This window comes from Helianthus annuus, chromosome 12, assembly GCF_002127325.2.
Source record: "Helianthus annuus cultivar XRQ/B chromosome 12, HanXRQr2.0-SUNRISE, whole genome shotgun sequence".
Classification (NCBI taxonomy): Eukaryota; Viridiplantae; Streptophyta; class Magnoliopsida; order Asterales; family Asteraceae; genus Helianthus; species Helianthus annuus.
In genome coordinates, this window is record NC_035444.2 from 144,811,955 (window position 1) to 144,952,205 (window position 140,251).

A 140,251-nucleotide genomic window follows, 5' to 3' on the forward strand; every position below is an offset into this window, starting at 1 on the left:
TTACATTTACTCTGAATTGAAATATGACTACGTTTATTGTGTTTTCGTTTTCGCTTTTGTTTAAAGTTTTAGAAAAGTAGTTTGGGGGCATACATTATGGACGGTTGAGGATATTTGCGGTAGGGGTGTGCAGAATTCGTTTCGAATTCGAAAAATTCGAAATTCGTTTGAATTCGATTCGATTATTATGAATTCGTTTCGATTATAAGAATTCGAATTCGACTCAATTTGAGTCAAGTAAATCGAATACGAATCGAATACGAATTTATAATTTCAAATTCGATTCGATTCGAAATTCGAATAAAAATTATACATTTTTATTTATTATTTTTATATATAATACATATATAACTTTTATTAGGCTATAGTATAAATTTTTTTCAAACTTTTTTCCAAGTGTAAAAATTACCCATTACCAAACCCACTACATGACCCATAACTAAAACATAAGTAACAAATCTATAAATAGATTTCTAAGCGTAAAAATATTAACTTGTAATGTGAAGTGGTTATTCCTGACTTCTTGTTTTGAATTTTAGACTTGTGGTACTTTATTTGGAACTTTTTAATGTGATATCGTGCTTTATGGCTGCTTTAAAATTTATGTTTCATTTTGAAAGTTTTTTACACGTTTTTAAAGAATCAGAATTAAATCGAATTTATTCGAATTCGATTCGAATTCGAATTTTTAATCGAATACGAATTGGGTTTTTTATTCGAATACGAATTCGAATCGAATTCGGTAGGTTTTAATCGAATTCGAATACGAATTCAAGGAAAAATAAAAATTATTCGAACAATTCGATTCGAATAATTCGAAAATTCGATATTCGATTCGATAAACACCCCTAATTTGCGGAGGATGTACATGTCCTTGTGGTCGAACAGGTGTTAAGTTGTGGACAACTGAAATGTGGTGGAACACTGAATCAACAACTCGTGTATGTTAATTTGCTTTTTCATTCATGACAACAAATAATACACTGGCGAAGCTTGAGATTTCTAATCGAGTGGTCGAAAACGTAGATACCCAAAAATTTCTATACGAAAACTACATACTCTTCACTACTAAGCAAAAAGTTTAGGGGGTTGGTCGTCCCCTCCCGTCCCACTATGCTGCGCCAATGGACACAAACAAAATAAAAAAAAAATATGGGTACATAAATCAATAGATCGTGAATAATGAATTCGATTTTAACTCAAACTTTACATCATCATTTATAGGCATATAAACAAAATAACAAATCTTTACGTTACTATATTTAATTTAAATTAATCTTCTATAGTGTGAGGTTCATTGGGGAACACTAAAAAAATGGGGAACTGACTCAAACGAACTTCGATTGGACTCATTCCAGCGGCGTTGGAACCGTCTCGTCGAACCCTAACTAGGATCTCTTAACCCTAAACCCTAAATCATAACCCCTAAACTCTAAATATATAAGGGTTTGGCTTTTAGGGTTTAGCCTTAGGGTTTAGCCTTAGGATTTAGCTTTAGGTGTAGCCTTTAGGGTTTAGCTTTTAGGGTTTATAGTTTAGATTTTACGGTTTATCTTAGGTTTTAGCCTTATTTTTTAACTTTAGGGTTTAGAGTTTAGGAGTTAGGATTTAGGGTTAAGAGATCTTAGTTAGGGTTCGACGAGCCGGTTCGAACGCCGCTGGAATGAATCTAATCGGAATTTGTTTAAGCCGGTTCTCCACTGTTCCCCACTTTTTTAGTGTTTCTAAAACTCATCTTCTATAAAGTAAAAAACTAAAAAGCAAAGCTAAAAACCTTTGTTCTAACTTGCAAACACGGAAATAGTTGTTTTATCTTCAGAATACAATAAAAAAACAGTTTTTTTTTTTCTCTTTTTTTTTTCAGCGGCTTTTTACCTGCAATTTCGCAGAAATAAATAATAATATTATCTTTACGAGATAGGTAAACTATATTTCTGGTTATATCACTTGGACTTTATATAATTATTGACGTACTAGTAATCAACTTGCGTTGGGTTTCTAGAAGAACGCATTTTACTTGATAAATCTATGAGCGACCACCTTAATTTATAGATGTATTTTATTTGGTGTGGTGTGGTTTGTATGGTGTTGCAAACACGCACAGAAAAAGAAAAAAATGATATTGAAATTGGTTTTAAATAGGTCACTAACTTACTTTCATAATATCGTATAACACATAAAGAAAATGTTGATACGACATAATAAGATAGATAAATGAACTGGAGTATACATACACTAGGAGAAGTGTAGAAGTGTAGTATAATAACTACACGTCTCCTAATTTTCTACTTGCTTTAGTTCACCCTCATGTTTAATAATATTTTATTTTGTAATTATGGGTTCGCTGCTAGAATTGTGACCGATAAAATGATGTGGTCTTAAATTAAAAATATACGATCAACTTTATACGTTTGTGTTCTCATGTTTCACGTTTAAGATGCAATTACTTCGAATCATATACATGTATGTTTGATGTTTCAACATACAAATATCTAGCAGGTTCCTTTTGAACGTGTCTTATAAGGATAATGTTGGTAATATGAAACCGACTTTTGGGTGGAATTTTAAGATTGCAAAACAAACTTCAAAACTAACACTATTGAAAAAAATATGTCAAGACAGTTTAGGTTTGGTTGGATTATTTTTGGTTTTTCTCTAACAACCCATGGTTGATTGGTACTTTTGGTTAACCAAGAATGAAAATTTCTTTTGTATGTGAAAGTTGTTTCCTATGCTATATAGGATGTGGTCATTACTCTTGCGGTCATCATGACTCTCTACATCAGCGTCATGTCACCTACTTCTAATCAATCAATCAAAACTACTATCCTAAGGGTGTGGTCATTACCAAAACCACTATTCTGTTATTTTAGTTTATTTATTTTTTTGTGAGAAGAGAAAAGAATCAATCAAACAATTATTTCTTGGCAATCATGGGTCTCATTTCTTTTCTTTAATATATATGAACATTTTACTACAAGATCTAAAAGTTCAAATCATCTCCAGTTCGTTGTTTCACTTCATTAATATGTCACAATTTGTTTTAACATATTTAGTAAAATAATATGAATTTTCTTATCAATTATAACATTTTTACAAGTGTGGTGACTTTGTTTTCATTTTCGTATATTATTGTAAACTATAATATTATTGTAACTATTTAGGTTGACCAAAATGTTTCAAGTGAGATCTAGTCCTAGTGCATTTTTAAAGGATCATGCTTACCTTTTTGAAAAGAAAGGGCAGTTAGTGAAACTATTACTTAAAAATACCGGTCATCACGGTGGTGAAGTGTGAACCGTTAGCGGTTTTTCCACCTCTGCCCTGGCCCGCTTGAGGCTTTAAGTAAACTAGTTTTTTATATCGCGCGTTGCGGCGAAACCAAGGAAATGATAATGTAAAACAAACGTGATTTGAAAATAAAACATGTTGTTTAGAAAGGCAAACCATTAGAACGATTTAGTTTATTATCGTACCGTTTTATGATACCAAATAAATATTTTATTTTGAGTATAATCTCGTTTTAACAAAACTTATAACGGAATGTCAGAGAAAGAAATCAAGCACAACTACGTACTTAAGTTTTTAGAAAAAAGTTATAAATGTAACTTATTAAAGAAGTATCAAATTAATCGATAAATTAATATATGTTAAAAAAAAAGAGAAAAAAACAATTATTGAAAAAGGTAAAGGAAATAGATGTTAAAAAAATATGTTATTAAAAGTAAATAAAATAATAAACTATTATAATATATTAAATAATAAAATAAAAAAAACTATATATTATTATAAAAATAAAATTACTATTCATCGTCCCTCGAAATCAATATATATATAATAGTTGCCAATGACCTAGTGGTGGAGACGTGGAGTGGTTGGGAAAAAACTTTGAGTTCCTTGTGACCCAGGTTTGACTCTCACTCTCCCTATTATTTTCTGCGGCATCCAAGCGAAGGGCGAAAACGGATGGCGCTGGTTCGTCTTGGATGGGAGGCGGGGTTTTACCGATTATTCCACTGTCGTGCCTTCGGGCGGGTGGAGGTCGGGTTTCCACGCATCTGGGAGAGCCAAGGGGCTGACGGCGATCGAGTAGTCGACCTTGGCCACAACACACGATGTCATGATAGTTGACACATCATTCCTTGCCGTTCAAAAAAAAAGTAAATAGTTGTCTGGGTCTCTTGGATGAATTTCACTTTTAAAAACACATGGCTTAAAATACATTTACATTTACATTTATTGTGGCATTTTTATACTTAGACAGAATATATGATGATGAATCAACTAAAAAAATATGAATCAAAGTATAAAAATGTTGGATAGACACGTGAATCTCCTAAACTTTACCTTAATCACCTTTATCAAATTTATTATTTTCTTCTAAACTTTACCTTAAAAACCTTCATCAAATTCATTACTTATATTTTAATTTATTAAAAATGTAACATGGATGATTAATTAATTAAAGAAATAAAAAAACAATAACAATGTGAGGAATATTTTTATCTTAATAGTTAGTATTACCTTTTATTAGGTAATCTCATTATAACTTTTGACTCACTGGATCTTATAGATGTTATCTATGTTAGATTGTCGGGTATGGTAGGGTGTGGGTTGGGAGCATGGTGCGACATGTGGAGTATGGGACACTCAAGACCAAAAGCCAATTTTAAAGGGGTATGGTGGGGCGTGGCTGGGGTGGCGTGGCTAGTGCCCTTGGCTAATGAGGTTCCGCCATGTCATGTGGGTAGGCCCGCCCAACGCCCGGGCTGAATCCCACGCCAAACGGGCCACGCTGAAACCCAAGCCCACCTGGGGTGGTGACTTGGGCGTTTGTACTCAACCCACGCCCCAACCCCGCCCCCATACCCCATAGTCTTAAGTTTAAAGAACATTCAACTAACATTAAAAAAAACGCCACTTAGGTTATAGCCTAGTGGTCAAAAGGAATTATCTCTTGTGTGGAGACCAAGGTTCAATCCTTGAAAGGTGTAAGTATTTAAGAAGTAAAATTAGTCGTTCAAAAAACTACATAAATAACAAGAAATATTCAAAAACTTTCGACCAAAAACTTACTAAGAAAATTACATAAATAGTCCTCTATAACCAATTTTTTTCAAAATAAACATTGAATTTCGTGTTTACTAAAGTAATCATCTAAAGCGGAGACTGGCCCGGAAAAAGTGCAGGCTTCCCAGTGCTTTTGCCAAAATCGAAGGTTAGGCCGGCAAAATTCACCAAAAGAGCAGGCTTAACCGGTTTAGCCAGCAGATTTCACCAAACGTATAGGCTTAGCCATTATTTTTTACCAAAAGATGTAGAGTAAATGTGAGATTAAATATATTATTGATGTAATATTTAATCTTGTAGCCTTTATAATCATTTATATTATATTAGATCAAAATATATTAATAACCTATTAATAATTAGTTGGTAATTGTTGATGGACCATATTACCTTTATTAACTAATTAGGTTTCCTCTTGGCTGTATAAATAAGGGGATTATTAGAGAGTTTAAGGGTTACACAGATCACACAATCACAAACCCTCATAACATCAATTTTCGTCTCTCTCCCCATAACCGAAATCTACCCTACTTTCGGTTTCATCACCATCATTAACTTACACCCTAAGGAGGAACCAGATCATCCTGACAATCATGTCGAACTCGATGGCTGCATCTCTGACTGGATTCTCTGCTGGCCTGTCTGCTGTAACAGGTATGTTATTCATGTTTTCCATTACATTTAAACAGAACTGATCCAACATGTGGTATCAGAGCATATGTTGATTAATCAGTTCTGGTTTTGTATCCATTATTCTGGGATCAAAAATCTGGAAAACGGAAGTTTTTTTAAAGCCATATAAATCACGGCTGTTTTCGGTTTTCTATGAGCCGAAATCAGTATTCTAAGAAAAGGGTGGTTAAATCATGTCACCCGAAACCATAAATGGGATAATAATATCCGAAATTTGTTAACTGAAATCATAAAATTTAGATTTCGGATCCCAGATTATGTTTTTATTTTTTAGGGTTCATCATAATGTTCTAAGAAAACTCGAAAATTCCCTAACTTTTGGAATATAATTTAGATTAGTGGGTGTTTTTTACTATTTTGATCTTAATTTTATCTAATAAAGTTTTCGAAAAACTGTTAAAGAGATAATCAGTTATTATTACGAAATCTTTTGATAATTTAGATCAGCAATAAAACAGGAAACACTATCCCACAATCCCTAAAATTTCGAGTTTTCAGTTATCATCACAAAAACAGCTGTTAACAGGGATTCGAGATCATCAGACTGCGAATCGAGACCATCAGATCTCGACTCGAGACCACAAGGTCTCGACTCAAAATCATAAGGGCTCTCAAATCTGTACTACTCGAGACCAAGGTTGCTACTCGAGACCAAGGTTGCTACTCGAGACCATAAGGTCATAACTCGAGACTAAGGTTGCGACTCGAGACCATAAGGCTACAACTCGAGACTAAGGTTGCGACTCGAGACCTCATAACTAACTCGAGATCTCAAAACTCAGTCGAAACCTAACTCGAGACCATGACTCGAGACCATGACTCGAGACCTCACTCGAGATCTCAAAACTTAGGCTGTTTAAATACTTGGTTTTGTTAACACTTAATTAATTAATCAGAATCAGATAATTTTTTGCAAAACCAAAATAGCTTTACTTGAATGAGCTTCTGATGTATTAATTCTGGCCAAAGCTGATTTAATACATCTATTTATTCTTCAAGTATCATGAAAGCTATGTTAAGTATGCATTACAAACGTGAAATGTCTTAATTCTGGCCAAAGCTGATTTAATTCATTTATGTTTAGCATGCTTGACAAAGTGCATAATTAAAGTGATTGTCTCATTTCTGGACAAAGCTGATTTGTCACGATTACTTTGCACACATACTTAAATGATTACACTTCTGGCCAAAGCTGATTTGTTTTCATTTAAGTATAATTTTTACTAAGTCTATTATTTTGATGTTAGTAATAGACAATATCACAGCTTCATAATTAAAATGGTCATTATTTATGCCTGCCTTAGTATAACATGCCCATTAGATCACATTAGGACTTCTTCTTTTGTATCATAACTTGCTCATCTTATTTCCACTATCAGCACCTAATTGCGGGATTCCACCTTTGACTGGTAATAACTTTGCTGAATGGAAGGATGCCCTCATGCTTACACTAGGATTGCTAGACTTTGATTATGCTCTAAGAGAGAATAAGCCAGCGGACCTTACCGCTACAAGTACTGCTGCTGAGCAGATAGTCCATGATAAATGGACTAGGTGTAACCGCATGTCTCTCATGTTCATGAAGCAGTCCACATAACTCAATCAGAGGGGCCATTCCTGATTCTGAAGATGCTAAAACCTATTTGGCTTCTGTGGAGAATCAATTCAAGGGAACATCAAAGGCACACGCAAGCACTCTTATCCTCAAGCTGGTGACAACTAAATATGATGGGAGGAGCGACATTCGCGAACACATCATGATGATGCATGACATGGCCAATAAGCTGAAGGGCCTTGAGATGGAAATCAGTGATGGTTTTCTTGTTCACTTCATCATCACTTCGCTTCCTTCGTCCTATGAAGCATTCAAGATCAATTACAACACTCAGAAGGACAAATGGACGATGAGTGAGCTGATTGCTATGTGCGTGCAGGAGGAAGAGCGTATGAAGATGGATCGCACTACTGATGTTGCAAACTTCACCACCTCCAGCTCAAAGACGAGGAAGAACTCTTATCAAAGAAAGGATGCTTCTAAGGTTCAAAAGCCGAATCCAAATTCTAATACAAGTGCACCTTCCAGCTCTAAGAGCTCCTTAGGCAAACCCTATTGCAAGTTCTGTAAGAAAACAGGACATAAGCAAAAGGAATGCCCTGACTTCAAGGAGTGGCTGGCTAAGAAAGGTAACGATTTTTTCATGATACTTGAGTCCTTTAATTTAAATGTTCCTGCTAATTCTTGGTGGTTTGATTCTGGTTCTATGGTTCATGTTACCAATTCACTTCAGGGATTCCTTACAATCCGGAAGCTGGGAAGAAACCAAAGAACACTTAAAGTTGGGGATGATCGGGAATTAGAAGTGAAGGCCATAGGAACATTACAATTATTTTTGAAAACTGGTTTATATATTAAACTTTTTGATACCTTATATGTTCCTGAGGTAACTCGGAACCTTGTATCAGGACCAAAGTTAGACATGGACGGTTTTGTCGTTTCTCATGGTCATCGCAAACTCTCTATTCTCTATGATTCCGTTGTTTATGGTACTGGCATTCTGGATGGTGGTCTCTATAGATTAGAACTAGATGATAATTTTTCCAAATCTTTGTTGTCATATAATATAAATGAATCACTCACAAAGATGGAAAAGAAACAAATTCGAGACTTGGAGACTTCATCTATGTTGTGGCATCAACGTTTAGGCCACATCTCAAGAGAACAATTAAATCGTCTCGTGAAGGATGAAGTCTTACCTCCTCTCGATTTCACTGATTTTGGAACACGTGTCAAATGTCTTAAAGGCAAAATGACATCAGCGAATAAGAAAGGTGCCACTAGGAGCTCTAATTTATTAGAACTCATTCACACTGACATTAGTGGTCCCTATCAAATCGCTGGCATCACAGGACATATTTCATTTATCACTTTCATTGATGATTATTCTCGTTACATGTACTTGTATCTTATTAAGGAAAAGTAGATCGTCAAATTAAAGTTGTGAGATCAGACAGAGGCGGTGAATATTATGGAAGACATACTGATGTGGGTCAAGCTCCTGGTCCATTTTATGAGTTTTGTAAGGGCCAGGGGATTGTGAACCAATACACCATGCCTGCTACACCTCAGCAGAATGGTGTCGCTGAACGAAGAAATCGTACCCTTATGAACATGGTGCGCAGTATGTTAGCCAACACTAATTTACCATTATTCCTCTGGACTGAAGCGTTAAAAGCAGCTGTTCATATACTCAATAGAGTTCTTTCTAAGTCTGTCCCTAAAACTCCTTATGAACTTTGGACATGAAGGAAACCGAGTCTTAAATATATGAAAGTATGGGGCTGCATTGCTGAAGCAAAACTCTATAATCCTTTCCTAAGGAAACTTGACCCTAAAACAGTTACCTGCTTCTTTATCGGGTATCCTGATCATTCAAAGGGTTATCGTTTCTATTGTCCTTCCATGTCACCCGTATTGTTGAAACCAAGCGTGCTGCGTTCCTGGAGGATTTCAAGGTCAGTGGGAGCAGTACCTGTCACACCCCCAAAATCCACCTGCGGATAACACCCGCTTCGGGGGCGTGACCGACCAGGATCCAGCCACCAATTATACCGAATACTTAAGTTGATAACAAAAGTAATACTTACTATTCATAAGCTTAGTAAATATTAAGTTCAGAGTTTAAAGTTTTAAGTTCCAAAATAGCAACAAGTAGCGGAAGCATAAGTACGGTAGTTTAAAACAAAGTTCATGATTCAAAATAAGGTAACACCCAACACAAGGGTGAACAGACACTACACGTTCCCAAGCTGCAAGCTCCTTCGTCACTGGTTACCTGCAAAGCATGCAGTAAGGGGTCAACAATAATGCTGAGTGAGTCCACTAGTTGTCCAGTTTTAATTACCAAAAACTTTGTTTCACCGGTTAATTTATCCGTTTATACATGCCCTGGGGAGCTACCCCAAAAGTTAGCGACTAAACTGTTTTTCCAATACCGAACACTAGGTAACCGTTGCGTATCCGCAGGATGCCCCGATGTCAATGTTCTATCATCATTGACGGATTTCTGAGTACATTAGTTCACGACCGTCCCAAACCAGGGCACGGTGTGAGGCTGGTAAACACCTAAATAGCGCTATCAACTAATAACCCGCTCGCCTAACCCGGCGACTAATCGGTATTTGTAGTAGGGACTTGAGTGATAGAGTTTCGTTTAGTGCCGTTAGTTGCAATCTGTATAAACAGTAATTAACCAAAAGGTTTCCCCATACCCGGGAAGGAAAAGTAAGTTTTGTTCCCAATAACTAGGGAAGGTATGTAAATGGTATCCCCTTTTACCAGGGGATAGGGTTGTTAGTCTCGTGTCCCAAACCACCGGGACGCATGCTTTTAAGTTGTGAACTCACCTTGGGTTGCTCGGTGGGTTTAGGTTACTTGTCAATCACGTTGGTCACCACGTCCTAACATGGTTACCGGTAAAGGTCAGGTTCGGTGTACAAGTAATCACGTAAGAACATATACAGGCACGTAACATTCATACAAGTAATAGTCATGGGGTTATTGGGTCGGCCCTAACAGTAACACAGTCAAACAGAACACAGCAACACATAGTCCATTTAACAGATAGCCCAAGTTAACACAGAATGGCCCAATAACTAAAATGGACAGCCCAGTCGTAACCAGCTGGTCTCGAGTCGCAACCAGGTGGTTGCGGCTTGTCACGCTGTGGTTGCGAGTCGCAACTGCGTGGTCTCGAGTTGTCCTGCTTTGGTTGCGAGTCGCAACCGTGTGGTTTCGACTTGTCATGCTATGGTTGCGAGTCGCAACTGTGTGGTTTCGAGTCGGAAACTGTCATTTTCATGCACACGTGATGATGCAGAACCATCAGTCCAAATTGTACATATGAAATCAGACCCAGATTTGGAAACAACCAATAAGATTGCACTAACACTTTGCCTAATCTGATTATTAGTAATTTTAGATCAAACTTTGCCATTTTTTACATCTTCAAACCATATTCAAACAAGTTCATGTAGTGTTCATAGTTTTCTAGGGTTTTTATATCCAACAAATCCATATATTCATGAACCAAAAATCACATATTTTTAACAAGATCATGATGCACAAACAAGAAAACATACATTTTATAATCTTGAACATAGTTTTGGTTGGCATAATCATTCCTAAATCACTATACTTTAGCCATCTTTAAACATGTTATATGAGGGTTTTCACATATGACCAAACTTCACAAATCCTCCTAAAAATCATGCAAAATACTACTAACCAAACATTTTTCTAGTTCATATACATATCATTCAAGCAAGAATACAAGGCATTTCTAGTTCATAATATTTCACAAATCTTATACACCAAGAAGATAACACTAACCGGTTATGAAAGGAGGGCCGAAAACAAAGAGAAGAGAACCGAGAAGATGGAGTATACGAGTGATGGTCTTGACCGAGTCCTTGTCCGAAATCCTTGCTTGAACCGAAAGAGGAAGAAGAGTGGTGTTGTTGTTGAAGGTTACTAGTTGAGAGAGAATAGAAGTGTTGTGGGTTTGTGTGTTGTAACAAATGAGGGAAAGTGAGGAGAAGGTGGGATATATATACATGGGGTGTTTCGGGTTGGGCTTGGGGGTTTCGACCCAAACCGGTTACGGCCCAAAGGCCCACTCGAGACCGAGTGGCCCACTCGCAACCGCCCGGTTGCGAGTCATGGTCTCGGGTCGTGGTCTCGGCTCTTATTTATATATCTACACTACATACATACATCACATATCATGCACAAAATCACGTTTCCATTTAATAATATTTATATACACACAAAATATTACAAGGTGATCGTTCGGAAAAACCTCGAGTGTCACATTATCCCCAAGTTTTAAGAACTTTCGTCCCGAAAGTTGAAGCAGCCACTGCCAAGCTAGCGTGTTTCAACGGGGTGTCACATTATCCCCCCGTTAGTTTGGAATTTCGTCCCGAAATTCGGTTGTAGCTTCAGTGCTGGGGTTTTCGTTTGGGAACAACTGGGGATACTTGGACTTCATCTGGTCCTCCCGCTCCCAGGTAAACTCTGGGCCGCGCCGTGAGTTCCAACGAACTCGTACAAGGGGTATCTGGCTACGTTTGAGGGTTTTGATTTCTCGATCCGTGATCTCAATCGGTTCCTCAGTAAAGTGTAGCTGTTCATCAATCGTCAGTTCCTTAAAAGGAATCACAAGTGTTTCATCCGACAAACACTTCTTCAGGTTAGATACGTGAAAAACGTTGTGCACTGCACTCAGCTCTACAGGCAGGTTTAATCTATAAGCAACCTTACCGATTTTCTCGGTAATTTCGAATGGTCCAACATACCGTGGATTCAGCTTGCCCCGTTTACCGAAACGGACCACACCCTTCCAGGGTGAGACTTTAAGTAGAACCCGGTCCCCGACCTGGAATTCTAGTGGTTTCCTACGCTTATCAGCGTAGCTTTTCTGACGGTCACGAGCTGCCGCCATGCGTTGCCTGATCTGGGAAATCTTTTCCGTTGTATCTACTACCAGTTCTGGGCCTGTGAGTTGACTATCACCGACTTCCGCCCAGCAGAGAGGTGATCGGCATTTACGACCGTACAATGCCTCAAAAGGTGCCGCCTGAATACTAGTGTGATAGCTGTTGTTGTAGGAGAATTCCACCAGCGGCAGATGCTTCTCCCAGTTCTTGCCAAAATCGATCACACATGCTCTAAGCATGTCTTCCAGGGTTTGGATGGTGCGTTCAGACTGCCCATCCGTTTGCGGGTGATAAGCGGTGCTCATGTCCAAACGTGAGCCAAAGGATTTGTGCATAGCTTGCCACAACTCGGAAGTAAAACGAGCGTCTCGGTCGGAAATAATAGAAGTTGGCACCCCGTGCCTGGAGACTACTTCCTTTAAATAGATTTCTGCCAAGGTTGAGAACTTGTCTGTTTCCTTAATGGCCAGAAAGTGTGCAGACTTAGTCAATCGATCTATTATCACCCAAATAGTATCATTCCCGCGTTGAGATCTAGGTAGCCCTGTAACAAAATCCATGGAAATTTGCTCCCATTTCCATTTCGGGATTTCCGGTTGTTGTAGTAGGCCTGCTGGTTTCTGATACTCGATCTTGACTCTTGCGCAGGTCAAACATTTGCCAACATAGGCTGCTATGTGGGCTTTCATGCCAGGCCACCAGTAGGTGGTCCTTAAGTCGTGGTACATCTTATCTGAACCAGGATGTACTGAGTAACGGGACTTATGGGCTTCGTCCATCACAAGTTCTCGTAGATCTCCGTAAAGTGGGACCCAAATGCGCCCTGCCACATAGTAGGCGCCGTCTTCTTTTTGCTCTAACTGTTGTCTTGATCCTCGCAGGGACTCAGCCCTGATGTTTTCCGGTTTCAGAGCTTCAATCTGAGCATTTCGAATCTGGGTAGGGAGACTAGACTGGATGGTAAGTTGTAATGCTCGCACGCGCCGTGGTATAGTGTCCTTTCGGCTGAGGGCGTCTGCCACGACATTGGCCTTGCCCGGATGATACTTGATGGCGCATTCGTAATCATTCAGAAGTTCAACCCATCGACGTTGTCGCATGTTTAACTCCTTCTGCTTAAAGATATGCTCGAGACTCCTGTGATCGGTGTAAATGGTGCACTTGGTACCGTACAGGTAATGTCTCCATATCTTAAGCGCAAATATCACTGCTCCTAGCTCCAAGTCGTGTGTTGTGTAGTTCCTTTCATGTGTCTTAAGTTGTCGAGAGGCGTAAGCAATAACTTTCTCGCGTTGCATCAACACGCAACCGAGCCCATGAATAGACGCATCGCAGTAGACCACAAAGTCGTCAGTGCCTTCAGGTAACGAGAGAATAGGAGCACTGCAGAGGTTATCCTTAAGCCTCTGAAAAGCAGATTCCTGTGCTTCATTCCACATGTAGGTGACGCCTTTCTGAGTGAGCGTAGTGAGGGGTTGTGCAATCTTCGAGAATCCTTGAATGAATCTGCGGTAGTAACCTGCCAATCCCAAGAATTGGCGAACTTCAGTCGGAGTCTTAGGGGTAGGCCAATTCTTTATAGAGTCGATCTTAGCTGGGTCGACGTGGATTCCATCCTTGTTAACCACGTGCCCAAGGAAATGGACTTCTCGAAGCCAGAAGTCGCATTTCGAGAACTTGGCGTACAGTTGCTCATTGCGAAGGAGTTCGAGGATAAGGCGTAGGTGCTGTTCATGCTCTTCCTGACTTTTCGAGTAGATCAAGATGTCGTCTATAAACACAATCACGAACTTGTCGAGGTAGGGTTTGCATACCCGGTTCATGAGATCCATGAACACTGCAGGGGCGTTGGTCATTCCAAAGGGCATAACGAGGAATTCATAATGACCATAACGAGTTCTGAATGCAGTCTTGGAAATATCTTCATTACGGACCCTTAATTGATGGTAGCCTGATCGCAGATCAATCTTAGAATAGTAGCTTGATCCTTGCAATTGATCGAATAGGTCGTCGATTCGAGGGAGAGGGTAACGATTCTTGATGGTAACCTTGTTCAACTCACGGTAGTCTATGCACATTCGGAACGTGCCATCCTTCTTCTTAACAAAGAGTACCGGTGCTCCCCAGGGTGACGAACTAGGGCGGATAAACCCTTTATCCATAAGTTCCTGTAGTTGAGTAGAGAGTTCCTTCAATTCTGCGGGGGCTAGTCGATAAGGCGCACGAGCTATAGGCGCTGCTCCGGGAGCTAGCTCGATTTGGAATTCGACCTGACGATGGGGAGGGAGTCCAGGTAATTCCTCAGGAAATACCTCAGGGTAGTCACGCACAATTGGAAAATCTTCAATCCTCTTTTCCTTTTCCTGCGTGTTGGTAACAAGTGCTAAGATAGCGGTGTGCCCTTTTCGTAAACACTTCTGGGCTTTCAAGAACGAGATAATGCCGGAGATTTCTCCACTTTTGCCACCTTGTACAATGAGGGGTTTGTCAGAACGGCGAGGAATACGAACTGCTTTCTCTTGACAGAGGATCTCAGCACGATGCTTGGATAACCAATCCATACCAATAACGACATCGAAGCTTCCAAGAGTAACAGGGAAAAGATCGATACTAAATGTCTGACCAGACAACTCTAGTTTGCAACCCTTGACAACGTGTGAGGCCTCGATGTTTCTACCATTAGCTAACTCGACGATATGAGGAGAACTTAGTAACAAAAGCGGACGCTTAAGCTTCTTACTAATACGTAGGGACACATAACTAGCATCGGCACCAGAATCAAATAACACAGAAACATAACGATCATCGAGTAGGAACTTACCCGCCACGACATTGGGGTCATTCCTTGCTTCTCCAGCTCCAATCACAAAAGCTCTTCCTCTAGCACCATTCCCAGCATTGTTGTTCTGATTGTTGTTCCCAGCTCCCTGATTATTGTTGCGATTCTGGTTCAGCTCAGGACAATCCTTCTTAAAGTGCCCCTCAGCTCCACACTTAAAACATGCCCGGTTGTTTCCCTGCTGCTGTTGCTGTTGGGGTTGTTGCTGATTCTGTCTAGCTGGGAACTGACTTCGACAATCCTTGGCGTCGTGCCCCATCTTGTGGCATCGCTGACACTGGCCCTTGTTACATGCCCCATTGTGGTGCTTGTTACACTTGTTGCACTTAGGGTAGCTTCCCCGGTAGCCACCCTGTTGCTGAGTGCCTTTGTTGCTTTCAGTTTTCCTTTGCTGCGCTGGGGCCTGAGTGGGGTTAGCATCCTTGCTTTGACTTCCTTCCCACTTACGCTTGCTGTCACTAGAAGTTCCGACGGTAGCACTGATCCTTTTGGGCAACCGGCCCTCTTCCACGGCCTGATCAGTGAGTTTGTGAGCAAGTCGAACAATCGGCTGAATGGTAGTGTGGTTGGCTGTAGTGACATGGCTTCGAATCTCTGGAGCCAAACCTTTGATATACAGTTCGATCCTTCGGTACATTGGTCGTGACATGTTCGGGCAGAGAGCAGCATAGTCATTGGACAACTTGGTGTAGGTTTCAATCTCTGACCCAACCATCTTGAGCTCATAGTACTCGTTCTCAAGCTTGTGGATGTCATCCCGGTGACAGTATTCATCCTTAATCATATCCTTGAAATCCTCCCATGCCGTAGCATTTGCAGTCTCCAACCCAAACATCTGAATCTGCGCCTTCCACCAAGAAAGCGCGCTTCCTTCAAGCGTAGCAGTAGCAAATTTCACCCAATTTGCAGGGGGACATTCGCAGACAACAAAAATAGCTTCGATTTTCTCAATCCAATGCAGAAGACCTATGGCACCCTCAGTGCCGTTGAAAGGGAGAGGCTTGCAATCCATGAAAGTTTTGAAAGTACACACTGGTGGTTGCGCAGGTGCATGCTGACCTGTTCGTGAGAAGCGAAGCGTATAGGTTTAGAGACGAAAAGTCGATGTGGCGGTAGGATCTAAACATCCTAAAACAACGAGCTTACCTATAGGGTGAGCTGCGAAAGCTGCAGCCACTGTGTTGAGCAGGTTAGTGAACTGAGCCTGCGTCATGTTAATGTTTCCTCTTCCGCGTCCACTCATTGTCTTCATAACCAGAAAACACAATATGAGTGTGATGTCGTAGTGTAGCGAGAATGAGATAGAAGAGAGAGGTGTATCTATCTAGTTTAGGCACACTAGTACGTATAGCATAACAGGAAACATAAAGTAAGCAACAAGTAAACACTGGTCCGAGCTATGAGGTCAAAAGTGTTGAGCCTTGCACTTGGAGTGTAGTGTCGTCGCGAGTCACGGGTTATAGTCTGGTTTCCTCCAAAAAGATTTTTCCCTTTTTAAAACCAAGTTCACTATAACCAATGGCTCTGATACCAATCTGTCACACCCCCAAAATCCACCTGCGGATAACACCCGCTTCGGGGGCGTGACCGACCAGGATCCAGCCACCAATTATACCGAATACTTAAGTTGATAACAAAAGTAATACTTACTATTCATAAGCTTAGTAAATATTAAGTTCAGAGTTTAAAGTTTTAAGTTCCAAAATAGCAACAAGTAGCGGAAGCATAAGTACGGTAGTTTAAAACAAAGTTCATGATTCAAAATAAGGTAACACCCAACACAAGGGTGAACAGACACTACACGTTCCCAAGCTGCAAGCTCCTTCGTCACTGGTTACCTGCAAAGCATGCAGTAAGGGGTCAACAATAATGCTGAGTGAGTCCACTAGTTGTCCAGTTTTAATTACCAAAAACTTTGTTTCACCGGTTAATTTATCCGTTTATACATGCCCTGGGGAGCTACCCCAAAAGTTAGCGACTAAACTGTTTTTCCAATACCGAACACTAGGTAACCGTTGCGTATCCGCAGGATGCCCCGATGTCAATGTTCTATCATCATTGACGGATTTCTGAGTACATTAGTTCACGACCGTCCCAAACCAGGGCACGGTGTGAGGCTGGTAAACACCTAAATAGCGCTATCAACTAATAACCCGCTCGCCTAACCCGGCGACTAATCGGTATTTGTAGTAGGGACTTGAGTGATAGAGTTTCGTTTAGTGCCGTTAGTTGCAATCTGTATAAACAGTAATTAACCAAAAGGTTTCCCCATACCCGGGAAGGAAAAGTAAGTTTTGTTCCCAATAACTAGGGAAGGTATGTAAATGGTATCCCCTTTTACCAGGGGATAGGGTTGTTAGTCTCGTGTCCCAAACCACCGGGACGCATGCTTTTAAGTTGTGAACTCACCTTGGGTTGCTCGGTGGGTTTAGGTTACTTGTCAATCACGTTGGTCACCACGTCCTAACATGGTTACCGGTAAAGGTCAGGTTCGGTGTACAAGTAATCACGTAAGAACATATACAGGCACGTAACATTCATACAAGTAATAGTCATGGGGTTATTGGGCCGGCCCTAACAGTAACACAGTCAAACAGAACACAGCAACACATAGTCCATTTAACAGATAGCCCAAGTTAACACAGAATGGCCCAATAACTAAAATGGACAGCCCAGTCGTAACCAGCTGGTCTCGAGTCGCAACCAGGTGGTTGCGGCTTGTCACGCTGTGGTTGCGAGTCGCAACTGCGTGGTCTCGAGTTGTCCTGCTTTGGTTGCGAGTCGCAACCGTGTGGTTTCGACTTGTCATGCTATGGTTGCGAGTCGCAACTGTGTGGTTTCGAGTCGGAAACTGTCATTTTCATGCACACGTGATGATGCAGAACCATCAGTCCAAATTGTACATATGAAATCAGACCCAGATTTGGAAACAACCAATAAGATTGCACTAACACTTTGCCTAATCTGATTATTAGTAATTTTAGATCAAACTTTGCCATTTTTTACATCTTCAAACCATATTCAAACAAGTTCATGTAGTGTTCATAGTTTTCTAGGGTTTTTATATCCAACAAATCCATATATTCATGAACCAAAAATCACATATTTTTAACAAGATCATGATGCACAAACAAGAAAACATACATTTTATAATCTTGAACATAGTTTTGGTTGGCATAATCATTCCTAAATCACTATACTTTAGCCATCTTTAAACATGTTATATGAGGGTTTTCACATATGACCAAACTTCACAAATCCTCCTAAAAATCATGCAAAATACTACTAACCAAACATTTTTCTAGTTCATATACATATCATTCAAGCAAGAATACAAGGCATTTCTAGTTCATAATATTTCACAAATCTTATACACCAAGAAGATAACACTAACCGGTTATGAAAGGAGGGCCGAAAACAAAGAGAAGAGAACCGAGAAGATGGAGTATACGAGTGATGGTCTTGACCGAGTCCTTGTCCGAAATCCTTGCTTGAACCGAAAGAGGAAGAAGAGTGGTGTTGTTGTTGAAGGTTACTAGTTGAGAGAGAATAGAAGTGTTGTGGGTTTGTGTGTTGTAACAAATGAGGGAAAGTGAGGAGAAGGTGGGATATATATACATGGGGTGTTTCGGGTTGGGCTTGGGGGTTTCGACCCAAAGGCCCACTCGAGACCGAGTGGCCCACTCGCAACCGCCCGGTTGCGAGTCATGGTCTCGGGTCGTGGTCTCGGCTCTTATTTATATATCTACACTACATACATACATCACATATCATGCACAAAATCACGTTTCCATTTAATAATATTTATATACACACAAAATATTACAAGGTGATCGTTCGGAAAAACCTCGAGTGTCACAGTACCAACCCTTACGAAGAATTGCAAGAAGTACAAGACGCGGGGGGGAGAGACTCGTCGCTTACCATTACTCCGTTTACTCCTCTTGTACCCCATGCAACTGCACCTGAAGCCACTGCACAAATTCCATCTCCACAACCAGAACCCATTATACCTCATAACGAAGGCACATCAAACGCTCAAAACCAAGACAACGCTGAACCCGAAAATCAGCTCAGGAGGTCATCTAGGCAGAAACGGCCTACTAATTGGGATGATTATGTTACCTACCTGACTGAAATGGATGTTGGAAAGCTCAATGATCTTATCTCTTATAATGAAGCCATTAGCAGTGATCAGTCTTCTGAATGGAACAAAGCAATGATTGATGAGCTTGAATCCATGAAGAAAAATGACGTTTGGGATTTGGTAGAATTACCCAACGGTGTCAAACCTGTAGGTTGTAAATGGGTGTTCAAAACAAAACTGGATCCGAATGGGAACGTTGAACGCTATAAAGCGAGATTGGTTGCAAAGGGCTACACTCAGAAAGAGGGAATTGATTATCAAGAGACGTTTTCACCTGTCTCTCGTAAAGATTCATTAAGGATCGTTATGGCCCTAGTAGCTCATTTTGATTTAGAGCTACATCAGATGGACGTCAAAACTGCTTTCCTTAACGGAGACTTAGACGAAGATGTTTACATGAAACAACCTGAAGGCTTTAAACCTGAAGGTCAGGAGCATCTAGTCTGTAAGTTGAAGAAATCCATTTATGGGTTAAAACAAGCATCACGTCAATGGTATCTCAAGTTTAATGAAGTCATGAAGAGGCAAGGTTTTATGAAGAATCAAGTGGATCAATGCACCTACCTCAAGATGAGTGGGAGTAACTTTACTATACGTGTCCTTTATGTAGATGATATTCTATTGGCAAGTAATAGTTTAGACATGTTGCATGAGTCGAAGCGGTTACTCTCGCATAACTTCGACATGAAGGATCTCGGAGATGCTTCTTACGTCATTGGCATCGAAATTCACCGAGATAGACACAAAGGGATCTTAGGATTGTCTCAAAAGACCTACATAGATCGTGTCCTTACACGTTACAACATGCAACAGTGCAAACCCTCCGTCGCTCCAGTAGTTAAGGGAGATGTTTTCGGTTCATTCCAGTGTCCGACAACAGAGGTTGAAAATGAGCAAATGAGCCAGATACCCTACGCGTCAGTAGTCGGGAGCCTGATGTATGCTCAAGTCTGTACTCGCCCAGATATCGCTTATATTGCTGGAATGCTAGGTCGTTATCAGACTAATCCTGGCCTAGATCACTGGAAAGCAGCTAAGAAGGTCCTTAGATATCTGCAAGGGACGAAAGACTATAAACTGACCTATAGAAGAAGTGATCATTTAGAAGTGGTAGGTTATTCTGATTCTGACTTTGCCAAATGCAAAGATGACAAGAAATCCACTTCGGGCTACATCTTTATGTTAGCAGGCGGACCTATCTCATGGAAGAGTCATAAACAACAGTTAACTACAACTTCCACAATGATGGCAAAATACATTGCTGTTTACAATGCAACCTGTCATGGAATGTTGCTTAGAAATCTGATCACTGGACTCAAAATAGTTAATTCCATTTCTAGACCATTGAAGCTTTACTGTGATAACTCAGCTGCCGTTAGTTTCTCGAACAGTAACAGTTCGACTGGAGCTGGTTTATATCTCGATACAAAATATTTGTTCGTACGTGAACGAGTTGAGGAAAATAATCTTTGTATTGAGTATATTAGTACTAAAGATATGCTAGCGGATCCGATGACTAAAGGTCTCCCACCTAAAGTTTTCGAAGAACATGTAACAAATATGGGACTTACTAAAGACCTTATTTAATGGCATATTGTACTAGCTTATGTTTTAATTAATAAAATTTCCTCAGTTTGATTTTGTATGTCTCTAACATATGTTATGCCGGTGTAATGACATATAGACAAATATAAATACAAATCAGACGCTAAAGGGCTTATACATACTCTGATCGTAACTATTAGGTTTTAAATTGAGGCTATAGTATGATTAATGGGGGTCCTGAGTCGAATGATGATTCAACGGCTGTATTTCTCTGCTATAGTTCTTAGTTTAAAGCTAAAATGAGTGTTAACTCCTGGCCAGGCTTACCTAATACTCATGATAAATGATTACTCGGCTAAGTGGGAGAATGTGAGATTAAATATATTATTAATGTAATATTTAATCTTGTAGCCTTTATAATCATTTATATTATATTAGATCAAAATATATTAATAACCTATTAATAATTAGTTGGTAATTGTTGATGGACCATATTACCCTTATTAACTAATTAGGTTTCCTCTTGGGTGTATAAATAAGGGGATTATTAGAGAGTTTAAGGGTTACACAGATTACACAATCACAAACCCTCATAACATCAATTTTCGTCTCTCTCCCCATAACCGAAATCTACCCTACTTTCGGTTTCATCACCATCATTAACTTACACCCTAAGGAGGAACCAGATCATCCTGAAAATCATGTCGAACTCGATGGCTGCATCTCTTACTGGATTCTCTGCTGGCCTGTCTGCTGTAACAGGTATGTTATTCATGTTTTCCATTACATTTAAACAGAACTGATCCAACAGTAAATCCTAGTCGTATAAGCCGACAAAGCTGATGTGACGACTTCTAAATAAAGGAAACGAGGGCTAATTACTTTAGTTAAGCCTACAACTCTATGTGACTTCTAAATAAAGGAAACGAGGGCTAATTACTTTAGTTAAGCCTACAACTCTATGTCTATTTTAAAAAAGTTCTGGTCAATAATGAATATTTTAGTAATTTTTCCTATAAGTTACACTAAAAGAAGTAGTGCAAAAGTTCAAAAAAATGCTATAAAATACATAGTACATTCACACATAATAACCAAAATAAAACAATTAATATAATAACACCTGTTAAGTTTTTTTATAAAATAAGTAAATGTTCATACCATATCTTAAAAATAACCAAAATAAAACAACTAATATAATACCACACTGTGAAGTTTATAATAAAATAATCAAATGTTCATACCATATCTTAAAACCGCGTATTAGCAAAAAGTCATAAAAACCTTCCATAACCATAACACATACATAATCCAGATCATAGACAAATCACCTTACCATCTCAAAAGGGCAAAACAGTAATTCAAATATAAAAAGCGCCTGCCTGCACACCCAACTTCACCATTCACATTTCATTTATTCCGTTCCTCCCCCCATCCCATCCCACACGTCTGAAACTCTCGCCGGAGTTCTCTCACCTGAATTTATACCCGCCCGCCAATAGACAAATGTTAGAGCTCTTAATGACCACCAATATTTAACATCAAATTCAATGCACATATGTTCACAAGTCAACACACCTTGCTCTAGATCATCTACCGGTTCAGAAGTTATTACTTATTCAGAACAGAAATCATCACCTCTCTCTGTTTTTCTCAGCATTTATGAGCATCGCATCATGTGTTCAACAACTTCATCTACACCTCTTTAATGACTTATCAAAGTCAAAGGTTTTCTCTCTCTGTTTCTGTTTCTCAATCACAACCATCTTTGAAGATATTCGTGACTATGAATTTACATCTGTTTATTTTGTTCTTGGTTTTAATAACAACTTTGACGACTTCGTCAACTTCTGCTCAAGCAAACTGCACTCGGGTTTGTAACGGTGAATCGGTGGCGTATCCGTTTGGGTTTTCAGATGGTTGTCAAATTCGTTTGAATTGTTCCGAGGGTGGAGTTATTCGTGTTGGAGAATATAATGTTCAGAATATAACCAGTGATCGGATTCTGGTTAACTTGCCTGCTAAATGTGATCGGAAATTCGACGAGATTCGTGTGTTTAATAACGACAACTTTGCTCTAAGTTCGCGTAACGGATTGCTGTTGGAAAAGTGTAATTCGACGTTGAATGATTGTGTGGTGTCGACTGCTCGAGTTGAGAATCATTTCAACTTACAGAAGTGTGATACAAGGGATAATAGTACCACCATGAATTGTTACTCAGAGGATGATCCTGATGTAGAGTTTGTGAATTTGAAACCACTGGAAGATGCTCGTTGTCAGATTTTGTTTTCTTCGGTTACGGTTGATGTGAATGGAAGCAGTAGTACTACGCCGAGTATGCCCGTGTCGTTGGAGTTTCAGTTGTTGGATTTGGGTTGGTGGGTTCGCGGGGAATGTAGTTGCGATAAGAATGCGAGTTGTCGGAATGTGTCGTATGCGAATCGGACGGTCGGATATCGGTGCCATTGTAATGACGGATTCGCCGGAGATGGATTTACTGCCGGAAATGGTTGCCGGAGAGGTTAGTTTTTTCAGTTAATAATTCATTATTATTTTTATTAGAAACGGCTAATTCACACGTCCAATCTTCACCTTCGTAAAAATAAAATAGATACATGAAAATAAGTCAATAGTTAAAAAAATGTATAAATATATAAATAGAAAACAAAAATTAGTTTTTAATATTTCAAAACGTGTCTAACGAACACGAACATAAAAAGCAAATACACAAAATAATTTTATGTGTATTATGCAATAGACATAAAACCGTGTATAATAGTTACACTAGTGAATAATATACTTAAAAATGGTATTTTTCTTTTATTATTTTTGTTTGTCAAATCCAAATTTAACCAATAGTCCAATACATGAACCGTTATATTACGAGATAGAAAATTAAAAAGCGAAGAATAAACTTTATTTTGAAGTGCATATGGAATATAATTAAAGAAATAATTTACAACAAAAGATATCATATCATATTTGAATACCTAATCCACAAAAAGTCAGAAACCGTGACAGTAAAAATTTAACTAACTCCCCAATTAATTAATATTATTAATTATACGTAGTCGACTTTATTTGAAAGGAAAGGTTTGGTCAAAGGATACAAGTCGTCATATTGGAATGAGTAGGAAGTAGAAAATAATCAAATATTAAAAAGGAGTTAAATGTTTTAAAAGGTAGCATCGCATGCCCATACCAATTCACCATCTCCATCGGTTGTTAATTTGGCTTTAAATGGATTATTTAATTTACTTTTGACTTTGACTTAGTCATTGTAGCCCGTTGTGGAATGAATATGTGTATATATATGTGGGACTTATTAGACAATATTAATGGAATATCTATCTTCGTGAATGATGTGCCCCCACCCATGTTAGTGCTTGCGATAAGTCCTGTATTAATAATTATTATATAATAATTAAGTTTTTCTCCTTCGTGGCTTCTAAGTAATTTCCTATCATGCTTTTTCTCGACTTGCACGACGGGTCGTTATGTCATGTTATTTTCACGTGTTTTTATTTGTTATGTGACGTTATGTCATAACACGTTATTTCGTGTATTTTGGTTATTTATGAGTGAAATATATACGGTATTATTAAGGGTGGGGATAAGTCATGTAAGAATCAAACTTTACGGTCTATTGGATTCATTCATTGACTGATGTGAGCATCGGCAAAGTCATACGAGCCAGTATGACCTTTTTCGCCGTATCATATTGTCCTTATGACCTATACGACTAGTATAATTTAACGAGGACCCAGTGTACACTTCTTGGGCGTTGTCTTTTTTGCAACACCGATTTCAAATTAACAAACAACCCTGAACGCATCTTAAATCATATTGTTTGCATTTTGTAACAGTCGAGAGATGTGGAGCTAAGAGGTACATGTCCGGAAAATGCGGTGGAACAACAAGGGTAGGCGTGCTCGTCGGAGGTAAATAGTGTAATTATGCAACGCTATGTTTTATCTTTGTACTGATAAATATACAAGTTTCGGTATTATAAAGTACATGATTAGTCTAACATCCAAACATGTTTACTTGCCAGGCATTGTTGCGGGAGCTTCTTTGATGTCAGCCGCGGCACTCATTTGCTACTTTCTTAAGAAACGAGCCGCTTTGAGGAACCAACGACTCGCGAAACGACAATTGTCAGAAGCTACAGGTAGCTTCAGTATCCCGTTTTATCATTACAAAACAATCGAACGGGCCACGAATTCTTTCTCTGAGAAACAAAGGTTAGGTGTAGGAGCATATGGCACAGTTTATGCCGGTAAACTAAGCAGCAATGAGTGGGTAGCCATTAAGAAAATACGAAACCGGGACACAGATGATTATGGAAATAACCAAGTAATGAACGAGATCAAACTTATCTCTACGGTCAACCACCCTAACCTCGTTCGCCTTTTGGGCTATTGTATTGAGAAAGGCGAACAAATTCTCGTCTATGAATTCATGCCAAATGGAACGCTTTCGCAACATCTACAAAGAGAAAGAGGGAAAGGTCTTCCGTGGACCGTAAGACTCACGATCGCAACCGAAACCGCACAAGCTATTGCTCATCTTCACTCTATGAACCCTCCTATATATCATAGAGATATTAAATCAAGTAATATACTTCTAGACTACAACTTTAACTCAAAAGTTGCAGATTTCGGACTTTCTAGACTCGGTATGTTAGACGATTCACACATATCAACCGCTCCGCAAGGGACACCAGGTTATGTGGACCCGCAATACCATCAAAACTTCCATCTTTCAGATAAAAGTGATGTTTATAGCTTCGGGGTGGTTCTTGTTGAGATCATCACTGCTTTAAAAGTGGTTGATTTTTCCCGCCATCATAGTGAAATAAACCTCGCTGCTCTTGCTATAGAAAAGATCGGGAAAGGTTGCGTGGATGATATAATTGACTCATTTTTGGAGCCAAATAGAGATGCATGGACGCTTTCATCAATTAACAAAGTGGCTGAGCTGGCGTTTCGATGTTTAGCTTTTCATAGAGATATGAGACCATCAATGACAGAAGTGGCGGATGAACTGGAACAGATTAGGATCAGTGGATGGCACACGGTTGATGATAATGTAACCATGTCATCATCATCAGTTTCCTCATCACCGTTTAATGGCAGTGAGAGATCAATAGGCGGGACAATAGCAAAAAAAGTGGCGGCAATAGGAAGCAAGCGGCGGTTGAGTGTTCCTCAGGTGATACCGGACTGTTTAAAGATAGCGGAAGATGGGAAAGATACTTCACCTGTTTCTGTGCAGGATATATGGTTAAGTGAGCAGAGTTCACCCTCAACTAACAGCTTGTTAGGAAATGTTGTTAGGTGAAGAAAATGTGATTTCATTACATTTTTGTGTGGTCTGAATGTTTGATAGTTGATACAAGTAATTGTTGTTATTTCATTACATTACAAATACATTAAATAGTTTGGATTGTTTAGCCATGACTTCTCGGGTCGGTTACTTGGTGCACTTTTCTAGCTTCTGCGTTTGAATATTGACCAACAACTCGTGCGTGTGGGATGGAGGGTTTTCCCGAAGCAAGTGCGTCAACGTTTTCCAAGAAGTATTTTTTTGGAAGCTTTCCCACAACGTTTCCTTCCTCGTTACCGTTACCGTCTAGAAATGCAAAATGTGGAATACCCTCGACGCCAAACTCGTCTAGTTCTTGTTCCCACTTTGTGTTGTCGACATTAAGCATGACAAAATTTACTCGGTCCCTGGATTCGATTAAGTTCTTGAGCTATTAAGCTTGAATGTTTTTTAATTATCTCCTAAAAGAGAAGTTAATAAGGAAAAAAGGTAAAAAAAAAAAAAAAAAAGAGGATTTACTTGTACTGTTGCTCCACTTTGTAAACATCTGGAGCTAATTCACGACATACCTCACACCAATCAGCATAAAACTCCACAACTGTAGGCTTCCCGTTCGAAAGGGCCTGTTGATGACACAATCATAATGCATAACAGTAATAAACACAAACACAGACTGTTAGGCGTCAAATTAACAAAAGGCGATATTAATTATATTAAATGATATTGCAAGCAAGAATAATGTACAAGTATGTCAAGTGAAAATATAAAGAGAAGGGTCAGAATTGTCATTGTCAAAAGTTGGAGGACTTAAATTGAAAGAATGAAGAAAGCAGCTAAGTTTGTTTGAGTTATAGTTAATAATACGCGCTTAGTTAGTTTGTTTCTTAACATTTTGAGTAATTAAAAAGCCTTCCGATGTATGTATGACCAACATCAAGTGAACGATGACTGGAAGGTAAAACTCGTCTTAGCTACCTGTACTGATATGACTGGTATGTCAAACATTTTATTCTAGTCGTTAAAGACTGCAAAATCCTAGCCGTCACCATGACTAGGTGCGGAAGCTATTTCTCTGGCCATGTCTCGTGTGGTCTTACCACTATCATCATTGGCCAAACCCGAAATTTGCTTTGACGACAACCACCTTCTGCTTCCGGAAACCCGAAATCCAGTCATATAGTAACAACACAACTTGTATGGCCTTAGTTGTCAATTGAGAAAAAATCTTAACCCTGATAAATTTGCTTGTACCCTATTTATTGTTACTGGAAGATAATGATTCAACCCTTGTCACATTTGGATATGTGGAAGGTACAACTCCGTCTCAACATTTGGCACCAATGAAGCCAAATATAGTCTTCACTCTGGATATCCAACAATGCACATGTCTGTATTGTATGTTGTTCATTTCCACCATCTCAGAAGCATATGTCCAAGGTACAAATGATAGTGATCTCTGGCTTATGGCCAATCACCAATGCGCCTAGGCTCCATAACTATGGATTAACATTACGTCCTTGTTTGTTCCCATCGGGGTTATACTTCTTTATAGAAGATGAATTTTCTCTAAGTAAATATGTTCATGCTCTAGATACATAAGGAGCCCTTAATCCTTGTGTTTCTTCTTCTCCTTCTGTTCCTACTGCGGTTAGAAGAATCAAAAATCCCTTCTTGATTTAAATATTGTGTTACTCATTCACATCATTGGAAACATGTTCATATGGCAAATCAAGTTACTACTTTACAATTTCAAAACAAAAAAAATGCGTCCTACTCCTTGTTTCTCAGAGTGATCCAAAAAATTTCAAACAAGATAGCGATGGTGTGATGCGATGAATACAAAATTACTGGGTGGCACTTGGGAACTTGCAAGCTTACCTCCTGGAAAGAAACCTATAGGATGTCAGTGAATCTTGAAAAGAAGTTGAAAGTTGATGGGTATGTGTCAGCATATATGGCAAATGGATGTTTCCTATGCTTTCTTACATGGTGATATACCTGAAGAAGGTTGTGTGAAGAAATTGGTCTCTACTTAGTCTCTTGTGTGAAGACTCAAAAACCAGTTGATACGAACTGGCCAGAGTAGAACTTCAGATGATCCGACAAGAGACCTGCAAGATCACAAGAGACAAGCACGCTGTTAGCCTCGTCACAGGGAGGGGGGCCTCTCTGTGACCAAGCTCGGGCGTGAGAATAAGTATTTGTGAGGAGGAAATAAGTCAGGGAGAGAGAGAGTAGCGATTACCCCTTGCTGGAGGCTTTGGCGGGGTATTTATAGCTTTTGGGTGTGCTGACGTGGCGAGTTAGTTAGGGTCGGACCAGTCGCTGTCATGACGGTTATGAGGTGGGGCCTAGTTAGTTACACCGGACCGTTTCGTGGTGCAAGGCCCGGTCCGATCTGTTTGTAGCAATGATTCGGTCCGGTTAGGGACGTATCCTCATCAAGTCCCCCTAGTTCGTAATGTTTGTTTAGCAAAAATGTCGAACTATTTGTCAAAGTGTTCTGGAGTTCACGGTCTTTTTGCTTGGCGGTTTTAAAATTTTGAAATTGGGCGGTGATCTAAGATTGGTGACTGTCAGTCGTTTTAAATTTTCCGCCCGATGTGACGGTTGGTGTGCGTCAGTTATCATGACGTGTCGTTGTTTGATTGGGGCCTTTGAGGCGGTTTCATATCCCTATAAAAAGGGGAGAGGTGATTTCTCAATTTTACTTTTTTACTTTATACCTTTATCCTTCATCTTCCTCTCTTCCTTTCTTCATCTTTCTTGGCGAGAAAGAGCATCGATCCGCTTATTCAGGTTAGTAAGTTCTTTTTTCTGTTATGGCGAATAAAAGCAATCTTTCTGGTTGCTTTAATGTCTTGACTCAAAAGGGGTTAGACTGGTATGTGGAGAGTTATGCGATTCCTAAATCGCTAAACCCTATTCTTCCGGAAAAAGATACACCTATCTACCCTTTCGTCCCGGGGAAGATTGGGATTTACACCCGTTTTTTCGACTACTGTAACTGCCGTCTGCCTCTGACGAAGTTCTTGGTTGAGGTTCTCCTTTTTCATGAGGTACACTTGACTCAAGTGAATCCTTTTGGCCTTGCCAAAATCAGTCACTTTGAGTTGGCTTGTCGTAGCTTAGGGTCCGAGCCGGATTTGGATGTGTTCCGGGCTTTCTACAAGTTGAACCGGTCCGGAAATTGGTATACTTTTGAAGTTAGGGACAAGAGTTCTTGCTGCTATACATGGATCACCACGAGTATAAAGGACTGGAAGGATCACTTTTTTCTAGTAGATGATCGGTGCGTTCCGGAATTCATGGTGTGGAGGATAAAAAAGTCGAAACTCCCGCCTCCTCTTCCTGAAGATTTTTCGTATAACGAGAAGCTATACGCCGATTTGATAAAGGAGGCCGGACGTATACAGAAATATCCGGAACACATCCTCGTCATGGGTCGAATCAGCACGATGTGGGCCGAGCCAGAGTGGTATCCTACCCTTCGGTGGAACAAAGAGGGTTAGTTGTATAGAGTCTCTTATACATTTATGTGTTACTTATTTATATTCGAGCCCCCTTCTTTTTCTTTTTTAGGTTGGTAGATATTACTTATCATTTGCCTTCATGTGCAGTTATGGGTTTGAAGGAGGCGCTGCGGTTGAAGTCCTTCGACTCGAAGGAGCTGGATGTTCGTGCTACCAAGACTCCGAAGGGTGATACTCCGTATTTGCAGCTCGTGCAACAAAATCTTTATCCGATTCGTGAGCCGGAGGCTCCTGGTGGTCAAGGTGCTTCAGGTTCGGCCCCTATTGTGTCGCCAGCTGCTCAAGCTCAGGCGATGGTTACGGCGGATGATGCTGGGGGTCGGAAAGCTGGTTCATCGATGACGAAGGGTTCCGGTTCTAAAATTATTATCGAGGATGAGGGGGTCCATCTTTCTGTCGGAGATTCTGAGACACATGCTAGTGGGGAGAAAGGAGATAATGATCGGAACGAAGATGAGGGCGTCGGGGGAGATGGTGAAGACGAAGGTGATCAGCCTCAAATTGCTTTGAAGAGGAAACGGGCTGCTCCCACTAAAACTGACCCAAAAGCCAGGCAGCCGAAAAGGACGAAGGCAGATTTTAAAACAATTACACTCGACGATGACGACCAAGTTACCGAATTCTCTACCGCTGGAGGTGTGCTGGCAAACTTGGATGCTCATCTCCATGAGGGCCGCACCCCGCGGGATCATCCGCTGCAAACTCCTGTGAGCCCGTTGTCTTTTGGTAAGGGGGGTGTTAAGGTTGTTACGGACTTGCGCACGTCCGACCCCAAGAAAACTGTGCTTTCTCCTTCGGGTAAGTTTACTACGGGAGTTGCATCTAATGTGTCTAGGCCAAGCTCTTCGCCGCTTGATGGTGGGGACAGTGCTTCTTCCTCCCCTCTTTGGTATGACACTGAGGCTGTGTTCTTGTCTCGGGAATTAGGTTCGGGCGATTTTGAAGGTGCGGATGCGGCTCATGCTTTGGAGAAGTATGTGCCGGAATGGTCGCTGGTGAATAAAGATAGGATCGTGGACGCTCTTTCGGCCAAGATGTCTTTGTTTCATTTGGGAACTCCTGCAGAACATTCCCATTACCGCAAGATGAGCGGACCGGAGCTTGGAAACACCTTGATGCTGAATCAAGCTCAGTCGAACTCTCTGGTGGTGGAGACGTACAAACGTTGGGTCGAGTCGGAGTCGTTGTGCCACAAGCTTAAACGTGAGATTGCTCATTTGAAAGGCGAGGGTGATGTTCGATCTAAAACGAAACAGGAGCTAGTTTCCCTGCGATCTCAAGTTGACCGACTGAAAGGGCAGGTATCGGAAGCCAAAGAAGTTACCAAGTCTTCTCAAGCTTCGGCCGCTGCGGCCCATGAGGCTCGTGACAAAGCTCTTCAAGATTTGGAGACTTCTAAGTCAAAACTTGCTGATTTGGAGAAAAAATTAACCGGAGCAGAGATGAACCATGCCGCCGAGCTGAAAGAGATGCAGACGTCTCACGATCAGCTTCTGGCTGATTACCATCGCTTGGTTGATGGTACGTTTACAACCTTCTCGTCTTTCCCCCTTTTTTTTTATACATTATTGTTTATTGATCCTTTGGAGCATCGTCTCTTTGCAGCTAAAGACGAAATAGAGAGATCTCGTGACAGGGAGATCGAGTCGCACAAGACAACGATTGATGAAGCAAGAGGGATGTTGATTCGGTGCGAGCGTGATATGATTGAGGCATATGCGCAATTGTCGGAGCTCAAACTCACTAAGCACTGGTTTTTGACCGAGGGGGTTGCATGGGTTGTGAAGTTGGTGCATCAAAGCCCTGAATTGGAGAAGGTGGTTGCTGACCTGGTCAACAGTGTCAACGCGGTTGGGGCGAATGAAGGGATAAAACAGGGTTTTAAGGCCGCGCAGGATCTGGTCGGTTCTGCGGAGGAGGTTCCAGGTTACGATGCCGGAGCTCAGAGTGCCCTGGACGCCGCGGTGAAAGCTTTTGATGAACTTAATATCTCCGTTCTTGACAAGGTAGCTGATTTGATAGACGAGCCCCTACCTGTTATCCAACAAAGAAGCAAACTTCCCATTGTTGGGGACGATGATAATATAGTTCAAGTTTAATGTTTTTGTTTTTTTTTTTGTAACCGTACACTGTGTTCTATTGGTATGCTTCGTTTGAAACAGTTTTAATTGCACAACGAATGACTGTTTTTGTGTTAAGTCATTTTTATTTTAACTTAGTTACTTAGCCTCGGTTTGCGTCCAAACCTTAGCCGTATACTTTTAACTTGGCGATCGCACCGGATGAAGTGCTTCGCCTGCTCAATAGATTTTAATTTCTTTTTGAACTATTTAAGCCTTCTCGATCAGCGCGAGGCATGGGTCGTGGCCCGTTCGTGCACGTTTAGAAATTTTGTTCGAACTTATATGTATGCTATCTTTATGTTTATAAAGATGTAGATCGCTTTATTTACTAGTTCGGGGAAAAAACATCCCGATTACAAAGGAAATAAACAGTTATCGGGGTAATACCCTCCCGATTTACATATTGAAATCTGGAAATACTAAAAATGTAAATTAGCGATCTTCCTCAGTCGTAGCTGGTTGTTTACATGAAGCACTTTTTTAAGTGTACCCCATTCCATGTTCGAGGCACTGGGGTTCCGTCAAGCTTCTCTAGCACATACGAGCCCTTCTCACTGGCTTCCTTGACTCGGTATGGCCCTTCCCACTTTGGGGTTAGTTTGCCGGGGGTTTCGGTGCGACTTGCGTCGTTGTTTCGGAGCACATAATCTCCGATTTTGAACTTGTAAATTTTAGCCCGAGCATTGTAATACTTTTCGATTTTTTTCTTATACCGAGCCTCTTTGATTGCCGCTATGTTTCGGCGTTCCTCCAGCAGGTCAAGGTTGGACCGGAGTTCACATTCGTTTTCTTCCCAATTCTTGCATCTTTGATTTGGGAGCCCGATTTCGGCCGGAATTACTGCTTCGGTACCGTAGGTCAAGCTGAACGGTGTCTCACCGTTGCTGGTCTTGTGCAGCGTTCGGTGTGCCCATAGGACGTTCGGCAGTTCGTCCGCCCAACCTTTTCCTTCCTGACCTAGCCTTCTTTTTATGCCGTCGACGATGCGTCGATTGATCTGTTCAACCTGCCCGTTGCCCTGAGGGTGGGCAACCGAGGAAAAGACTTGATTGATTTTTAACCTTTCACACCATCGCTTGAAGGGGTTTTCTGCAAACTGTTTTGCATTTTCGCTTATAATGTAGAGCGGTAGGCCGAATCGACACACTATTTGCTCCCAGAAAAATCGCGTCACATTGTAGCCGGAGATGGTTGTAAACGGACGAGCTTCTACCCACTTGGTGAAATAATCCACAGCGACCAACAGATATTGTGCGCTTCCGCTCGATCTCGGAAAAGGTCCGACGATGTCAACTCCCCATTTTTGAAAAGGCCATGCGGCGGTTACTGGTATCATTTCATTTTTTGCTCGGAGACTGGTTGGTGCGTGCCTTTGACATTCGTCACATTGCTAGAGCTCTTTTACGGCGCTTTCATGCATTCCGGGCCAATAATACCCTGCGTTTTTTACCTTTGTTACGATCATTTTGGGTCCGGCGTGGATACCGCAGATGCCGTAGTGTATTTCCCGTATGATGTAACTAGCTTGCTCCGGATCCAGACACTTTAGCAATGGTCCGAGAAAGGTCTTTCGGTACAATCCTCCTTCCTGCATCTGATACTGGAGGGAATTGATCTGAACCTTTCTTGCTTCCGCTTTGTCAGTTGGCAGAACATCATGCACCAAATAATTAATTATCGGCGTCATCCATGTTTGTGGTGGAACTTCAACTTGCATTACTTGCGGAGCTGCGATTGACGGTGTAGCTAAAACTTCCACTCTCACTTCTTTGGCCAAGCTCTCACTTCTTTGGCCAAGTGGCTGAATGATACCGATGCCAGTTTGCTTAATGCATCCGCTTTTTTGTTTTTGCTTCGGGGGATATGTTCGACCCTACATGCTTCGAACAAAGCCATTGCCTGCCTTACTTGCTCGAGATACTCGATCATATTCGCTTCCCTCGCCTCGTATTCTCCATTTACCTGATTTGCTACGAGCAGCGAGTCTACATGGGCTATAACATTCTTGGCTCCGACTTTCTGTGCTAGGCGTAGGCCGGCCAGGAGAGCTTCATACTCGGCCTCGTTGTTGGAACTTTTGAATTCTAGTCGGAGCGCATACGTTACATCTGTTCCGTCTGGATCGGTGAGAATTAGGCCCGCTCCTGATCCTTCAGCACTAGAGGCACCGTCGGTATACAAAGACCATGGCTTCTCCGGAGCTTTACCTGCCTCTTCAGTTTCTTTCTCTTCCGGTATTTCGACCAAAAAATCAGCTATCACCTGTCCTTTCAACGGACCTTTAGTTCGGAAGGTTATGTTGAATGCGCCCAACTCAATCGCCCATTTCGCCATTCGGCCTGAGACCTCGGGTCGTCGGAGAACGTGTTGGATTCTTTGGTCCGTTCGTACCTCGATTGGATGGGCCTGAAAATATCGGCGAAGCCTTCTTGAAGCATGGACTAGGGCCAAGGCTAATTTTTCCAAATTTGAGTATCTTGTTTCGTAGTCCTTTAACGTTCGGCTTACATAATAAATGGGGATTTGTTTTCCAGTTCGGTGGGCAACTAATACCGCGCTGATGGCTCCGAACGATGCAGCTAAATATACCGTTAATACTTCGTCTTCTTCCGGTACTCTGAGGGTTGGTAGGGTGCCCAAACATTCTTTAAGTTCTTCAAAAGCTCGTGCGGCCTCTCCCGTCCATTTAAACTCCGATCTAAAGCTCTTTCTGAGAACGTCCATGAATGGGAGCGATCGGTCTGCAGCTTTTGACAAAAACCGATGGAGAGCAGCCAATCGTCCATTTAAGGACTGAATTTCTTTAATTGATGTCGGGGGCTTCATTGTAAGGACAGCGTCAATTTTGTCGGGGTTGGCTCGTAAGCCTTTTGACCCGACCATGACCCCGAGAAACTTGCCTTCTTCTACCCCGAATGTACATTTTTTCGGATTCAACTTCATGTTAATGCTTCGGAGCCGAGTAAATGTTTTGAGTATATCTTTTAGCATGGCGGCCTCATCATGGCTTTTTATCACGATGTCATCGACGTACACCTCCACGTTTCGTTCGATCTGGTCCTTAAAAGCTTTGTTCATCAGACGCTGGTACGTAGCACCGGCGTTTTTCAAACCGAACGGCATTTTAGTAAAACAAAACACTCCTTCATTGGTGACGAAGGCCGTCTTATCCTCATCTTTGACCGCCATTTGTATTTGGTGATAGCCTTTGTAAGCGTCCAAAAAACATTTTAGCCTGAATGTTGCAACGGAGTCAATTTTCTCATCGATCTCTGGGAGAGGGAAACAATCTTTCGGGCACGCATTGTTTAGATCGGTGAAATCGATGCACATTCTCCATGAGTTATCTTTTTTTCGTACCATCACGGGGTTTGATACCCATGTTTGATACCGAACCTCCCGAATGATCCCCGCGTCTAGGAGGCTTTTAACATCCTTTGCTATGGCTTTAGCTCGATCCGGTGCCATGTGCCTCTTTCTTTGTGCTATTGGTTTGACTGAATCTTTTACATTTAGGTGATGCTGTGCCATCGATCTGGGGACTCCCTGCATATCAGAGTGCTGCCACGCAAAGACATCTATCGAGTTGCTTAACAATTCTCATAAGAGTTTCTTCGTTCGTTTTGGGAGTTGAGCGCCGATAGCCACTTGTTGTTCGGGGAAATCCGGATTGATTGCCCATAGCTCCGTAGGTACTTCGGACTTCTTAGAGCTTGTTTCGGCTGTATGCCTTACCTCAGCGACCAGCGAATTCGATTCCGAACAGATGGTTGCGACACCGGCTTCGGTAGGGAACTTAATAGCTCCGTGTATTGTCGAGCTGATCGCTCCAAGAGCTCGTAATCCGGGGCGTCCGAGTATTATGTTGTGCGAAGAATGAGTTCGAACAACAAGGAAAGTTAATGGCACCGTCCTGCTTTTGCTACCGTCTTTGAATGTGGTTGGAAGAGTAATCTGTCCTATCGGACGGACTACTTCTCCCGAGAAGCTTATCAATGGGGTAGATACTTCGATTAACTTCCTTTTTGTTTGGGGATTCAGCTGTTGGAAACACTGGATATACATGATCTCAAAGGCGCTTCCTCCATCCACGTAAATACGTCGAACCAGGTGTCCGGCGACAACAGCTGAAATTATGATCGGTCCGTCCCGAGCGTCTTCGGGGTCGACCGGAGGAAAATACATCGGCTGACGCATCCATGTTGCCATATGCTGGTTCGACCGTTTGATTCCTCTCGGTTCTGTTGACCGGATCATATTGATTCCCGGTTCGGTGTTCGGATTGTCAACTACTGTTGCTGGCTTCTTTCCATCTTTTACTTCTTTTACAAGATGTGAGAGTTTATCGGATCGAACGGCCTTTTCGATTTCTTGCTTTAGAGCCCAACACTCATCAGTTGTATGGCCTTTGTCTCGGTGATATTCACAATATTTCTTGGAGTGCTTATCTGAGGTGGGCCGTTGCTTTAATGGCGTGGGGAATCGAGTGTTTTCCGTGCTGAGGATTTCGCTCGGCGATTTTGATAATTCAGAGAAACTGTTGAATCGTACGTTTCCTGTCCGAAAACTGCTTCGATCGGATTTTTGATACGGACCACGGTTTCTGTTCCAGTTATTGCTCCTATCTTTTGGTGGCGATGCGTTCCGTCTCCATGACGTGGTTCGGGCTTTGGAGCTCCTGGCAGTCGCTTCGTTCGGTTGGCCGCAAGCACTCTTCCCTCGAACAAAAGCTCGAGCCCGTTCCATGAGTGTCTCCATGGTCTTTGGGAGATCTTCGTGAAGTTTTTCCACCAATTGATTGTTCCGTACACCATGACAGAAACCCGATACTCGGAGCTGATCTACTGCTCCACTTATCTGCATACTTTCCCGGTTGAAACGGTCTATAAAATCTTCTACGGACTCTCCGTCGCGGCGCTTGATGTGGTGTACCTCAGTAATATCTTTTTTGCAGCGACGCTGCTGACAAAAGTTTTGCAAGAATATACGTCGGAAGTCCTCGAAGTGATCGATCGACCCCTCTGGCAACCCATCGAACCAAACTCTAGCCGATCCGGTGAGAGTTTGGGCGAACATAAGACACCAAGCCGGCATTGGCCATTGCTCGACCTTAGCCGCTCCGGCAAACGCGAACATGTGGTCGTCCGGGTCCGACGTACCATCGTAAAATTTTAACGTGGGAGGCATCTTCAGCTTAGCTGGGAGTGGAGCATTGACAATCCATAGCGTGAACTTTGACTGCGAAGTCATAGACGTGGGATGATATGGCATGAGTAGCTCTTGGTCTTGGGGGTTTAAACCCAAAGATCCCTGGAGAAACAGGTCGTTTAGACCGTTATTCATCGGAGCACTTGTTACGGATGAGAATTGTGTAACATGTGGTATAGAAGTGGAGATCATAGAACTTACCAGAGATCCAGAAGCAAAAGGACCGACGGAGACTGGGTTTCCCCCTGAGTAGGCACTGGTAAACAAGTTTGTTCGGAGACTTTGCAGCATCTCGTCTCTCTGCTGTTGCTGCTGTAACTGTCGCAACAGATCAGCATTCCTTAAGAGGAAAGCGTTGTCAAAACTCGGTAGTGGCGTGACAACTGGAGCGGTAACGGACAGTGTGGTGACAGAACTTCCACCCACAACATTTGCAGCTGGAGGAGCCGATGTGGAGCCTATCGAGGCTGCTGAAGCGATAACTGCTGCTGGAGCGATTGTGGAATTAGCATTTCCTTCCCATATATCATTGTAAGATGGGAAAGGACTGGTGGAGATTACTGCTGGTAATTCTGCCATTACTTCGAAAAAATGGGAACAACGAAATGAATTATGTGAATTCGAGGGGATGGCGCCACTGAAGACTCAAAAACCAGTTGATACGAACTGGCCAGAGTAGAACTTCAGATGATCCGACAAGAGACCTGCAAGATCACAAGAGACAAGCACGCTGTTAGCCTCGTCACAGGGAGGGGGGCCTCTCTGTGACCAAGTTCGGGCGTGAGAATAAGTATTTGTGAGGAGGAAATAAGTCAGGGAGAGAGAGAGTAGCGATTACCCCTTGCTGGAGGCTTTGGCGGGGTATTTATAGCTTTTGGGTGTGCTGACGTGGCGAGTTAGTTAGGGTCGGACCAGTCGCTGTCATGACGGTTATGAGGTGGGGCCTAGTTAGTTACACCGGACCGTTTCGTGGTGCAAGGCCCGGTCCGATCTGTTTGTAGCAATGATTCGGTCCGGTTAGGGACGTATCCTCATCAGTGATATACCTGAAGAAGGTTATAGTGTGGTAAGGGAGCCTGTGAAAAGAAATTGGTCTCTACTTAGTCTCTTGTGTGTAAGCTCGAAAAGCTTTTTTATAGGGTTTAAAAGAGACACCAAGACAGTCATTTTCCAAATTGTCTACCGCCTTGCGATCTGGATTTGAGCAATCAAAAGCAGATTATTCTTTGTTTAGAGGGAAAGACAACAAGAGTCAATCCATAGTTTTCCTTGTATAACATTTCTACACACACACATACTAATCCTACTCCTAATTCTACACTACCGAACTCGAACCCTCAACCTCATGGATATGGACACCACCTTGATATTACTAGGCTGGAAACCCCCTACTATATATTGATGATCTTTTGCGCAACAAGTGATTCTTCTCAATTAAATAAACTTACGGAGCAGCTTGCTCACATTCAAATGAAAAAATTAGGTCTATCACATCATTTTCTGGGACTGGAAGTAACAAAAACTGAACAAGGTTTGTTTTCATCTCAGAAAAAGTACACTATGCACTTACTACAAGAAGTCGGCGTCCTGAATAGTAAACCCTGTAACTTCCCATGAATCCTACTCTTAATCATCAATCAAGATGACACATTTACATAATGCTGAGGTGTATAGAAGATACATAATAGGCAAGTTAATTTACCTACAATGACCATATATCTTATCTTATCTTTACACTATCCAGCTTCGGAATCTGTCCATATGCGTTTTGTAAAGCATCTATTGAGGTATCTTCTTAATGCTTCTTATCAAGGTATATTTTATGCTTCTAAAGCTCAATTGACTGCTTATTCTGATTATGATCGCTAAGCTTCTCATACAAATACTACAATATAAAGCTATAAGCCACATATCTGCACAAATCAGTATAAAACTGATATAAAAAAAGTAACTATTGCTAGTGAGAAAAGTAACCTCTTCATAAGGCAATGCTGCGGCAGAAAGGTCCTTCAAAGAAACACCAAAATCAAGTCTGCCTGATAAGAATAGACCCACTGCTCCAAGAACTGAAACAATTGCAATTCGCCTGTTAAGGCTTTTGTTGGGTAGTTCAGGAAATGGTACACCACTTGGAGAACTCGTATCTTCAATATTCTTGTTATCTACATCAGTACCAGACTCCACAATCTGCATTCAATGTATCAACAAGCAAAATATAAAACACATTCTGAAACCATTTCATTGATAATTAGAGTTGTGTACTTGAAAAATATAATAAACTCATAATAAAACCTATCGAAGAAGATGACGGATATAACAGTGTTCCAATTATATCTAGTGAAGTGTTTGTTAACTGTTATATATATAGCAGAAGAAAGAAACAGGGAAACCCTTGATGAGATACAAATGCTTATACGCCTTGGTTTTAAAAAGCGCGTTTACGTCCCAAAATCCGATGACTGATGCGCAATCACTCACATCACGTATGCTAAGCGTCCCTTATTAAAAAACACTATAAATTACTTATGGATAACATAAACTTGTTAGCTTTTAGAGACTTAAATTGAAGATATTCTCATCATCTCTATTCGGATTTGTTGAATAGATGCTCAGATTTGTTCGATTTGAAATATAGTAATTAAGATAAAACCATTAGGAATTTACAACAGAGTGGCAAGTAAATGCTGTTTGAAAACTACTATTTGTCTCAGTCAAAATTGATGCAGTTTCTGTGAAATTTGCACATTCGAATGCTAAATAAACAGCAATTAATTTGAAACGAAGTAACATAAGTTTAGAGAGAGAGAGAGAGGACCTCGGTTGGATTAGGTTCAGTTTGGCAGTACAACTTCTGGTATCTAAGCTTTCTATTGGTAGAGTGAACGGAGGGATTGAGGGAGGTTGTGGCCGGATGAAAATGAGATGGCCGGAATTTATGGAGTCCGATGGGATTGGAAGCAACTCGAGCCATTGGAATATCTTCTGCGGTCGCCGAGGAGTTTAAAATTGCCAAATTACAGTAGTTTTGGGGAAATCCAGCGTGTATAGTTAAGTGTAGCGTGTGATTGGTGATAACATAGATATTTAAGAGTAAACTACACTTTCAGTCCGTGGGTTTACACCTGCTCGCAAGTTCAGTTCTTATTTTAAAAAAAAATCAACACTCTAGTCCCTGACGTATTCAATTGCTCATAATTAAGCATTTAAGGGTCTGGCACTAATTGACCGTTTATATTTCTGTGAAAAGACTAAAATACCCACAAAACTTTACTTACAAATTCAGTCCCTGTAGGTTGGTTTCTTAATTCCCCTTCATTTTCAAATGTTTTTCTTAATCTAGCAACAACTCACATTTAACCAGCAAATTAATCAACTAAATCAAGGTACTAACACAACAACAACAACAAGAGATCAACAAATTTAACCAAAATTGGAATGCGTGTAATCAAAGTGAACTAGGTTTGACTTTATCTAGTCAAACAGTTCATGTTATCCCAGCCAAGATGTATGCTCCATGTTATCATGCCTGTTCAACTTATAACCAAGTTCAATTGTGCATACAATTAGAAAACTTAATATGCAGCAGCTGTTTAACTTATAAGTAAGTCTAATTGTGCATTTCTTGTTCAAAGCCTTATGTACAGTTCAAAACTCAATGTGCAGCAAACCAACAATTCTTATGTGCAGCAACTGATCCATCTACTTATGTGCAGCAAACAAACAATGTCATTTGATACCATTACCTTATGTCCAGCAATGTCATTTATCCTAAACACCTTTCAAATCATCTACTTATGTGCAAACTTCAACTAATATCATTTGATCTTAAGCACATAAAACATAAATATGCTGCAAATTTCAACTGATATGTTGCACATAATATCATCTGATCCTAAGCACATAAAACATAAACAAACATCCACTGATTCAACTGATATCATCTGATCCTAAGCACATAAAACATAAACAAACATCCAGTGATTTCAACTAATATCCTTTGATCCTAATATTAACTAATATGCTGCAAACTTCAACTAATACATCTCAAACTAATATCTAGTGATCTCAAACTGATACAGTTTAAATAAGCATTATATTTCATCATTCAGTGACCATTAAGAGAGTTCCAAAACAAAACATGATCAGTTATCCAAACAAAATAACAATTTTAAACTGTTCTACATAACCTACTAGTTAGGTGATCATCATTCAATTCCAAAATTTGATCAACCCAACCCAAAACCTCCACAAAAGTTAATATATTATATATGCATCATCTATTTACAGAGGTGCAACAACACATCTACCCCGATGTTGGAAACAAAGTTCCACCCGGAACCCCCTGCCATTCCTCATCAGGACCCGATACTGGATCCTGACATACGTCTTAGTCACCTGCACCCTGAACCCAACTGGAATCAAACATAAACAACCCAAATTTCAGGTTTCATACAACTGGAACAATTGAAATCAAACATATACAGACTTGAAAACGCAAATTTCATTCAAATCTTACCCACGACGTACATGGGTGAAAAAAATGATCGCGTATTGCCTCGTTTTAAAGACGATCGGAGGAAGTTCGGAGGAAGCTCGCCGGAGCTGTGGAGTCGCCGGAGTGTTTGGGGGAGATGGGGGAGTGTATTGTAGCTTACAAAAGAAGTTTGAGGGGATGTATTAGTAGTATAAATTTCTAACTTTAGTGAATTTACCATTATGCCCTCCCTGGAGTTAAAAGACTTAACAGTCAACTAACGACGGTACGGTCAAAGGTTTTAACTATGAGCAATTGAATATGTCAGGGACTGGAGTGTTGATTTTTTCAAAATAGGGACTAAACCTGAAAGCGGGTGTAAACCTCAGGGACTGAAACTGTACTTTACTATATTATTAATCATTTTGGGCCAATTGCAAACAAGTTTGGGCTCAACACGCAACCAAGTATTTTTTTACGACCAATTTCTTCTAGTCCTTGTCGTCGTTGTCGTTGTATGTGGGACTTGAATTTAAGATCTCCCCCTTTCAACATCATGTGTTTAAAGGTTTTGTCTTTGCTAAAAATATTTTTTTTACTTATTATCTGATAAAGATAAATAGACACTAATTACAAGATTTCGATATTTGAGTAATGAGTCGAGTTAGGCTCGAGTAACCGTATCTAATTTGAGATGGCACTACAAGGCTGGTAAAAAGCTTGCAGCTCGCTTAAAAAAGGTTACTTGAAATTGACTTAATTTGTAAATGAGCCGACCTCAAGCCAAGATAAGCTTGGCTCATTGCTCACTTGTTAGTTAGCTCTTGGTTAAGCTTTTTGACCTAACGGCTAAATTAGTTTTGTTTTTAGTTAAACATTAGATATTAAATATTAAATATTAAATACAATACAGACAACCTAGCTTCGTAAGCCACGAGGTGGCTTAAGTGTTTTATGAGCTGGGAAGGCTACAAGCCGAGCCGAGCCGGCTTAAGTTTTTTATGAGCTGGGCTACAAGCCAAGCCGGTGTGCCTCGTTTGACTTCGAGCCCAAGCTTGAGCTGGTGTTGGCTCAGCTCGTTTACACCTCTACGCACCTCGGTTTGTATTCATCTCATAATCAACTCGAGTTAGTTTATGGTTCGCGGTATTAGCTCATTTTTCTAATACAAGTTAAGGGCATTATCAAATTCTTGTTTATTCAAGTTGACTCCTTATAAACTTATATTGTTTGAACGATCAAATGAGCCAATTATCTTGAGCTTAGTAATTTATATGTGTCATATAGCCCGAGTTGAATTAGATCGAGCTTATTATGAATTGAATGATGAGGTAATTCTGTAGAGTTAACCCTAGGTGTAAAAGAGATAGACAATGTCAAATGCTATATAAATTGCCATGCATTGAGCTCATACTTGATCAAGATATATATATAAATGTTTTTCCTAGGTTGTCTGTTTATTTAACTTAGGGCTGGCAATATGTAACCTGTAGGTAACCTGTTAAGACACGATAACAGAAAAGTACACCATGTGATTTTTTTACGTTTTTAAAAATAATCAAAATTTAAAAGTTAGGATCCATTATTTCTCTTTCTAGGTGCATAGAATATATATCTGTCTTATAGACATTGAATAAAAAATAGTTAAACAAGTCGTATTCATGTTTAAAATTTTTGTTGTCCGTGTTATGTTAAAACTGCTAAGAACTCACCCAGCAATCACTAACATGTGTTTTAAGCGTGTATCTCATGTTATCGTTAAGAGGACATTTTTAAAGTTTTATAATGTGCTCAAAAGAATCTTCGATAAAGATGATTACTTCATTTCTAAGCATTTTTTTTTTTGAAACTCGATTGTAAATGTTACCAATATAATAGTTACATGAAATTTTAAATTTCCATTGCTAAGTCCGCATCAAATATCAATCAGTCACATTTAACCCCGTCCTGGGTGAGGGGTGTGACATCTTTAATATGAAATACAATACAACTTACGAAAAAGACTTTGGAGATTATTCAAGTATGATCTTTTAATCTCAGCTCGTACTTACGAACTTGATCTCATGAAGACCACACCAACACAAAGTAAGATCAAGAACCTTTTATCATTATCATTTCTTTTGCAAGAATCAATCAAGAGCACTACACTAACAATGCGATGTCTAATTGCCTGTAACTTTGTGTGTTGCATTTTATCCACTTGCATTTCATTGCTTCAAAGTTTAAATCCATGTTTGCCATACATACCAAACAATTAATAAAATCAAAAACTCCTAACCCACCAAACACCAAAGCGATTGTAGAGGAGTACAGTAAAACGTTCCTCCATCACTGGTCGAGGGTTCTAGTCCCACATTAGCACATATTTATACGCGTGATTGTGTAAGTTAGCCGTTCTAAAAAAATAACCCACTCAAGACATATTGGCGGTGTTTGGGGTTCCTTATTTTGCCCCAACTTCTCACTTATTGAGTTCTGAGAAGTGAAAAGGAAACCCAAACACCTGTTGAGAAGAACTTTTATGATCAAAAGGAATTCCAAACACTCTCAAATAAGGACTTCTATGCCTTCAAATGGCTTTGAGAAGGAGAAATTGAGAAGTAAGAAATTGTTACTTCTCACTTATGACTTCTCAAAAGTTATAAGTCATAAGTTAAAAGGAATCCCAAACACCCCCATTATTAAGACATAATTACTCTTACCTGATATACATACCATACAATGCAATTCAAATAAGTGATTGAACTTAAACAACAACAACAACTTAATTACCAGAAATCAAAACTTCATCAACTCGATTCCGGCCCTAATATTCCATTAACAATCGACGTGGCAACCAAAACCCCAACCGCCTCCGCCCCAACCACCACACCAGCCTGCGTCAAACCACCACCAAACCCAAAACTCACCTCCTTCTCCGCCGCCTCAACCTCTCTCTCCACCGCCTCAACCCCCTTCTCCGCCGCCTCAACCCCCTTCTCCGCCGCTTCAAACCCTTCCTTCACGATCACCTCCGCTTCCTCCTCGGCCTTCTTAAGCTTCTTCCTCAATCCAAACAGCCCTATGTCCGCTGCCATTGACGGCGTCTCCATTGCCGTAACGGCCGTCGTTGCTGTTAGTAATAATAGCAATTGTCGCCGGCTTTGACTGTTGAATTGGATTGATGGAGGTGGTGGGGATTTGGGGCATTGTGGGGTGCGGTGAGAGATGGGGTTTAGGAGGAGATTTGTGCTTCTGCAATACATGGTTGATGAGCGAAAACGATGATCTCAACTGGTTAGTGGTATTTTGTGGCCAAATAAGATTTTCATCAGATGAGCGTTGGTTAGTTACGAACGATATCACCCTTTCAATGTTTGTGATGACGTGGCACGTTGCTGTTGGTTCGATATCCACCCCTCATTTCAATGTTTGTGATGACGTGGCATGATGCTGTTGGTTAGAGACAAGATTGTCTTTTATTCAACCTACTACTTTAGTTTCTCTTTCGCTAACAATAGTTGATTTTTCTACTTTTCTCCATAGTAGTAACTAGTAAGACTTGAAAAATAACTCACTTGTTGGGTTTGGGGGTGTACTCACAAGTCACAAGTATCCACCCAACCCGCAACTACCTGCCACCATCTGAGTAATGTGCCCCTTCCACCATAATAGAAGATTGTATTTTGGGTTCGCGCCTATGCACACATCATCCACTATGCCATAGTGGTAGTGGTTAAGGGCATTAAGTGGGGAGGGCGTCACCGCGGTTATGGGTGTGATGAAGGAAATATAGTAGAATTTTTTTAGCCAATTCACCAAATTACAAGTCACCCACCTTTTTTATTTTTTAGGACCGTATTTGACAGTCGTTTGAGTCAATTCGAGCTAGCAACTACCGAAAATGCAGCGGAAATACAAAATCGGCATGAATCAAAGCAGAAATGGTGTAGAAACAGAAGGAATTCACTTTCAAACAGTTTTCTCATTCAGTCTTCACAAAATACACGGGCAGCAGTTCGGCTACACGGGAGACATGAACGTGCAAAATGAGAAAACAACTTGGGTATTTATAGGGGTGAGGGTTTCGCTTATGTGACCATGTCCATATGAGCGAAACCATCTAGTTGGGGTTTCGCTCATATGACACATGTCCATAAAAGCGGAACCTCAACATTACAATCCCAAATTTACATATTAACCCCTATACAATACATAATTAACCCATCTAGATCCTATACATTGATTAACTAAGACTAAGACGCAGGCTTTAGACATTCGTGCACCAACAAACTCTGTAGGATCGGTTTCGACACCGTTCGATTGCGTAACGTACGTTCAACGTGCGGAATCCGTGAACGTATGTGATCGAACACACAATAACGTACAAGAAAACGTGATTCGATTAATATGACGTCGTGTACAATGCCGTGAATCACTTAGAGAGACTTTCTCTCTCTACAACTAGATCTCTAATTCTCCAAATGAGCTCCAAGTCTTCCAAAAGTCTTCACCTTTACAACTAAATGAGCTATTTATAGGCACAAGTGATATAATGAGAAATCTCATTATTTACAAGTTTGCCACCTTGCTTTTCTAACTAGTTGTAACCTAAACACTTAGAATCTTCTTGTTTCTGCTACGGAATAGATTGACGGAGGCGATAGACAGATATTGCACTAACAAACTCCCCCTTGGATACAACCGCAGTCTTCAGTCTTGGTCTTCGGGTCTTCACAACGACTTGAACTTTTCTTCGTGTTGCTTAGGCTTCCTCCTAAGTGCATTCCTTATCATGTCGTTCTGTTTCTTTCTTGCTTTATCTTCTTCAGCTTGAATATGCATCCATTTACCTCTGTTCTCATCAAGCTTTTGACGTTCACGAGTAGCTTTCCTTTTCATTTTCTCCTCGAGCGACCACCATGAAGACTTCCATTTACTTTTAGAGTTGATACTTTTCTGAAAGCAAAGGGTTGCAACTCGCTGAAATTGTATGGCCTGCTCTCTGTCCTCTTGCTGATAGTGAATTTTGTTGATGAAAAGACATTCGATATCCTTTGCAGAGCAATTCACCAGCCACATAGGATCATAAACATGAATCTCTCTCAATTCTCCACCTACTCTGTAAGTAATCACTGCTTCAGTAGTAATGCAACTATAAACCCAGCCCATGAAGCCTTTGTAGAACTCTTGTTCCATTGGAGGCACTGGTATAGTCTTCATCGTTTTCGGCTTTTTCACATTCAGAATCGTCTCTTCAACACCTGTCACTGGATCTCTTCTTGTAACTCTTTTCGGATAATGTGGCTTCCAGTGCTTGAAATCTCTCAAAGCCTCGAATTTTATCAAACCCCACATAGCAATGTCGTTCTTTCTGACATTATATCCCAAAGTTCTAACCTTTGACAATTCGTCCACATCCCACCATGGAAGTGACATGATATCATGTAACTTTTCAAAGTACTGGACTCCGCATTCCCTCCTAATCGCATACGCATTAACTTGAGGCAGAAAACCCCAGCTAATAATGTCCCCGAGAGATACGCTTCGATCACGTTGATAATACTTCAAAGGTCTTTTAAACTTCCTCTCGTGACTAACTTTGAACCATTTCTTTCGTTCTTCCTTTGCCATATCTTTTTGAGTGCCATCAAAGTTTTTATCTTTCAAAATTTCAGCAACTTTTCTTCGCAGCTCATCACGATTCTCCTCAGTAAAGAATTCCATCAACGTTGGCAACTGTGAGGTATCTTCATTAACGCTTTCATCATCTGTCCAGTCTTCCACTTCAACTCTATCATACAAATCAGCCTCTTCAACATATAGATACTCATACTCAGACTGCTGATTTATGTCAAAGGCCTTCAACTCTTCTTCAAACTCGGCATTCATTTCTTCTTCAAAATCGAATTTAAAATCAGGATTCACCAAGCGAGTCATTTCCTTAATTGCTTCCAACGTGTAAGTATGGAAATGCTCTCCTTCTTCACGATAAGTATCCAATCTCAGAATCAGCTTCTGAGCTTGTTGAACATTCTCTGCATCACCTGACTCCCCCTGTCTATCAGCTCCCCCTGATTCTTCGTTCACATAATCGTTCATCAAATTATCAACATTCTGTTCAGTAGAAGCTTCAGTAACCTTCAAACCTGTACCACCCTGAGCATCATCGTCATCATCGTCTTTACCTGAACCATGACTGCTCGCAGAGTATACTTTCTCATCTTTGACATCTTCCTCTTCATCCTCCTCTTCATCATCTTTATCACTATCTCCAATCAACTCATCCATAGGAGTATAATCCTCAAACAGACCAGAAACAGCAGAGATAGGCTCGGGATTTTCAACAACCATTGAAGGAACAATCGATCTTTCAGTCACTGCTGAACTTCCTTCAACGCCTTTACCCTTTTCTTTCATTTGCTCATCTATTTTAGCTTGACGTTCTGCTCTGAGCTCTTCAACTTGCAGCTCTTCAAACTTTTGCTCTACAGACGTTCCGAGCATGCTTTCAACTACTTTATTCAGCATATAGAACTCATGATCTCTTAACGCTTTAGCTGCTTCAAATTCTTTGTTCTTCAACTTGAAGTATTCATTTTGCTCATCTCGTCGAGCCTTTTCTTCCTCAAGCTCAGCAATTCTCACCTTCAAGATATCTATCTCTGACTGATCAGAATCAATCTTTTTCACCAACTCTTTATTATCAATCTCCAACTTCTTTACACGCATTTCAAGAATTTTTTCACGATCTGCAACTTTCTTATTTTCAGCGGCTAGCTTCTTGTTCTCAGCTATCACTTCATCAACCTTCTTTTCAACATTCTTTACTTGTGAAGTATTGGCAAAATCAAAATCTCCTACATCATCAAGGCTCACATTCAAATTCGAAGGAACATTTGGAAAGTTTCTGAATCCCGCAGAACCAGGTGTCAGTTGACCTTGGGTGAGTGGAGGTGTTTGGAAAATTTCTTGTGATGTGTTAAGGGTTTGTTGTGGTGGTGGTGGTGGTGAATGATGTAGTGGTGATGGTTGTCTTGGTGGTGTTGGTTGTTTAGGTGGTGAAGATTGTTGTGGTGGAGTAGGTTGTCGGGGTGGTGATTGGATTGGTGATTGTGGTGGTATTGGTTCATGTGGTGGTGTAGGTGGTTTATTGGTTTCCTTGATTTGTTTCTTCTTTAGCACAATCTTCGGTTTTGATATCTTTGGTGTGACTTTGCGAATCTTTGGAGAAACTACTTTCTTTCTAGCTCCAGCCTTCTTTCTACCACCTGGAGGAGATTGTGATTCAGAGACATGTTCTGGTGAAGGAACGTAAGTAGCATCATCGTCCTTTTCCTGTCTCTTTCTCTTTCTCAACAATTTTTCTTGTTCTATTTCTTCCTGAACTCTTCGTAAACGTTCAGTTTCATCTATTTCTTCATCTGAAGAGCTCGAGGAGCTTGTAGTATCTTTATCCACATCATCTCCCTCAATATCATCAACAACTTTATCTTTCCCTTTCTGAGCTTCAACAGTCACAACATGCTCAACTTCAGCTTCCACAGTTGGCCCTGTCTCTAAGACTTCAGTATCAAACAACAACTGTTCATCAACATTAAATGGATCTTCTTCCGCAGCTACCACTGTTTCATCTTCTTCAGGTTCATCGATCAAAGACGTTTTAGCAGCTTTCTTTTGCTTCTTCTTTGGTTGTGAAGAAGATCCCTCAACCTTTTTAACAATAGGAGTGGCCTTTCTACGTCTTCTCCCTGTTTCTTTCACATACCATTCATTCTTTGTGTTTTTGAAATCTTCAAGAACTTTCAACTCTTCAGCATACGCTGCTTCTTTCATTTCAGCTTCATTTCTCCAGTTCTGATGATCAACTGGATCTGGGTCAACATAGTTTGCATCTTTGATAAAACCAAAGAATTCTACAACAAATGTCGGTTCTGGGTGATTCGGATGGTATCTGACAAGCTGTTTAAGTGTATCATTGCTCATGTGTGATTGTATCAACAAGTCATCTTTTATGTTTCTGTCAATCTCAGGATAAGCGTGATCAATTATCATCTGAACGAACCTCGGATACATCCAACTTTTGCTATCTGTCTTGATATTCTCAGCCATGTAATGGAAAACAATGTATGAGAAATCGTACTTTTTGTTCAACACTAACGCCGTAACCATATTCATTTGATAATCTCTCATTGCATCATAACCTCCTTTCGTATGGCTCAAAGACATCAATACACAGTGAATCAGGAACTTGTATGGTTTCTGAAACTTCGACTTCAGATAGTTCCCAGCATTTAAAGCTCTTTGATAACCCATTCTTAGCATGAACTCTTTCACCATACGTTCCAGAAATCTTGTTGGTGAATCTGCTTCGTCCGGAAAGTTAATAACTTCACGTATAAGCGCTTTAGTGACTAGAATCTTTTCCATCTTGCCATGAACCTCAACAATTGAAGAAATTACTTTGTTCTGATCATCATAGCTGGCATTCTTCCAGAAGCGTTCTATGTGAGATTTGTACAGTGGTTTTTGATCAGTAAGCGCTTTCTGGATGGGAATACGACTCATGAAATCCAATATACCACTGAACTTTGCCAACTCTGGGTTTTTCTGAATATCCAAATCACAACAACTGTTATGAAGAGGATCAAAAACAACACTAGATCCCTGCAAATCACAATCACATACACTGAATCAGAATTACTTAGAAAAATTTTCAAACATTAAAATTGTTACAAGTGACAGCACACTAAGCACAATGAGCGAAATCACAAATGCCTTAGGAGCGAAACCACTGATGTGCATAAAAGCGGAACCATATGTGTGCACAATAAGCGGAATCACATTATGTACTAATAAGCGAAATTACAGGGTGCTCTTATGAGCGGAACCACTGAAGTACACATAAGCGGAAACACATGATGTACAGATGAGCGGAACCATTGAACATGACAGTTTGAGCGAAATCACTATCAAACATTCAAAAACTCATCAAATCCCAAATTGAATCTACTAATCTGTTAACATGTTAATTCCGACATTTGGGGTATGTTTTAATTTCACTTTTGATCTATTAAACCCTTTAGATCTAAGACTGTAACACCCGGACATCGACAAACATCAACAAACAACAGATTTGAAACAATCAATACATACTATCATGATCTACACACTCAGACAACAACACAAGTTCAATTTTAAGTTCAGATTTAACTGTTAAAGGCCTAAAACTATGTTTCGTTCAACAGCATGTGCCGACAGTTCAAAATACAGGTGATTCAGGTCAAAGTAAAGTATAATCAACCTTGCCCATGATTGTACACTTTGATAATAACAAGATCTGTAAAAATTTGGGCAGCACTTCGCCTGTAATCAAAGGTTTTAGGGTTTCGCTTCAAGTTCGCCGGAGAAGAAGACGTTATGAGCGAAAGGGTGAAAATGTCATATGAGCGGAACCTTATCACTTATATACTAGGTATGGTTTCGCTCTTATGACCAATGACACATAAGTGAAATCCCAATTGAAGCTATAAGCGAAACCACATGATACAGCTATGAGCGAAACCTGTTTTAAGTGTCCTTAAAAGCGAAATCATTGTTTAGGTGACACATGAGCGAAATCAGGTGGTTTTTTTCAAAAAAAAATTACTTTTTGACATTTTTCTGATTAAACACCGTCACACCCAGTTAACCAAGTCCAAGTCAATGACCTTGGTCAACTGCTTGGCCTACCAAGTCCAAGTTAATGACCTTGGTTGACCGAATTATGAAGTACGCTGTCAATTTATTCTGAAAAATAGTTCAACTGAATGAACTTTTGAACGTTTTGAACTTACAAACACTTTTCAATTGTCCAACACTGTACCAATCATTGTTTTTGCATCTCCAGCTTACCCAGCCCTCATCAAACACTGACATGATCTGCACTAAGCTTTGATCTTCCGATTCCCAACGTCAGTTGTCGAAAATAAATGAGAAACTGAAATCCTTTTGGATTTTAAACTAGATAAAACTGAAAACTGTACACACAATATTTTTGTGAGTGTGTTAGGGGATCATATCAACTGCCGACTAGACACTAGCACCGTTAAGCTGTTATTTCATTTTAAGCAATAAACAATTCGCGTAGATTGCCGATATACTGATCCTTTTAAATTCTTACAAAACTTTCAACCTGTTCGGGATACAGAATTAGTGTTTTAGGTCTTAAACATCTACATGTGTCCCACCTCAGTATATACTCCCGTATCCAGATCCTAGTATTCAATCTTACAGGTGAGTATACCACAGCTGATATCTGTTCAGGGGTAGGTGCGAGGGCCGTGAGAGCTCAGGTCGATACTTCCGTATACGCAGAGAGATGACGGCTTCGACTTTAAGGTGTGTCCCCTTTAGAGGATCTTTTGTTTTCAACAGCAGCGACTATCAATTTTATTGTTTCATCAGCATGCTGAGGGCGAGCTTATATTTCAAAGCTTTTTGCAGAAAGTATTATCCGGGGACTAGGTCAGTACTTCCATACAGCAGAAGTCCCGGGATAATACCCCAGATATCACTGAGCATAAAGACCTAGTATCTCAGAATACGGGACCCTTCAAACAGGATTTCAGGGGTTACCCATATATTCTGGAGGTGTTCCTCACGTAGACGCAAGTGAATTTTATGTTTATATCCCAAACTGATCTACTAATTTTGTGAAAACCTACCGGCACATCTTTAACGAGACTGCTTAATTGCTTTTTATACATTACAATTGTTCAGCGTACTGTGTCCGTCTAGCTGATGTACTATCATTTCCCCTATTCTACACAACTCTTTTTGAATTTTTTAATGTTTTTGGATTTTTGAATTTTATCATGTTTTTATATTTTTCTGCGAATTTCTCCCCCTAAAACTAAAACATATTTTTGTGTTTTTGTTTTTATCGAAAAGCAGAAAATAAATTGTACAAACAAAAATTGACAACACGACAAAAGTTCATGTCAGATCGCTGCCCAACTCGGCTTCACATTCAATAACCCTTCCAGATTGCAGATTCTTCATCCCGTTTAACCTCAAAAGATAATAAAATCTCTTTTTATCAAATGGTTTAGTATAGAAATCCGCTTTCTGATCATCGGTGTACAAGTGTTCAATCCGAATTAACTTTTTCTCGTGACAATCACGGATAAAGTGGTGACGGATCTCAATATGTTTAGTTTTTGAGTGGTGAACCGGATTTTTTGTGATGTTAATAGCTGCTTCATTGTCCACGTAGATAGGAGTGTCTAAGAACTGCAAACGGAAGTCGCGCATCTGCTGTTGGATCCAAAGGATTTGCGAGCAACAGCTGGAGGCTGAAACGTATTCAGCCTCGCAAGTAGAGAGCGCTACTGCGGTTTGTTTCTTACACTGCCAGGTGACAAGTCGAGTTCCGAAGAACTGACACCCAGCAGTGGTGGACTTTGCGTTTTGCTTGCAGCTCCCAAAGTCAGAATCAGCAAAACTAGATAAAGTAAAGTCACCCGATCGAGGATACCACAAGCCGATGCTTGGGCAGCCTTTCAAATACCGTAAAATGCGTTTCACTATGGTCAGGTGTGACTGCTTTGAATTTGACCGATATCTGGCGCAGAGACACGTCGGGTACATGATGTCTGGATGGGAAGCCGTGAGATACATTAGAGAGCCAATGATAGATTGGTACAATGTCTCATCCATCTTCACTCCATTCTCGTCTGGACAAATTCCATGATTCTACGCGAGGGGGGTGGATGCAGGACTGCAATCTGTCATGTCGAACTTGTCAAGCACGTCCTTCACATACTTCGTTTGGTGAATGAAGATTTCGTCGGGCATTTGTTCCACCTGCAGCCCGAGGAAGAACTTCATCTCCCCCATTGAGCTCATCTCGAACTTTTTCTTCATCACCTTTTCAAATTCTTTGCACAGGTCGTCGTTGGTGGATCCAAAAATGATATCGTCAACATATATCTGCACTATCAACAAGTGGCCTGCTTCTTCCTTGGTGAACAAAGTGCTGTCTACTGTGCCTCTTGTGAACCCGTTGTCCAGCAAGTATGTCGAAAGCGTCTCGTACCAGGCTCTCGGGGCCTGGTGAAGTCCGTATAGCGCTTTGTCCAGTAGATACACCTTGTTTTTGTGCAGTGGGTCTGTGAATCCCGGCGGTTGCCCCACATACACTTCTTCTCTGATTGTTCTGTAAAGGAAGGCAGATTTGACGTCAAGTTGATATACTTTAAAATCTTTCCATGACGCGAAGGCTAGAAAAATCCGAATTGCCTCAAGTCTGGCAACCGGCGCGTAAACTTCATCATAATCTATTCCTTCTTGTTGAGTGAAGCCTTGAACCACAAGTCGCGCTTTGTTTCTCACCACGACACCTCTGTCATCACGTTTACACTTAAAAACCCATTTCGTCTTGATTAGCTTTTGATTCTTAGGCAGATCGACAAGTCTCCAGACGCCCAGCTTTTCGAACTGTTGCAGCTCCTCCTGCATTGCATTCACCCAGCTATCCTCGGTCAATGCCTCTTTGTAGGTTCTGGGTTCTATCTGCGAAATAAAACATTTTAATGAGACTTCTTTCTGCATATCTGCAATAGATGAATAAAAATATGTAAGAGCTCGATCTATTTGATGTCGGGTTTTGACACCACTTTCTAGGTCGCCAATAATTTGTTCTGAAGGATGATAAGATAACGTCCGTGGCATAGCATTGTCAGGCACATTTACTTCCGATTCCAAGCTCGATATGTCAAGATCAACGGTTTGATCCTCAGCTTCCGTTGGATCCTCGTCAAAAGTCGGAGCGGGTTCCGCTTCTGAGTCGTCAGATTCATCAAAAGATGGAGCTGGTTCTTCTGGTGGTTCATGAGCTGTTCCACTCGGTCCGGCTTCATTGTCGTGAGTACCCACGGCGGGTTGAGAAACTTCTAGCGGTCTAAACACTGACTCTTGTGATGCATTGTGCTGATACAGGTACATAAGAGCTAGTTCCTCCTCACTCAGCTCGACCGGCAGATGAAACGACTCCCAGAGCTTATCGTAGTCGAACAGGAATCTTTGTCCGGGAAGTTGTGGTGACGGAGTATGCTTCTGACAATCCACATGTTTGTGACACCACACCCAGATAAGGATGCACCATACACAATTGATACCAACTTACCAGTAAACACTTACGTTATTGATACAAACGGTAATGTACAAAAGTTGGAAACTTAAAGGTACAAAGTTTGGTCAAACTACTATTAGCTGATCACGCAAAATTTCCACCAGATAAGAAAATTTGAGATACTTTATTTCACTAGTCACGCCTATCCGAGATAAACAACCCGCCCAAGACTAACCATCATTTCCTGTGACACATGCTTAAAAGACGTCAGATATTACACTGGTGAGTTTATGAATATACACAATTTACAATTCACATTATTTAATCATGACTTGTACCCGCCCATGTTATCATAACCCAACGTTACCACGTAACTTACATAACCATACAGTTAATGCCCACTACACCACAGGTGTAGTACCGACAAATCCCGCCGTAGCGGCACGTATAAAGGACCACAAATATCATGTGTATGTCATGCTCAGGTTATATACATGCGTACAACAGTCATGCCATATTATTACAGTTTAGGACAAGCATGTTCACATTTGAAAAGCATTCATAAAACTCACCTCTTGCTAGTAGCTAACCGTTGATACAATTGCTAGTATGATCAGGTACTATCTCAAGGTCCTGACACAATTTACATAATCCTAAGTTAGGTAATGGTACACCTAACTAGTCATTATCATGGTTGGATATTGGTTAACCCTACCTTGTTTAAGCATGGTTGATCAGTCCATGCCTAACTAAGGCTAGGCTACCCAATACCCGCCCCTGACAATAACCCTAGTACCTAAAAATAATACTAACACTACTACCACTAATATATTATTACTAATAATAAAACTAATATTAACTACTAAAAATAAATAATAAATAACTAAACATAAACTTAAACGAGAGTATACCTCAAGACTATCTACGGCACGTTGATGTAGAGTTTCCCCTACTCCTGCTCCTACTCGTGCTCCAAAAACGACTACTAACAACACCCAACGGGGTATCGTATACGCGGGATTCTCAATACTAGAGCGTTCCCGTTAAAATTTTGGTGTATCTAAAATACTACAATTTAACTCCTATATATATGTGAAGCAAGCAGGCACCTCAATTCCTTTCTGGGCGTGGGACATTGACGTGCTTGCTAGGTAGCTTAGTTATATTAATTCAGCTGCTTCACTCGTTTTTCTTGTATAACTTTTAAAATATGACGTTTTATAAAACGACGAATATGTCATTAGAACGAGCATATTTTTATCTACGTTTTAACCTAAGTTTCATTAAAAATTGAGTAAGGTAAATAAAATAATATATTTAATTATTAATATTAAACGGTCTCTTATAATAGCCAGGGCTTGTGCAGATGTCTCATATTTCAACTAAATATTTCAACAAACCATTTTACTCGTTACTTAGTCGTTCAACAATATATAAATTATAAATTTTAAATATAATTTTATTGGTTCACAAAACAGGATGTTACAGAGTGTGCTTCTGACAATCCACATGTTGGACTTGAATCACCTTCCCCATGCATGGTACGAACACCCTCTTTAGCGGGCTTGCGTAACCTACAAAGAAACCCTCATTAGATTTAGCGCCAAGTTTACCGTTTTCATCAATAAAAGTGCAAGGAGACCCAAACGGCTCCAAAAACTTAAGGTTTGGCATATAACGGTGCAGCAGCTCAAAGCAAGTCTTTTTATACTTCTTGACAGTGAGAACTCTATTCAATGTGTAACAGGCTGCTGATACTGCTTCACTCCAGAAAAAGATTGGTAGCTTGGAATCGGCTAACATTGTACGGGCTGTTTCAATCAGGGTCCGATTCTTTCGTTCAGCTACGCCGTTTTGCTGTGGAGTGTACGGCGCACTGAATTCATGAAGAATTCCCTTCTCATTGCAGAACTCGTACATCTTGTTGTCCTTGAATTCCGTTCCGTTGTCACTCCGAATCCTCCGGATTGACAGTTTATACACCGTTTCCATCTTCTTGAAAAGCACCATCAATTACTCAAAAGTTTGATCTTTTCGTTCCAAGCACACTACCCAAGAAAATCTCGTAAAGTCATCAGTCACCACCAGGCAATATAAGTCTCCGCTGATGCTCTTTACGTTGACAGGCCCGAAGAGATCCATGTGCAATCTCTCAAGAGGTAACCTGATTGTGTTCATGATCTTCAAAGGGTGTGACTTCCGAGACTGCTTTCCTTTCTTACACGCTACACAATCATCATTTAAGTGAAAATTCTTCAGATTAACATCATCAACTAAATCATTGTGTACTAAAAAGTTCATTTTGCGAACATGAATGAGGCCCATCTTTCGATACCACATTATCGAATCTTTTTCTGTCGCTTTGGTTTTAGAAACAAAACACTGTTTCTGATGAGATGTTGGTGTTGCGACACTCATATCAAGTATATAAAGATCATTCTCCCGCGGAGCTCGCAACAGCACCATCTCATCAGGGATTTTAAACCCTGGTTTCAACACAACACATTCAGTTTTAGTAAAGTGTACACTAAACGCTTTATCACAGATTTGTGAGATACTGAGTAAATTGTTTGTTAACTCTACTATGTAGTTCACTTTGTCGAACGAAATCACTCCATTTGACAGCGTTCCTTGACTAACGATCCTTCCACCTTGATTCCCAGCAAATCCAACATAGCTTCCGTTTATGGATTTGACATCATAGAGCAGAGCAAGAGTCCCAGTCATATCCCTTGAAGCGCCAATATCCATAATCCACTTCGATAGAATTGACTTGGGCAGCCCCTGCAACCATCAAACCAAATTTATTCAAACAATAAAGCCCATGATTTCTTTACTTCCGACACACTTCCGAACACAACATCACACTTTCATTTGTTTTCGAAAAATCAAATGTGACATTTAGAACCTCTTCTTTCACAATTGTTTTAACTTTGTTAGTTATCGGTGGAAATTCATCAAGAAACTTATCAACTTCATCTTCAAACTCAACCACATCATCTTTAAAAATGTTTGAATCAATTTTCAAAGCATTCTCCATCTTTTTGACTTCAATCGACGGTTTCGATTTCGCGACCCAAGATTGGTTTTCGAAAATCTTTGTTTTAGGGTAAATCTTTGAAGTCTTGCGAGTCTTAGAGGATTCACCAATCTCGAAAGTCGATTTCGGCTTATCCTCCGACTTCAATGATTCACCTCTTTTCAAAATACGGATCGGAGAAACCATCGGCTTTTTGCCCTTTGTATCAATTGGAGATTTAGGTCGAGGTTTTTGAATGTTTGATTTTTGAACAGTTGGTTTAGAAACAACTTGTTTTTGAACACTTGGTTTTGAAACAGTTTGTTTTTGAACCGGTTTTACAACAACAGGTTTCTCAATGACTTTCTGACACTGTTTCGCCATGTGGCCGATCTCATTACAGCGGTAACACACCCTTTTGTCATATTCGACAAAAGTAGATTTGACTGACTCTTCTTTCAACTTCTTTGCTGCATTGAAATCGTCCACAACTTTTTGACTGAAAATATAATCTTTCTCATCGTCAACACTAGGACCATCGACAAAAACTTCATTGATCTTCTCTTTCGGCTTAAACACCTGCTTAGCCGTTTTCTTTTCAAACCCGATTCCTTTGTTTTTAAGGGTGTTTTTCTTGTTTTGACCTTTACCAACCCCTTCTTTCTTTTCCGAACTTGTGGGACGTGAAGTAACAAACGACTTTTTGGGTTTCGAAAAGAATTCATTGTTATTAACTTCGTTAATGTTCATTTCAATCAGTTTAAAAACTTTTTCAACATTTTCGATCTTGACATTCTGAAGCGGGTACTCAAAGTCGGAATAAAGTTTGTCTGTTCCAATCATGGTGTATTCCACCATAATCGGATCGTCATTCGTACTCTTTTCCGATTTCGGTACATATCGATCTAAGAAATTCCCTTCATCTTCAGAATCACTGACAGCCTTCTCAGATTGAGCCTTTTCAGATTTCTCACTCTCCTCATCCAACACCTGATCGACAACAGTCTTAATAACCTGAGATTCGTTGTCGGTATCGGATGGGGAGAATGTGACATCTATGGTCTCAGGCAAATCATCCTCTATCGATCTCAATTTGAGATTTAAAGCCGCTTCCACCCCATCTGGATATTTCTGTGTGTAATGATTCCACATTGGGGGTGGAACGCTCTTAAAGACTGGTGCCATATGTGGCTGTTGGGGAACAATCTGATCAAGAACGTATGATGAAGCCACATAACTCATTAATTTTTTATCAATGCGATCGTTTTCAATTTTAACCAATTCGAGTTCTTTCTTAAGTGATGCGATTGTGTCTAAATGAAAATTGACTTCATTTTGTTTATCTAATAGTGTTGCTTTAGCCAATTTTGTAGCTTTATCGTTTTCAACACTTTCCTTTTGTATCATCTTGATTGATCTGGCAAGAGTATCGTACGCCTCTTTAACTTGGCCAAGGTCAAACTTAATCATAACAGCGTGGTGTTTCAATTCCTGATACTTGGTGTCTTTTTCAAGACACTCCGTGCATGGTTCTAAACACTGTTTGCACGGTGTTTCAGGGATTGAAACAACCTTTTCAACAACCTGCTCAACACTATCAACTTTACCGACATTGTTTGACTCCGACTCATATAATTTGACAGATTTGCTCTCCTGAACTCCAGATTCCTCTCGTTTGACAGACACACTACTGACAGACTTTGACTCCTCAGATTCTGAGTCTACCTCTTTGAGTTTTCCCATCAGTGCTTTGTTAGCTATGTCTTTCAAAACTTCTACAGTCATCTCTTTCGACACATCTATCAACTCTTCAACGACTTCTTTCTTTTCTTCAAACCTTGGACATGTTCGGTCCTTGGTTCTTCAAAGTAACCTGCAAAAGATTCAGAAATGTTAGGAGGCAATACAGATTTCATTAAACTTCCCAAAACCTCCTGCTCAAACTGGTAGTAATACACTCCAGCAGCTATTTCTTCCATATCAGCCGCATTTTCACCAGAAACCTCTTCAGCAACTACAGAAACATCTTCAGTAACTGTTTCCGGTTCAGACACCATCTCAGAAATCTCAACAACTTCAGCCATCATTGCCTGTCCATCGCTACCGGGAATATACTTATTCCAGCTGAAACCTGCAGCAACCTTCTCGTCGTCTTGATTTACGATCAGTGCCTTTTCTGGTTTATTCTCAATCTGTGGCATCTGAACAGTTGGCTGTTGGTTTGGTCGGTGATATATCGCTTGCCTGTAGCAACCTTCTCGTCGTCTTGATTTACGATCAGTGCCTTTTTGATGATTGTTTACTTCACGGTTAGGACATTCTCGTTTGAAGTGACCGCGTTCTTTACATTTAAAGCATGTAACTTTCGACTTATCAAACCCTAACTTTTGATCGGGGCCTGATAGACTGTTCCGGCCTGTAATTTCCATGAAACGTTGAGCCCTACGCACCAAACTCGCCATACACCATTTTATGTCGATCAATTCAAGCTCCTCGGGATCGATTTGGTCGTAATCCTCCTTCGTCATGTCAGGATTACCAATCCTCCCTGCTACTAAGCCCTCATAAGCCTCAAGAACGGAAGCAAGCAGTGCTATGTGCTGTTTTGCAGCTGTTTCAGTTATCTCGTTTCCATTCTTTATGTTTACCGCAATGTTGCACTGAACCCCAGAAACATATGCCTGTTGGTTGGATCCTGTTAAGCTTTGAGGTGAAGGTTGTTCCTGAGCTTTGACATTCGGTTCAAAGTTCGCGAATGGTGAAGAATTGCCGGATTGAGGAGTGTTTGAAGAAGCACTTGAGGTGTTATCAGCAATGAACCCTGTCTGTATTTTTGGACTTTGATTGGTTGAAACTGTAGGGTTGCCTTTGTAATGCAACGATACATCTTGCTGCACACTCGCTGAGTTCATTTTCTTGATTTTCAGCAATTCCAGCTCGTGGGCTTCAATCTTCTCGATGAATGGGCTGAGGTTGAGATTCACAAAATCAGAATTGTTCTTCAACATCATTAGATACGTGCCCCACTCATCATACGGAAGTGCATCACACAGTTTATCAATCCACTCTTCATTTGTCTTTGTAATTTCCAAATGCTTCATTTCAACCACGAGATGACAATATCTTTCGATTAACTGCTTTGTTGTCTCGCCTTTAATTCCGGTAAAAATGTCGAATTCCTTCTTGATTAAAGCCTTCTTGCTTTTAATCATTGACACACTGCCCTGGAACTTCAGCTTCAATGCTTGCCACATCGACTGAGAATTATCTTCATGTTGCAGTAAAACGAGGATATCTTCTTTGATGGCCTGTTGCAAAATGCTCACCATCTTCTTTTCAGCCTTGAAGTCAATCTGTTCAGATTCTGTCAAACTCCCGATGCCCTTTTCCAATCCCATACCGTTAACTGGTGGTACATACTTCGCCTCTATTTTCATCCAACATTCGAAGTGATTGGCTTGCACCCAGTTTTTGAAACGTCCTGACCAACCCGCATATTCATCCAAACTCATAAGCTTCGGATGCTTTTGCATCGTCCCTAATTCATTCTCCATGTTAACGTTCTGAACTATACTCGCTGGACTTTGCGTAGCCGTCAAACCACTACCCGCAAACAAGTTATAAAAATCTTGATGTTCCATTTTTAGTGACAAATTTCCAAAAAATGTTCAAATTTTTGATTAACAGATTGTTTTTATCGAAAAACTTTTAACACAGACTGAGTTTCCAACACTCGATCACGTACGAAATGGACTAAATGCTCAAAACATGATTTTTACACAAAAAAATAGGTCGTATAAGCGAAATCAGACTCTAAGTGTACTAATAAGCGAAATCACTTAAGGCTCACAAAAGCGAAACCTGATAAAGTCCTTATGAGCGAAAAAAGATTGTGACTTATGAGCGAAACCCTAAGAGCGAAACCCAAGAGCGAAACCCATGTATGACACTAAGAGCGAAACCCTAAGAGCGAAACCCAAGAGAGAAACCTCAAAAATGACTCTATGAGCAAAACCTCTCGAGCGAAACCCCTGGAGCGAACCTCAAAAATGACCCTATGGGCGAACCACACGAGCGAAACCCCTGATTTAGCTTATGCCGTAAAAGCGAAACCACTCAAGTACCGTATAAGCGAAACCTATTCACGAGTCATTTTAGGTCACTTTTAAGCTGATTTTAGGTCTGAATTTCTCAAGGGTTTGTTATTAACCAGTTTTACACTATATGTCCAAATCTCAGTCCATTTTATCCGTCGGAAAGGTCTGAAACTCAAAAAGTGCTAGAAAAAGGCTTTGATTCGGGTCAACTAGCTCACAACTGGCTCTGATACCAATTGTAGGACCGTATTTGACAGTCGTTTGAGTCAATTCGAGCTAGCAACTACCGAAAATGCAGCGGAAATACAAAATCGGCATGAATCAAAGCAGAAATGGTGTAGAAACAGAAGGAATTCACTTTAAAACAGTTTTCTCATTCACTCTTCACAAAATACACGGGCAGCAGTTCGGCTACACGGGAGACATGAACGTGCAAAATGAGAAAACAACTTGGGTATTTATAGGGGTGAGGCTTTCGCTTATGTGACCATGTCCATATGAGCGAAACCATCTAGTTGGGGTTTCGCTCATATGACACATGTCCATAAAAGCGGAACCTCAACATTACAATCCCAAATTTACATATTAACCCCTATACAATACATAATTAACCCATCTAGACCCTATACATTAATTAACTAAGACTAAGATGCAGGCTTTAGACATTCGTGCACCAACAAACTCCCCCTTGGATACAGCCGCAGTCTTCAGTCTTGGTCTTCGGGTCTTCACAACGACTTGAACTTTTCTTCGTGTTGCTTAGGATTCCTCCTAAGTGGATTCCTTATCATGTCGTTCTGTTTCTTTCTTGCTTTGTCTTCTTCAGCTTGAATATGCATCCATTTACCTCTGTTCTCATCAAGCTTTTGACGTTCACGAGTAGCTTTCCTTTTCATTTTCTCCTCGAGCGACCACCATGAAGACTTCCATTTACTTTCAGAGTTGATACTTTTCTGAAAGCAAAGGGTTGCAACTCGCTGAAATTGTATGGCCTGCTCTCTGTCCTCTTGCTGATAGTAAAACTATTATTGTTTTTATAATTACGATAAGTTGTAATATAAATCCTAAATAAATGTGATTAATAAATTAACCAAATATGGTCTCCGTTACCATGGTTAATGAATTGCCATAAAAGACAATTCCATAATAAACTCCCAAGTAAACTTTTGTCCTTGTTTTATGTAACAGTTCAATTAAATGGCTGGCTCAGATGAAATTAATAGCCACCCAGTGGAGAACAATGATAACGCCCGAATTAATTTAACGGGTGCTGAACTAAAAGCGTTAGTAGACGCCGCAGTTACGAAGGCCTTAGAGCGGCAGTACGAAGAGTATAGTGGGACTCGTAGTAGGACCCTATCTATACCACATTCGAAGCCTCCTTCCAAGAAGGATGAACCCAAGAAGGAAGATGACGAGCGTCACTCTTCTAATCATCACAGTGATCCGTCTCAACAGATCATACTGAATCAAGGACCCCGTGATAAGGGTTGCTCCTACAAGTACTTTGTTTCGTGTAAACCCCGGGATTTCACTGGGGAGGAAGGAGCTGTAGATTGTATGACATGGTTAGATGAGATGGATACAGTTGTGGATATCAGCGGATGCGCTGAGAAGAATGTGGTCAAGTTTGTGTCGCAATCATTTAAGGGTGAGGCCTTAGCTTGGTGGAGATCGTTGATTCAAGCCACCGGGAAGATTCCTTTGTACAACATGACTTGGGATCAGTTCGTTGCTCTTATCAAAGAAAATTACTGTCCTCAACATGAAGTTAAGAAAATCGAGACTGAATTCCTGTCACTAGTCATGGAGAACTTAGATTGTCAAGCATACCTTACGAGTTTCAATACCAAGTCTCGATTGGTTCCTTATTTGATCACACCAGAACCAAAGCAAATAGCTCGCTTTATTAGGGGTCTAGCCCCAGAAATAAAGGCAAGTGTGAAAGCATCGAGACCTACTACATTCAGGTCAGTGGCAGATCTGTCGCTGTCTCTCACACTCGATGTGGTCAGAAACAAAGCTGCCAAAGCCTCAGAAGATGGGAAGCGTAAAAGGGAGGAGGATAACTCCCAGAATCCTAAGAAGAACAAATCTGAGCCCAACAATAACCAACAAAATTCCAACAAGAAGCCTACATGCAAAACCTGCAACAGAAGACACTGGGGACAGTGTCGATCAAACCAAAAGATAAAGCAATGTGGCATCTGCAAAAGAACTGGTCACCAGTCCCACGAATGTAGAGACATAAAGAATGCAAACTGTTTTAGCTGTGGTGAAAAAGGCCACATCAGTACTAATTGTCCTGAAGCCGCCAAGGAAGGAGCAGCTAATTCTGGGAAGGATAAGAAAGGAAACGTCTGAACTAACGGTTGAATGCCAGAGATAGTGCATCTCAATAATAGCATTAGGAACGTCTTTACCTTTTAGCATCGATTGTATCTGCTCAGTATTTTACGTTAATGCATGGGAGAATAAACCTTTAATAAACCATAAGCTTGGCAAGCTTTTGATTACATTCATAAGAACTTCTGATATTAAAAATGAGGTATAATTTAACAATGGAATCTTTAATGACCCTCTCTCCCATCCTCGGAGATAATCCTTTCATAAGAATCTGGAGTACTCTTCCCCAAAAAGAGTACGACAATATATATTATTTTATTTTATTTTCTCATTATTTTATATCACCTGCGAATGCCAAACTATGTTTGATAAGAGTGCCATATGAGGATTGGCGTATCCTAGTGTGTCCCATAGATTGTTTCCATGCCTGATCAGTATGGAAGTTTAATGCATGGAACCCCTGAGATATCCCAATGGTCATATTGTACTAAAGTCGACTAGTAGTATTCAAAGAAGATATCCAATATAAAATGTCCTTATAAGTATCCCTACTTAGGGCATCCTTGCATTTGTAAAGAAAATGTGTCATATATCTGACACCGACATCGATAGATGAACCAAGGCCTGAGAATACAGACTTCTCTAACATCTCTGTGTGCGTCATGATTATCTTCCTTATAAGAATTACCATGATTACCTTCTGAGAGGCCCAAATATACTATGGAAGTTAAGTCCATGCTACTTCAGAAAAAATACTTCCATTATTCTAGCAAATCTCGAGGTCGAGATTTCTTTTAAGGGGGTGAGGATGTAACACCTCGTAAAAATCACGTTTAACGAAGTATTGACACGTGTAATAAACCCTAGTAAAGTCAAACCTTGAATATAAGGGACTAATTTTTCGCGAAATCGAAAAAAAAAACATTAATTATGAAAGAACTGGAAGTATTAGCATACCTAAAATAAGTTTCTAAATAACCTTTTACGGTTTTATATTCACAAATGAGCCATTTGTTAATCAAGTGTAGCCGTTTGTGTAGTTAATTGAAAGTTTGCGCAGACAAGGGTTAAAAGCGTCAACATGTTAATTCTTACCTCTGAGTGACCTCTTAACAAACCGAGAGCCTCATGATATTTGATTATACTCTCGGGATTGCCAATCATTGGCCACCCAAGGCTTTTGTGCCCAAAAGTGAATTTACGCGCAACTTTGCAAGTATAAGGGACTAAAAGTGTCAATATGTTTAATTACACCTCTGAATGACCTTTTATCGAGCCCGAAGCATTCTGATATTTAATAATACTTTCAAGAATTCCTAATATGAATTAAATGAGGCTCCAATACTATTAAATGATGAGTTACGCAAGTTTGCGCATTAGAAGGACCCAAAGCGTCAAACTGCTAAAGTATACCGATTCGTATGTTATCGGACCTTCCAGAATATGACCATGAGTTAAACATACCTATTTATCCTTTATATAGCTTAGATAAAGGCTTAGAGGTGTTTGGTGCGCAAAAATAAACTTTTAAGTCATGCAGGGACTAAAAGTGTCAAAAAGCGCACAAGTTTGCGTTTACGCGCATATCTTACATCCTGAATATCCCCGGACACCCAAAAATTTATGTAAGCACTAAAATATTTTATTTTAGTGTTTGGCTTGATAAAATTCCATTCGTCGCGTCATTTGGTTCGTTTTTCGCGTCCGTCCGTGTTTCGTCGTAATTAACCGAACGACGCAACCGTACGACCAAACGAACCAACATCCGGCATATTTTTGAGCATGTTTCATGTTCCCTATGCTTAGGCCTCATTTTAGAGCCTTAAAAATGGTTTAACGGGCCTTGGATGTGTCGGAAATGGTATTTGGAGGTGCAAGGGTCAAAGCTGTCAACTAATGAAAGTTCCCATGTGCAGACCAGGTCCTTACGGACCGTATGGCTGGACCCTTACGGTCCGTAAGCCATGCCCAGATGCAGAAACTCGTTTTGTTGGCTTTCAGCCCATGTAAACGTCATGTGCGCCCTTAAACACTTCCAAGAGACCCCTAATCAACCCCTAAACACTTAGTGACACTTGTTGATGATTTGTGGGCACTTGTAGACTTGTGTGTCAAGTTCTTATGGTGATTAAAACCACTATATAAGGACCAAGGTTGCAACCAAGTTTCCTCACACTTCATTCTTGCAATCTGATCATTTCTGGAGCTCAAACCTCCTCTCAAGTGATCACATTTCGTGCATAGGACCTTGGTAAGCTTGCTAATCCTTCTCTAATTAAGTTTTAGCTTAGTTTTAGCTTAAAAGTCAAACCGTTGTAATTAACGGTTGACTTTAAGATAAATCACTATTGATTCAGTGTTTAGCCAAATCAAAGGTAGTTATAAGTTGGTAATTATGTGGGCTTTAAACCCTTAAAAAGGGTCCCCCTGATTCCCACTCTAACTAGGTCATTTGTCGAGTCAAAGATGATTAGAAAAAGTCAACAGAAATGTAATCTTTCGTTTAATGCATAACTAACGATGTAAAAGGTGTGTAACCTATTTTATCATTCATATAACTTGATAACAAGCATAAGAACTTGTCTAAGCTTGTTTGATTCGACAACTTTCTGTCTTGAACCGATTCGGAACCGAAAGTCGCAAAACTTTGACTTCAGTTCTGACCCACTTTAGTATGATTTGGAAATGCCTTAGAGCTTCCTTAGGACCAGGCTACAGGTTAGCATAACCCTCTGTGGTTGGTTCATTGATTGACCCATTCGTTTACGTGTTTCCGTTAAATGCTCATATGTTGACCATTATGCCCTTATTGCCTTAAAACGTGATTTTTGGAAATGTAAAAGAGTAGAAACTTTAATTACTGATATATAAACGTGTACGCAAAGTTTGACATCAGTTTGAATTATAGAATAAGAGTTATGCTCATTATCGCAAAATGAATGCTTTATGTTAATAAAATGGCGTAATTAGCGTATAGCCTACTTAAACATACTTTTTAATATCAAATCTCTTACCCACTGATGTAATATATTATTTTGGGAATTTTAAAGATTTTAATTAATTTTAGGCTGAGCATAACTCATGGTCGTAGGCATAATCCGGTACTTGTCGGTTTTGCCCTTACGGGCCATAAAATGAGTTTTACATATCAAAACGACTCCAAACCTTTTGCCACTGATCACACATGTTAAATAAATTATTTTAAGCCTTCTGAAAATATAAAAATATCAGATTTAAGTATCAAACCCGGAAATGGCTTTAATCGCCTTTTTAAGCGTTTTAACGCATAGTATGTACTATAAGTATTTTAAACATACAAGGGTTGATACCTACTGATATTTGAGGCAAATTATAATATTTTAACAGTAAGCAAAGGTTGTTAAACTCAGACCTCAGTTTTGAGCTTTTCGGCTTATGGGAAATTACCAAAATACCCCTACGGGGCATAGTTTGGTTATAATTGATAAATTTCACATATGTACTTTATCCTACTGTTATAACTCATTAATTTAAGTATGTTTACTGATTACATCAGACCTGTAACTCAGTAAAACACTTAAACCCTTTTACAACCTTTAAAATGACCAAACTACCCCTACGAGGCATAGTTTGTGATTTAATTCATTTCGGGCATAATAAATGATATCTTACTGATGTCACAACATATTTGAAGCATATTAACTTAGGAAACCTGTATATGGCTCTTACGTTCACCCGTTACGCTTATTACGCGTTCGGTTCGGTTTATGTAACTAGTTTGCCGAAATTAGCCGGAACGGGTCAAACCTTATCGGTTTTATCTCAAAATCCAGAATGTGTATGAAATACCCATGTTAAGCAAGTCTCCGAACTTGTTGGGTCTAAATCACATTCTATTCCGGTCTTCGCGCTAATCGTGCGTTTGAACCATATAATTAACCGGTCTAAGCTTAGGCTTAATTAAAGACTCATTAACATTCTAATTGGTTATTTATACCATCATTCCAGACTAGAGCCTTCCGGTAAATTGTACCTACGCTTACTTAATTGAATACGGCTGAGTTATTAAATTCTTGATATTTAAGACAGGAGCTAGCTCAGGTAAATACTTTTAACTTATTTTCCCTATTACGGGCTTGGGATACGGTAATATAAATACCGCATGGTCAGGTATGGAGGTATGGGATTCAAAGACCAAGGAGTCGGGAAATCCAAATAACCTGTTTTAATTCGTATTGCTTGACTGAAACATGCTGGGTTAATGCGACCGTGTCCTGGATATCCTTGACTCATTAAATGCAATGGCCACGATTTAAGCACGGGGTGTAGGCATACACCTGACAGATGCCATATGTTTAATAATTAATTATACCCAATAAGGGATTCCCAATAAGGGAATAGTGGTGTGTCGGTTAATCATGAACCGGCATAGAACCGGGCCCCGTATGTAAAGCAAGTTATGTAAAACTGATAACATGAAATATAGTTTGTCCCAAGTATAAAAGATTAATTTTGCCTCTGTGCATTTTAGTCAAAGTGTCAACATATTTTCGTGCCTTGCACACCTAAACCAATTTTCATCGACATTTTTAAGTGAGTCAGTTGAGTGTATTTACCAGTGAAAACTGACGTATTTTCAAAAGTCTAAGTGACAGGTATAAGTACGTAATAGGCTGGAAGCTGCTCAGGACGTTAATAAGGAATCTTGCAAGTTCTAGGCGTCTAAAGTCTGTTGAACAATGTTTATATTTTAAGATCCGCCTGTGGATCCATTACTTTCCGTTGTAATACTTGATATTACTTTATATTCGGATTGTAATATATTTATCTTTTGCTTCCGCTGTGTATTTATATATTGTGTTGTCTGACTATGATGTTGCCAACCACGTCACGATACTCCCCTACCGGGCCCACCGGTGACACGTGGAATTTGGGGTGTGACATAAGGGAAGCCCTATTTCGGGTGAAGTTACCGCCCCAGACCCATCAGTCAGGGCTGAATGGTGTTTCTACATTGCTTATCTTGGGCATGGTGCGGTGAGCCCATAGGATGTTGGGTAACTCATCGACCCATCCCCTGCTCTGTGTTCTAAGCCTTTCTTTAATTCCATCCACGACACTGTGGTTAATGCGTCCAACCTGGCCATTCCCTTGCGGATGTGACATAGACGTGAAAATATGCTCGATTTGTAGACCTGTCAACCACTTCTGAAGGTCTTCATGAGTGAAGTTGGTGCGATTGTCTGTGACGATGCGCGTCTGGAGTCCAAATCGACAGATTATGTACTCCCAGATGAATTTCCTGACCACAACGGCTGTTGTGGGAGGCTAGTGCCTACGCATTGACCCATTTTGTAAAGTAGTCGATGATAACGATGATGTACTTGATGGCACCGGGTGCGTCTAGGAAAGGCCCGTTGAGATCGATAGCCTACTCTTAAAAGGGCTAAGCTGAGTTGGTCCCGGTACAAGTTGCAAGGCTTTGTTTTGGATCTTCTTGTCCTCTGCCTTGCTTTGTGGGAGGACACCTGATTACAAATAAGCAATGATGGGTGTCATCCAGCATGGTGAGCCCATTTGAATGACAGTCACCTAACGTGGGGGAACCGATGGATTCTTTAAAACCTCAATGCGCACATTTTTAGCTAAGTGTTGGAAGCTGGTTGAATCTACTTTGCTCAAGGCATCACCTGGTTTGTTCTCGCTACTGTTGATGTGTATGACCTTGAAAGATTGGAAGCGTTGGATAGGCTATTTCGTTTGCGCGAGGTATAAAGCCATGGTTTGATCTTTGGCTTCATAAATACTGTTGACTTGTCGGTGACTAGAAGTGAATCAACATGCACTTCCAAATTACAAACCCCAATTTTCAGTGCCTGGTGGAGAACAGCGACGAAAGCTTCATATTCTGCCTCACTGTTTTAGCTTTTAAAGTCAAGGAGAATTGCATATGTGAACTCTTACTGGCCTGGATTGACAAGACGTTACATCCATGTCACCTTGTACAAACCACTTATTAAAAAGGTGTGGTTGTGAGGTATATGAAACCACTTCGTTTGGAATAAAAAAATAATGGCTAACCCTCACTGGCCATTGGCTAGTTTTTTGGTAGTCAAAGTTCTCATCGCGTGGCTTGAAGCACGAGCAGGAGGCTTTTTGCCCAACCATGCAATGTGGGGGCGATGCTAGCTTCGTGGTTTGACTAACCAGGTAATATTAGGCCATGTGTAGTCATAAAGCCCTTTGTGGGGTGTTATGCGACAAATGGCGAATTGTGTAAGAGAGTGGCTTTATATAACTTGAGTGTGTAGTGGGGTTATATATGTATGGGGCTTTATATGTATGTATGTATGTGTGTGTGTGTGTGTGTGTGCGTGTGTGTGAGTGGGGAAGAGTAGTCACGCCGTGATATACATCGCGGAAGGGATAAAATTTACCCTATAGCACTGGCCGTAGTGGTGTACAGCGGCGCTATGGGGCGCTATGCCCTATTTTGCCTTGTGATGACGCCCCACTACGGACAGTCTTAAAACTCACACACACAAATGCCCTCAAACGTTCTTTGGAGCATTTATTGCAAGTTTTCTTGTAGAATAAGTATAGAGTCCTAGTTAAAGAGATACTTTCTTTATCTACATAGTTCTTTCTGTGATTATAATAAAATGACACAATTAATATGATTTGCATATCATGAAATTTTGAAATAATAATAATAATAAATAGTTTAAGGTAAAACACGTTGATTCATGGTGTTCAATATCAATCAATAGGCATGGTTAGCTCACCATTGTGTTTGAAAAAACTGCCAAAATAAAAAGTCCAAAAGACAACAAAGTAACAAACAAGTAATTATAATAACGTTGTACCAACATCAATGGAAATTGTTATCTCCACCGTCTCCGAGGCACCCTAAGGGTCGTCGATGCTACAATGTATCGTTATTCTCCATCTTCTATAAAAGAAAGAAACACGCTAAGGGTCGGCTACACATAGCCTCATATCCTGGACCCAAAACCTAGAGATCGTAGCGTAACTCATCAAAATGTGTTTTAAGGTGGTGTGCAAGAAATACGGAAACTACGGTTGGGGAGGTTGTGGGGAGCATCTCAAGCCACTCTACGCGAGCATAGAAAAGGGCCGGCATTGTATGTGTCACTCATGGCCCGGGGTTGTCATCCCTTCCTCTGACAAGTCCTCTTCCTCAACCTCAACCACTGTCCCTTCTTCTGATAAGTCCTCTTCCTCAACCACTACCACTATAACTGGTACGGATACCGTACTATCAACAAAATTCTTTTTTTTTTTTGTATACTTACTACTATAATTACTATTTTAAACACGATTATATTCGAATAACGAATTTAATGTTTTATTTGGCAGGATAAGATGATGGTCATGGAATATGGATGTGAGGAGCAGGTGGTGGTGTGTTGGAAGGTTGTGTACTTTTAATCATTAAAGAATAATTGTTGTTGGATACCATCGTATCCTTTTCACAAATTATGGTTGAAAAAGTAGTTTGGAATATAATTAGTTTTTTTTTTTTTGAAGAAAGGCGATTTTTATAGAAACAAAAAACAAACCGGCAGAAACCTTAGCAAGCTGCTAAGATGAATGCCCAGTTACAGTACAGCAACATATTAATGTACATAAGAAAAGAAAAAGAAACAAGCAACAGGAATCACTTGAAACAACTAAAATCTTCCCATGCTTCCCATTCTAGGTTCTTTCTACCAGCTCTTTCTTTCACCCATAAAAATGAGGCTGCTTTAATTTCCCCAACAGCCCTTGAAATGTTCGTTGACCTGCTGTTGAAGATAACGTTGTTTCTGATACGCCAAAGTGTCCAACATGTTGCCGCAAGTATCATATATACCGCCTTCTTTTTATCTTGTGACAAACTATGAGCTTGAATATGTTCCATCAAACCAACCACGCTGAGCAAATATCTTGGCAGCGGAATTTTGACCCATAACGAAATCGCCGTCCAGACCAATTGAGCATATTGACATGAGATTAATAAATGATCGACCGATTCAATACCTCGATTGCACAACGCACATAATACCGAAGGTATTTGTATGTTCCTCATCGCCAGTGCCTCTCTCGTCGGAATTCTGTCCTGCACCGCTCTCCATAAAAAACAGTTAATCTTTTTCGGTATCCAACCTAGCCACGTAAGAACCTGAGTTTCCGGAACCAGATTAATCTTATCCAGTTCCGATCGCAGATTTCCAACACAGAATTCTTCTTTTTTATCTTCCTGTTTCCACAACCATCTATCTCTTTTTTTATTAATTTCCACCTTTTGCAGCAGCGATTTGTATTGCTCCCATGTGTCTTCAGTACCCGATTGATTATCCGAAATGCATCCACCCCATTCCCATGAAATTATACCGTTGTCGATGCTATACATATGTTGAACCAAGCTGTGTTTGTTGACTTGCATAGCAAAAAGATAGGGGAACCGATCTTTTAATGAGCGTTCGCCTATCCACTTATCTAACCAAAAAAGTGTTTTGTCTCCACAACCCAACTTCACCTCTAACCTTTTTTCAACATCAGAAAGCTTTAAATTTGACCCCTTACCCAGTTGTATTATATTTTTCCATACCCCTGTTACCGAGCTTTTAATAGGAATAACATTGTATTTTCTTGATCTCCCATGTATGGCCATAATAACCTTCGTCCAGAGGTGTGATGCTTCGTTCCTGAATTTAACGATCCATTTTACCATCATTGCTTTGTTCATCGATGCCAAACTGCCAATACCCAAGCCCCCCTGTTCCTTCGGAGCCACCACTTTATACCACGGTACCCAACTCATCTTGTTTTTATCCATGCAACCCCCCCAAAGAAACTTACGCCTTATTTTTTCCAGATATTTAATCACATGCACTGGTGCACTAAATAGCGAGAAATAATAAGTTGGAAGGTTACCTAGAACTGCTTTCACAAGTGTCACCCTCCCTCCAAAAGATAGCGTTCGTGCCTTCCATAGTGAGAGTTTATTTTCAAAACGCTCAATGATTGGTTTCCAGTTTTTCACCAAACCCATATTGGAGCCAACCGGTAGACCTAAGTAGGAAAAAGGTAGCGAACCTTTATCACACCCAAGTATCGACGCCGTTTCCAAGACATCATTGTGGCCGACCCCAACCCCAAAAACTTTACTTTTTGAGAAGTTAACCTTTAGCCCCGAGGACAGATGAAAGCATCTGAGCAGCCTCGCAAGATTGTGAAAATTTTCATCCGACCATTCTCCCACAAATAGTGCATCATCTGCGTACAAGAGATGTGAAATAGATGGACCCTCTCCAGGTATTTTAATGCCTTTGAAAATACCCACATTCACTGCACTTTTGGTGGCTATATGTAGTGCTTCCATAGCCAAGATGAATAAGAGTGGTGATAATGGATCACCTTGTCTGACCCCTCTTTGTATTTCAAATTCCAACGTTGGTGAACCGTTAACTAAGATTGAAGTTCTAGCCGTCGTTAACAGTCCCATAACCCATTTTCTCCAGAGTGCCGGAAATCCCATCTGTGATAAAACCGAGTCTAAGAAAACCCAGCTTATCGAATCAAACGCCTTTTCGAAGTCTACTTTAAAGAGCATAATCTTCCTTTTACTGCTTTTTGCCCAAGAGATGATTTCGTTAATAATTAATGGCCCTTCGAGAATGCTACGTCCTTCTACATATGCTGTTTGCACTTCACTAACCAGAACCATTGAATAATGCCGTTGTCTTGGGAGCGTTTAGAGTTAAATATTGTATTGTGCAGGGTGCCCCCTTACTATAAGCATCTTTGATCCTACTTTTGTGTCCAAAAACATCGTGATCGAGGCTTTAATTTGTCCTTGTTTTATGTTCTTGTCTTCATCATCCGACATTTACTAGTTGATTATTTTTGTAATTAATTTATTTCAAGTTTAAACACTAGACACTCATAAAAGTTTAAGTTGCTGTGACAAAGATCTCAGGTTTGAATCCGGTTTTCATTGGTTTCTCGTCTTTAAGCTTTTTTAATGTCATTTGTTTGGTGCAAGTTGTGTTTTACCTAATCTCATTGGTTTCCACTATTGATGGGTCATTTGAGTCTTCTAGTAACGGATTTTCATGGTTACAAAAAAAAACTTTAAACATTCGTTTTGTATCTAAAGAACTTGTGCCTTGCTCTAGCATTATCGACTCACTAACTAAATTTATCAATTAATCAATCATAATTAGTAACATTTTAAAGAATATTAAGCCGTCCATAATCATTTGAACTTCCTAATAAATTATAAAATGGACCCATCTTTTAGGTACATATTTATATTTGTTAAGATAGCTGATCATGGAATACATTTGTCTAACTGAAAATTGCAAACAGTACATACAATGTCTCATCCAAAAACCATTTTGAACTATTTAGAAAACAACAATGTTATCAAGATATAGTTAATTGTAAACCTTACCATTAACCCAAAAAAATCGGATATAACAAATCAATTTTCTTTTGGTAGAAATGTTGAATTGTACAAACATCTTTTGTTCTTATACGGGTATCAATGCATTCTTTGAATACGAAATTGGTAGATCAGATGGGTATGCGGTTGGTGGGTGCAAAAAGTCCGAGTCTGAGTTGATCTAAACTCAAGCTTGGCTCATAAGTAATTTTTCAAGCTCAGCTTCGTGGTGACTCGTTTTTTTATATATATTACTTGTTTTATGTAATTTTATATGGTAGCTATCTCTATCTACTTTATTGTTTTAATCTTATTACTTTGTTAGATTAGATCTTGACAGTTATCTTATCTTGTATTCTCTGTATAAAGCCATATCTATCAATTACCAAATACACAAAAACATTCAAAATAAATGGATGAATAGTTGAAACAGATCTGATGTATAGTGGATCTTAATTATATGATGAAAATTTGTTATATATGGATTTACCTGTTTATCTCCAAAGTTAATTATGTGTTTTTTTAGTTTGATATTTTATTTTTAGGTACATAAATATATTCAAAATTGGTATTAACAAAACTAAATATATTATTAGATTATCTCTATAAAAGGTTAAAAGTATAACCTATCCATTCTCATCTATTTATAAATGAAATGAACTTTTAAATCATGACTAAAAACTAATATATGTTTTCTTTAACTGCTAACTTTATAAAGATTAAAAGTTTAAAACACGACTAGCAAGGAATTAGAGCGGGAATTACAATGAGGATATGCTAAACATAAATAAGTTTTTTTTTAACGGCAAATTTCTTTTTACTTCATGTTTGTCTATGGAACTCGAATTCAAAACCTTCCCCTCCCAAAGTGTTTAAAAGTTTTGTCTTTTCCAATGGACCACCAGCTTATTGGTAAAGATAGAATAAATGTTGTCTTTGCCATTGCCGTGTTTTATGAAGTTTACGTTTCAAAAAAAAAATACCAAGTTGAAAATGAAACGAAGTTAAGTTGATTTTTTTTTAACAACTCTCTATATATAAATATAAATACATAGGGCCAGTAAGGAACTGGAAAATTACAAAGCAACAAAACGAAAGTAAGACAAAAAAGAAAGATGGGGACTTATACAATGTCCTCTACATCAAAATTAGCTCACTTCTCCTAAGGCCATGGAGTATGGGGCTTGGGTTGGGGCGTGGGTTGGGGGAAAACGCCCAAGGCACCACCCCGGGTGGGTTTGGGTTGGGGCATGGCCCCTTTGGGCTTGGGTTTCAAGCCGGACGTGAGAGCAAGGTGACATGGCGGTTTGTGTATGGCCAAAAGAAAAGATCCGTTGGGCTAGTCGTTGGCCAACGGCTATATTTAAAAAAAAATAATTTTTTCTTCCATTTTTTCACTATAAAACTCACATTTTACTTCCATTTTTTACCACATTCAACCACATCTTCTATACATCTTCAATTCTCCTTCTACAAAACGAAAAAATGCATCCTTACAACCGTGCTTATGACCCGAGCAACCCGTATGGTTTGAAAATTCTATCCCAGCCGATTGATGCACTGAAACAAAGACGAGATGATTTGAAAATTCTATCACAGCTGATTGATCACCTACAGGGTGACGAGTTAGAAATAGTCTTGCGTTGAGAGAAGAGATAAAAAACAAATATAAAAGTTATGAATTTTTTTTTTGTAATTTTTTTTTTTTGTAATTCTCTTTATTTAAAAATATTAAAAAAATTAAATTTGTGTTTTAAATCATATTGGGTCTGCCCAGCCGGTCAGCCCAGCCGGTCAGCCCACAAGCCCACCAAACCCACGCCCCGGTCATACCGTGTTCAATGTGGGTTTACCCATGTCTGCCACCCCATTCCACGTGTCAACCAATGCCCAACCCAAGCCCCACCATACCCCATGGTCTAAGTAGGCGAAGATATTGAAAACAAAGGCAATAACTATGAGGAATACCCATGGGCCGGTGGTTCATTGATAAAGACAAAACCTTTAAACACCTTGAAAGAGAGAGGTTTTGGGTTCAAATCTTATAGACGACATGAAAGAGGGAAATTTTGGGTTCAAATCTCATATATAATTTTTTTTTTTTTTTGAAAATCTCATAGATAAATAAAAGAAATTTGTCCTTAAAAATAATTACTGTGAGGAATGTGAGGTAGATTTGGGGTTATTTAAGACTCGATATCCCCCCCCGCATTTAATGTTTTTGTTCTCAAAGTTCAAACCCCACAATAATATCTTCAACCAAAAATTCAAATATTTTCGCCGATTTTCAAATCAAAACTTTGTTTTCTAAAAACAAACTTTTATTTTTTTTCGAATTTAACGAAAGGCTTTTTTTTATTTTACCTTTTGCAACTTATAACCTTTTTGTTTTAATACTGATTGAAAATGTGGAGTACGAGAGGTGGATTTAATACAGATTTTCCTCTTCAGATATCCTACTATAAAACATTAGCATATAACTGTACTAATTAAAATTAGTTTTTCTTAAAAACACTAAATCTTAGATATTGTCACTTTGATTCAACCATTTTTGTCACATAACATTTCTGTTCCAAATGTTTTCTCTGAATCAGCATTTGCCTTCAACTTAAAATAAGTGTTATTTCAGATTAACTGTGTTGTAAACAACTCCGGTTAAGATTATTTGCTTCTATACAAGCATGTTTTGTATGCTTCGGAAAGTTAAATTTATATTAATCAGTTTAATTTGTAGGTCACACATGTTGTATGCTTCGGAAACAGTTACCCCATTTTATACACACTTTATTTCTATGAAATACACACTACAACACCCAAATTTCAACCAAAAAACTCCATGGAAGGCTCAAGTAAAAAAAGACTGCTACGAAGATAAAATTTAGGACGCATGTCCGTGCTAATCTAGGCGAACCAAAATTTTGTTTACAAGATAAACTAATACCCACACAGCCGTTTCCCACCCAACCATATAACACCCAATCGTATCCACTTTATCCACAACATTTCCCCCATCCAAACATGCCAACCCAAGTCGCAAGCGGTCATTTTACTTTATCACCCAACGACCAACCCGTTTCCAACCAACCTATGGACGTGCAAATGGTCGTCCGTTTCGCGTATCGCGTACCTACCTCCCACTACCAAAAAAACAGTATCGTAACCTGGTTTGTGATCCCGATTCGGACGAATGCTGCTGCTACTGCTATTAGGAGACGTATTTGGAGATCAACAATAAAAACCCGTATTTGGAGACGTATTATCCCACATTGTGGAAGATTGCATGATGCAGATGCTACTATTAGGAGCATGGATCAAATGACGGGTAAATGGACAGATATAAATAAAAAAAACGAGTCGATTCAATGCGTGCTACATGGAAAAAGGTATATTATTATGTTCCATTTTTATTTATTAAATCTAAAAACATATAACTTTATTTATTTTTACTTATTATTAATCGTATATTTTTAATATATATTAGCTTTGCAATCAACCAAGTGGAACGAATGACGCAAATGTAATCCAAGGAGCCCTAAGAGAGTACCAAAGACTCTATCCGAAGAAAACTGGATTTATTCATTTAAAGGCTTGGGAAATTGAGAGGACTCATGATAAATTGGTACTCATTATGTTGAATGATCTTGATGGCCCAACAGGTACTCGTGAAGGACGTTCTAAAAAAGATTAAAAAAACGCCCGATTCGGGAAATTACACAACCTCAACGGATGGGTTATCAATCATCATTCCTGACCTCAATTTAAATGACAACTCAACCGACAACACAACACCAACACGGCCGCAACGGAGGAAAAGTTTCGAGTCGTCAAGCAAAGGGAAAGAAGGTTGGGTGGATTCCATGAACGAATTTAAGTCAGCAAAAATGTTTGACATTGAGGAGAATAGAGAACGACGCAAGTTGTTGGCGGATACAAAGCTAAAAAGAGTAGAACAATACATGAAACACTTGGTTGAGATTGAGAAGAATAAAGATTTGAAAGTTTTGAGCCAACCGCTCGAAAATGCCGAAGAACCGTATTGGTCGATTCTCAAAGAACGCAAATGGGAAATTCGTGCGGAGTGATATTGGCCATGTAACTTTTAGGTTTTTTTTATTTAAATTCGATAGTTTATTTATTTATTTTTGCAACATTTTTTTAGGTTATGAAGTTTTATTTTAATGTACTTTTTTATGTTTAATGCAATTTTTATTTATTTGTTTTACATGTTTCACTTAATAATTTTTTTTTAAAAAAAAGTGAGTGATGGAATGTGATGAGTGATGACCATTGCAAGTGTGATAGAGTGCAATGTGATGAAGTGAGGTTTTAAATGGTGATTGGGTGTGGTAAGTGATAGAATGTAATGAGTGATGACCATCTCATGTACCCTTAGGACTTTTAAATTGAGGTGAGAAGAAATGGATATATGATTTTGTGAACGACGAAACCCAAGCAAGAATTCACAAAACGTGGGTGTTGAATCACATAAAGAAATCATGAGAATGTTTTCGGGATGTTTTAGAGCCATTGTTCGTATTTATGTGTGGTTGTTTATTTGGAGAACTATTATGTTGATAAAACGGGGCATTGGTTTATAATATAACAAGTAACGACTCTTTGTGATTCATATAGTAAAATCAAGGTTATCAATTAGGGTATAGGGGTTTGCAACTCGCTAATCAACAAATCACCGGTTGACACCTTCTCTATCCGATTTGCATTCGTTGGAACGCTCCCACTTGCGGTGGTGTGCACGTGAACTAGCTCGCCGTCTTCCACACAATGGTCATCTCCACACACACCCACACTTTGCCCGTATTAGTGACATCAACCTTCAACTCCTACCCGACTATGCTTACCTGAGATGCATATGGCGATATACCTGTCTTAACCGCAAGTGTACCCGAGTGATGCCCTTCTACCCTTAGATGTACCTAATATTGAGAGATGTCATCTATGCTCTTAACATGTATTACCCATGCTTGCAAGATGACTACATATATATCGTTCTTATGCTATAAGCCCTTTGATATAAACCCTAGTTATAGAGGAGCTTGTAAACTCATGTTGGAAAACATGCTATTAGTTTAGATAATAAGTATAGTTTATTAGTACAAAAATACAAAAGTTTTTTAAAATAAGAATCTTTATGAAAAAGGTCAAAATAAAACAACTTTAATAAAAAGAAAAAAAAAACTTAGGCTATACTTTATTTACAAAAAAAAAAAAATAATGAAAAATCAGAGTTTATTATAAAAAGTACATAATTATTGTCTATTCCTGTGCTCCCATGCGTCACATACAATTCAAACTTATTTCTCATTCGTCACATATGACACCCAGTTCCAAATTTTGGTTATACCCCATTTGTCTCTTCTCACTTCTTCACTTATTATCCAAAAACAGCCACAACAACAAGTCAAAATCAGTTCAATAGTCAACACATGTATCTACTCTAAATCTTTAATCCTCCCGAGTTTCTCCGGTAACAATGGCAACAAACTCAAAAGGCCAAGCATGGTACACGAAAACACGGGCAAACCGGAACTGTAAAATTTCATTATCTATCTTTACAGATCTGGTTACCTTAATTTGCTTCATGTTTGCAGGTTTTGTAGCACCGGTTTACCAAGCGACGTCGTTGTGGATGTTGACGACATGATTTTCCATCTTCATAAGGTATTCAGATCCAAAATGCTTAGTAATTAATATTGTTCAAGTGTTGTATAGTATGTAAATTAGCTGTTTTATGAAATGCTTTCAGTTTCCACTAATGGCAAAGAGTAAAAAACTCTATGACCTTATAACTGAACAAGAGGCTAATTTCACCTCTAATGCTGTTAATGAAACGAAAACGACAACAACGAAAACAACAATGGCAGAGGAGCAGTGTTGCCACGTCAGATTTCCGGATTTTCCTGGAGGACCGAAGACGTTTGAGATGGCTGCAAAGTTCTGTTACACGGTGAAAATCGAGTTATCGTCTGCTAACGTAGCTGCACTACGTTGTGCTGGAGAAGCTTTGGAGATGACTGAAGAGTTTTGTGAAGAAAATCTCATTTCTAAAACCGAAAGCTTTTTGTCACAAACTGTGCTTAAAAGTTTGACACATTCAATTGAAACGCTGAAATCGTGTGAGCATTTGATGCCTTTGGTGGAACATGTAGGCATTGTTGAATGTTGTATTGATTCAGTTGCTGATAGGGTTTCAGCTATGGATCCCGCTCTATTCGGCTGGGATGTGAATCAGACAACGAACAACTTCATCCATGAACTTACATTACTCAATCCGCAGTTGTTTAACCGTTTAATAACGGGGATCAAAGGTAAGAATATGAGCAACGAGATTGTAGAAAATTGCCTTCTCCGGTACGCCAAAACACACATCTCTGGTACCAATCGCGCCACTAGAAAGCCTCAGCATTCGCATAAACCATCCGAAATTGACCAGAAGGAACTCTTGGAGACGATTGTCACGAATCTTCCGGAACAAACACACTCCAGATCTTCACCAGCAGTGAAGATATTATTCGGAATGTTACGGACCGCAAACATTCTCAACGCCTCGGATAACTGTAAATCAACATTAGAGAAGAAAATCGGATCTCAATTCGAGCAAGCCACACTAGATGATCTTCTTATGCCGAGTTATTCCTATCTCAGCGAAACATTATACGATGTCGATTGCGTCCAAAGGATATTATCCCAATTTCAACTTCAGATTCATTCTCAATCTCTCAACTGTGTGGATGACACACCCGCGGCGTTAACACTCGTTGGAAAATTAATCGACGGTTATTTATCAGAAATCGCGTTAGATGCGAATCTAAAACCGGAGAAATTTTGCGAGCTTGCAGCTGCGTTGCCGGAACAAGCCAGGATCTACGATGACGGTCTCTATAGATCCGTTGATGTCTACATCAAGGTATCAACATAGTTTGATCTAATGTGTTAACTATGTCTTTGTTTTGCGAATCTCTCCTAACATATTTTGTTTTCAAATAGACGTTAAGAGTGCGTTTCTTTATATTAAAAAAGGTTTTTCAAATGGATGTTAAAAACGCGTTTCTATGTAACAAAATAAAGTTTTTCAAATGGACGTGTAGAGTGCATTTCTGTATAGCAAATAAAAAGTTTAACAACAATTGCAGGCTCATCCATGGATAACGGATGCCGATCGGGAAAAAGTTTCCGGCGTTTTAGACTGCCGGAAACTAACGTTAGAAGCGTGCACACACGCCGCTCAAAACGAGCGGCTTCCGCTACGAGCGGTGGTGCAAGTGTTGTTCTTCGAGCAGTTGCAGCTGCGGCAAGCGATTGCGGGAACACTGATGGCTACGGAGATGGTGGTGTTGGAGTCAGAGAGGTCACCGGGCACTACACGACAAGAGGTGGTGGAACTACACGACGAAACGGTGGTTGAAGAGGACGGTGTGACGTGGAGGGCGGCAGTGAGGGAGAATCAGGTGCTACGACTAGGGATGGATAGCATGAGGACGCGGGTTCACGAGTTGGAGCGTGAGTGTACTACAATGAAGAAAGCGATTGAGAAGATTGATAAGGTGGGACCGACGGGTTGGTTCACGAAGAAGTTTGGGTGCACATTTAAGACTCAAGTCTGTGACTCGCATGAGCCAACGGTTGTGGAGACCAGAAAGGGGAGGAACCATCGGACTAACCGTCACCGCCATGCCAGTTGATAGCCGGATTACCGTAGGTAACTTGGTTGGTAGTTGGTACATTTGTGTTTTAAATTATTGCTGTTTTTGTTTTTACTGGAAAGAGCTTACATTTCATGGGTATATAACATGCAACTCCATATGCATACGATTCTATTTATTATGTCTAAAAGTATCATATATAATTATTAGTATATATAGTTTAAATTCTTGTTTAAACTATCATCATGTGTGTTATGATAAAAAAACAAAAACCACTAATTGTCTGATCACTTAAAGAGATATAATCCATATTATCAACATTGTATCAAGGGAAAATAACGAAATTTGCCGTTGACCGGTCTACTCTAAAAAATAGCCAAATGAAGCCTCGTTGATTTAGCGTGTGTTACGATAACGAAGAGCAAAACATGTTGATTCTGCGAATACCCGTGTTGATCTTCTCAAACCTCCAAAATTCAACCCAAAGGTCACAGAATTTGAAGTCAAATTTGAGTAAATTCGAAAATCAAGTCTAACCATCCAAATTACAAGAGAAAGACATAAACAGAGACAGAAATTCGAAATGGGCCACAAAAAGGCCATGGGCTAAACACAAGCCCAAAAACAAAATGCCTAAAACACTTCAAAAAACATAAAAACGTAAATAACTAATAGAAATAAGCGTTTTTTGGCCTGGACGATGACCCAAACCGCCATAGGCGTTTGCAGCAAGATGGAGCTCGTTCTCACGACTGTTTCGCCTGATCGTACGCCCAAAACGGACCCCTGTAGCACAAGTTAAAGCCATTTTAGTGAAGCCCCTTTTGTTACACGATCTTGGGCCTCCAAATACAAGATGGCCTGCTCCTCCACACTTGGACCTACATCATTCCCTCCTGGGTAGACAAAATTCGACCTCGAATCTGTAGCAATCTCATCATCAGACGATTCCCCATGGAAAGGCAGCAAATGTTTGACATTGAAAACATCAGAACAACGAATGTGGCTTGGTAACTTCAGACGGTAGGCATTGGAATTTATCTTCTGCACAATCTCCACTGGCCCAATCTTCTTGGCTGACAACTTATTATACTCTCCAACTGAAAAACGATCCTTAGTCAAAATGGCACAAACAAAGTCACCCTCCTCAAAATCAACTTGCCTACGCTTTTGGTCTGCAGCTTGCTTGTACTTTGAATTAGCGTGGGCCAAGTTGTCCTGCACAGCTTTATGAACTTCATGTAACCCCACCACAAAATCTTGCACCTTTTTGGGGACAGACCCTGGGGTAGGAAGTGACATCAAATCAAGAGGACCCCGAGTCTTAACAGAATAGACCACCTCAAACGGGCTAAACCCAGTACTCCGATTAACATCATGATTATGAGCAAACTCAGCCTGACACAGCTTTTGATCCCAAGACTTCACGTGATTACCCACCAAACACCGTAAAAGATTACCAAGTGACCGATTAACACCCTCCGTCTGCCCATCAGTTTGTGGGTGGTAGGCACTACTGAAATTAAGCTGAGTGTTCACCATTTTCCATAGACTGCGCCAAAAATGACTCAAGAAACGAGCGTCCTGATCAACAATAGAGGATGGCAAACCATGCAAATGATAGATATCCCGAAAGAACAACTGAGCCACATTAACTGCATTTGTTGTCTTCTTGCAAGGAATAAAGTGCACCATTTTCGAAAACCGCTCCACTACTACAAAGATCGAATCATTACCACGCTGAGTACGGGGTAATCCCAACACAAAATCCATTCTAATATCTACCCAAGGCTGCAGAGGAATGGGTAGAGGCATATAAATCCCCACATTGGTAGCTGTGCCTTTTGAAACTTGACAGATCCTGCAACGTCTAACAAACCGATCAACATCCCTGCGCATAGTAGGCCAAAAATAAGAAGACTACACCAATCGTAAAGTACGGTCTCTCCCCACATGCCCTTCGCCATGCAGTTCTTTAATTATTTGAAGGTGGAGGCTGAAATTAGGGATACATAATTGATTTTCCTTAAAAAGAAAACCGTCATGCACAAGAAAAATCTGTCCTCTTCCCAAATTGCACGTCCTGCAAAATAACAGAAAAATATGGATCTGATGTGAGTTGTTCCATGAGACTGTCTAGCCCGGGTACAACAACTCTCATAGAGACAAGCAGGTTACTCCTTCTACTCAAGGCATCCGCCACCCGATTCGAAATTCCAGACTTATGCTTCACAACAAAAGTAAACTTTTCCAACAAAGCCATCCACCAAGCATGCTTATCTGATACTTTATCTTGACTGCGGATATGCCTCAACGAATCATGGTTTGTAAATAAAACAAACTCCTTGTGAAACAAATAATGACGCCAATGTTTCACAGCCTGGACCACTGCATAAAATTGAAGATCGTAAGTGTTATAACGCAACTTTGGCCCAGTCAACTACTGAAATAGGAAGCTGGACGCCCCCTTGACTTAGGACTGCCCCAATACCACCCTGCGAGGCATTGATGTCTGTCGTGAAGAACATGCAAAAACCTATTTAAACTATTAGTATAGAATAAGTAGGGTATCGAACCAAGGGAGGATTGTGGAAAGTGTCGAAATGTTAAGTGTTGATTATCTATTGCGTAAAAGTAATGCTTGGTTGTGGATTTGTGAAATTGCTAAACTAAACAAATTAAATTGAGGTTTTAATCAATAGGAAGAACAATGGTCCCTCCGGAATTCAGATTTCCAGTTAGATGCGATTATGTGTTTTAGCATAACACTCACATAGACATAAGTGTTTGACCTAATCAATTGATTGTGATATTCAACGACTAAGTACTCCGATCAATACATAATGGGAGGTTATCAAATGAATATCAATCACAATTACCAACCCTAATCCCGCCTTAGATATATACCGATTACTAGAACTCTCGGGAATTGAATGATTAAAGATTAACAATTAAATAAAATGTAATTGTTTACAATCAACCAATCAAATCATAGGTGAAAAGCATCGAATGCTTAGATCACCGAGTTAATAAATGTCAAAAACACATAAAGTCACCTAACATACGAAAATCCTCCATCCGGAGGAAACCATGAAGGAATTAGCCGCTCATGCTTGTGAATTGATCTTCAATCTTGATGTTGGAAGGCATGATTGATGATGGAATGATGGTTAGATGCTGTGGAATGGTGGGAAAGACTCAAGTGAAACCCTAAAATTCGTCCCTTCAGTCGTGCCTCACAGTTAGCATTCATTAGATATCGAAACCCTTATGTTTTAACATATTTTTATTCAATTTTCGTAACCCAGCACCGTAGCTTACACCAGAACAGGCTGAAGCCGTAACCTACTGCTAACAGATTCTTCATAACACTGTTTTTTTCGTAACTTCTTCGTTTAAAGTCCGTTTTCCTCCCCGTTTGCGGCCACGTCTTCATAATTCAGCCCTCTATCATACCATATCCCAAGATCTTCAATTCCACTCCACTTATTTTCCTCGAAACACGTCCAATCTTCGTGTTTAACCTACAACACATCAACTTCTCGTAGTTATTCAATTCCAAACATTTAAACACATAAAAACTCATAAAGTTAATCATTTAAACATGTTAAACACCATTCCAAACCCATTCCATCATGTGAGTATTCAGCTAACACCATCATAGAAGCATTAACCTGTTGCAATGGACCCAATTCATACATGTCATAAACATACCTTGGGAGAACACTCACTCTAGCTCCAAAATCCAATAAAGCGTTATCCGTCTTGAAATCCCCAAGTTGGATTGGGATAAGCGGTTCTCCTAACTCTCTATCTTTCTCCAATCTAACATCCTCAACCATACTAACTGTAGCAATGGAAATATTCTCTTTGAACCCTGAAGCAACATCATCCACCATTGCTATTACCGGAGTTACTTCCTCAACTTGCATTTCTTCTAATGTCTCCAACCTCTCGGATTTTCTTTCTAAAAACTCATTAAACTGGTCAGTTAGCTGTCCAATTTGTTGGGCAAGTGATTCATTGATCTTCTGTTACTCATCGAAAGACTGGTAGATTTCTTTAAACGCTTGACGATGGTGTTGATTACTTCTAATATCCTATCTACCTCGTTTGGGGAGTTTTTAGCGAAACCTACTTGATCACGTTCTTGAAAATAATCACTGCCCCCGTAACCATACTATTCCAAGAAATCTGAATTTGGGTTACGATTGTGCCTGTCCCTGACTTTATCAGATTGATTTTAGTTTTGATATCCTCTGGTGCCATAATCCGGTTGGTAGTACCCTTGTTCAGAATGTGGACAATCTTGAGCCCAGTGATAATAGCTCCCGCAACATGAGCATGGGTCATAATCATATTTCGATGCCATTATTTCTGCACAAATAACAAAATAACAGCAGTACTGAACAAAACAAAAAAAAAATAAAAATAAAACTAACTAGAAAGAACGAAAAAAAAAAAACAAATATTTTTGGATTTTTTTTAATGCAAAACGAAAACAAACAAACAAAAGTAAACAACCACTAAGCGCACTAGCTCCCCGGCAACGACGCCATTTTGATGTCTGTCATGAAGAACATGCAAAAACCTATTTAAACTATTAGTATAGAATAAGTAGGGTATCGAACCAAGGGAGGATTGTGGAAAGTGTCGAAATGTTAAGTGTTGATTATCTATTGCGTAAAAGTAATGCTTGGTTGTGGATTTGTGAAATTGCTAAAGTAAACAAATTAAATTGAGGTTTTAATCAATAGGAAGAACAATGGTCCCTCTGGAATTCAGATTTCCAGTTAGATGCGATTATGTGGTTTAGCATAAGACTCACATAGACATAAGTGTTTGACCTAATCAATTGATTGTGATATTCAACGACTAAGTACTCCGATCAATACATAATGGAAGGTTATCAAATGAATATCAATCACAATTACCAACCCTAATCCCGCCTCAAATATATCCCGATTACTAGAACTCTCGGGAATTGAATGATTAAAGATTAACGATTAAATAAAATGTAATTGTTTACAATCAACCAATCAAATCATAGGTGAAAAGCATCGAATGCTTAGATCACCGAGTTAATAAATGTCAAAAACACATAAAGTCACCTAACATACGAAAATCCTCCATCCGGAGGAAACCATGAAGGAATTAGCCGCTCATGCTTGTGAATTGATCTTCAATCTTGATGTTGGAAGGCATGATTGATGATGGAATGATGGTTAGATGCTGTGGAATGGTGGGAAAGACTCAAGTGAAACCCTAAAATTCGTCCCTTCAGTCGTGCCTCACAGTTAGCATTCATTAGATATCGAAACCCTTATGTTTTAACATATTTTTATTCAATTTTCGTAACCCATCACCGTAGCTTACACCAGAACAGGCGGAAGCCGTAACCTACTGCTAACAGATTCTTCATAACACTGTTTTCTTCGTAACTTCTTCGTTTAAAGTCTGTTTTCCTCCCCGTTTGCGGCCACGTCTTCATAATTCAGCCCTCTATCATACCATATCCCAATCCACTCCACTTATTTTCCTCGAAACACGTCCAATCTTCGTGTTTAACCTACAACACATCAACTTCTCGTAGTTATTCAATTCCAAACATTTAAACACATAAAAACTCATAAAGTTAATCATTTAAACATGTTAAACACCATTCCAAACCCATTCCATCAGGCATCTGTGTGCAGCTCAAAAACTCGAGAGAAATCTGGCAATACTAGAATTGGTGTCGTTATAAGCTTTTCCTTGATTAACTGAAAAGCCAATTCTGCCACCTTAGTCCATATAAAAGTCTTCCCCTTCATACAGTCAGTCACCGGCGCCATAAGGGAACTGAAATTTTGAATGAACCATCTATAAAATGAAGCAAGACCATGGAAACTATGTACTTCAGTTATCGTAGTTGGAGTTGGCCATTGCTTAACAACCGCTACCTTTGATTCATCCACCTGTATGCCGTCACCAGAAACAACATACCCCCAAAACAGGATCTTAGGGACAATTGTTGGTGCATATGTCTGTCGACTTCGTCTTGTATCGAGTCTTGTATCTAGATAGGATAAACCAGAGCTCGGTAACCTAGAAAATAGGAAAATGTTGTTAACAGTCTAGCTCGCACGAACTGGCTTGGCCAGTTCGTACGAACTGACCAGATCGTGTGAGGCTGTCTCATGCGAACTGGGCTATCTATAAATAGGAGCTCTTAGGTTGTCATTTGGAACTTTGGATTCCGGTAGCGAAGCTCTGCCGAAGTGTCTCCAGACCGTGTAAAGCTTTCATATCAATACAAGAGACATTATAAGTGATTCTAAGTGCATTTCAAGCTGATTCAACATCAATACGTCTGTTTTCGCCTCTCGTATTGATCAAAAATTCTTCTGAACGACTCGTTTAGGTCAAATCTCAATCCTACAAGTGGTATCATTGCTCAAGAGGAAGAGTTCTTACCGATTCAGCTTGATTTCATCCGAAAATCTCACTTCTACTCATTTTCTTCACATTTTTTCAAAATTAATTGAGTTTTCACGGATAAAATGGATTGATTTTCACATATAACACGCGAAATACTGTTTTAACAAACCCTTGAATTAATCAGATCTAAAATCGAACTAAATCTTGATTAATTTTGTCAAAAACCGTCCGATTGTGTGACATCAGCATCAATTTGCACGAATTGATCATCAGTTCGCTTGAATTGAACTTCCATTTTGCACGAAGTGAGTTCATTTCGTTTGAAGGGTTAACCATTTCGCACGAATTGAACCCCTGTTCTCCAGATTGAACCCTAGTTCGCATCAGTTCACACGTAGTGGAAGAAGATCAGATCGTTTGAATCCAGGTCGCATCAAAGACCTGTAATTCGCACGGATTGGTTGATTTGAAAAAATCCAATTCGCACGAAGTGGGTCAATTAGTTTGATTGGATCCAGTTCGCTTGAAAGGTGATCAGTTCGCTTGAAAGATTCCAGTTCGTTTGTAATTCTCCAGTTCGTTTGAAATACATCAGTTCGCATCAAAGGCAGTTCGTATCAGGTTTAGTTCGTTTGAATTTAAGACCAGATCGTTTGAAGTATTGTCAGCTCGTTTAAAAGTCTGATTGTGAAATTTTTTGAACCGAATCATGGAAAACGAATTCTACAATGCGTTTGCTACTGCCCCGGGTACTCCTGTTACCGTTGCCCAGAGCGTGAACATGGAAAATGAAACAGGAACGTTGCAGAAACCTCCGAAACTGATGTGCATTGAAGAGTATTACAGTTGGCAAGAGCGTTTTGAAAATTGGGTTCAAGCAAATCTTCTAAGATCTTGGGAATTGTCACACCCCAACCGATGGCGGAAACATCGGGATGAGACGAACAAATTGCTCAAAACAACATAACACTAAATGTGACAATATAATTAAATTTCATTTATTAAAATTGCTAAGTTTCATACAAAATGTCATAAAAGGGAAATAACAAACATTAAACATAGTTTATTTCAAAAGTGGGTTTCTAGGCCATCCTATTCATTTCTTCAAATCCTGACTTCCTCATCATGCAGTATGCATTTAAAATAAAGTCAACAAAACATGTTGGCGAGTATACAAGTTTGATAATAGTATAATATGTTTGAAATAGATTAACATGCTCAAATCCACGTGACTACATGAGTTCATATTAACAGTTATACTCGTAACGATGAAATCTATATGTTCAAACCAAAGTTTAACGCAATTAACATAGCCTAACCCTAGAAGGGTGGTAACATGAGTAACATAGAATATACCTAACAATACCCATAATATTATGGGAGGGGCGTTACAACCTACAGCGCTGCCATTGTTAGGGGAGGCTTGCAAAGTTAATGAACACACAGTCATAAATGTTTAACAGTAGCATAACATGATTAACATGAGTCAAATAGATTCACATGAAATGTGGATTGATAGTGCAAAAATGTTTAACATAGTTTAACATGTTATCAATTGTTTTGACAATACATAGCATTCAAACACAGATATGAATAAAATCATGCACTTTCATTATGATTTCAAGTCTCGAGTACCATTTGGGAATGAAACCAAATACCACAAAGGTACAACTTACAAAAATAGAAAGTACAAGTAGACTTGCCAAAAATGGAAAGATCGAAAATATGAGGTGTCACAGGAATGTATTGAGAAAAAGTACGTTCGACCTCGAAATAACATGGGAGTTGTAAAGACTATTTCTGAATTTACGGACAAAGAGAGAGACATGTACAAAGCAGAAAAAATGATGATAAGTTTACTTCAACAAGCTGTGAAAGAAGATATTTTCATATTACTTCAACATGATGATAGTGCATATTCAATTTGGATAGCACTTCGTACAAAATTCGAAGGAAGTACAGAAATGATCAAGAGTAAGAAGTCTCTATTAAAGAAGGAATTTGATTTGTTCTCAAGTTTGCCGGGTGAAACTACAAAGGTTCTTATTGAAAGATACTGTCATTTAGTGCGTTCAATGACTAGATTGGATATAAAAAGGATCATGAGGAATGGGTTGAAAAATTAGCCAATGCTTTACCTCAAAAAGAATGGGGTACATATCTTATGATCTTGAAGAATACTGGAGAGTATGATGGTTTGACAATTGCTCAGTTCACTGAAAAACTTGAAGGACAAGATCTTGAATAACAGAAGATTGCTAGAATGAACAATCCAAGTGGACAACAAGACATCAAGATGTATTACAAAGGGAATGTTCAGAATGTTGAAGCAAGTCCGAAGATCCAAACCGCTTTCAGCGCAGAGAACTCATCCAGATCACTGAATCAAAGCTCAAACAACAACAGTGTATTTTCTTCATATCCAAGTGTTAATCTGAATGTTTCAACTTCAAATCATCAGTTCCAAAGCTCAAACAATGGTAATGGTCATGTGCTACAATGCAACATCGCGTTGCATCTTCAGAACGGTCACAATTTCTCTGAAGAAGTCGCTAAAGGTTATATGGCATTACTAGCTACAGTGTTAGAATCTTATGAGGGTTTGGTTGTGGGAAGGATCGGAAATCCTATGTTAACAAAAGAGGACTACGATCAAATTGATGCTGAGGAATTGGAGCTAATGGATATTAAATGGTGTTTAGCGTGCGTGTTGAGAAGAGCTAAGAAATTTAAGCAGATTACAGGAAGAGATGACTTCCGTGATGCTAATATTTCTACTTTAGGTTTTGATAAATCTAAAGTTACTTGTTTTCGATGCTGGGAAAAAGGACATTTCAAGAGGGAATGTACCAATCGAAAAGCAGGTGGAGCTCAGAATCCTTTCGGAAACATTGATTATCATCGAAAAGCGATTTATCATCAGGTAACTCAACAACCGTCATCATCCAGTGCTAATTCAATTGAAGATGGAAAGAAGAAAGCTTATCTAGTTAATTAAGATGATGAAAGACTGCCAAAGGGATTTAGCTGGGACAAATACACTCCGTTTAATACTAATTCAAAGTTTAGAGCTTTTATTGAACAGATCATTCAAGAGCCAGAGTTGATGAAAGAATGGATGGATGTGTTTGCAAATGATGAGAAAAATCAAGATGGAGAGTCTATTTCTTCAGAAGATAGTTCAGAAAAGACACAAGTGTTTGATCAATCATTAACTGATAGTAGCGATGATGAGGAAGAAATTAATCAAATTAACATTGGCAAAACTCATTTATCTCCTGAAAGTTTCAAATTTTATTTTGCAGATAAATTGGAGAAGCTAAAGGAGGGACGAGCAGCAAAAGAAAAGAAAGAAGTAAAATGTGAGAATGTTGCTGAGAATGAGATGAATGAACAAAGTAAAGAGGTCAAAGTAGTTGAAAAGATTGTAGAGGTCACTAAACCTTGTCTAAAATGTTTGGAACCATGCAAACATTGTGAAGAAAAAGACAAGAAGTATAGTGAGCTCGATGAGATGAAGAAAAACTATTGTTCGATGTTAAGTACGTGAAAGAGTCGTATGATGTGTTGAACAGAACAGTGAATAGTTTGGAAAAGACAAACTCTGAAAGGGAAGATGCTTTGACAATGATGAATGCAACAATGATGACTAAACAGAAGACCATCAATCACTATATTGAAGAGTATGCAGAGTTGAAGAAGGAATTGGAGACTGAAAAGATTGAAAATGAAAGAATCAGACGATTGTTGCCGAGTTATTCAAGTTCTGCTTATTTGATTGACATACTTTATCCAACAATTGCAGGTTTTGAATTTTTCAAGATAAGAAGACGGAAGAGAAGGACACTGGTAAGAAACAAAGTGTCAGTTATAACAAGTGTCCGCCTCCGATATGGGAATGTTATTCTCCCAGAAAACCAAATGAGGAACAACTCAAAAAGGCAGTCAATATCAAGTTAAAATCCGAAACAACTGATGAGTTACCAGACAACATTGACGTCACATTCACATCGTCTGACACTGATCATGAGTCTGAGTTAATAAAGAAAGTGGTCGATCAGGTGTTGGATAAAGATGAGGAGTCAGAGTCAAAATCCGAATCCGAGAGTTCGAGTTCATCAGTTGACAGTCCAAAATCGTCGGTCAAAAGGGTTTATAATAAAGAATTTCTATTATCAAAAAATAATTTGAATGATGAACCAATCAAAGTGGCATATACTTTGAATGATTCAGACAAATTATATTCTGATGAGGAATTTCCAATAAGAAGTGTTCAAATTGAAAAAATTAAAAAGGTTTTCAAATTAACAAAAATCAATATTTCTGAAATAAAAGATGTAAATCTTACTGAAAAACCTAAAAAATACACTTCAAGAGTTCAACAAAGATTGAACAAGAAAAAGGGTTACAGTTCTGGTTCTGGTTTTTAAAAGAAACCAAACCATAACAGTAATTTTAAAAAGAAAGGTTTAGGCTTTATTCCACCCGAAAATTATAAAAATGAGAAAATTTCTAAAACAAAAACAATATTTGTTTCAGGGTCAAGTTCTGAAGAAAAAGAAAAGAGCTAATTCTGGAAACAATCGAACAAAGAGTTCTTTACAGAAAAGCAAAAGTTTGGAAAGAATGGAGCTAATCAGAAAAGGGAGACAAGAACCTGTTACCGATGTCAAGAAGTTGGACACATCGCATGGAACTGTCCAAAGGCAACACAAACAAAACAGGGAGTCTCTTCTAAACTGAAAGAAAAAATTGTTGATAAAAGTGAACCGCCAACAGTCAAATTCGAAGTGTTTAAAAATTCAACATATGAAGTTGGTGAGAGTTCTAAACGGTTTTACAAAAGAAGAGTAAATCTTAACAACCAAACATGGGTTGTTAAGAAATCAGATGTGAAATCTGGCGATGAATCTGACTCGTCAAAGTCAGAGGAGCCACAAGTTGAGGTAAAAAGAAAAAATTCAGTACTGCCAATGGATGATGTCAACTTTCCACCATTGCGGGCTGAAAATTTAAAATCAAAAGTTGGTAAAGTGGCGATTTCGAATCAATTCTATTCTGAAAAGAAAGAATTTGATGTCGAAAAGGTTTTCAATGGCAAAGTGAAACATATTTTTGGAAGAATGGTCGATGGGAAGGAAAAAGGGGTAAAAGATTTTTATAAAGCAAAAAGGAATGTTCAAACCCCAAGTGAAATTGAAAAGATCACACCCAAAGCTAGTCAGGCTTGGGTGTCTGTATTTCATACTTGAAAAAACCTGACTTGCCGGAGCTCCCAAGTTGGTAATCGTGGAGCAGGAATCGACATCTTTCTCAGAATCTTAAAATTGTTATATTTCAATTTTCAAATGGTATTGTTGATAAGTGAACCTACAAGTGGTTAAAAAAAAGGGGGTTTCATTCACAAGTGGTTAATCAAGGTCATTTAGTTGAACTTGATTTAACTTTCATACAAGTGTTAAATTTTTCAAAATGGTTGAAAGAACAAAATGATGAGTTTATCCCCGATTTTACAAGTGAAATCAATAAAACTAATTTTCCGGAAAAACCATTTTGATTAAAACAAACTTAAGTGTTTTGAAATCATAATGGGAAAATAGTTTGTTGTCAGGGGGAGGTCTGATTGTTTATTCCAAGTGGATGGAGAATTGAAGCTTGAAAATCAGTTTGTCACGTTATTTTTACAGTTTACCGCATTTATTTTTCAAATTTTCCAAGAAAATAAAAAATTGAAACATATTTTTGATTTTAGAGGGAGTAAAAATTTTTAGAAATTTCGAAAATTTGAAAAATCCAAAAACATGATAAAATCTTAAAAGTAAAAAACATTGAAAAATTCAAAACGAGTTTGTTGTGAAAAAGAGGAAATGATAGTACATCAGTGGACTATCACAACACGCTAAAGATTTGGAAAGTCAAATGTGATAAACGGTTTCACTAATGATATGCCAGTAGGTTTTTACTCATTCAGTAGATTGATTTCGAGATATAAACCTAAATTCGAATAGCTTACTTAGCTCATGGGGAACATCTATCGGATATATGGGTAACTCCCGAAATCTTGTTTGAAAGATTTTCTAATTCTGACATACTAGGTCTTTGTGCGTGATGATATCTGGGGTATTATACCAGGACTTCTGATTTTACGGGAGCAATAGCCTAGTCCTCGTATAATACTCTGCACTGCTTTAATCTTAAAGCCCACCCTCAGCAAAAAAAAATGATGAAACATTGAAAAATGCTAATCATATGCTGTTAAAGAAAGATCCCCAAACGGGACACACCGAAAGACGAGCCATCATCTCTCTGATTGAACGGAAGTTCTAGCCTGAGCTCTCATGGTCTCGCATTACCCATTTACAGATATCATTAGTGTACATTCACCTGTAAGACTGAATATAGAAGTCTGGATACGGGAGTATACTCTGAGGTGGTACACGCGAATAAGTTTAAGTGCATTAAAACACTAATCTCGTATCTCGAAACAGTTGAACTTTGTGTGAAAATTTAAGTGGATTAGTATACTGACAATCTAAGTGAATCATTTAGAACTTAAAATGTTTAAAGCTTAACGGTGTTAGTGATTTGTCTCAAAAACTGATATGATCCTCTTACACAAACTCACAAAAATATTGTTTGTAAATATTTCTTTACTGCTGTTCATTAAAAACAAAATCCAAAAAGAATGTGTTTAGCATAAAATTTTGAAAAAAAAAAACAAAAAGATTTGATTTCATCTTATTTTCGACAACTGATGTTGGAAAGCTAATTTTCAAAATTCCAAGTGCTACACATGATGAACAACAGGGTTGGGAGAGTTTGTTTGAGATGAAAAATGAATTTGAAAAGAGAAATGGTTTCAAATTACTGAAAATGTCAAATTTGAATGTTTCGAATACAAGTGGTTAGCAGGGATTCAAAATTTGTTAAATCTTATCTATTGTGAATCTTATTGTTAGGTAGAGAATTATGCAGGTTACAGATAGCCAGGAGACGTCCCTGAGACTGTGAGATGTCCCTGTGTCTAAGCCTGAGCAGAGTTTGAGCCAGGTCACGATCTTAGAAAGAGAGCTATGTCAGATTGCGATCCCGGTACAACTTAAGGGGGAGTCTGCTAGCAAAGGGGAGTTTGAAGATGTGAGAGCCAGCTACAATTCTTGGAAGTTTGTTAAAGACAAGAAGCTGATAATAGAAGATAAAGTTTGAAGGATGCTTACATTGTCAGATACTTTGGAAAGAGCATGAAGACTAATCAAGATTAAAGATTCGTCATATTGAAGACTTGACACCGAAGACTTCGTCAACATCCAAGGGGGAGTCTATTGGTGCATATGTCTGTCGACTTCGTCTTGTATCGAGTCTTGTATCCAGATAGGATAAACCAGAGCTCGGTAACCTAGAAAATAGGAAAATGTTGTTAACAGTCCAGTTCGCACGAACTGGCTTGGCCAGTTCATACGAACTGACCAGATCGTGTGAGGCTGTCTCATGTGAACTTGGCTATCTATAAATAGGAGCTCTTGGGTTGTCATTTGGAACTTTGGATTCCGGTAGCGAAGCTCTGCCGAAGTGTCTCCAGACCGGTAAAGCTTTCATATCAATACAAGAGACATTATAAGTGATTCTAAGTGCATTTCAAGCTGATTCAACATCAATACGTCTGTTTCCGCCTCTCGTATTGGTAAAAAATTTTTCTGAACGACTCGTTTAGGTCGAATCTCGATCCTACAACCATGAAGACACACTTCTTTTTGGCTGCATACAAGTTATCCCTACGGAGCAAGGTCAAAACCTGCCGTACATGCTTCACATGCTCATCAAAATTAGGGCTATAAATGAGAACATCATCAAAATAGACCACCACAAATTTACCAATAAAGGGCCTAAACAACTGGTTCATGACCCGCATAAAACGTACTAGGGGCATTGGATAAACCAAAAGGCATCACTAACCATTCATACAGCCCTTCATGAGTTTTGAAGGCGGTTTTCCACTCATCACAAGGCCTGAGTCGAATCTGGTAGTACCCACTCTTCAAGTCTAGTTTTGTGAAAATAGTGGCACCGCTAATTTGGTCAAGTAAATCATCAAGTCGGGGAACTGGAAATCTGTACCTTACAGTGATCTTGTTGACTGCACGACTGTCAACACAAATACGCCATGCCCCATCATTCTTTGGAGTCAACAGAGCAGGAATAGCACACAGACTCATGCTTTCCCGAACATACCCCTTAGAAATTAAGTCTTCAACCTGCCGACGCAATTCCTCATGCTCTTTTGGGCTCATTCTGTAATGGGGCTTATTGGGTAGCTGGGCCCCCCGGTTCCAAATCAATGTGATGTTGGATGTCTCGTAAGGGTGGCAATCCGGCAGGTAAATCATCATGGAAAACGTCAACAAACTCCTCAAATAACGGAACTATACATTTAGGAATTTCGACTTCCTCGAGCACGACCTTCCCTATTAAAATAAACACATTGTCTGCTTCCTCCAGCTCATCTTGAAACTGACTAATGGTCAACAGAGTACCCGAATGTTTTGTGGCTAACTGCTTAGGCTTGCTAGGAACAAGAGTTATCTTCACACCACCAAACAGAAAGCTATAAATATTGGACCGCCCATTATGCTCTATATTACGCTCATACTCCCTAGGTCTACCCAACAACAAGTGACACACGTCCATAGGGACCACATCACACACAACATCATCTTTATATGTGGACCCAATGGAAATAGAAACAAGGGCTCTCTTAGATACCATTACTTCACCTCCCTTTTTAAGCCATTGAAGCTTATAAGGCTTGGGGTGACTCTCTGTCTTCAAAGCCAACTTCTGGACCGCCTCTTTAGATATCAAATTATCACAACTTCCCGAATCAATAACAAACGTGCAAACCTTTCCCAAAATGGTACATGTTAAGTGGAAGATGTTATGCTTAAGCCAGTCATCCCCATCTGCCTTTGGTGTATAACAAGAGCGTCTGACTACCAAGTTCACTCCAACATCACCGGTCACAACCTCTTCTTTGTATTCAGTTTCTTCATCGTACACTGGGTCGTTTTCGTACTCTTCATATTGATCATCCTCAGACTCAACAAACAAGTGCTTTTTGCTAGCCCTTTTACACTCAGCTTGACGATGGCCGATTTCACAACAATTGAAACATCTCGGGCCACTACTACTAGCCCCCTTAGAAGTAGGCCCGGTAATGTTAACCCCCGGCCTTTGCTGACTAGGCCCGCCATGAGGTGCCCCACTGCCCGACCCAACATTCCCTCCGGCAGGGGTAAATGAACTGTTCACCCGACGGTTTTGTTTCTCAAAGGCCAACGCCCGTTGATGCGCCTCTGGAATGGTTAACGTGTCAAAAAGATTCAGATCTATGATTTGAACCCTTAGACCCCCAATATATCGAGAAACAAGTTGTTCCTCTGGTTCTTGGATACCGTTCCTAGCAATCAACTGGTAAAACTCTGTGGTATAATCATCAACCGATTTAGCCCCATGTTTTAAATTTTGCAGGCGTTGGTACATCAACCTTTGAAAGTTGTGACTTCTAAGGCAAAAAATTGGATCGCAAGCACTTTCTCATCTTGGCCCATGTCATGATCCTTGACTTCCCGAGCCTATTTCGTGTTAACTTCAACTGTTGCCACCACGCAGAGGCCCTACCACGTAACCTGGTAGCGATTAAAGCCACCCACTTATTTTCAGGCACCTCCTTGTACTCAAACATCTCCTCCACGGTAGCCAACCAATCGATGAACCCCTCCGGATTCAAACTAGTCCCATCAAATTCTGGAATATCAACTCTTATCTCAGAATCCCAACGCCTATTGCCCCATCCACGTTCTCTCCTTGGTCGCCCTTCCTGTTCGTCATCGAAATCCGAACCATCACCAAATGGGTTACTAAAATCAGAATCATACCCGTCATTGGGTCCCTGCCTCCTACGATTGATCAAGTCGGCCATCCGGTCAGTCAACTGATCGACTACTTGATCCAACCGTTGATCCACTCTCACCATAAGTCGCTGCTCCAACTCCCGTTCATACACTTCATCGAGCGGCCTGTTTCTCCTCGGGGGCATTTTGAGTCAGGAATTCGGCTCTGATACCAACTGATGTAGCGTATGTTACGATAACGAAGAGCAAAACACGTTGATTCTACGAATACCCGTGTTGATCTTCCCCAACCCCCAAAATTCAACCCAAAGGGCACATAATTTGAAGTGAAATTTGAGTAAATTCGAAAATCAAGTTTGACCATCCAAATTACAAGAGAAAGACATAAATAGAGACAAAAATTCGAAATGGGCCACAAAAGACCATGGGCCAAACACAAGCCCAAAAAAAAATGCCCAAAACATTTCAAAAAACATAAAAACGTAAATAACTAATAGAAATAAGCATTTTTTGGCCCGGAAGATGACCCAAGCTGCTGTAGGCGTTTGCAGCAAGATGGAGCTCGTTCTCACAATCGTTTCGCCTGGTCGCACGCCCAAAACGGACCTCCGTAGCCCAAGTTAGAGCCATTTTAGTGAAGCCCCTTTTGTTACACGATCTTGGGCCTCCAAATACAAGATGGCCCGCTCCTCCACACTTGGACCCACATCACTCGCCCTGAGACGTCTCACGGAAAACACTGCGGCTAAAACGTGTAAAAAAACCTCTTCAAAATGAACCAGCCATTTCATGCCACGTGTTAAAAATGGCTATCTCAGAGCCATTTCAAGCACCGACATTCAGATATAGCGGCTCGGCTAAGACGTTTCATCCAACTCCTCAATCAGCTTGTCCCTTGGCTCATATTCTTGAGATGTTTCAAGGTCCGAGACATTTCAAGGTTTATAAAATGGCTGAAATGGCTTAGAGCCGTTTCTAATTTTCCCAAGTCCTTCGAAGTTGTGAAATGGCTTAGAGCCATATCGTACTGGTTGAATTCGTTTCGTACAATGCCATGCATTTTCACTAAGGGTGGCAATCCTGACCCAAATGCATTATCATGGGTCAATCTAGGTTTTCTTTATAAACTATTTGGGTGGTTTTGGGTGATGTTTTATAGTCAAAGGGTTAGGATGGGTTACTTAAAAGATGTAGATGCAGACGCAGAAACTGATCCACGGGTTAAATTGGGTTGACAAAGTTATATCCACGGGTCGTTTAGGGTTGAGAAACAAACCACGGGTGAATAGAATCCCACGATGATCAGACCTCAAGCAATAAGATTCAGTGCAGATTTCATCAGTCATCAATCACTCAGCAGGTATATGTAGAGGTGTACAAAAAACCGGTTTTAGAATCATAACCGAAAAAAAACCGAAACCGGTTTTTTTAAACCGGTTTTAGGACCGAACCGAATCGACAGTTTGTGACTGGTTACTATTCTTGATCTTTGCAACCGGTTTTTTGGGCAAAACCAGTTAAAAACCGGTTAGACCAGTTACTGTTTTGGGTTTGAAAAACCGGTTAATAACCAAAACCGGTTATAAAAAAAACCCATTTTTGTTTTGGGTAAAAAAACCAGTTCGGTTAAAAACCGGATCGATTTTTTAGAAAAAAACATGTTTGTACACCTCTAGGTATATGGAACTCCTTTGGATGTTTACTCAATTTGTTCGCTTTTATTCTTGAATTATCTGTTCATGGTTAAAACAGGTGAATTGGTGTTAATTGTGGTGGTTAGATGTCAGGTAAAAGTTTAGTGCTGAGGTAAATGGTTAAAATCAAGTATTAGGTTGTATTTTGGGATTTTTGGTGTAAAAAAGGTGAAACCCGTCACTGAAACAATCAAACATGGTTATTTTGCACGGTCGTACAAATCAGGTGCATGCTCGTGCGGATCATAACATACATGGTCGTGCGTATCAAGTGCACAATTATGCAGATTATAGCACGCATGGTCATGCGCATTGGATGCATGGCGTGCAACATCTGTAGATTTTCAAGAAACTTTCCAGAATTTGTAGTTTGACCCTTAGAGTTTGATAATTCCATTATTTTGTGCTAAAACTCATAATTAAGTGTGTTTTTTGTATATATAAGTGTATGCAAGTATATAAGATGATGAAAACTATAATACATGAATTCCAACGATTTTATTGTTCCAAAACGTTAGTTGATCATAAGATTGAAATGAAGTACAAAGATTACGATGAACAGAAAAGTATGGATATTACAATAGTCCTCCTCCAGAGACTTAAAGGTTCATTCTTGTATCTCCAAATCCACTTAGAAAGCCGCCCAAAATTGATATCTTTCAATCTCCTAAGGCCAAGCCCTCCCGAATCAATCGGGGTAGCAACCTGATCTCAAGTGACCTAGTGAAGCTTTCTAACTTCATCCAACCCACCCCGCAAGAACCTCCTTATGATAGCCTCTAAAACGTCAATCACTTTAGAAGAGCTTTATAATAAAAATAATAAATCGCAACATTTTTGAGAACTGACTTAATAAGAGTAACCCAACCACCAATAGAAAGCAAAGAAGCTTTCCAACGAGATAACTGGGACTCGAGAACCTCGAAAATCAGGTTCTAATTAGCAACTCTATTCATATTAGATCTAACCATGAGCACAAGATAGTTAAAAGGGACCGAACCCACTTTACATCTCAAAACCAAAGCCATGTCCAGCACCTCTTCCACCTCAACTCTTAACTCAAATAGAGGACTTCCCGAGATTGATTTTAAGACCCGAAAATATGTAGAAGCTTCTCAACAACCTCGTGATGTTCTCACATTAAATAAAGACCAATCCCCATGATGATAGTGTCACCCGCACAAAAGAGGTGAGACAAACAAGGCCTATCTTTTGGCATATGAATACCATTAAACGCCCCAATTTCACAAGCCTTCTTAATCATACCCGAGAAAGCGTCCATCACAATAATAAAAAGAAAAGGCGAGATTGGGTCCCCTTGCTGCATGCTTTTATAACATTGAAACTCAAAAATAGGCACATTATTGACTAAAACGCAGGACCTAGCCGATGATAAAATACCCATGATCAAACAACACCATTTACTCGGAAACCCCATTTTTCCATAATAGATATAACAAAATTCCAATGCACTTTATTGTAGGCTTTTTTCAAAGTCAATTAAAAAAATAAAGCCTTTTTCTTTTATTTATTCACCCAATTCATAACTTCATTCAAAACCTTCTTCTTAAGACGACTAGCTAAGATCTTTGACAAAACCTTTTTGATAATCCCCACTAAATTAATAGGATGATAATCGTTTAAACTCACTGGGTCTTTTTTTAGGAATTAATGTTATGTAAGATGAGCTAGTTCCCTTACTAATAGCATTAGAGTCAAAGAATGCCAAAAAGATCTTAACAAAATCTGACTCAAAGAGGTGCCAAAATCGTTTAATGAAACGAAAGTTAAAACCGTCGGGGTTCGGGACACAGTCACCATCAGAATAAAAAACCGCAACTTTGATCTCACTCCATAGAAAAAGGGGAGACTAAAAATTCGGCTTCCTCACTCGGAAGGGTCTTCAGATTAGAGCATTCCAGAACCGCTCTAGCAGGAAGATCCTCCTTAAACTAATTTCTAAAAAAAATAATAAGAAACAAGCTTCATGAATGGCATACTCGCCTTTCTATAGTTGATTAGACCATGGGAAAACTTTGGTGCTTCTTTATGACGGTTAATATCATAATATGATTATTGATTGACGTTTCTTTGAAGAAATTAAGAAATGGGCACCGGAAATGATACTTCCACAATGAAACGACCACCCTAGGCTTCAAAGATGAGAATCCCCAAAAGCAAGAGTAAAAGTAACACAATTTTATAATCAATAATTTGGGAATTTAATCTTTCAAATGCCTTTGATCTATAGTGAGGACCTAATAATCCATTAAAGAATTGTGCAAAGCAAATCTTATTTGACCCAAAATATGGACGAGAGTAAATGTCCTTCCCTTTTATAAAACAAGTTCGATTTATAGTACATGTTAGGGTATCGGCAGCACTAGCGGGAGTCCCTTCGGGGACCACTTTTGCCGAGAGGGGAAGTGCGGCCGTCAAGGCGGGGAGCCAAAATCGGGGACCATGATCGGTGGGAAGTCACCGAAGAGAGGGAGGAGAGAGGGAGGAGATGGACCAATGAAATTTTTTTTTTTTTTTAATAAAAAACCAAGTCACCTAAGAGGGGAGTGCCGCCATCAATTTAGGGTGTTAGGGAGTTTAAGAGGGGAGTTGACGTGGCACACGAGGATTGGTTATGCGTAAGAGAGGGGACTCCCCTCTTAGGGGAGTGCCCCTTACACCCTTATAATTTTTTAAACATTTTCCAATCAGATATAAAAATATAATAGTGTTTTTAAGTTTGCTTCTCTTATTAATGTATTTATACAATATTAAGTTTGATTAGTGATAAGTAAAATAATTGTATCAGTTAGACTTAGAACAAGCAACGCTAAAATTGATTGATCAAAATATATGATTAATACCCTATTCTGAGGGTGTTTGGGGTTGAGTTTTGAAAATAGATTATGCGTTTTGAATAATCAGATAATTAACGGTAACAAAACGTGATGTTGAAAGATAGTGTTTGGATTTAATTATGTTGCTTGATATCACAATAATCAGATAATCAACTATTTGAGTGTTTGGCAGATATATATTTAAAAAAAATAAATAAGTGAAAATCTTTTTCTAAACGCAAATAATCAATTTTTAGAAAACTGCGTTTTGTTGCAGCCGGGGGGGGGGGGGGGGGTTCTTTTAGAAAACTGCGTTTTGTAACTTTCTAAATGCAAATAATCAATTTTTTTAATATTTTTACCCAACCAATCAAAACTGTTATTTACGATTTCAAAACTCAATAATTTAAAATTCTCTTTCAAAACTCAACCCCAAACATCCCCTTATTAACATTGAAAATTTGAAAATTTCCGTCATCAAGTTTTATATTCTTTATGTATGTATAATATAAATGCAACTATATATATACCTAGTTAACAACCTATAAAATAATATTAACATCTTAATCATTAGTAATGACATAATGTGAATACCGAATATAGTTCTTTTTTTTGGAGGTTTCAATCCAATATACATATTGAGAGTAAATTACTCATTTAGTAAACACGTACGGATCCTAGCTTCATATGACTAGCTTGATTGGGGTCTAAGCTTAAGCAATTTTTTTAACGGCAACTTTCATTCAAATAACAAACGCCAAACCTCCCACTAACAAGAAACTAGCGAGAGGAGGCAAAACATTAATGATCATAAATACATTAGGCTATATATAATGATCATAAATAAACGTATACAAATGGTTATATATCTAAATAAAAATAATTAAAAAATAAAGTAAACAAATTGAAGCTGAATCAAGCTTGAGTTTTTATATTACTCACAAATCACAGTCAAACTAGAGTTTTAGGCAAAATACGCAAAACGAACCAAACTCGGGTTTTAAGTCTCCGCGAGCTCAACATCAAACTTTTCTTAACAAAAAGAACATAGGCTAGCCACTTGGGTTGTAGCCCATTGGAAAGAGGCAAACTTCTTTTTTGGAGAAACCCATGTTCAAAATTGGACAAGGTGTAATTTAGGTGAAATATAGCTGTTCAAAAAAAAAAAAAGGCTAGCAAAACACGACTAAACTCAAGCTTAGACAAACACATTTCGGCTCAGCTTGCCTCGACTCATTTCCAACTACGTAACAAATCATCCATTTAGACTGAACGGAGTGGATGAGCTTGAGTTGGGGGCATGAGTTGACACGTGGCATGTGTGGGCTCTCCAACTCAAGCCCCAAAAGAGAGGGGGAGTGGAGGGGAGAGGGTTTAGGTTTGGGGCATGAATTGACACGCGCCACTATTATTTTCTTTTTTTTTAAATTAATGAATTAAGTTTATGAAAAACACATTTATAATAATTAAAAAAAAGAATGAAATAAAATAAAATAAAAAAATACATCAAATAAAAAAATACACCAAATAAAATAAAACTACTACATGCTATATTTTTCCATTATTTCCCGTTTCATTTGCAATGTCATTTCCAACTCGGGTTTGAAAAGGTGATCGACGGGCATAGCGAGGAATTTCATATCCTCCCGTTTTTCTTTCAAACTCAATTTTTTTTCAAAACCCTCCCGGATACTTTTCCTCTCCTCGAGCCTTTTTTGTTGAATGGTATTGAATTTAACAATATGACTATTTAGCTCGTTTAATTGTTTGGTATGCACCGCACCTTTACCCGAGGCCGAGCCCAAAGTAAATGATTTTTGCGCCCTCTTTTTTGAATTGTCTCTACTGGGTGGGCGGCTCAGTTCTACCTCAAAGTTTAGATCATCGTCATCCAAGTTTAGATCAAACTCCTTATCATGAGCATCCGAACGAGTTTGAGACGAGCTTGTTTTCGTCCTTTTTGACGATTCGCTCGCTAGCGGGACTCGCACATTTTGTAGCGTGCCTCGCCACATCCCAACAATGCATAAACTTGAACTCTTTGGTGGCAAGAACGCTCTAAGAAGTGGTGAAACAGAGGGCGACTTTATACCGAACGTGTTTAAAGCTTATCGAGATGAAAAGAAACATGAGTTCAAGTTTATGCATTGTTGGGATGTGGCGAGGCACGCTACAAAATGTGCGAGTCCCGCTAGCGAGCGAATCGTCAAAAAGGACGAAAACAAGCTCGTCTCAAACTCGTTCGGATGCTCATGATAAGGAGTTTGATCTAAACTTGGATGACGATGATCTAAACTTTGAGGTAGAACTGAGCCGCCCACCCAGTAGAGACAATTCAAAACAGAGGGCGACTTTATACCGAACGTGTTTAAAGCTTATCGCAAAATAGAAACCGTTGAACGCGGTGATGACTTTATTTATTTCACTCCACTTCGACGAGAGACTATCTTTGGCCCAGTAGTAGTCTCGTTGCATCGTTGTATGAAATTTTTTGTTTATTCCATTCCAAAATTCGTTTTTGTGTTGATTATTTCCTATTTACAAGATATAAAAATATTAGACAAGTTTATGTAAAAAACAACATATATTATCTTTAAAAAATTAATTAAAAACAATATATATAAAAAATACCTAGAGCCGGGTTCTCCGATTAGCTTATCCAACTTTTGGTTAAGACAACTTCTTCATTCGGCGTCCATTTTGTTTGTGTTCGTTCGGCGGCGGCTTTAGCTATCTCCTCATCCGTTTTCTTCTTGTGACATCTCTTTTAAATCGTTTCTGTCGACGATCCAACAATATTGTCCGATTGTGTTTCCGGCACGGTGTCGGGAATGGAGGAGTCGTCAAAAGGAAGATTTGTGTAGAGACGCCTGCCTATATACGATGCGATACCCGCTAGTTCCGGACAAGGTGAATATATTTGAGGTGGACGGTTTGGTGGCGGACTACGATTCGGGGTTTCGGTGATGGTATACGGGCTGTTTGGGTTAAAAGGGGGGTTGTATGGATGCATTTTTTTATGAAAAAAGGAAAGTTTTTTATAAAATTTGAGAGTGTAGTAGTAGTAGAGAATGATATAAAAAGGGTTGAGTTGGTTTGATTTATAAAGATAGTAAATAATAAAAATTTTATTTTTTTAAATATAGCCGCTTACCAAAGGTCAAAACCCAATATTCAATCATCATCCTCCACATCCCAACCCAAGTCCACCCCACGCCCGGTCAAAAACCCACGCCAAAGGGGCACACGCCCAAAGCAAACCCATAGGGGGCGGAGTTGAGGGCTTGGGTGGGTTTCCACGCCCAAACCCAAACCCAAACCCCACTCCCATAGTCTTAGTACCAATGAATGAATATTAACTTAGGTGTTTATAAATGTATGTTTTTGGTAAATTTAGATTATAATTAGATGTTATTCTAACAAATAATTGTATATTTTTAAATCTAGTAATTTCATGAAAACTGTTACATATATTCGTTTTGGATGGTTCAACGAGGGGTTGGTGTGACGAATAATATCATACCACTAACTCAATGCCAATTACTCTCCCCTACTTATACATACAAAACAAGTTTCAAACTCCATTAATGGCGCAAAGGAAATGTCAAAAGTCCTACAACTACAATTGCCATTTGCTATGATCAACATCCTCTAAGAAGAAGATTTATATACACCGATCGATGGAACCACAATTGCCAGGTTCGATCGGGACAAGCACGAGTTTAGCCATAAGATTGGGACAAGCTCTCTTTTCGGTTGCATCTCTTCTTTTCATGTGCGTCGGCGTGCAGTTTTACGCGTATACTTCTTTCTGGTACTTGCTATTCCTTCTTCTTGAATCGAGTCGTATAAATTTTGAAGACTGTATTGGTGAATAATATTTTCTTTGCGTTTAATAACTGAAAGCGAGATTTCTTTTTACAATAAAAATATAAAATAAATAGTGACTAACAAACAAACAAACTTAAAAATAAATTTTAAATAAAATAATAGATAATAAACTCGGTTAACACAATAATCTGTATGTTTGTCAGCTTCTTGGTGACGATCAAAGGTTTAACGATCCCATGGAGTTTGACACTCGCAATGGTGGATGCATACTCTGTGTTTGTAAAACGGCCATCTCGCCAGTTGCAAATAGTTTTTATCATCGTTATGGGCGATTGGGTATGTTGTTCGATTCTCTCTTCCTCTCACACGCTTTTTCAAATACTAACGGATGGGAAAAATGGCAGATTCTTTCGTTCCTGTCGCTTGCAGCTGCATGCTCAACAGCTAGTGTATCGGATTTCATGGTTACAGAAGCGGGTGCCTTGTTTTGTGGTGGAAAAATGTGCAACAGGTATCGGTTATCGGCTGCCATGGCCTGTTTGTCGTGGTCATTGTCGCTAGCTTCGGCTCTGTTTAATCTTTGGCGTTTGCCTTCTTTGTATTCTAATTACTAGATAACTTTTTTTGGCCAGTGTAGAGAGTTCGGATGTTTGATCATTTTATAAGTTTCGGCGTGTTCACAAATTGTTAGACGAAATGTTACAATGAAACATGAACATAGTATGTGTGTGTGTGCACCATACAATTTTAAGTCAAGACTTTTATGAGCTTTAAAACTAGGCCTCCCATTCTTTGCTTAAAGTATATCCAACTTGGATGGTCCTTGGGGTTTCCTTTATTCCTTTTAGGTAACACATAGCTCATGCAGCACCCAACAATATCACATGTCACTTTTCACATAAGTAATACCTTAATCGTTCACTATCACTAACGTAGGCCCGTTGATTTTACGATTATATGGAAGAGAGAGGTGACTCAAGCTACACACATGGCAAGTGGAGAGAGAAAATCCAATCGTTCATAAAATCATAACAGAAAATCCAGTCGTTCATAAAATCATAGAGAAAAGTAAATAATAGACTATTTACTTTAACTGAATTTATAAATGTAGTATTTTTTTCATAACTTGTATTTAAACATATTTTAAGTATAATAAAAGTAGATATTGGTGATTAATAGAAATAGATAGTAAGTTGGCATAAGCGATCCATTTGTAAAACACATGGGCTAAAACTTAGGCCTTGTTTGAATCTAATGGATCTGCACACCCCCATGTGGGCCGTGGCCGATGGCCATGTTCTTTCTTTTGTTTTGTTTTATAAAAATAAAAAAGGTGGGTGGAGCCGTCGAGGTACACTATGGGGCTGTTTGTTTAGCTCTTAAAGGGCTCTTAATGGTTCAGATCATTTACTGGTTCAGCACTTAATGGTTCAGACTGTTTGTTTCGCAAGCAGATGTCTGAATGGTTCAGACATTTGCCTCTGAGTTAAGCATGATACTGAGTCTGAATGGTTAAGACCTCTAATCTGAATTGGTCAGAGATTTGCCTCTGAACAGTTAAGCCTTATACTGGATCTTAATGGTTCAGACCTCTTACTGGTTCAACATTTAATGGTTAAGGTCTCTTATTGGTTCAGCACTTAACCATTCAGAAGTTGCCAAACAGCCTCGTATTAGTTATGCAAAAAAAGGGTATGGACCCATACCCGACTCAAAAAACTAAAACCTGGTTCTTTTATATCCGCTTATTGCGTAACCTGTTCCGAACCGACCCTACAAGTAGAGTATATATAGGTTACACTTTTTTGCTTTGCATAAGCCATTAATGTATATGTGTGGTGTTGAACTATCTTTTGATTGTTAAATCTCAAATAAATTGGTTAGATGATTGCTAAATTCGGTGTTTGATACCAAATAAGGGTCATCTTCTTCTAAATCCCAAGCAAAACTTATATTTTTAAATAACGTTTCAACATTTGAACTGAAATTACATAGTGGAAATGGTTAATTAGAGTCGTATTTTATCGAAAAGATTCAACTGAGTAACATGTTTCATTTAAAAAAAAAAAAGCTGAAATGACCAAATATGTCAAAAGTATATGAATGCTATCGTTTTATTAAAAAGAAATCCTATGTCATGCTTTTGATAATATGTTTTCGTTAGTCATAAAAAATACATCAAACATTACAAAATATCTATATATAAAAAAATAGAATGCACAAAAGTTGTTGAAACGTTAGCCTAACATGACTCATATCCTTTTGACCTGTAAAAAATCACCTGTTTTGTCATGAATCCGTTACAACCTGAAAAGAATAAGATTCAAAAAATTTTCATTAGAAGAGAAACAAAAATCCTATTACAAATATGTATTAAACTGAGTAGTTCGTAGTATTGACCTGAAGCATAAATTATTGTAAAATACAAGAATAAATCGGAAATCACAACTAATATGTGGAATATGAAAGTTATAGATCATATGAAAACTTTTAAGCATAATTATTCATTTTAAAAAGTATTAAAATGACAGGTTTAAAAATTATAGATAACCATTGTTAAAAGAAAAATTGAAGTATTCTTTTAATAAAAACTTTAAGTATTTTTTTTTAATTATCAATCTTGAATTTTAATTAATATAAATATCAATAGCATAATATTATTAATAATACTAATCATTAATTAGAATTAGATATTTATTAAATAATATTATTAATGATTTGTATAAATAATGCCATGTGGCATTAGTTGAAATTTTGAATAAGAAAATGTCATATGACATTAGTTGGAGTTTTTTATTAGATTTAGATAACGTTTCAACATTTGAACTCCCGACTATAGAAGAATTATGCCTTGTGTCAGAACGAATGTTATTAGTACCAAGGTAAAATAAACGATTTTTTATATAAAATGTTAGATGTTAGGTTATAGTCTCGTATATTACACCAGTTAAATAATGAAAATTGTTTTTATTAGCTTTTATGTTACTTTTAAATAAAAAGCTACCGTTGTATTTGAAAGATACTTTATGCATATAAATTCTAAATTACTACCATGATATGCATTGTAAACCTTCTATTCAATATACAGATGTATTTTACACACTTTGTTAAAGTGCAAGTTGGAAGTAGTATAAGAGTTTCCCAAAAACAAAGTAGTCATGAGAGTTTCGAAATCTTATAATTCTTTTTACCCTTGTCCATTTCTTTTCTACTAGACAAGTTTTAAATTTTAGATCAACTACTTAAAACCGAGCATGCATAAGCATGATGATGAGCCAACACACAATCAAATATAAGATATGTAGAGTTCCATTACTTCATGATATCTTGACATCTTTGTTTTCCGCATTGTAATTAGAGTTGTGTTCATTACACGAACTTAAACTTATTTCTAGCACTTCTTGTGCCACATTTCACCTACTCTCGAACTTTCTCAATTGCTCCTTCAATCATTTCTAATGCGGATTATATAATAAGTTTTAATGCTTGCGCACAACACACGTAAGTAAAATGTTTAACACAAACCAACACATTATTCAAACGCAGATTAATTCTTAAACAGTCTAATAACACATCACTATATTATATTTGGCATTATCTAGTGTAATAGTAGAAATTTGTTCTCAATGCCCCAATATACTAAAAAGTGGCCATGTTTTCCACTAATATGAAACAACTATGTGATGGCGCTATAACTTTAAAGTTTGACACCATTTTTTCCTCAAAACTCAATTCTCAACGATATAATGAGTTGGTAATGTCATGAACTCACGTATTGTTATATAACTCCATATATCAAAACTCAAGCATGTTATATTTGTTACTTTTTGCAACTTATTTTAAGGATTGTCTTTTTTCTCATACATACTTTGAAGATGTCCATCTTTGCGGTGTTTCTTGTCATGGGATTCACATTATGTAAGAACTTGCACAAATATCTTGTTTCCTCATGTTTAACAAATCTCAAAGGGCAGTTTTGTTTAATGAAAGAAAGCATATTTTTTCCATATACATTGCTTGATCAAAAAAAAAAAAAAAAAAAAAAAAAAAGCACACTTTTAAAACATTTGGGCGTATGTGGCTTCATGTTAGGTGTTCTCGAATTAAGACTGGCACAAAGTACTTTTCCACAAGCAATACAACTTGCCTTCTTGACATCATCAAGTCCAACTGGTATTTGGTCAAAATAGTCCCAAACTTGAGTACGTTGTTTACTCAAACGGAATAAACAAACTTCATCCTCATTCTCCCGGTCTATAATATGTAGTTCAAAAATAGCGTTAGTTCGACATATCTACCAAGTTAATGAACTCTTTTGGTGTATATTGATGATCTTGTATAAAAGAAACGCTAAGAGCATTCACATCCTCACTATCATTTTTTACTCTACAATTTTATTAAAAAGAGTAAACTACAATTTGAGATGATGTGGTTGATACCGGATTGCACATTGAGCCCCTTCTTTTCTAATTTCGACAATCAAGTCTTTGAGTGGTTGCTCAACTTAACAATTGAGTCCCTGTTAATAGAATGGGTTAGTTGACCAATGTATATTGGTCTTTTTAAATTAATTACTAGGGGTAATATAGTCTTTTCACTATTATTATTAGAGTAAAGTACAATTTCAGTCCCTGTTGTTCACACCAGATCTCACATACAACCCTGTTATGTGGTTGTCAATTGCAATCAATAGCATCCCTCTCCCTAACTACCGTTAGTTGACTGTCTAAATAGATAACGTTGACAGGGGCAAACTTGTCATTTCACCCAAACTACCCCCTTGCCAACGATATTAATCCTCATCTCCTTTTATAAGCATCACTTCAATCCCTTAACCCCAAAAACCCCACCGGCTCCCTCACAAACTTCTCCGATCATGGCCAAGATGTTCACATTTTTTGTGATTATGCGATCCGAACAAGTAACACGTATGGCATTGCCTTAATTTCACTTAAGAACCTAGTAAGTAGTTAAGACAGTTGATTGATGTTGATGTCATGTGTAATCGCAACTGGATTCAGGGTCAAATCTTCAAATCGACGTATAATGATCCAAATGCGTGTGGTTTTAGGGGTGTCGGCAGTGCTAGTGTTCAGGTGGTGGTAAAAAGGGGTCGTGTGGGAATCAGAATCAAGATTGTTCGTTTTGGACGTAGTGGTTTTGTTTAGGTTCATCAAAACCCCATATTAATGATGCATATTTATAAACTAGTTATAAATTGATATAATGGGTTTTCTGTCTAATCGTTTTTTGGTTTTAGTTCTAATGATCAAGGCCAACCCATTTTGCAAACATGTATTTAGCTGGTAACTTTTGAATGTATTTAACTAGTACTTGAATGTTTCTACTGTTATTTCTTCTCGTTTGATACTATCAATGTTGGTATAAAGAATTTGATGTGGGACTGTTAGTTGGGTTACTGATTAATGTGGTAGTTTAATAGAATTTTAACATATACTTTGCTGGTTTATATGCTGGTTTATTGAAGATTTTTAGCATATCGTTTGCTGGTTCAGAGTATATGCACATACTGTAGGGATGATGGTACACGACAACGCATTCGTATTGCATGGATGATGGTACATGACATTCATAATGTAGGTGTTGTTGGTACAGGACAACATGGATATACATTCAAGGATTTAGGCTTTGGTATGCACAATAGGATTTAGTTTTTTGGTATGCATAACTTGATCTATTCAAGCTTGTAGTTAAGTGCGCAAGTATCATAGGTTTTCAAACCATCAGGAACATCAGAGTATAGAAAAGGAACATGTCATGTCACACTCCAACCGATGGCAGAAACATCGGGGCGTGGCACTGAGCGAAACAGATTGTCCAGAAGTTTCCATAACAACTATAATTACCAATTATTTAAAGCATCACGTCCCATACCATGACATAAAAAGTAATATAATTATTACAGACAAAATCTAGTCAATTTGTTCTGTTCCGACAACTCAGATTTCAAATACAGACAATTCGTTTTATTTGTTTTTAGACCTTTCCTAGCCTCGATTTCACAGCAAGCCAATCATCTAAACATCTTAAGCACCTGCCACATACGTTAAAGTAAAAGTCAATACACATAGTGTAAAGGTGAGCATACAAGTTTAATTAAATATAATAGAGTTCGAAATCGTTTACGCATAACCAACACGTACACGGTGCGAAATGAAGCACGTTAGTTATCAACATGAACCTATCGATACCAATGACTGCGGGTTAACTGCCCAAGGCAGTTCGTAATACACACTCACCACTGTGAGCCATGTAACAAATTGTCCTTAACAACCCCTGAATGAACAGGTGCTGAGTCCAAACTATAGTACTATCGTTGCTAAGGCAGGTAGACAGCATTCCATGTGTAAACATAACAAACAAGCATTCATTAAGTCACGTATAGCATGCGGTAACGGTTAGCGTTAAAGTATTGCGTAGTGTGTTCGATGAGATTTAGAATAAGTAACGTATGTAACACCCAAAAGTGCGTAAAGCAAAAAGGGTTTGAGTATACTCACAGCGATGATGGATTGAAGGGAGCGCTTAGAGCAAGATTAGCCTGATTAGAATGATAGCATAACGTTAAGCGGTGCGTAAAATGGAGCAAAGTATTAGTGGATCGGACGACAATCCGATCGGGTGGCCGGTCGATTGGATGACAATCCGTTCGGGTGGTCGCCCGATCGGGCGGCCACTCGATTGGATTGTCATCTCGTTTGGGATGGATGTGTTTGTGTATGATGGCTTGACTTTTGAAGTTTTTGTTGTAGCATTTTGAAAACAGAGAAGTATCTCTACCCTTCAGGTTGGTCGATCGAACGGTCGTTCGATCGGACAGCAATCCGATTGGTGAGGCTTCTCAGGTTGAAAACAAGTTCATAGCCGTACGGTCACTCGATCGGATGGTTATCCGATCGGGTGGCAATCCGTATTTATTGAACATGTTGAAAATTGTTTAAGTGTTGAAGTCTAGACATCACATGGTCGGGTGGTAATCCGATCGGGTGGCAATCCGATTGGACGACAATCCGTTCAATGTTCAAAACCTCAAATGTTGAAACAAAAGTTAAGTGTGGGACCCAAGGTGCAAGCCGATCGGGTGGCTGTCCGGTCGGGTGGCAATCCGTCCCAGACGACCTGATCGTCTTTTTCACTTGGTTGTTTTGATAGTTTGTAGTTTTCTCGAGACGATTTGATAACGTGCTAAACAACATAAACCTCGTCAAGACTTAGTGACCCGATCAGACATGAACCACCCTAGTCCGACAAGTTAACTGTTCGAGACGGTGTTTCATGTTTAACCCGAAATCAGTATTCTCATGGATAGAATCCAGATCTTGAAACAACACTTCAACAAGAAGGAGTAGAAGATCAGAACAAGCTCTGATTCCATCGGGTTTGAGTGCATTGAGTGTAAACGAGTTGAAAGAAAGTTGGAAAACCATCTTTCAATCCTTTTCACCATGAATATGTTCAGATCTATGAAAGATCTTTGTTTATTTATGTGGAAATCGTTTAGATCTAAGTTGTTCTTGGTGAATTGAAGCCAAAACATGAAGTTCATATGAACACCATGATGACATCATCCTAGAACACTCAAATCTTAGTGATTTCACGGTTAAAAGTTAAGATTCAAAAGATAAAAAGGTGTAGGAGTGCGTGTCGATCAAGAAAGTACAAGATTTAGGTTGAAAACTTACAAGAATCGCGAGAAATATGAAGAAATAGCGGCTGGAGCGAGTTGGGAGAGAGAGAGCTGTTAACATCAAGTGATGTTGACATATGAGGGTATTTATTGGGTTTCCATAAATGGAAAGGGGGAAAGGTGGCTGGTCGATCGGGTGGCAGCACGATCGGATGGCAGCTCGATCGAGTGGCAACTCGATCGGGTGGCAGCCCGATCAGGTGGCAACTCGGTCGGCTGGCCACTCGATTTGAGTGCTTGGCACGATGAGTTTTGCGATTTCGATTCGCGTGTTGAGCGTTGCAATGCGATGGAGTTTCTCATCAAATTACTTTTAATCCCAACTACTATATCTAACATACAATCATCATAATTAACTTGCGTTTAGCGTTTGGGATTCGATTGCGATTGAGTTGCGATTGCGTTTCGATTAATCACCACCACATAAACATAACTAAACATGCACAAGTAACACATAAAAGGCACACACACGTAAAACAATATCCAGATCACGTAATTCGAGTTGCGAGTGCGATTGTGGTAAGCGAGAAAACGATAAAACATGCGATAAACATCGATTAAACCTCGATTAGTAATAAATACTCCACATAATACAACTAACATAAAAGCATAAAATACTATCTACAAGTCAAAGAAGTCAAAACAGGAATTAAGCAAGGAGTGACAGATCGCAATTAGTAATCTTGTCTCCCTTTGACTTCAATCTTGACTTTGACTTTGACTTTGACTTTCGAAACACGGGGTGTTACAGCCTCCCTTAGTTGAGGGAATTTTGTCCCGAAATTAGGCCGAAGCCGTAACAAACAACTGCGGATACTTCGCCTTCATGTCGCTTTCGAGTTCCCAAGTGAACTCGGCGCCTCGTTTGCCTTCCCAGCGAACCTTCACAATGGGAATGCGCGAGCGTCTGAGCTGCTTGGTTTGGCGGTCCATGATCTCGACAGGCTTCTCCACGAAGTGTAGTGTTTCGTTTACTTGAAGATCCTCAAGAGGTACATAAAAATCATGCTCAACCAGGCACTTTCTGAGGTTCGACACATGGAAAGTCGGGTGGATGTTGCTAAGTTCCTCCGGTAGTTCGAGTCTGTAGGCCACTTTTCCGATCCTTTCCAGAATCTTAAAGGGTCTAACACATCAAGGCGGCGCGAGCTTTCCTTTCTTACCGAATCTGACCACACCCTTCCAAGGTGATACCTTTAGGAGTACATGGTCGCCAACGTCAAATTCAAGGGGCTTGCGTCGTCTATCGGGATAACTTTTCTGACGACTCTGAGCTTTCAGCATGTTGTCTCGAATTTGGAGGACTTTGTCAGTCGTTTCTTGCAATAGCTCAGGACCGGTTAATTGCGAGTGCCCGATCTCGTGCCATACAATAGGCGATCGACATTTTCCTCCATATAAAGCCTCAAACGGTGCCATTTGAATGCTGGAATGATAACTGTTATTGTACGAGAACTCGACTAAAGGTAAATATGCATCCCAATTACCACCGAAATCTATGATACACGAACGGAGCATGTCTTCAAGGGTACGAATCATTCTCTCAGTCTGACCGTCGGTTTGAGGGTGGAATGCGGTATTTAGATTAAGCGTAGTACCGAGAGACATTTGAAACATTTACCAAAGACGCGAGGTAAACCGAGCATCACGGTCAGAGATGATGTTGCGAGGCGTCCCATGTCGACAAATAATCTCATCGGTGTAGATTCGGGCTAATCTTTCTACCTTGTAGTCTTCTCGTATCGGCAGAAAATGAGTAGATTTGGTCAAACAGTCAACGACAACCCAGATGCTGTCGTGACTTGATGGCGTACGCGGAAGTTTCGTTATAAAGTCCATGGCTATACTTTCCCACTTCCACATAGGGATCGGGGGTTGCTCAAGTAAGCTAGAGGGTCTTTGGTGCTCGGCCTTGACTTTCGAGTAAGTCAGGCACTTCCCAACATAGAGAGCGATATCCATCTTCATGCCCGGCCACCAGTACTTGTAGCGCAGGTCCTGGTATATTTTATCAGCACCGGGATGAATAGAATACCGAGATTTGTGGGCTTCGTCCATCAAAATCTGTCGTAAATCGGTCCGCTTAGGGATCCAGATGCGGTCTAGATAATGGAATATCCCATTCGACTTATTCACAAGATGGGCTCCATCGTGGTAGATTCTTTCCTTCTTCAAAATGCGTTCGGTAAAACAAGCATGTTGGGCTTCGCGGATAAGGGTTTCGAGATGACGCTGGGCTGGAACATTACGAGCGCTATGCAAATAGCTTCGTCGGCTTAAAGCATCGGCAACGACATTTGCTTTGCCTGGGTGATAGCGGATCTCACAGTCGTAATCATTGAGAAGTTCTACCCATCGGCGTTGACGCATATTAACTTCCTTCTGGTCAAAGATGTGTTGTAGGCTTCTATGATCGGTGAAGATCGTACACTTGGTACCATACAGGTAGTGTCGCCAAATCTTTAACGCAAAAACAACTGCGCCTAGCTCAAGGTCATGGGTTGTATAGTTCTTCTCGTGGATCTTGAGCTGTCGAGATGCGTAAGCGATAACCTTGTCTCGTTGCATGAGAACACAACCAAGACCAAGGTTTGAGGCATCACAATAGATGATAAAGTCGTCGTTTCCGTCGGGCAAAGTGAGGACGGGAGCATTGCAAAGCATATGCTTGAGGGTTTGGAAAGCAGACTCTTGTTCAGTTCCCCAAACAAAAGGCTTGTCTTTGTGCGTGAAAGAGGTCAGCGGCACAACGATTTTAGAGAACCCTTCGATAAATCGACGATAATAGCCCGCTAGTCCGAGAAAAGAACGGACTTCAGACGGGTTCTTCGGTGTAACCCAACTCTTAACTTCTTCAATCTTCGCAGGATCGACATGAATACCTTGACTATTGACAATGTGACCGGGGAATTGAACCTCCTCCAGCCAAAATTCGCACTTGGAGAACTTGGCATAGAGTTGATTCCCTTAGAGTAGCCCGAGAACCAAACGTAGATGTTGCGCGTGTTCGGCTTGCGACTTGGAATAGATTAGGATATCATCGATGAACACGATGATGAAGCGGTCAAGAAATGATTTACACACGCGATTCATCAGATCCATGAAAACCGCGGGTGCGTTGGTTAAACCAAAAGGCATAACAACGAACTCATAGTGGCCGTATCGATTGCGAAAGGCGGTTTTGGGTATATCCTCCTCTTGGATGCGTAACTGGTGGTAGCCTAAGCGTAGATCGATCTTCGAGAAATATGTAGCGCCTTGTAGCTGGTCAAACAAATCATCAATTCGAGGCAGGGGATAGCGATTCTTGATTGTCAACTTATTCAATTCCCGATAGTCGATGCACATCCAAAACGACCCATCCTTCTTTTTGACGAAGAGGACTAGTGCGCCCCATGGGGAGGTGCTCGGGCGAATAAAGCCTTTATCAAGCAATTCCTGGAGCTGACTCAAGAGTTCATGCATTTCGGACGGAGCGAGTCGATAAGGAGCTCCAGCAATAGGGTTTGCTACAGGAATGAGGTCGATACGAAAGTCGATATCACGACTTGGTGGAAGACCTGGAAGATCATCAGGAAACACATTCGGAAATTCACGCACAACGGGGACATCGATTACACCCGGACTTCCTTTCTTTTCCTTCCCCGCTACTACAATGTTAGCCAAGAAAGCTCTGTATTCCTTGCGGAGATACTTGCTAGCTTGGACACATGACATGAGCTTAAGACCTTTCGAGGGAGTTTCACCATAAACACACAGTTGGTCACCATTTGTGAGCGAAAATCGAATCATCTTATCAAAGCACACAACTTCAGCATGGTTTTCACGAAGAAAGTCCATGCCTACTATGATGTCAAAACTTTCGAGCTGCATCGGAATAAGGTCAATCGGAAAGATGTGATTGTCGAGCTCAAGAGTACAATCACGAAGAACAGAATTGACAGCGACGGTTCTTCCGGTGGCAACTTCGACATAGAATGTCGAGGGGAGATGGGAGCACTTATGATTAAGGAGCTTCTTGAATTCAAACGACACAAAACAGTTATCGGCTCCAGTATTAAACAAACACGAAGCATAAATACCATTCACAAGGAATGTACCATTGACCACATTGTTGTCAGCCTGGGCTTGGCGCGCATTGATGTTGAAAGTTCGGGCGCGGGCGACTTGTTATTGTTGCTGCTGAGGTTGTTGTTGCTGCTGTTGTTGTTGTTGCTGAGGCTACTGCTGCTGAGGCTCTTATTTCACAACCCTGTTCGGGCACATGTTCACGAAGTGGTTGGGATCACCACACGCGAAGCAGACTCTGGCGTTGATCGCGGGTGCCTGAGCCACTTGTTGGCCTTGTGGAGCTGGAAGTAGAGCTTGATGAGAAGTAGCTTGAGCTGGTGCTTGTCGAGGACCTGTACGGAAGTTAGCGTTGAAGTGGCCGTACATATGACAGTGCACGCAAAATCTGCAGGCGATACCCACCGAATGATGATAAGTACATGTCGGGCAAGCAGGGTGAGAGCCGGTGTATGCACGCTTTGCAGGCGGTGCAAAGGTAACTGGTGCTGGAGCTGATCGATGCTGAGTTGCTGCTGAGCCGGTACGGCTTGACGCGGGGCAACAGTGGTAGTGACAGCACAGTTCTTGTTGCTGGAGTTGTTGTTATTGTTCTTCCTCTTGCGACGTGAGGACTTTGATGATTGCGGAGTGGCGGCGGTTTCAGCGGCTGGTGCGGCGATAGCTTGGTGCAGGTTCTTGGTAGCTTTATCCCAAAATCAAGATTTGACTCGCTTGTCGTTGATCTCAGCGGCAAGCAGGTGGGTTTCTTCAATTGTAGCTGGCTTTGAAGCATGCACAAAATCTGCAACACAATCCGGCAGAGCGCGGATGTGCTTCTTGATCATCATATCAGCAGTCTTGACTTGATCATGACAGATAATACTGAGCTGCTTGAAGCGAGCAGTTAAAGCAGCGTTGTCACCATCCTTCTGCTTTATGTGCCAGAATTCATCCTCCAGCTTTTGGCGCTCATGGGGAGGGCAAAACTCTTCCAGCATGACGTTCTTCAACTCGTCCCATGACAGACCATAAGCTGCATCGTTTCCGCGTTTGTTCCTCTCGGCCGTCCACCACTCTAAAGCACGGGACTGGAAGACGCCGGTAGCATACAGAGTGCGGAGATTGTCAGGACAACCGCTCTGGCGCAGGGTGACCTCGATCGAATCGAACCATTGAAACAAAGTCGTAGAGCCATCTTCGCCAGTGAATTCTTTCGGTCCGCAAGCTTTAAATTGCTTGAAGCTGAATGCAGCTTTTGGGGTTTTATTCTTGGATTCTTCAGACGATTTGCTCACATTCTCATACAGTTCACTCACGATCTGAGGAACAACTTTCGCCATTTGCTTAGCGACGAGAGCAGCAAGGCGTTTGTCCTTCTGGTTTTGGCGAGCAGAGCGCGAGTGATGGGATCCAGATGATGACATTGTCTGCAACAGACATCGTCATAGGACTCAGACGCAATATAATCGAATCTCACCTCACACGCCTAATACTACTAAAGCTCAGGAACACGATCACGTAAACACATAGGCACATAATCACAGACTCACATAAGCACAGAAGCATATAAGCACGTAAAGCACAGAGGCACAGAAGCACATAAGCACAAGAGGCAGTCAGAATACAGAAACCTATCATTCAAAGTCCGCGAACGTTCGAGAATAGCGATCGCGAATAACATAGTGAGTAGTATAAACGAGCAACATAGCATGCGATCATCCATAAATAGCGATTTGTTGGCGTTTTGAGGTAGGTGTGCAGTGCGAGTCGTGTGTGTCGATCAAAGCGAAAGCGAAAAGTGAATAAATTACCAAAAATCGTAACACATAAACAGACAGAATCACATAAAACACATAAAATCCACGTAAAAGCGACAAATATCAGAGTCGGCAGTAGCGAGCTCATAATCGAAACACATAAAACCCGAGAATAGATTGTCTACGGCTGATAGACGTCAACTAACCAAAGTGGTTCGACTATTCACAGAGACTTTCGGTACACACTTTGGCCTTCGGGACTGTGCTCTCGCCTCGAATCTGGGCAAATGGCACGCATCCTTCCAGTTCAGTGTAAAGTCGTTGGAGTCCGTCGAGACTTTGATGAGAGTTTTGTAAAACCAAATAGAGATCAGAATAAGTCGTCAAGGTTCGGGTTTCACCCCTGACTTAACAACTTTGTTCCTTTTTGATAAAATAAGGAAGAATTATGCGTCAAAGTATGGATTTCACTCCTGTTTCAACACAAATTCTCCTATTTATAGATAAAATACTGGTCGAACAAACAATTCGGTCGAGAGTTTGCGGTTTTCACACCTAATCTCGACCTAATCGCTTGTTCATTTTCGAAAATTAGAGTGCAGTGGTAGTGTAGCATAGGCAAAAATAGTGAGAAATAGCAAGCAAGCTCGTACATAACCCTCACAGGGTATGCACAAGTCGGTTGTTGGTACCTAACTATAGACTAGGTCGTTTCTAAGACATCGACCCGGACTAGGTCGAGTCTTGCCTAATTCCCTATAGTTATGGCTCTGATACCAATCTGTCACACCTCAACTGACGGCGGAAACATCGGGGCATGGCACTTTGCGAAACAGATTGTCCAGAAGTTTCCATAACAACTATAATTACCAATTATTTAAAGCATCACGTCCCATACCATGACATAAAAAGTAATATAATTATTACAGACAAAATCTAGTCAAATTGTTCTGTTCTGACAACTCAGATTTCAAATACAGACAATTCGTTTATTTGTTTCTAGACCTTTCCTAGCCTCGATTTCACAGCAAGCCAAGCATCTAAACATCTTAAGCACCTGCCACATACGTTAAAGTAAAAGTCAATACACATAGTGTAAAGGTGAGTATACAAGTTTAATTAAATATAATAGAGTTCGAAATCGTTTATGCATAACCAGCACGTACACAGTGTGAAATGAAGCACGTTAGTTATCGCATGAACCTATCGATACCAATGACTGCGGGTTGACAGCCCAAGGCAGTTCGTAATACACACTCACCACTGTGAGCTATGTACCAAATTGTCTTTAACAACCCCTGAATGAACAGGTGCCGAGTCCAAACTATAGTACTATCGTTGCTAAGGCAGGGCGACAGCATTCCATGTGTAAACATAACAAACAAGCATTCATTAAATCACGCATAGCATTCGGTAACGGTTAGCGTTAAAGTATTGCGTAGTGTGTTTGATAAGACTTAGAATAAGTAACGTATGTAACACCCAAAAGTGCGTAAAACAAAAAGGGTTCGAGTATACTCACAGCGATGATGGATTGAAGGGAGCGCTTAGAGCAAGATTAGCCTGATCAGAATGATAGCATAACGAAAACCGGCGCTTAAAAAGAAGCAAAGTGTTAGTGGATCGGACGGCAATCCGATCGGGTGGCCACTCGATTGGATTGTTATCTCGTTTGGGATGGATGTGTTTGTGTATGATGGCTTGACTTTTGAAGTTTTTGTTGTAGCATTTTGAAAACAGAGAAGTATCTCTACCCTTCAGGTTGGTCGATCGAATGGTCGTTCGATCGGACAGCAATCCGATTGGCGAGGCTTCTCAGGTTGAGAAAAAGTTCACAGCCGGACGGTCACTCGATCGGATGGCTATCCGATCGGGTGGCAATCCGTATGTATTGAACATGTTGAAAATTGTTTAAGAGTTGAAGTCTAAACATCACATGGTCGGGTGGTAATCCGATCGGGTGGCAATCCGATCGGACGGCAATCCGTTCAATGTTCAAAACCTCAAATGTTGAAATAAAAGTTAAGTGTGGACCCAAGGTGCAAGCCAATCGGGTGGCTGTCCGGTCGGATGGCAATCCGATCAGACGGCAATCCGTCCCAGACCACCTGATCGTCTTCTTCACTTGGTTGTTTTGATAGTTTGTAGTTTTCTCGAGATGATTTGATAACGTGCTAAACAACAGAAACCTCGTCAAGACTTAGTGACCCGATCGGACAGGAACCACCCTAGTCCGACCAGTTAACTGTTCGAGACGGTGTTTCATGTTTAACCCGAAATCAGTATTCTCGTGGATAGAATCCAGATCTTGAACCAACACTTCAACAAGAAGGATTAGAAGATCAGAACAAGCTCCGATTCCATCGGGTTTGAGTGCATTGAGTGTAAAAGAGTTGAAAGAAAGTTGGAAAACCATCTTTCAATCCTTTTCACCATGAATATGTTCAGATCTATGAAAGATCTTTGTTTATTTATGTGGAAATCGTTTAGATCTAAGTTGTTCTTGGTGAATTGAAGCCAAAACATGAAGTTCATATGAACACCATGATGACATCATCCTAGAACACTCAAATCTTAGTAATTTCACGGTTAAAAGTTAAGATTCAAAAGATAGAAATGTGTAGGAGTGCGTGTCGATCAAGAAAGTACAAGATTTAGGTTGAAAACTTACAAGAATCGCGAGAAATCTGAAGAAATAGCGGCTGGAGCGAGTTGGGAGAGAGAGCTATCAACATCAAGTGATGTTGACATGTGAGGGTATTTATAGGGTTACCATAAATGGAAAGGGGGAAATGTGGCTGGTCGATCGGGTGGAAGCTCGATCGGGTGGCAGCCCGATCGGGTGGCATCTCGGTCGGCTGGCCACTCGATTCGAGTGCTTGGCGCGATGAGTTTTGCGATTTCGATTCGCGTGTTGAGCGTTGCGATGCGATAGAGTTTCTCATCAAATTACTTTTAATCCCAACTACTATATCTGACATACAATCATCATAATTAACTTGCGTTTAGCGTTTGCGATTCGATTGCGATTGAGTTGCGATTGCGTTTCGATTAATCACCACCACATAAACATAACTAAACATGCACAAGTAACACATAAAAGGCACACACACGTAAAACAATATCCAGATCACGTAATTCGAGCTGCGAGTGCGATTGCGGTAAGCGATAAAGCGATAAAACATGCGATAAACATCGATTAAACCTCGATTAGTTATAAATACTCCACATAATACAACTAACGTAAAAGCCTAAAAAGACTATCTACAGGTCAAAGAAGTCAAAACAGGAATTGAGCAAGGAGTGACAGATTGCAATTAGTAATCTTGTCTTCCTTTGACTTCAATCTTGACTTTGACTTTGACTTTCGAAACACGGGGTGTTACATGTCAAATGGCACATGGCTGAACTACAGATTTGTGTATGATGTTGATGGCACGAGTCAAGTTCTGAAAGTTAAACTCAGTAGAAGTTGTGAAGGTCAAACCTAGTTCACGTTCTGAAAGTCAAACCGAGTAGAAGTTGTGAAGGTTAAAACTCAGTTCAAGTTCTAAAACGCTAAGCCAGTTCAATTTTTGAAGGTGAAACCTAAGTCAAGTTCTAAAAGTCAAACCCAGCCTAACTCCTAAAACTCAAACCCAGTTCAAATTTTAAACTACATTTCAATTCTTGTTAGATGTGTTAATCTAGTGTTGTAGTTAATAACATCATATTGGTGGTTAATAAATTGGTTTCGGTGGTTAGTTACTAGATTAGGAAAGAGTTTTGAATTTGGAGGGAATATTATTACTAGATTAGGAAAGAGTTTTGAATTTGGAGGGAATATGTGAATTATAATTGGAAAGACTGATAAGGTAAATAAACTTGTGGGGGTATTTTGGTCTTTTCACAGAATTATAAGTGTTCAGTTAGGCACATGGATGATATGATTGAAATTGACAACAACAAGTACGGGAATGGTCGTTTTTGCAAATATGGGTTAATCCTGCGATTCGGTGTAAACCACAAGGACGACAATTGTACTTTACACTTATTATTAACATTATTATCATATAACATATCATCTTCATCATCAAATCCGAAAAACTTAAAAAACTAGATTCTTTAAACAATAACATAAACATGAATAGATTTGGGGTTTTTAGATCGATTTGAGGGTGAATAATGGTTTCGCCATTACAACTGTATAGTGGTTTCGTTTACTCCAATTTGTGATCGATTTGAAGGTTCCGACTTAAAAAAATTGAAGGTTCCTACTTAGAAAATCTCATGGCGCTCGTAGTGGCAATGAAACGGCGAGCTAGAAAACCCCAGCCGTCGTTTACTCCGATGAGACACCGGATGATTGAAGACCCTGCTTGTATCATTTACTCTAATAACTAGCAGCAGAAAACGCTGCTTGCGGCGGTGGTGGTGGTTGATTAAAGATGATGGCGGTGGTGGTTGCTTGAAGCAATGGTGGTTGTGGTGGTTGATTCAAGCAGAGGCGGTTTGAAGATGATGATTTGGGGTTGGGTATCTCCACGCATCTGTCCAACCTCCCAATCGATCTATGCTACGTGCCTGTGAGTTTCGTTTAATGGTAAAATCTTGGGGAGGTTTTTGATGTTATGAATTTGTATTCTGCAGGGTGTTGTAATCTCAAGTGTGGTTGGTATATATATTTTAATCGATCAATGCTCATCTGGTTTGTTTTGTTTAGACAATGGTAAGGATGACATCGGTTTACATGGTGGACTTTATAATCATACAGATAAGGTTGTGGTTTGTGTCATTTTCCTTAAAAAGAGTAAATTACAAAAATCGCCCTTTATGTTAGCACTAGATTACAAAGTGTGTCCTTTGTCTTCAAAAAGGACAAAAAACGTACTTAATGTTTGCAAATCACTGCACGTTATGTCCTTTAACCCTAACTCAATTAGTTTTTATGGTTAAATCAGGGTAGAATGGAAATTTTACTCATTTAATTAAAATCTATTTAATAAATAAAACAAAAATAGAATTATAAAATATTAAAACTATATATATAAAAACATAAATCACTCTCTCTCTCTCTCTTAACTCTCTTTCTCGTGTTAGACGGAGAAGTCAATGAAGAAACCGGACTTTGAGCCGGCACCGGCTTAACAACTTTCTCCGATCTAGAACCTAACTCCGGCGTCGGTGAACTTGACCTAATTTCACTCGAACGAACCAATTCCACATCACTTCCTTCAGCAGCAGCCATATTTTTACACATCGAATCGCTGCGAACTGGAGAAGGCGATGGAGACGACACCGGTGGTTGTTTCCATAGCGATTTAGACGCCGACGGCTTAACGACGGTGACACGGTTGCGAGGTGTGTTAGGACCGAGAAACGACGGATACACATAATTGTGATCAACAAAACCGAAGGTTTGACAGGAGAGAGTGTCGCTGGCGGAGGTGCTGGAGCTGTCGGAGGAGTCGAATGACCGCTGTGGAGACCGGGTGGAGGTGGAGGACGGTGGAAGAGAGGTGTGAGAGTCGTCGTCCGAGAAGAGGCGGACTACGGCGGGGAAGAGTGGACCGGTGAAGTAAGGAGTGGTGGAATCTGCGACGACGATTATTCTGGATTTTTTTAGAAGAGGACAGCATTCAGGTGGCGGAATGTTAGGGTTCCGGTTAGTCTCTGTTGGTGTTTGACATGGTTTCTCCAGATCTTCACCATAAACCACCACCACCCACCCTACCATCACCATTAGAGAGAGAGAGAAAGAGAAAGACTGATTTATGTTTTAATATTTTATAATTCTATTTTTGTTATATTTATTAAATATATTTTAATTAAATGAGTAAAATTACCAATCTACCCTGATTTAACCAGAAAACTAACTGAGTTAGGGTTAAGGGACATAACGTGCAATGATTTGCAAACATCAAGTACGCTTTTTGTACTTTTTGAAGACAAAGGACACACTTTGCAATCTAGTGTTAACATAAAGGACGATTTTTGTAATTTACTCTAAAAAAATTAAAACAGATTTGCCATTTGATTCAGGATTTTTGGATTTTGGTTTGAAGATGATGATTTGAAGGTGGGGATATAAGGAAAAACAAGGAAGCAACAAAAACTGATTTGGGGTTATGGGCATTTTCACCATATTTTAAACGTTGATGTAACAAAAATTGTCAAGAGGGACTCGATTGTTGAAATTGAGTAACCATACTGACTTTATTGTTGAAATTAAGAAAGAAGGGGCTCAATGTGTAATCCGGTGTCAACCACACAGCCTCAAATTGTAGTTTACTCAATTAAAATTCATATTTTTCAAAATTTTTCTTTCATTTACAAAACCTCCCACATCCCATCTAACACTTTTATCTTTATCTTACAAACATACACTTATTTTATTATACGTATCGTTTTTGTACACTCGCAATAATTTGATGGATGATGAATAGTACCTTTTCATATATGGTGGTTTGATAGATAAGATGTGAAAGCTAAGAGTTACTGTTGTCGTGCTCTTCTTTACGCTATCAAGATCATCTATTCAACTTGTTTAAATACTTGCGATGTGTAAATAAATAGTTGAACAATTCGATATGAAAAATAAAAATCAGGCATCTATATAATTTATCAGGAAGAATTCCTCATCTTGATTAGAACACAATTTAACCTCAACATGATTTTGTCCGTTACCCGATCCAATAGGCTTGTATCACATGCCTTCGTAGTGGTTATAAACTTGGAGGGTATGAAGTGATTGGAGGTGAAGCTAGGTTATAAGTAGGCCTGCAAACGAACCAAACAAACACGAACAAGACTTTGTTCGTGTTTGTTTGTTAAGAAATATATGTGTTCGCGAACTGTTCACGAACACTTATCGAACGAGATTCTATGTTCGTGCTCGTTTGTTAAGGAAATGAACTTATTCGTGTTCGTTTGTGTTTGTATTTGTTTGTTAATTTTAGACAACGGACGAAAACGAACGTTGACGAACAAAAATGAGCATAAAATAATATTCATGAACTCAAATAGAAATAGATGAACACAAACAATTGTTCATAAACAGAATATATAATACACTGACACTTATTAGATATTTAATTTGTCGGAATTTTGAAGTACTTAAATAAATACAAAAATTAAAAACACTAATGAACTACCGAACACAAATGAACACGTTACCGAATGTTCACGAACACGATCTCTGTTCATGTTTGTTCATTTAACTAAACGAACGAAATATACTGTTCGTGTTCGTTTGTTTAATAAACGAACGAACACAAACAAACTTCCCGCCAAGCAGTTCACGAACTGTTCGTCAAACGTTTGGTTCGTTTGCAGCCCTAGTTATAAGGTTGCGCGGTTTGGATTAACTAGTATTGGACTGTCATGTAGACAACTAAACTTTAACTAGCTCATTCGTTAACTAGCATAATTGGGGTAACTGTAACACCCCGTGTTTTCAAATGTCAAAGTCAAAGTCTAAGTCAACTTTGACTTCTTTGACTGTAATTAGTCTATTTTATGTTTTACCTGTATTATGTGGAGTAAGTGTTGTTAATCAGAATTAATCGAAGTAATCGAATGTTTAATCGATGCGAACCGATTTATGACTGTGAATAGTAGGAAGTAACAATGCGATAAAGTTAACTAATCAGTAATCAAACCGATCTAGCCATCATCGAACTCGAATCTCGAATTACGCGAACTTTGGTTGTTGTTATACATGTGTATGTGCCTTATGTGTTACCTGTGCGTGTTTACTTTATGTTTTGTGTGGTGATCAATCGAAACTCGAAACTCAGATGAAATGCAATCGAAATCGAATTATGACGAATGGTAACGTAAGGATAGGGTGAAATATAGATGATTGTATGTTAGATATAGTAGTTGGAACTGAAAGTAATTTGAATAGGAAACTCTATCGTACTCGTATCGTCTTCAATAGAAATTGAAATATCGAAAATCATAGCACCAAACACTCGAACCAGGCTGTTGATCGATCAGGCTGTCAGCCGATCGAACAGCCCAGCCGATCGGACGGACTGTCCGATCGAGCAGGCTGTCCGATCGGGATGCCTAGCCGATCGGCCAGCCCTTTCCTCTTTTGGAGCCTATAAATAGGGCTATCATTGTCATTCTTTCCACTTTTGGAAACTCTCTGACCGACCAGCTTGTGCTCCTCACCTTTTCTCAGATTTCTTCCGATTTTGGTAAGTTTTCATCCTAAATCTTGTACTTTCTTGATCAAAACATGCTCCTACACCTTTCTATCTTTCAAATCTTGATTTCTAACAGTGAAATCATCAAGATCTAAGCATTCTAGGATGATGTCATCATGGTGTTCTTCAAGAACATCATGTTCTGGCCTCAATCCACCATGAATAGCTCGGATCTAACCGATTTCCACATAAACAAGTTAAGATCTATCAAAGATCTAAACATTTACATGATGTGAAGGATTGAAAGAAGGAATTCTAACTTTCTTTCAACTCTTTTACACTCAATGCCTTCAAAACCGGTAGAAACGGAGCTTGAGCCAACTCACTAATCATTCTAATGGTTGTGTGGTTCAAGATTCGGGTTCTATCTACGAGGTTCACCGACTTCGGGTTAAACGCTAAACCGCTGCTTCGAGCCGTTCACCGGCCGGACTTGGGTGATTCCTGTCCGAGCATGAGAAACAAGTAAGAACGAAGGTTCCCTGGTTAAGCTCGTTGTCAAACTACCTCAATATAACGTCAAATAATCAGAACAGGCAAGTGTTAGACGAACAGGCCGACCAGGTCAGGATGCTGGCCGAACGGTTAGGCTGTTCGAATGAACAGCCCAACCGATCGGACATGCCAGCCGATCGACCATGCCAGCCGACCGGCTAGCATATGGCCCCCACACTTTGACAATTTCATGAAGTATGGTATTGAACGAGGTGATGTTCGATCGAACGAGCTGTTGGATAACATTACTCCTCGGATCATGAGATACTATGCTTCAACACTTAATCGATTTTACAACTCGTTCGTAGTATGGAGTGCCACCCGATCGAGCATGCTGATCGATCGAGTGACATCCTGCTGAGGACTACTACCGACGTTCCTAACCGATCGGTTAAGCCGGCCGATCGAACAGACCGTTCGATCGATTGACCTGAAAGGTAAGAACACTTCAGTGTTCCCCAATACAACAATGAAAACTTCAAAAGTTCAAACCATCATACACAAACACATCTTACTCAAAGGAAGAAACAATCCACTCGAACAGTCCAGCCGATCGAGCCTACCGGCCGATCGAACAGACTGTCCGAACGGATTGTCTAGCCGAACGAGCAACCCGTTCGATCGAACCTACCCGATCGAGCATGCTGATCGATCGAGTGACATCCTGCTGAGGACTACTACCGACGTTCCTAACCGATCGGTTAAGCCAGCCGATCGAACAGACCGTTCGATCGATCGACCTGAAAGGTAAGAACACTTCAGTGTTCCCCAATACTACAATGAAAACTTCAAAAGTTCAAACCATCATACACAAACACATCTTACTCAAAGGAAGAAACAATCCACTCGAACAGTCCAGCCGATCGAGCCTACCGGCCGATCGAACAGACTGTCCGAACGGATTGTCTAGCCGAACGAGCAACCCGTTCGATCGAACCTGCTGTTCGATCGACCAGGCTGGTCGACCCCTTATCACGTGTTCCATTTTACGTAATGCTTATCGTCATACTATCGAACTATTCAGGCTAACCCTACTCTCAAGCGCTCCCTTCAATCCATCAATCAATCGCTGTGAGTATACTCGATCCCTTTTTGCTTTTAGCACTTTTGGGTGTTACATACGTTACTTATATCAAAACACAATCGATCACACTACTCAAGTTATTTGAACGCTAACCATTATGCATGTATTACGTGACTAAATGAATGCTTGTTGATTGTGTTTACACGTGGAATGCTGTCTACCTGCCTTAACGACGTAGTACTATAGTTTGGACTCAGCACCCGTTCACACGGGAGTTGTTAAGGACAATTATTTGCATGGATTACGATGGTAATCATGTATTGCGAACTGTCTCGGACAGTCAACCCGCAGTCATTGGTATCGATAGATCCATGTCGATAATTAACATGCTTCGTTTTCCTCTGTGTACGTGCTGGTTATGCGTAAACTATTTCGAACTCTATATGCTATTATCAAACTTGTATGCTCACCTTTACATTATATGTACTGACTTTATTTTAACGTATGTGAAAGGTGTTTAAGATGTTTGCTTGCTAGGAAAGCGAGGCTAGAATAAAGCTCTAGGGGCCCCCAACAAATAGTTGTCTGTCAGGATCAAGCGTCTAGAGCATAGTTGTCTGTAGATCTTGTCCGACCAGGTCTTTAGGAGCACTTGAACAATATTTAATTGTTTTATTTAAATCTGAGTTGTCGGAACAGAATATTTGCCTAGTTGTTATCTGTAATAATGGGATACGGTATGGGGCGTATCACTTAACTGAATAGTATTAATAGTTGTTGTGGAAACTTCTGGACAATCTGTTTCGCTCAGTGCCATGCCCCGATGATTCCGCCATCGGTTGGGGTGTGACAGAATGGTATCAGAGCCATAACTATAGGGAATTAGGCAAGACACGACCTAATCCGGGTCGCTGTCTTAGAGACCTAGGCTATAGTTAGGAACCAACAGACCAAGCTTATGTGCTAGATTCTGATATTCTTCGCTATCACTGCACTCGAATTTTCAAATAGAGTCCAGCGATTTAGTCGAGATTAGGTGTGAAAGCCGCAAACTCTCGACTGAATTGTTTGGTCAATGCTGATTTTATCAATTTGTCGATGAATTCCTCATTATTTTCGATAACGAACGAGGAGAATTATACCAAATCAGGAGTGAAATCCACATTTTGATGAATAATCTCCTCAAATTTTACAAAAAAAGGAAGAAATTGCTAAGCCAGGGGTGAAACCCGAACCTTGGCAACTTATTCCAACTTTTACTCATCTCACCAAAGCCTCGACGGACTCCAACGACCTGAACTCACGAGTATGACCTAGGGAATACGCGTTGAATCCCGAAAGTCGAAAAGTGACGACAAGTCTATTGTGAATAGTCGAATCGCTTTGGGTAGTCAATGTCTAGTAGCCGCAGACAATCCATTTTCTCGATTTTATGTGTTTGATTCTGAGCCCGCAACTGCCTACTCTGATCATTTGTCGATTTTAAGTGTTTATGTGTGTTTACCTGTTTATGTGTTTAATTTTGATGTTCACTCGATTTTTGTTAACACTTCGATCAACACACACGATTCGCATTGCTCTTCTACCTCAAAATGTTAACAAGTCGTTACGAACTTAGGCGATACTATTTTACAACATACGCTATATGATGCGTGTTAGTGTATATATGTTTTTGGATATATATTTAAGCCCTTTTTACACTTTTAGTCAAGTTTTAAATTTATAAAACACGATATTTACTAACACTAAGCACACATATGGGCAAGTGCACCCATCGTGGACGTAGTATAGTGTTGGTAAGATACCGAGGTCGTCCAAGGACACAAGAGCTTTTAATACCGGTTTATCCTCAACGTCTAATCAAATCAAAAAGGTTAGAAAAATGTTTTAAACTAAGAAAAATAAAAACTAACTAAATGCTGAAAATAAAAATAAAATAAAAACAGATAGACAAGATGAATCACTTGGTTCCGACATGTGTATTAGTATAACCTTTGATTATTTTCGCACTTTTGCACTTGTTTAAGAGATTATCTTAGTTATTGTAGTAGGCCCCTCTTTTGAAGGCGACGTTACCCTCAACCCAGTAGTTTGAGTCAGCAAGGATACAATCCTAAAGGGTCGGATTATTGAAAGATAATGAATTAAGTTATTAATGCAAATTGTGGTAGGCCCCGCTTTTGGCGGTGACGTTACCCTCGGCTAAGTAGTCTGAGTCAGCAGGGATACAGTCCTAAATAGCCGGGTTATAGTATTAATAGTAGTTAACTTATGAGGGGGTCAAAGAGTTTAGATCCCCGCCATCCAATACCTATGGGCATTGAAGGAGATCCTACTAAATTTGACCCAGGTCCCAAGCAGGACCTCTAAACGCTGAACAAGGGCAAGACCCTTACCAAACCGTTCCCTTAACCCCCGACCAGGTAGCCAACATACCTCCATATAGACCGTGGAGATATGAATGGTGAAAATCTTTTATTTTATATAGACAGTAAAATAACGCCAAGACACCACGGACAAACGATAAGGAAAGATCACCTTCAACATAAGTAACTAGTTATTAAAGTCATTAATACAAAACCAAATAAAAAGTGCAAAAGATTAAAAATAAAAAGTATTATACTAAACACTTGTCTTCACCAAGTGATGTAAGAGACTTAGGCAAACATGGCCTTGATTGTCAAGAACTCTTACGATCAATCTTGGATCCCGAGACGACTCACACACTCTACGATGGACAATGGATGATGGTGGTGGATGATGGTGTTATGGTGGTGGTGGGTGGTGGATGAAGTGTGAGAGAGGTGGTGTGCCAAGGGATGAGAGAGAATGAAGCCAAGCTCCTCTATTTATAGGCTGAACAGAAGGCTGGACACGGCCCCGTGTCCACTGGACACGGCCCCGTGCCCGCCTGACACTCTCTCTCTTCATTAATTGTAATTGCGAATTACAATTAATGCGCCTGCTGTACTTTCACCACGCCCCCGTGCTCGCTGGACACGGCCCCGTGGTGGGCAATGGAAGCTTCTACTGGTTTGTCTTTTCTGCTGCTTCCTGGGCACGCCCCCGTGTTCGCTGGACACGGGGCGTGTTCAGACTCTGTTTCCTTCTTTTTGCCTTGGGAGGTGCCGTTGAGGGTCCGGGCAGTCCACTTTTGTTCCTTTTCTTGTATTTATGGTAGAATTAGTGGTCTTTTTGCTTCTTTTGTGATTTTGAGCTCATTTCATCCTGAAAATACAAAAGGAAGACAAAAACACTCTTTTTCCAACATTAGTACTTAAAAAGGGTTAGTTTTATGCCTTAATTGATGTGTTTTATATGTTACATTTTACACACATCAAATACCCCCACACTTGAACTTTTGCTTGTCCTCAAGCAAAACTCTTTAAATGTGGCTTACACTCCCAAATGGAATACGTAGAAGAGAAGTTTTTTTAGCTTGTCCTAGAGTGTCGGGAATCCAAGGTTTTTGTAGGTTTTATTTTTAGTTATTTACAATCCTATTCGTTATGATTTATTTTGAACTTTTCACAAGATAAATTACTTATTTGGGCATAACATGTTTTATTAAAATTCCATTTATATACAAGTTCACATGCCTCACGGGAGATCACTCAACACTCGGCCGAAGGTGTATATTTTAGTGAATCACTCGAGAGCGGCACGGAACTTACGTATTTCCATAGGCTTGCCAAGCAATCAATCCTCCTCCTTTTTAACTTTTTACCTTTGTAAATATCAAGAGGACTTTTGGGGTGAAGGCTTGGGTTTAAAGGTGGGTGGTTGGTTAGTGGTTAGTAAAAAGGGCGAAAAATCGTAACAAGCGTCGGTTTTTGTGAAGTACCTTATTTTTAGTGACTTTTTATTTTTGAAGTATTTCTCCAAACAAGCTTTTTATAGCTTTTGTTTGTTTTTGACTTCATCATCATTTTTTTTTGATGTCACAATAAAGGGCAAGTTGACGAAAAACCGAGCTTGTTACTAAAATAAAGGGAAAAAATGAAAAAGGTTTTTGGTGGGTAAAAATGGTTTTTTCGGGTAATGAAATGAAAGGTTAGGCTCAAAGGGGTTTTCTAGGGGGATTTTGGGTAGGTAAAAAAAATGAAAAATAATGGTTTTGAAAGAAAAATAGTTAGTCCTAATGCCTCCATCATTTACTTACTTGGGTTTAAGTTGGTAAGGACCGGGAATGTATCGTCGTGGCAAGTTCTAGATTTGTAAGGACCGAGCGGCTATTCACACAAGAAACGAAAAATGAGCATTTAATCTAAATATGTGTATTTTTATGCTCAATAAAGGCTCAAAACTCACTTTTGTGGGAATGGGTTTTTAATGTGACCAAGCATATATAATCGAATTTTAAACTAGACTTGTTATGCCGTTTCATAATTTTCTTATGTTGGTTCCTTTTTTATCACGACGCTATCGGTTGTAAACTTGTAAAAATATAACCTTTTTAGAACTTGTTCTTCCCAACTTAAACTAAGACAAGTAAATAAAAAATGAAAAAGTTTTTGAAAAAAATTTGGGGTGTTTAGCGGTTCCAATAGAGTTTTGTGTAAGGCTTGTGTTTAGGATTTTGCAAAATTTCAAGGTTTTAGCATCCCCCCACACTTAAATTACACATTGTCCTCAATGTGTCCAAAACAATATTTTTGGGTGATTAAAATGTATAAAAATGTGTTAAAAAGCAAATATTTATGTTACTGGCACTCTGGACACGGCCCCGTGTCCATTGGACACGGCCCCGTGGTGAACTGCCAGTAACGAAAAACTTACAGAAGGTGAACACGGGGGCGTGTTGGGTGAACACGGCCACGTGTCGGGCAAAAAATTGCAGGTCAGTAGCCAAACAGCAGATCTGGGAGATGAACACGGGGGCGTGTCGCTGGACACGTCCCCGTGTGGACAGTCTGTTAGCCAGAAAAAATAGTTTCTTCTCCCGGTTTCTTCATCCTAGGGCTACAAGTGCTAATGTTTAGCACTCTAACCCTCGCATTGCACCTGTTTAATCATTCAATACCATCCAACCAAGCACAAACCATCCTAACTTACCATTATCAAACATTATCCAAACATAAAATAAAAACAAAATAAAGATAAAAAGTAGTTAAGGAAAGTAAATTGTTCGACAACTGGCACGCAAGCCATGAATTGTTTGATGGATAAGAAGGGCAATCAAACCTGTGGGCTCATCACCAGCCAGCCCCTTGTTCCTCCCAGCCTCCTACTCCATGTCTTCATCACTACCATCACCTCCACCCCCTTGCCTCGCCATGTACTCCCGGATGCTACCGATATCATCTTGTATATCGTTGACGCTGCGCTCGATAGCTCCAACCCGGTGGTATGTGTTGTTGGCGAGGTTGTAGGTGTTCCTGGTGCACATAAGGTTTTCCTGCAAAAGATCATGTAAACTTTGAAAATTAGGAAAACTGCCTCCTTGAGAGGAGGATTGACCCGGATCGCCTTGGGGTGGGTATTGGAAATGTGGAGGTGGTGCATGAAGAACTAGAGCCTCCTGCGGGTTCCATGCGTAGCCTTGCGTCCTCTGAAAGCTCACCGTCCCGTCCTCCGCTTCATAAAGCAAGTTCATGGCTCGGCAAATATGATAATCGACCCGTCCCGACCATGGACTCCTTTCGAAGGACCTTGGGATATTCGTTAAGTGCTTGAAAAGACGGTACACCCATCCCCCGAAGAAGATTGGTGTAGGAGCAGAGGCAAGGCGGTTCAAGTGCATGTTTCGCAGTAGGAAGTAAGGAACATCGAGAGGCTTCTGGTTGTGGATGCAGTGAAGGACAACCAAATCTTTCAACCCAACAACGCCACTACTGTCATGGCGTTGGTTCAGCGAGTACGTGAGGAGCCTGTGGATGTATCGGTATAGCGGGTCCCTCAGTTTGGTGCTCTTTGTGCTGCTCGGGTTGTAGATTCCTTCACCTATTTGAGCCCATGCGGCTTGGCGCTCGGTTGCATCCAAGTCTCTTAACCCCCCTGTATTCTCTTCATTTCCCGCTTCTTCATCATTGTATAGCCCAATGATGGCTCCAAACTGCGCCATGGAGGTTCTATAGGTGGTCCCTCCACATCGAAATTCAACCGCCTCATGATCAAATGGTTCGCGCCTTGAGTTGAAGATGAAGGTGCTATAGAACTCCATCGTGCATTGGTGGACCGACCGAAGTCGGGCAGTCAATGCTACGTGTAGTGGACCCCTCACAATGTTGTTGAAGCGGTCCAGTTGGTTCACCATGGTTAGCAAATCAGTACATGCCCGCCTTGGGTATTCTTCGGGTCTTGTTTGTAGGACCTCGTAGCGTGCCCTAGCGTCAAGTTCGTTTGCACCAAACCTTGTGAATTTCGACATCTGAAAAGAATACATAAGAAGTTAGTACGAAACTAGGAAAATCGGATTGGAAACTGCAAACAGTGGGCTGGACATGGCCCCGTGTTCAGCGGACACGACCCCGTGTCCAGGCGTCTGTAACTCAAAAATTCCATTTTTCGTCCCGGTTTCGAAAACCTGAAAATTTTTAGCCCAATAGTAGCGGTTTCCCCCGAAAATGAAACCCTAAGTGTCATTTTTCCAAAAACAAACCATTTACCCTTTCAATTTCGTGTTTTTCGGTTCAAGAACAAGGGTTTGGGTTTTTAGTTGGAAATCGGACGAATCTATCAACAATACATGTTTATTTACTTCCTACTACTCTATTCTAAACTACTACTAACAATTTTCATCAAAAATTTTGAGTTCGATCCGGATGAACATGAAGAACCCTAGATTTTTCCCCAATTTTTGATGTTTTAACTACATGCAAGTAACTAATCTAACTACTAAGAGGGATAGAATCATACCTTGACGTTGTTAGATTCGGTGGTGACGTTCGAAATCTGCAGAAAATCGCCTCTAACCAGAGAGTTTTCGGTGAAACGGGGCGTGTGGAATGGTGTAACTGATAGAAAAAGAGGGTTTTATCCCGACAGTCGCCTCGACACGGCCCCGTGTCCAGCGGACACGGCCCCGTGCCGAGCGAAGTTTTTTTTTGAAAAAATAATTTTTTTTTTCATGTGCTCGTGTGCATGCCCCTTATTTCTGAAAAATGGTTAGATGATTTACTGGTTTTGAACGTACACTTACCTGTAACATGTCGGGTACGAGTTTATTCGTTGACCGTTTGTAGTGCGATTTCCTCTTCCTCATCCTCAATGGATCCTCTGTAGAGTTTCAGCCGTTGGCCATTGACTTTAAATGGTGTCCCATTCCGAGTTTTAATTTCTACTGCACCGTGTGGAAAAACATGGGTAACGGAAAAAGGTCCTGACCACCTAGATTTTAACTTACCAGGAAATAATCGAAGTCGTGAATTAAACAATAGAACTTGGTCTCCAACCCGAAATTCATTAGATTTAATATATTTATCATGCAAATTTTTCATTCTTTCTTTATAAATTTCGGAGTTAGAATATGCATAATTCCTAAGTTCTTCTAATTCGTTTATTTGACAAAATCGATTTTTACCGGCAACTTCTAAATCTAAGTTTACGTTTTTTATTGCCCAGTAGGCTTTGTGAGCAATTTCTACTGGCAAGTGGCAACTTTTTCCATAGACGAGTTTATATGGGGTTGTGCCTATAGTGGTTTTATAAGCAGTTCGAAAAGCCCATAAAGCGTCGTCTAATTTGTCGGCCCATTCTTTTTTATTTATTCCTACGGTTTTTTCAAGTATTCGTTTTAAACCTCGATTAGTCACTTCGGCTTGCCCATTTGTTTGAGGATGATATGCTGTCGAGACCCGGTGATAGACCCCATACCTTGTTAATATTTTTTCGAGTTGATGATTGCAAAAATGGGTACCTCTATCACTTATCAAAGCCTTTGGTGTCCCGAAACGAGAGAACAACTTTTTCAGAAATTTTACCACCACTCTCCCATCGTTTGTTGGAAGAGCTTCGGCCTCCGCCCATTTAGACAAGTAATCTACTGCCACAAGTATATATTTGTTTCCCTTTGAAGGTGGGAAAGGTCCCATGAAATCGAGTCCCCACACATCAAAGATTTCACAAACGAGAATGCCATTTTGAGGCATCTCGTTTTTGGAAGAAATATTACCTGATCTCTGGCAGGCATCACATGTCTTTACAAGGTTTTGTGCATTCTTGTAAATGGTTGGCCAGTAAAATCCTGAGTCAAATACCTTTCGTGCGGTACTTGCGGCACCATGATGTCCTCCGTATGGACCTTCATGACAATGACGGAGTATTCTTCGCGCTTCATTACCATGGACACACCTTCGGATGAGCTGGTCGGCACACATTTTGAAAAGATAGGGGTCTTCCCAAAAGTAATGCTTTACATCGGCAAAGAAATTTTTTCTTTGATGATGTGGCCATCCTTTGGTGACTATACCGCTAGCTAAGAAATTAGCGTAGTCGGCATACCATGGTTCTTGTCTACTTTCCATCATTTCCAGGGACTCCGTGGGAAATTTTTCGTTGATTTGCTCGTCCCTGGTTGTCTCCAAAGCTGGGTCTTCTAAGCGTGAGAGATGATCTGCAGCAGTGTTTTCCGCTCCTCTTTTGTCCTTGATTTCAATGTCGAATTCTTGGAGGAGTAGAATCCACCTTATCAAACGGGGTTTTGCGTCTTGCTTCTTGAAGAGGTACCTGATGGCTGCATGGTCTGTATAAACTACTGTTTTAGAAAGAACAAGATAAGAACGAAATTTATCAAAAGCAAATACCACCGCTAGTAATTCTTTTTCTGTAGTTGTATAATTTTCTTGTGCATCATTAAGAGTTTTACTAGCATAATAAATTGGGTGGAAATGTTTTTCTTTTCTTTGTCCCAAGACTGCTCCAACAGCAAAGTCGCTTGCATCGCACATGATTTCGAAAGGAAATTTCCAATCTGGCGCTATCATGATAGGTACATTGACTAGCATTTCCTTAAGGGTTAGAAATGCTTGATTGCATTCCTTGTCAAAGATGAAGGGTGCATCTTTTTCAAGCAATTTTGTTAGAGGTCTTGAAATTTTTGAAAAGTCCTTGATAAACCTTCTATAGAATCCGGCATGTCCTAGGAAACTTCTGATTGCTCGCACGGAGGATGGAGGGGGTAATCGAGAAATAGTCTCTATTTTAGCTCGATCAACTTCCATTCCTTCGCTTGAGATTTTGTGACCGAGTACTATTCCCTCTGTTACCATGAAATGGCATTTTTCCCAGTTAAGGGCGAGGTTAGTTTCCTCACATCGGGATAGCATTCGTTCAAGATTATCGAGGCATTGGTCATATGAGTCTCCAAAGATGGAAAAGTCATCCATGAAGACTTCCATTGTCTTTTCGATCATATCATGGAAAATGGCGACCATACAACGTTGGAATGTTGCAGGCGCATTACATAGACCGAATGGCATGCGTCGATATGCAAAAGTTCCGTAGGGACATGTGAAAGTTGTTTTTTCTTGGTCTTCTGGTGCTATCGGTATTTGAAAGTAACCTGAAAAACCATCTAAGAAACAATAAAATTTATGACCGGATAATCTTTCTAACATTTGATCAATGAAGGGCAAAGGAAAGTGGTCTTTCCTAGTTGCTTCATTTAATCTCCTATAATCTATACAGACTCTCCATCCTGTGACGGTTCTCGTTGGTATTAATTCATTTTTCTCGTTAGTTATTACCGTCATACCTCCTTTCTTTGGGACTACTTGGACTGGACTTACCCACGGGCTATCGGAGATAGGGTAGATTAGTCCGGCGTCGAGTAGTTTGATGACTTCATTCTTAACCACTTCTTGAACATTGGGGTTCACTCTTCGTTGTGGTTGAATTACCGTCTTGTAGTCATCATTCATTAAAATTTTGTGCGTACACATGGAAGGGCTTATTCCTTTAATATCTACAAGCTTCCAAGCGATCGCGTTTTTGTGTTTTTTAAGTAAGTTAACTAATTTCTCTTTTTCTATACTACTTAATTTAGACGAAATAATTACGGGTAAACTACCATTTTTGCCTAGAAAAGCATATTCCAAACCTTTAGGAAGTTCTTTGAGCTCAATGGGTGGGTCTTTAGAAGACACCTTATTTTGTGGCTCATCTAGATCAAGAACCTTAAAAGTTTGTTCTATGGCTATCTCTTCTTCGACAAAGTGGTCCTCTTCGTTGGTTGTATCAGGTGGTTCAGCTTCATCTTCAATTAGGGGGTCATTGTTGCCAAAAGGATATT

At 39.7% G+C, this 140,251-nt stretch overlaps 7 protein-coding genes and 2 long non-coding RNA genes across 10 annotated transcripts; 4 read left to right on the forward strand and 5 right to left on the reverse strand.

Annotated features, from left to right (window-relative positions):
• Positions 1-22,137: 22,137 nt before the first annotated feature.
• Positions 22,138-26,418, forward strand: LOC110895599 (wall-associated receptor kinase-like 14). The gene is made up of 3 exons (XM_022142918.2): positions 22,138-23,308; positions 24,654-24,728; positions 24,842-26,418. Exons 1-3 carry the CDS (start codon positions 22,495-22,497, stop codon positions 26,128-26,130), a joined length of 2,178 nt encoding a protein of 725 aa, XP_021998610.1. The 5' UTR covers positions 22,138-22,494; the 3' UTR covers positions 26,131-26,418.
• Positions 26,123-40,028, reverse strand: LOC110895601 (thioredoxin-like protein HCF164, chloroplastic). Its single transcript, XM_022142920.2, has 4 exons — positions 39,795-40,028; positions 38,954-39,166; positions 26,635-26,738; positions 26,123-26,522 (listed from the first exon to the last, which is right to left on the reverse strand). The coding sequence occupies exons 1-4, from the start codon at positions 39,948-39,950 to the stop codon at positions 26,240-26,242; spliced, it is 756 nt and encodes a 251-aa protein (XP_021998612.1). The 5' UTR covers positions 39,951-40,028; the 3' UTR covers positions 26,123-26,239.
• LOC118484918 lies at positions 28,139-38,939 on the reverse strand. 2 transcript variants are annotated; one of them, XM_035981030.1, is made up of 2 exons: positions 37,818-38,939; positions 28,139-37,683 (listed from the first exon to the last, which is right to left on the reverse strand). In XM_035981030.1, the coding sequence occupies exon 2, from the start codon at positions 37,556-37,558 to the stop codon at positions 35,372-35,374; it is 2,187 nt and encodes a 728-aa protein (XP_035836923.1). In that variant the 5' UTR covers positions 37,559-37,683; positions 37,818-38,939; the 3' UTR covers positions 28,139-35,371. The 2 variants fall into 2 exon arrangements, with proteins under 2 accessions (XP_035836923.1, XP_035836924.1); XM_035981031.1 differs by having other exon boundaries at positions 28,139-37,081; positions 37,181-38,939.
• Positions 40,029-43,834: 3,806 nt separating the features above from the next.
• Positions 43,835-44,776, reverse strand: LOC110895602. Its single transcript, XM_022142921.2, has 2 exons — positions 44,134-44,776; positions 43,835-43,878 (listed from the first exon to the last, which is right to left on the reverse strand). Exon 1 carries the CDS (start codon positions 44,696-44,698, stop codon positions 44,243-44,245), a length of 456 nt encoding a protein of 151 aa, XP_021998613.1. The 5' UTR covers positions 44,699-44,776; the 3' UTR covers positions 43,835-43,878; positions 44,134-44,242.
• A 9,956-nt stretch (positions 44,777-54,732) lies between these two features.
• LOC110895603 lies at positions 54,733-55,496 on the reverse strand. The gene is made up of 3 exons (XR_002567258.1): positions 55,458-55,496; positions 55,119-55,179; positions 54,733-54,790 (listed from the first exon to the last, which is right to left on the reverse strand). It is a non-coding gene; the product is annotated as an uncharacterized LOC110895603 (long non-coding RNA).
• Positions 55,497-77,213: 21,717 nt separating this feature from the next.
• LOC110896989 lies at positions 77,214-78,590 on the forward strand. The gene is made up of 2 exons (XR_002568346.1): positions 77,214-77,823; positions 77,922-78,590. It is a non-coding gene; the product is annotated as an uncharacterized LOC110896989 (long non-coding RNA).
• Positions 78,591-79,728: 1,138 nt separating this feature from the next.
• LOC110895598 (BTB/POZ domain-containing protein At5g66560) lies at positions 79,729-82,282 on the forward strand. Its single transcript, XM_022142917.2, has 4 exons — positions 79,729-79,960; positions 80,050-80,119; positions 80,205-81,365; positions 81,592-82,282. The coding sequence occupies exons 1-4, from the start codon at positions 79,932-79,934 to the stop codon at positions 82,138-82,140; spliced, it is 1,809 nt and encodes a 602-aa protein (XP_021998609.1). The 5' UTR covers positions 79,729-79,931; the 3' UTR covers positions 82,141-82,282.
• Positions 82,283-84,142: 1,860 nt separating this feature from the next.
• On the reverse strand, positions 84,143-87,935 carry LOC118485127. Its single transcript, XM_035981382.1, has 5 exons — positions 87,828-87,935; positions 87,613-87,670; positions 85,717-86,068; positions 85,558-85,625; positions 84,143-84,489 (listed from the first exon to the last, which is right to left on the reverse strand). The coding sequence occupies exons 1-5, from the start codon at positions 87,933-87,935 to the stop codon at positions 84,143-84,145; spliced, it is 933 nt and encodes a 310-aa protein (XP_035837275.1).
• An 18,518-nt stretch (positions 87,936-106,453) lies between these two features.
• On the forward strand, positions 106,454-107,547 carry LOC110896988 (CASP-like protein 5C3). The gene is made up of 3 exons (XM_022143960.2): positions 106,454-106,774; positions 106,995-107,127; positions 107,196-107,547. The coding sequence occupies exons 1-3, from the start codon at positions 106,641-106,643 to the stop codon at positions 107,403-107,405; spliced, it is 477 nt and encodes a 158-aa protein (XP_021999652.1). The 5' UTR covers positions 106,454-106,640; the 3' UTR covers positions 107,406-107,547.
• The last annotated feature ends 32,704 nt before the right edge of the window (positions 107,548-140,251 follow it).

Bases quoted from the DNA above. Each gene is read 5' to 3' on its own strand.
- LOC110896988 (XM_022143960.2), top strand. From the start codon at position 106,641: ATGGAACCACAATTGCCAGGTTCGATCGGGACAAGCACGAGTTTAGCC. The intron at 106,775-106,994 runs GTACTTGCTATT...TATGTTTGTCAG, and splicing joins TACGCGTATACTTCTTTCTG to CTTCTTGGTGACGATCAAAG. The intron at 107,128-107,195 runs GTATGTTGTTCG...GAAAAATGGCAG, and splicing joins TCATCGTTATGGGCGATTGG to ATTCTTTCGTTCCTGTCGCT.
- LOC110895601 (XM_022142920.2), bottom strand. From the start codon at position 39,950: ATGGCTCGAGTTGCTTCCAATCCCATCGGACTCCATAAATTCCGGCCA. The intron at 39,167-39,794 runs GTCCTCTCTCTC...CATTGAATGCAG, and splicing joins CTGAACCTAATCCAACCGAG to ATTGTGGAGTCTGGTACTGA. The intron at 26,739-38,953 runs GTTACTTTTCTC...TGTCATCAACAG, and splicing joins CAGCATTGCCTTATGAAGAG to GCCCTTTCGAACGGGAAGCC.
- LOC110895599 (XM_022142918.2), top strand. From the start codon at position 22,495: ATGACTTATCAAAGTCAAAGGTTTTCTCTCTCTGTTTCTGTTTCTCAA. The intron at 23,309-24,653 runs GTTAGTTTTTTC...ATTTTGTAACAG, and splicing joins CGGAAATGGTTGCCGGAGAG to TCGAGAGATGTGGAGCTAAG. The intron at 24,729-24,841 runs GTAAATAGTGTA...TTTACTTGCCAG, and splicing joins GGTAGGCGTGCTCGTCGGAG to GCATTGTTGCGGGAGCTTCT.
- LOC118484918 (XM_035981030.1), bottom strand. From the start codon at position 37,558: ATGGCAGAATTACCAGCAGTAATCTCCACCAGTCCTTTCCCATCTTAC.
- LOC110895598 (XM_022142917.2), top strand. From the start codon at position 79,932: ATGGCAACAAACTCAAAAGGCCAAGCATG. The intron at 79,961-80,049 runs GTACACGAAAAC...TCATGTTTGCAG, and splicing joins AACTCAAAAGGCCAAGCATG to GTTTTGTAGCACCGGTTTAC. The intron at 81,366-81,591 runs GTATCAACATAG...CAACAATTGCAG, and splicing joins CCGTTGATGTCTACATCAAG to GCTCATCCATGGATAACGGA.
- LOC110895602 (XM_022142921.2), bottom strand. From the start codon at position 44,698: ATGTATTGCAGAAGCACAAATCTCCTCCTAAACCCCATCTCTCACCGC.
- LOC118485127 (XM_035981382.1), bottom strand. From the start codon at position 87,935: ATGGCGCCGGTGACTGACTGTATGAAGGGGAAGACTTTTATATGGACT. The intron at 87,671-87,827 runs GTATTGCCAGAT...GATGTGTTGTAG, and splicing joins TTATAACGACACCAATTCTA to GTTAAACACGAAGATTGGAC. The intron at 86,069-87,612 runs GTATGATAGAGG...ATGAGTTTTTAG, and splicing joins GTGGAGTGGATTGGGATATG to AAAGAAAATCCGAGAGGTTG.